The following is a 124960-nucleotide window of genomic DNA, read 5'->3' as shown; positions in this document are numbered from 1 at the left end:
CATTCCAGCTCTAAAATGTGTTACTTTGAGATATCTCCAAAAAACTTTTTTCCGTTGAACAGGATTCTTATTTTTGAGAACATATTATGAAACTGGAACATAAGTTTAATGGTAAGTTAAAATAAATAAAACAAATAACAAAAAATAACAGAAATATTCTAGATAAAATTAAAATAAATGCAGTCCTTGGGTTTAGGCTCATCTTAACCCAGAGCCACATCTCAACATTATTACCATCAGAACAAAAATAATTGAATTATTTTCTATAAAAAGCACGTGTGTATGACTCGTATCATGTTTGTATTAGGGCTGCAACTATCGATTATTTTTGTATCAATTATTTTAGTAGTCGATTATCCGATAAACTAGTAAGATCAAATAATCGAGTAATCGGATAAGGAACATAAAAATTTAAAATACCTGAGCTGAGCCTTAAACGGTATTAAAAAATAAATAAATGAGGATCTAAGTACAACAAAAGAATTTACATAGCAAAAGTCCGCTAGCTTAAATGCTATAAAATGCTAATTTTTTTGTGTTTTGTTTTTTGCAACGCTGTTATGATTCAAACACAAATTCCCACAAAAAACGGCTAAAAAAACCTATAAACAAAATTACGAATGCATTAAAAAAAAACGAGGTCAAACAAAAACTGAAGTTATGTTGGTCTTAACAGGGAGCAGCCATGTGAAATGAGTTATACCATATTCACTTTTGTCACTAGAGGGCAGTTTATCCACCCAAATCAATAAAACAAAATGCAAAAACTCTCAAAACAAACAGTTACAACGCCACTTGAATTAAACGAAGCAGCAAAATTTCATTTGAATATTTTTTCTAATCGAATTACTGGAGTTAATAGATTAAGCTCTAGTTTACATTGTACCCACACAATGTCTTTCTCAACACATCAGTTGCCAAAGAAAAAAAAAACACCACGTTTTACCACCGCTAGACACACTAAACACACTGGAGTTAACTCTCATAGCTAGCTATTTACTAAACTTTAAATTTGTATAAATGCAAAATCATATTGGAGGAATTGCCTCCTTGGTAGCCCCCCTCCGCAAACATGTTTTACATGTCGGTTGGCCGAGTGCCCTGTAAGGGTTAACAAAATAAAAACAGCAATGTCAAGCGTTCTGGTTGGAAAAATCATAGAAGCAGGATGATTTAGTCACCTTCTAACTGACTAACTTCCTGTCCCACGCAGGAAGTGGACCCGCGTGTGACGTTCTGTTCATTCGCAGCCGCTTTCTTTTAAGAGTCCCTTCAGAATAAAGCCGTCCCAGACTCTCACGCCTTTTTCGTCATCGGGGCGAAGGTCAGGAAGGAGCCGGTGGCGTCACCCCTGTGATCTTTATTTAGTGGTTCTTCTTGAAGTCTGGTTTGGGATGACCCAGAGGAAGAGGTGAGGCGCATTGGGCTACGCTCTGACTTCACGCCGCAACAATCCCACGATTAGCAATCTTGTTAAATTATACAGCTTTTTCCCAGCGAGCATTCCTGCCTGCCAGTTAACACGAGGACTAATGAGAGGAACATGGCGTGTAAAATGTTGGACAACAGGAAACAAATAACATACGCTCATCGCACAAGTTGAGAACTGAGTTGTCACAGAATCAGTCAGCACGTGGCCAGAAATATCTTTACTTCTCCTTTCTATCTTCCCTTTTATGTACTCAGACGTCATCTATATGAACTGTTATTATTATTATACTGTACTATAACATATTACACATATGACCATATTAGGCAAAAAAAAAAAAAATCGAATTCCAAGAAGAAACATCTATAGAAATGAAACCTCACTCATCGAAAAAGCATGAGGAGAAATCATTTCTTACTATGAAATGAAAACAATCATACGTCTGGTTTACGGAAACATTTTGCTGCCACACCCCAAAATATATATGTATACCGTAATTTTCGGACTATAAGGTGCACTGGACTTTTATTTATTTACACCAAACGATATGAACAGGTAACACTTTATTTGACAGCGGAATTATCAGACTGTCATAAGACCAAATGAACCACTATGAAGCTTTGAATCAAAAGACACTTCATTTGGCCATCACTGCTCCCTTGGGGGAGACAATAAACCTGTGCTGCCACCTGCTGTCAACACTGTTGTCACCCAACATGCCTCCTAGCATGTATTGCAGCGCTACAGATGTAAATATCAATCAAAATTAATGTTCTGTGCTAATTATTTCGGCAGGGCTGAGAACCAAAAGTAGTATTTGCCATGTGACAAAATGGATTTTGCCATGCGGCATTTTTTTTGCCATGTGGCATTTTTTTGCCATGTGCCAAAATGAATTTTGCCAAGTGGAATTTTTTTGCCATATGGCAAAATTGATTTTGCTATTTGGCTTTTTTTTTTGCCATGTGGCAAAATGGATTTTGCTATTTGGCAAAATTGTTTTTGCCATTTGGCTTTTTTTTTGCCATGTGGCAAAATGGATTTTGACATGTGGCTTTTTTTTTTTTTTTTTTTTTGTATAGCCTAACTTGGGTGCTAGTTGAATGTCAATGCGCTGTAATGGTAAGTGGATGGCCCAAAATCACAGCCACATTTTTTTCTGCCATTTTAAATTAATGGAAAATTTGGACGTGTATAACTGTCAATGGCATAGTCTGACTTGGGTGCCAGTTGAATGTCAGAGCGCTGTAATGTAAAGTGTATGGTCAAAAATCACAGCCACACATGTTGTTCTGCCATTTAAAATGAATGGAAAATTCGGACGTGCTTAGCCGTGAATGGCATCGATGTACATGGCCGGGAAAACTGCCATATACCCCCCAAAAATGCCACATACCCCCCCAAAAAATGGCACAAACCAAAATCTATTTTTTCACATACCAAAAATATGCTACATGTCAAAATTAATTTTGCCACATGGCAAAAAAATGCAACATTGCAAAATCAATTGTGCCACATGGCAAAAAAAAAGCCACATGGCATAAAGAAATGCCACTTAGCAAAATCCATTTTGTCACATGGCAAAAAAGTGCCACAGGGCAAAAAATTGCAACATTGCAAAATCAATTTTGCCACATGGCAAAAAACCCCACCACATGGCAAAAAGAAATGCCACTTAGCAAAATCCATTTTGCCACATGGCAAAAAAACACACCATATGGCAGAAAAATTCCACATAGCAAAATTCATTTTGCCACATGGCAAAAAAAACACTTGGCAAAATCCATTTTGCCACATGGCAAAAAAAATGCCACTTGGCAAAATTCATTTTGCCACATGGCAAAAAAAAAAAAAAAAGCCACATGGCAAAATCAATTTTGCCACATGGCAAAAAAATGCCACATAGCAAAATCAATTTTGCCACATGGCAAAAAAAGAAAAAAAAAACACCACATGGCCAAAAAATGCCCCATAGCAAAATCCATTTCGCCACATGGCCAAAAAATGCCACTTACAATATCCATTTTGCCACATGGCAAAAAAAAATGCCACATGGCAAAATCAATTTTGCTACATGGCAAAAAAATTCTACTTGCAAATTGGCAAAAAAAAAAAAAAAAAAAAAAAAAGCCACATGGCAAAATCAATTTTGCCACATGGCAAAAAAAATAATAAAATAAAATAAAAAACACCACATGGCCAAAAAATGCCACATAGCAAAATCAATTTTGCCACATGGCCAAAAAATGCCACCTACAATATCCATTTTGCCACATGGCAAAAAAAATGCCACATGGCAAAATCAATTTTGCTACATGGCAAAAAAATTCTACTTGCAAATTGGCAAAAAAAAAAAAAAAAAAAAAAGCCACATGGCAAAATCAATTTTGCCAAATGGCAAAAAAATGCCACATGGCAAAATCAATTGCTACATGGCAAAAAAATTCTACTTGGCAAAAAAACAAAAACAAATGCAACATAGAAAAAAAAAAAAAAAAGACATGGCACATCCATTTTGCCACATGGCAAAAAAAAAAAAATTCCACATAGCAAATACCACTTTTGGTTCTTGCTGTCTATCAATAATTTCTTCAGTTACTGTTCCAGTTGTTTCACTAATTGCTAGTTATGGTATTTGGTAACACTTTATTTGAAAGTGGAGCCATTAGACTGTCATAAGACCATTATAATTATGACATGACACCGCCATGAGCATTAATGAATGCTTATGACGAATGTCACTATCTGTCAATTATCTCACTTTTGAATGGCTGTAAAAGATCCGAGCTTATGACGCCGCCGTCAAATAAAGTGTTACCTATTAACCCAAATAAATATGCAAATTAGCCGCACTGGACTTTAAGCCGCAGGTTTTAAAATGAGGGAAAAAGTAGCGGTTTATAGTCCAAAAATTACGGTATATAAAACAGTTTAAAGACGCCACGTGATTAAACACGCCGGCATGATCGTAGGACTTCCGACTGCAAGCTTGTGTGTGGCCATGCGACTGCATTGTTACATTTGATTGCTATCGTTGAGTCATGTGATTATTGATGAAGTAAATTCTGGTATCTTAAATAACTCTGCTTTTACTTATAAAGCAGATGAATTTGTCTTTGAAACACATCTGCTATATGTCTCCGTCGTGTTTGCGGGCTGATGTCATGGTACGTTCCGCGATGTTGACGCCCCTACTTCGCGTTTCCGCGAGCCGCAAACGTTTGATGTCCTGCGTTAAAGGTGAAATCCGAACAATACGCATTTTCCATCACATCTGGTTAGCCCTGACCCCTTTACTGAGTACTTCTGGGAATGGACCAATCAAAGATGAACGCAGTTTAACTGTTGCTGTCGATCATTACCTCTTGTGAGTTGGTAATTACGACTTTGTTATGCTAAACTGAAAATGATCCCGAACACTTGGTTAAAAAAAGTTAAGTTTTATAAATGACTATGTTATTACTATGTTATTATGCTAGCGTAAAAAAAATTGTGCCAAATTGATGATAAATCTCAAAAATTCCATTTACAACTCAGGTATCATCATAAAAATCCCAGTTCTCGACTCGCCTCTTGGAGGCGTTCACATGCAGTTTTCAACACAAGTGGCATAATGACGACACCACGTGAAGGCAGCTTGTTCGGTGGGCAAAACAACTTTAACGGGCAGCGTAAAAGGAATTGAAAATACACGAGCTCATAGGCGAGACAGAACGAGGAGGAGGAAACGAGTGAAGGTCGAGCAAAATACGAGCCGAAGGAACGCTTCCGCCGCAGCCCACCCAGGCCGCGCGGTCAGCGGTTCACCTGCAGTTCGCGATGACCGTAACAACGCCCCGAGGACGAGGGCGAAACCCAAAACGAGACGAGGCGAGCGGCCGAGGACGAGGCCGGATGCGGTAGCGCTAGGCATGGAGAGGAAAGGCGAGGCGGGGAAGCCTCATTTGAAGCGCGCCGCGCTCCGGACACAAATCACTCCCGAGAGTTTGTCGGGGAGTTCGCCGGCAGGTCAGGTCATGAACAGAAGCTCGTGCTGACAAGCCAACATTTATTGATAACGCGGCGTAGATAAAAACCTCAGAGCCAGAAACAGAATAAATTGGACTAAATTCACAAATTCTAGCAACTAAATTTACCCGTTTGCTGTCATTTTAGGACTATAAGACGCTACTTTTTCCCTCTGATTGGAACTCAGCAGCTTATATAAGGATTTTTGATTGCAAAAGTATCAATACTCACTTGTTTATGGGTTGTTGCACGACTACAGGTCACCAGAAATTTGGTGTCAAGGGGTAAATTTGACTTTGCGTAATCCTTAGTAACTCATTGGCTGCCATTGACGGCACTATATGTCCAATTCATGTAGCCTGCGAAGGGTCGAATGTTCATTTGAACGACTAAAACTACGAAATTAACTAGAAAATGCAATTTCCGAAGAAAATTGCGATGGTAACTTTGCTTTCGCAGGTAAACCTTCTTTCAGTCACTTCCTGCTGATTTCAGGTCATTTCCTGTTGATATTTTGGCATGGAAGTACATGGCTGTCACTGGATTCCAAGTACATTGGCATCAATAGAATCGACACGCATGGCCGTCACTGGCAAGGGCGTACATGGCCGTCAATGGCATGGACGTACTTGGCCGTCAATGGTATAGACGTACATGGCCGTCAATGGCATGGACGTTCATGGCTGTCAATGGCATGGACGTACATGGCTTTCAATGGTATGGAAGTACATTGCTGTCAATGGAATCCAAGTACATTGGGATCAAAAGAATCAACACGCATGGCCGTCAATGGCAAGGACGTATATGGCCGCCAATGGCATGGATGTACATGGCTTTCAATGGCACGGACGTACATGGCCGCCAATGGCACGGAAGTTCATGGCTGTCAATGGCATTGACGTGCATGGCCATCAATGGCATGGCCGTACATGGCTGTCAATGCCATGGACGTACATGACTGTCAATGGGATGGATGTACATGGCTTTCAATGGCATGGACATTGGACGTACATTGATGTCAATGGAACCCAAGTACATTGGCATCAATAGAATCAACACGCATGGCCGTCAATGGCACCGACGTACATGGCCGTCAATGGCACGGACGTTCATGGCTGTCAATGGCATAGACGTGCATGACTATCAATGGCATGGCCGTACATGGCTGTCAATGCCATGGATGTACATGACTGTCAATGGCATGGACGTACATGGCTGTCACTGGCAAGGACGTACATGGCCGTCAATGGCACGGACGTACATGGACGTCAATGGAATCCAATTACATTGGCATCAATAGAATTAACACGTATGGCTGTCAATGGAAAGGATGTACATGGCCATCAATGGCACGGACTTACATGGCCGTCAATGCCATGTCACGTACATGGCCGTCAAATGGAATGGACATACATGGCTGTCAATGGCATGGACGTACACGGCTGTCAATAGAGTCCAAGTACATTGGTATCAATAGAATCGACACGCATGGCCGTCATTGGCAAGGACGTACATGGCCCTCTATGACACGGACGTACATGGCCGTCAATAGCATGGACATACATGGCTGTCAATGGCATTGACGTAAATGGCTGTCAATGGAATCCAAGTACATTGGCATCAATAGAATTGACACGCATGGCTGTCAATGGCACCGACGTACATGGCTGTCAATGAAATCCAAGTCATTGGTATCAATAAAATTGACACGCATGACCGTCATTGGCAAGGACGTACATGGCTCTCAATGACACGAATGTACATGGCCATCAATGGGATGGACGTGTATTGCTGTCAATGGCATGGACTTACATGGCCGTCAATGGCACGGACGTACATTGATGTCAATGGCAAGGACGTATATGGCTTTCAATAGCATGGATGTACATGGTTGTCAATGGAATCCAAGTACATTAGCATCAATAGCATCGACACGCAAGGTCGTCAATGGCAAAGACGTACATAGCTGTCAATGGCATGGACGTACATGGCTGTCAATGTCATTCAAGTACATTGGCATCAATAGAATTGACACGCATGGCCGTCATTGGCAAGGATGCACACGGCTGTCAATGGCATCGACATCGCGCCAGTTGAATGTCAATGGTTTGGTATATGGCTCGTTCCAGTTAACGATGATTGACAGGCGTTGAAGCTTTAATCTTGCCAGAGAAGCTTGGCAACGCTACCTTCAAAGACGCCGAATGTGTCAATCATCATTTAGCTTGTTAAACACTAGTGTGCTATTGCAATTCATTGTGTGTGTGTGTGTGCACAGCTGTTCTCAGCAGTGAGCGGATTTCATTGGACTCACTCAATGAAGCATTTAATAAAGACAAGCATTTTTCGACATTATTAAATAAGTGTATCATGAAAGTCAACAGCAGAGGAAGCAGCAAGAAGCGACACCGGTTTTGAACCTGGCACGCGAACACGGGTACCAAAAGTCTTTCCAGTGTTTGAGCCCTCAATGAGACTTTTGTTTACAAGGCTCGCTCAGTTCCGCCGGGCCGACTAAGTCAACTTTTCCACTCGGGTCGAGTTCGCAGACTAACTTTCCACCTTTGCGGCTGCCGGAGAAGACCACGGCGGGAGTAATGAAGACGTGAAAAAGAAGCGAGAAAGAGGAAATAAAAGATCTGACGAGATCATTGGCGTTCAAAGAGAATAACGAGTCCGTTTGGAAGTTTGGAGTCGGAGGCTTCGCAGCGGGGGCTCGCAACATCAGAATCCCTCTCCGATTCCGTGGCGGTTGTTCAAGTTGCGTTGGCTGCGCTTTCTCCGCCCGCCTCGCTGCGTGAGCGCACATGAGAGGAACGCATGAAAAGGAAAGAGAGATGAGAGACGGCGCGTGACGCAGACTAGGCGAGCGCGCGTCACCGCCGATGTTTCTGACGGGCGGGGAATTTTCTCCGAGGTTACTCGGATACTCGGGCCGGTCCGAACGGGCCGACCATCCTCATGGCGGCGTAGTTCTGCAAAGACAATTTAGACACATCACATTACAAAAACACACGGTTCTGATGAAGTGACAGTCATGCAGTGTTGTTTTCATCAACGATGACTATAACTGAAATGCAGTGGGGCAAATGAGTATTTAGTCAACCACCAATTGTGCAAGTTCTCCTACTTGAAAAGATTAGAGAGGCCTGTAATTGCCAACATAAATAAACCTCAACCATGAGAGACAGAATGTGGAAAAAACACAACAGACTCATTATTGGTATAAAATACACCTGTCCACAACCTCAGTCAGTCCCACTCCAAACTCCACTATGGCCAAGACCAAAGAGAAGGACACTAGAGACAAAATTGTAGACCTGCACCAGGCTGGGAAGACTGAATCTGCAATAGGTAAAACGCTTGGTGTAAAGAAATCAACTGTGGGAGCAATTATTAGAAAATGGAACACATACAAGACCACTGATAATCTCCCTCGATCTGGGGCTTCATGCAAAATCTCACCCCGTGGCGTCAAAATGATAACAAGAACGGTGAGCAAAAATCCCAGAACCACATCGGGGGACCTAGTGAATGACCAACAGAGAGCTGGGACCACAGTAACAAAGGCGCCGCCAGAAACTCAAATCCTGCACTGCCAGACGTGTCCCTCTGCTGAAGCCAGTACATGTCCAGGCCCGTCTGCAGTTTGCTAGAGAGCATTTGGATGATCCAGAATAGGACTGGGAGAATGTGTTATGGTCAGATGAAACCAAAATAGAACTTTTTGGTAGAAACACAGGTTGTCGTGTTTGGAGGAGAAGGAATACAGAATTGCATCCGAAGAACACCATACCCACTGTGAAGCATGGGGGTGGAAACATCATGCTTTGGGGCTGTTTTTCTGCAAAGGGACCAGGACGACTGATCTGTGTAAAGGAAAAAATGAATGGGGCCATATACCGAGAGATTTTGAGTGAAAATCTCCTTCCATCAGCAAGGGCATTGAAGATGAGACTTGGCTGGGTCTTTCAGCATGACAATGATCCCAAACACACAGCCAGGGCAACGAAGGAGTGGCTTCGTAAGAAGCATTTCAAGGTCCTGGAGTGGCCTAGCCAGTCTCCAGATCTCAACCCCATAGAAAATCTGTGGAGGGAGTTGAAAGTCCGTGTTGCCCAACGACAGCCCCAAAACATCAATGCTCTAGAGGAGATCTGCATGGAGGAATGGGCGAAAATACCAGCAGCAGTGTGTGAAAATCTTGTGAAGAGTTACAGAAAACGTTTGGCCTCCGTTATTGCCAACAAAGGGTACATAACAAAGTATTGAGATGAACTTTTGGTATTGACCAAATTCTTATTTTCCACCATGATTTGCAAATAAATTCTTTAGAAATCAAACAATGTGATTTTCAGTTTTTTTTTTTTAATCACATTCTGTCTCCCATGGTTGAGGTTTACCCATGTTGACAATTACAGGCCTCTCTAATATTTTCAAGTGGGAGAACTTGCTCAATTAGTGATTGACTAAATACTTGTTTACCCCGCTGTATCTTGGGTTTACAACCCACTGTGTAATATAGCAAACACTAATATGAATCCATCACCGAAACAGCACAAACGAACCTGTTAACAACCTAGCCATGTTCTCCATTGAGCGGGAGCTTTATCAAAAACTAGATTTCACTGATGTTTTAAATGACTTTGTTGTCGAAAAATCTAGGCGCATCACTGTTTGAGGGGGCAGGCACAGGATGTTTAGTTATACTGTTTTGTTGCTTAGCAGGCAGGCATAGCACTCTCAGTTGTATTGTATTGTAGCCTACATGGGATAATAGATGGAAATTGTTTCTTTATATTGTGTCAGATCACATTACGGTCTGGAAAATTTACACTGTCATTGCTTGCAAAGCCTTAAAAGTACTGCGTATGTTGTCGTGACAAGCCAGGGGAGGGGTGAGTTGGGGGGTCCTAAAATGGTCTCTTGTCCCCGGGCCCCTGCAAGTCTGTTGACAGCCCTGGCGCTATCATTAGCAATTGTATTTTCGGTTGACATATTGTGGGGGGCTTGATGACTGAGAATAAAACAGAAACTGAATTTACAGCGGATAGGAACATATTCTCGGCTCTCCCGTTCTCCATCTGTGTTGTTGTGGAGACGACTTCCGACGCGCAAGAGTGACATTGCTCGTTAAGAACGTGTCATGCAAATAAACAAATTTGATTGCACGGACAATTTCGTTCAGGCTTGAGAGGCCAATAAGGAACCGGGGTTCCAGTCACTATAGCTGGAACAGCGGTGAGTTTGGAGTTCCAGGCTACCCCCCAGGACCCAGAGTGGTCCCCGGACTGTCCGCGGACCCTTTAACCAGCCTTCAGGAACGGGATAAGGGGACCACTGCCCTACCGCCTGCGCACCTGGTCCACCAGCCACCCCCCCCCAACTGACAAGGCGCACCACAGGACCCCCATGGCCCACTAGACAGGGTCTCCGACCGACCAGACCACCAACCCGCGCCAGAACATGGGGTGTAGTGTATGCATTAAAATAGGAAAGTCCGGCTAAGAGCAGTGGGACCACCGCATGAAAGTTCTTCCCAGCCGCTAATCCCACCGCCCTTCAGAGGTGCTGGAATAGCAGGGTCTGCGGCGGGGAGGCTACTGTTGCATCACCCCCCCCCCCAAAAAAAAACAGCTATTAGGCTATTGCTAACGTGACGTAGCCATGATGCTCAACTCGGATTATTGGTCAAATGTGTCCAATGTTGCCAAAAACGATCATGTTTACATACTGTATGTAGCCCCTTTTGAAGGACTATTGTGAACGATAGTGTGTATATCACAATGCAAAATCTTTAAAAAAAAAACTTTTTACGAGACAAAACTTGCCGGGAAGGAGTAGAGGAAGACGCCGAGGAAGAGGAGGACGAGGAAGAGGATGAAGAAAAGGACAATGAAGCACTTGAAGCGTCTCCACAGGATAAAGCGCATCGTCTTGTAGGGCGACGAGAACCACAGGAAGGACGTCTCGGGACGCCTGGGAGGATCGACAGAGTCAATAAATACATTCCTGTTTCCGAGACTTCTTTTAGTACAGTGTGTCGGGTTAACGCTCACCGAGGTTCCTCCAGATGGGGGTTCATGTTGGGCTCATCTCGGCCTAGTCCGGCTGGTCTTTCCTCGTCTTCTTGTTCTGTCACTACCTCCAGAGACATCTCCACCTTCCCCTGTAGTGCCAGCGCAGGTCACAAAGATGTAACAGTAGTCTTGCTATATTGCAGTTTCATTCAAATGTACAGCAGGGCCGAGAACCAAAAGTGGTATTTGCCATGTGGCAAAATGGATTTTCCCATGTGGCATTTTTTTTGCCATGTGGCAAAATGGATTTTGCCATGTGGCTTTTTTTTTTGCCATGTGTCAAAACTGATCTTGCCATGTAGTATTTTTTGCCATGTGGCTAAATTGATTTTGCCATGTGGCATTTTTTTGCCATGTGGCGTTCTTTTTGCCATATAGCAAAATTGATTTTGCCATGTGCCATTTTTCTCCATGTGGCAAAATGGAATTTGCCATGTGGCATTTTTTTTGCCATGTAGCAAAATGGATTTTGCCATGTGGCATTTTTTTGCCATGTGGCATTCTTTTTGCCATGTGGCAAAACTGATTTTGTCATGTGGCATTTATTTCCCCTATGTGGCAAAACTGATTTTGCCATGTGGCATTTTTTTTTTGCCATGTGGCATTCTTTTTGCCATGTGGCAAAACTGATTTTGTCATGTGGCATTTATTTCCCCTATGTGGCAAAACTGATTTTGCCATGTGGCATTTTTTTTTTTGCCATGTGGCATTTTTTTTTGCCATGTAGCAAAATGGGTTTTGCCATGTGGCATTTTTTCTGCCATGTAGCAAGATTGATTTTGCCAAGTGGCCTTTTTTTGGTATGTGGCAAAATGGATTTTGGTTTGTCGCGTTTTTTTTTTTTTTTTGGGGGGGGGGTGGCATTTTTGGGGGGTATATGGCAGTTTTGAAGGCCATGCACGTGCATGCCATTGATGACTATGCAGGTCCAAATTTTCCAATTCATTTTAAATGGTAGAAAAACATGTGTGGCTGTGATTTTTGACCACAAACTTTACATTAGAGTGCATTGACATTCAGCTAACACCCAAGTCAGGCTATGCCATTGACGGCTATGCAAGTCCAAATTTTCCATTCATTTCAAATGGCAGAAAAACATGTGGCTAAGATTTTTGACCATACACTTTACATTAGAACGCGTTGACATTCAGCTGCCCCCCAAGCCAGGCTATGCCATTGACGGCTATACACGTTGCAAAACCATTTTGCCAAATACAAAAAAAAAAAAAAAAGCCACATGTCAAAATCCATTTTGCCATATGGCACAAAAATGCCACATGGCAAAATCACTTTTGCCATATGGCAAAAAATATGCCACATGGGAAAATAAATTTTGCCACATGACAAAAAAAATGCCAAATGGCAAAAAAATGCCACATGGCAAAATTCATTTTGCTACATGGCAAAAAAATGTAACATGGAAAAATCCATTTTGCCACATGGTAAAAAAATGCCACATGGCAAAATTCATTTTGGCACATGGCAAAAAAATGCCACATGGAGAAATCCATTTTGCCACATGGGAAAAAAATGCCACATGTCAAAATCCATTTTTCCACATGGCAAATACAACTTTTGGTTCTTGCTGTCTCTCCAAATGTACTTATTCCACTGGCAACCAGGAGAGGGTAGCACACTATTTTTGTGTGATGATAAATTTGGACAGGGAAGAAGAATGAAAACAGGAAAAATCTATCAAAATAGTTGATTTGATAGTATAATTTTATTCCATGTCTCTTTACATGGTCATTGCCTCACCGCGAGTAGTTTCTCTCCGTCCTGGTCGCGGACGCAGGGCCACCAACCCTTGACGGTCCTCTGCTCGAAGAGAGACACCCGCCGGTCGGCCGGCTGCTCCAGCAGACGCAGGTCGCACTTTTCAGGTGACTTAGCGGGACGTATCATGCGGTTCAGGTCCGTCACCAGGTGACCTGGCAGGGCGAGTTAGTTGTTCAGCATCTGGCACGCAAGGCAACCCTATAGTGCTGCTTTACAGCTAACGAATGGAAATAAACGGTTCAATCATCTGCGTCGGGGCCGTCAGGTGGCAATAAAAGTGACGGAACATCGCCGCGTTTTTATATTTTTTTCATACGTTCACTTACTCGCCACAGGAATTTCCAAGATGGCCGGCGAGACGTTTAATGCGTCCCGACTTGGAAACGCGTCTCCCTCGAAAGGTCAAAGCCGTTTCTGATGATTTTATGGATTATGAAGGAAAATGAGATCAGCGTCAGCCCCTTTTTCCGTATTTACGGACCTTTGAGGGATCCCGAGGTGAACGTTAGCGCAGTTTGATCAGACTTGACGTTAAATATGGAGGCATTGCGGCGTGATGAACGAGCGGAGAGAGACGCCGCGTCCACTGGAAGTGTTTTTCCAGGGTTCGCGAGTTCTCCACGGTAGGAAAATGTCTGACCCTAGCACCGAGCGGGAGCACGAAGAAAGGCGGCGGTCGCGCTGATGAGCTGGAGACAGGCCGGAATGGAAGAAATGCTTTGAGGCGGCCGAGTACGGGCCGAATAAACCTGAGCGACAGGAAACGCCGCAGCGGCCCGACATGGTGACAGATCACAATCTGGATTCCTCATCTCTCCCCGTCCTCGCGTCTCGCTCGGAGAAAGAACAGAGCAGTCGAGCGCGAAGCTGGCGCGGAGTTGCGAGCGGCGCAAGTTGCCAGAAGGGCTACCGAGGTTATCGCATGTGACAGCGAGCTAGATTAAGCGTCAAAGCTGAGGCCAAAAACTAGCGAAAAATGTCGCACTGCTAGCGTGAGTTCAAAAATGCTAAGTAGTTTCCATTAGTTATAAAATAAGAAAAATTTCATTCAGAAAATGGTCAGTTATATTTGTTATAGTCCACATTTTTGGTTTAAGTTTAAGCTAACATTTTAGCTTTTTAGCATTGCTAACTTCAGCATCTTAGCTAATGTGTTTATGTATACGTCTATGCCCATAATTTTTATATGCTAAAACATTTTCATTGACTAAAACACATTTAGAATTTACAACTAATTCTAATAAGTACATTCGTCCTAGCTAATATTTTAGCTTTTCTGCGCTAACTTCAGCATATTAGCTTACGTGTACGCATAGAACGTGCACATAGTTTTTATGTATTTGACTTCATCCAAATATTGTATGTTCATGAATGTTGATCTTAAATCGGCCGAAGCATTTATTTTTTGTTTTTTGGATTAAAACTAGCTCCAAAGCTTTGAATTTTCATGGACTAAAATTTTCTGTAAGCTAATATTTCAGTTCGTTGTTGTTAGCTGCTCACTTCAGCATGTTAGCTAACGGAAAGAAAATGCATACGTAATTATGTATTTGCAGAAGGTGGTAGTAAGGCACTACATTTACTCTGTTATATTTACTTGAGTAAGTTTTTGAGGAAAATGTACTTTTAAGATTTAAAAGTACATTTAAATCTTGTACAAAATGGATTTTGCCATCTGGCAAAAAAATGCCAAATGGCTAAATCCATTTTGCCACATGGCAAAAAAAATGCCACATGGCAAAAAAAAAAAAAAAAAAAAAAATGCCACATGGCAAATTCCATTTTTTTTGCCATGTAGCAAAATGTATTTTGCCATGTGGGATTTTTTTGCCATGTGGCAAACTGTATTTTGCCATGTGGCAAACTTTTTGCTATGTGGCAAAAAATGTTTGCCATGTGGCAAAATGGATTTTGCCATGTGGTATTTTTTTTGCCAAAATGGATTTTGCCATACAGCATTTTTTTTGCCATGTGGCAAGATGGATTTTGCCATTTAGCAAAAACAATGCCACATGCCAAAAAAAATGCCACATGGCAAAATATTTTGCTACATGGCAAAAAAAAAAAAAAAAAAAAAAAAAAAGGATTTTGCCATGTGGCATTTTTTTGCAATGAGGCAAAGATTTTTTGCCATGTGGCACAATGAATTTTGCCATGTGGCAAAATGGATTTTGCCATGTGGTATTTTTTTGTCATGTGGCAAAATGGATTTTCCCATTTGGCATTTTTTTTGCCACGTGGCAAAATAGATTTTGCCATATAGCATTTTTTTGCCAAGTGGGCAAATGGATTTTGCCATGTGGCATTTTTTTTGCCAAATGGCAAAATCCATTTTGCCACATGGCAAAAACAACGCTACATGCCCATAAAATGCCACATGGCAAAATCCTTTTTTTTGCCATGTGGCAAAATGGATTTTGCCATGTGGCATTTTTTTGCCAAATGGCAAAATCCATTTTGCCACATGGCAAAAACAATGCTACATCCCCCAAAAATGCCACATGGCAAAAAAATGCCACATGGCAAAATCCATTTTTTTACCATGTGGCAAAATCCATTTTTTTTACCATGTGGCCAAATGGATTTTGACATGTGGCATTTGTTTTGCCATGTGGCAAAATGGATTTTGCCATGTGGCATTTTTTGCAAAATCCATTTTGCCACATGGCAAAACAAATGCCACATGGCAAAAAATATGCCAAATGCCAAAAAAATGCCACATGGAAAAAATATGCCACATGCCAAAAAAATGCCACATCGCAAAATCCATTTTGCCACATGGCAAATACCTCTTTTGGTTCTCGCTGTCTCTCCCTTTTTGTCTATAACTTCTGCAGCGCGACCCTTGTTATATTACCGTGTTTCACCCATAAAACCCCACAACGTCCAGCTGTAGCCATTCACAGCTATGTCTTGACACTTGGTGATACATGCTACACGGGGTTTTTGGATTGAAACAAGGTAAGTACGCGATAATATCTTGTTAAAATCATCTTCAATTATGCTCTCTCATGCTCCACCTCGAGTTACCGAAAAGTGTGAGACTTATGGACACAGCAGGCTAACTGACTAGCGTGCTATCAATTATCTTTTCGACCCTTGTTGCTTTTTGGATTACTTATTATGGTACAATATTGCTGTATAAATTATGTTTTAAACATGTTACTGTCCCACCGAATTATTTTTAAACAAGAAAAAAGTAGAAAAATGCTTGTCTTTATGAAATGCTTAGATGAGTGAGTCCATTCAAACCCGCAAAGCTGCTCACTTCCGCACAATGAGTTGCCAGAGCAACTGTTTAACAAGTTAAACAATGATTGACGCATGCGGCGCTTTGAAGCTTCTGCTTCCAAGCATCTCTGGCAAGATCAAATCCAATTCATTTAGACTGGGAGGGGCGTTCATTTAAAACCAGAGCATTTTCAGCCAATATTTCCATTTTTCGGGGCATTTGCAGTCACTTTTTCTTGACCTTGACCCTGTTTCCTGTTCTGTAACCCAAAATCAACAGGAAGTGACCCATAAAACAGAAAATCAACAGCAAAATGACCTCAAATGCCCCAAAATTAAACTCATTGGTTGCTCTATAAACGTTTAATACGTTCGACTTGGCAGGGATGGCCGAATTGGACATCTACTAGTGATAAACAGAGGATGAAAAGAGCTTATACCAAGGTAGTCGTCGAAGGAGAACTTGTCGTTGTCCCACACCTGAATGGTCAGCCTGGGAGCTAGTTTAGTTTCACTTTTACCCAGGTTCCAGAAATGTTCCTGCAAATGGATACAAACATGTCACGCCCAACGAAACTTGACCGTAACATTCCTCCTCTCCCTTCCACCTTTTTGTCCACGACGCAGAGCTGCTCGGCCGGCAAGTAGAGGAAAGGAAAGACCAATCTGTAGTTGAAGTTGGCTTCCCCGTCCAGCGAGCGGTAGTGGACGTCCGTCTTCTGCTTGTTGTGCTCGTGCCCGTCCAGCCAGCTGAGGGAAAGGACGCAGAGAGTTTGGTCGCGTCTGCTGCGTAGATTCTCATGCCGCTTACCCTTTCACGTAGATGTCGCTCATCTTCTCTCCAGTGACGCTAATGTCGTCCAGGATGACGTCGCTGGTGTTCCAGATGATGCAGCGCAGTAAGAACCTGCGCGTCTCTCAATTAGAAACACTGACTCCGAATATAATGCCGTACAGGGTGTTAACGTCAGTCAGAATTTTGGCTAGGTTGATTAGCTCCGCTTACAGATTGAGCCATTGATTTACAAAGCTATAATATTTAGTACATGTTCTGACCTACGGAGGGCGCCATGTTTTACGCGCGCAATGCATGCTGCGGGTGTGATGACCTGGTTAGACTAGACTGGGAGAATAGCTGTGCAGTGAGCTGTGATCATTTCTTACTTTTTGGCCTTGCGTGGCGTAATGTTAAAGGGGGGTCCGGGTGGTCCCAGAGACTTGGGAAACAGGTCCACCCACATCATCAGGCGTCCCTGCGAGGATCAAAACAATCAGAAGCGAGTAGGCGATGCAAGCGGGAAGCCAACAAGGAGATACCTGCTCAATGTCGGGCTGTAGCGGGTTATACAGAGCTCGGGTCTCAACGTGTTCTGGCACTCGACCCATTTGCCTTAGAATGTGTAGTGAAAGACGCTCTTCGATCGGGCCCAGGTGACGTTGGCACTGGTGTCCGTCTGCTAAAAATCAACACACACAGTGATTAGAAAGATAATCCAGCGTTGTCACAGTGTGGCGTTGTTTTCCGAAATTTCCGGGTTCGCAGTGAGTCAGCAACAGGGACACTTTTGCGAAATATATGATGTATATTAGGAGTGGGAACCTGAGGGCACCTCACGATACGATACGATTCGCGATACAAGGCTCACGATAACGATTATATCACGATACAGCGATTATCGATGTATTGGTCAGAAATTGGATACATGAAATTCTACGATACAACTGTTGAAACGAAAAAAAGATATTTGAAAATAGAAAAAAATACTGTTTAAGTCATTTATTAAACAGTGACACCTTTTCTGTGCAACATTGCTGTAAAATATAAATCTACTGCAAATTGTGCCCCTGCACATATAGAGGAAACCAACCACGACCACTGATATCGCTTGGAGAGATAAAAAAATAAAAAGTGCCGTAGGTGTCAGCAGTTGAGCTTGGAGTGGGGCAATGATAAAATTGGTGGGTCTTTTCTTCGTATATGAACTTTGTTGCTTGGTTTGAGCACTTCCGCTATCTGCTTCAGCAATTAAGATGTCAGACTTGCTCAGTCACAGTCTTCCTCACCTTAAAAACAACAAAATATTAGCTACTTCATAGTGTTTGAGTTGAAATCCTGATTTTTTTTTTTGTGTTGGAAGTATTGAATTAAAAAAAATATGAATTGAATGTATAGAAATTAAAAATTCAATAATTACCTATTTTTAATATGTAGGCTACATCAATAATTACCTATTTTTAATATGTAGGCTACATTAATTATCATGCACATCACTTTATATATCTTGGAACCTATTCAAACCATTTTTATAGCTTATTGTATCAAAATGACAGTAATAACAGTTTGTGTAGTAAACTAGATGGAAATTGGTTCTCAAATAAATCTGTAAATTCATGTGGGCTTGTTCGATATTCATTTTCATCCAGTTTAGGGTCCTGGTTTATTTTATATCATTCAACACCAAATGTCATCAAAATAATACATGTAAATTAAAAAGTCAATTACATTGCAAAACTTTCTTACCTCAAGTGATGAAAGCAAAGCTCACAAACTCCAGTGTCCACTACGTCACCAGCTCCCAGTGAAACTTATTTTTCTTAGACAATTCTTGCATACAGCAAAGTCCTTGTTCACCTTGCTTCCTTTCTTGTTGGTGTAAAATCTAAAGTGTGTCCCCATGTGTGATTTGTAGCAATATTTTTCTCATTTTTTCCCTCCACCGTTCTCACGGAGCTTTTTTATTTTTTCAACCCACTTGGAGCTTCTCTTCTTCTCTAGACAACTTGTGCGCACTTTACCCTCACCGCCACTCCCGAGCGCCCCTAGTGGACCGCCAAGGAATTGCTCAACAAACATTGAGCAGTTTACAGCATCCATACTCCATTGTATGGCCAATATGTTAAATAAAAGTATCGATTCTTGGCGGGAGCATATCGATAACCCATCGGGTTGCAAAATATCGCGATATATCGCTGTATCGAGATATTGTCACACTCTTAATGTATATTGATTAGAAATCCTTGTGATCCTTCAGCGGACTTCACGGGTCGCCCGGAAATGTCCGGTTCTTGTAGGAACGCGCCCCATGGGGGCGGATACGCCCAACCCCCGCCCCTAGGAGGCGTGCGCCTTGCCCAATGACAAATATTAAAGCTACTTTTGGTTCACCCCTTGAAAAAGGGCTTCTCACATGGTCAACAAGTTGTGCCGTCCTGGTAAAAGATGTTCTGTCCCCGCAATCAAGGTTATGGGTGCAAAACAAGTTATCTCATGAGATTCCCTCCTAAGTATGGAACCCAAGCGCGTAAAAAACAATACTATGGTGCAAAACAAGTTATCTCGTGAGATTCCCTCCTAACTATGGAACCCAAGGTGAAAAACAATAACAAGTTGTTACAATCTAGGTCACAGAGGCAATCATACATCACAAAGGCATAATGTGCTAATGTTAAGGCATCACATAATATTTTCCCCCATCAGGCGTGACCCGTCTCACCCAGATCGGAGGCAAAATACTGCACCCCTCTAAAGAGGACCGTCTCTCTGTGGTAGACAGGCTTTGGTAGGTTCTGCTGCTCGCATATACTGGACAGAAGCTCTCTGGGCGTAAACTGGTCCCGCCACCGGTTCACACCCGAGCTAGCAATTGACAATCATTGTGAGTGAAAGCGCTCCCGAGCCATCAAATCCTGACACTCACATGCAGTATGACTGCGGCAGACCGCAACCGGCTCCGAATTTGGACAGTAAGCGGTTCTCCAAGTCGACGACCGTCTCACCAATCTTCTCGTCTTTGGTCAGAACGTCGTGGTCGTACAGCGAAATCCGCAGGTCCTTCTCCTGGGGGAGGGAACAGCTTAGCTCGAACATCCTGGAGAAGAAAATGGCAACAGTTTGACGCGCAAAGGTCGGTGATAGTGTCAGTTGCACTCACTTTCCAAAAACAGGCTCCAGTGTGCAGGGGATGTAGTTTTCTTGATCGTTGATGGTTTTCTTCCCGAGTGTGATCCTCACGTAGGGGTCGCACTAAAACACACCAAGGCTGTGTTCTGACATGGGAATATTTGATTTCAATCGGATTCCTCCTCAAATCGTATTTCTAGTGCTGACTGTTCACATTGGATCTGGGCTTGATCAGACTGGGCTACATTATAGACCCAACTGACAGTTTATTTGAATAGTTGGACTAGGAATGATTGATAGATGACTGATGGAATGATTTTCCAGCGCCAAGAACACGGGCAGATAAGGGCATAACAGATACAGGACGCCTTCTGACCACGGAAGCCCAAAGCGCGTCATGTAGCTGACTGAGCGAGATTGACACTGACAGGCAGGTGATAGGCAAGACATCTACAAACCCACGTCTTCACCACCAAATCTCGCAATCAACTTTCCTGGACAGTCTAGAACAAATGGCGGGACATCCTGGAAGGGTTTATGGGGGAATAGAAGCAAAGAGGGAGAGAGACAGAAGAAGCGCAAACAACAACAAGAAATACAATAAACGCCAACTATAAACTAACTATGAATATGTTGGTGCTATCGTTAGCCAGTTGTATTTCCGGTTGACAATATGTGTGGAGGCCTGATAACCAATGAAAAAGGGGAGAAGGGGTCTGAGAGATAAGTGATTGGGATGTGTGAAGTGTACATAAATCAGCCATGTGGTCTAGAACCCAGTATTTGTGTGAATCCCTCGCGAGTGTGAGTATGTTGGCATCCTATTCTATGCTGTCTCATCGCTAATCCTGACACCGAGGTTTTCAATTTGAGTGTGTCTAATTTCACCTAGTCATGCGTGAGTCTAAGATGTGATAATCCCGCAGACGAGTGGAGATGCTGCGTGGGTGCCGCCCCAGTGCCATGGCCCTTCCCCAGCCAATCCAGGGGTGGTGGGGGGTCTAGCCAGCGTAGCCCATCCCTCCTCCTGCAGCCCACCAAAAGGGCCATCGTCACCCCTCAGGGATCCAGGGTGGTCCCCCGGGCCACTCGCGCCCCCATCAACTGGCCTTCAGGGATGGGATAAGGGGATGCACCACCACCCCCTACAACCACCCCCACGCGTCCCACGAGCAACGGCCGCAGCCCCCCAACCGGCACGGCACATCGCGGGACCCCCAACAACCCACCAAGCCCAGGGCAGGTCAGTACCCCCTGCCGGAGCAGATGACTCCCCCACCATACCACAGCATGGATACCCAGGCCGAGAAGAGAGGGGAAGGCGGAAGCAGGAGAATGCTGTGAAATCGGAGCCCTGACCCCCCACCCCCCCACCCCCGCTCCCGCCGCCGGCAGCCGAAGCAGAGCCACGCCCCGGAAGCCACGCCATAGAGAAAAAGTGTGGGACCCACCGACCACCCTATTACTGTGGCTGCCAGGTCCCCGACTGGCAGCCATTACCCACCACCGTGATGGGATTGTGTGGGGAGGGTAGTGCAGTGTATCCTGTTTTGCCACAAGGAACTCCTGACAACAAGAAGATTCCACGGCTGAGAATTTGAACACTCAGTACTGAGGCTGACAAAATCTCCAACTCTGGTTGACTCAGCAACTGTGACGCACGAACTCGACTGCCCAACCTGCAACAGATGATTATCCTAAACAACACCCTACCGCCCAATCTGCAATAGAAGACACACCCTTCTTCCGGCCCACAGCCCGCCCCGCTCAAGCCTTCAAAAAGACAGTGCTTAGCTAAGAGCGGTCGCTTTACTCGGGAATCATTTGTGATATGGTGACTCTGGATCAAGCCCTCCTCGCCTGGGTCTCTCTGTGCTTACGTTTCAAAGCCTTTTAGAACTTTTAAAATGGAGTCAGTACAAGGGATTAAGACTAAGGTGAACACGTGGAGTTTGGCGTTTTAGCCGGGTTGTCGGGCTTCCGCCGGCCCAGGTCGGTGGAATTGCGTTAGGCCAGTTCTGGCAGTTCAGATGGCGTGATTCTGACAATCTGGCTAAAAAGTCAGATTCCTTCAGCTGTTTAGACTGAGAAGAATCCTGTCCATATCGGGTATATTGGTTTCAATCCGTTGCAAAAATCTGATTTCTGGGCTTTGTGACTGTTCAGACTACAAAAGTGCCATTTGGTTTCAATCTGTCCCTCCGTCCATCTTCACCATTCATCCATCATCTGCCGCTTAATCTGGGGTCGGGTTGCGGGGGCGGCAGTTTTAGCAGCCCGGACTTCCCTCTCCCCAGCCAATTCAACCAGCTTCTCCGGCGGGATCCCAAGGTGTTACTAGGCCAGCCCAGAGACATGGTCTCTCCAGCGTGTCCTAGGTCGTCCCCGGGGCCTCCCGCCGGTGGGACATGCCCGGAACCTCTCCCCATGGAGGCTTCTAGGAGGCATCCGAACAATATGCCTGAGCCATATCAACTGGCTCCTCTCAATGCTGAAGAGTAGCGCCTCGACACCAAGTCCCTCACGGATGACCGAGCTTTTCACCCTATTTCTAAGGGCCGCTTGTATCCGGGATCTTGTTCTTTTGCTCACGACCCACAGCTCGTGACCATAGGTGAGGGTAGGAACATAGATTGACTGGTAAATCGGGAGCTTCGCCTTTTTGGCACAGCTCCTTCTTCACCACTACAGTGCAGAGTCGGCATCACTGCAGACACTGCACCGATCCGCCTGTCGATCTCCCGCTCCCTCCTACCCTCACTCGTGAACAAGACCCCAAGATACTTGAACTCCTCCACTTGGGGCATGATCTCATCCCTGACCCGGTGAAGGCACGCCACCCTCTCCGGCTGAGGACCATGATCTCTAATTTGGGGTGCTGATCTTCTGGTTTCAATCTGGACTGGCTAAAAATCAGATTCCAGCTGCCAGTCTGAACAAGGCCCAAAATGCAAAGACAGTAAATACACAGGTTTTTGTTTTTTTTCAAAAGGCAAACCTTGCCACTGGCGTCTTTAGGCTGGAGTCCCCGAGCCTGGACGACATAGACTCGGACCAGGCAGTCCTCTACCCCGTTGGGAGGCAGCTTCCTGAATTTTCGTGGCGGCGCGGGGGCCAAGGGGTCGTCTGGCAGGGCGTAGATCTTAAACATACCCTAGTCGACAAAAACAATAAGATCTTACAAGCCTACCGTTGCGTAACCGTTTGGAGACAAGAGATTCACCTTGAATTCACCAACCACTGAAGGATCTTCACCATCCCCTTGCGTCTTTCCTCGCCGCAGTTTGAAGGTTTGACAGAAATCCGAAAGACCCTCAAAAGCTTCGACTTTCTCCAATTCTCTGTCATAGACCTAAAAGCCAAAAGTGTAAAACAGGCTTGCAACGGTATGCGGATAAAATCGAAAGATTGCTGACCTGCAGGGTGTCCGAGCCTTGCTCCAGGTACATCCCGCACTTGTTGGTTTCTCCTGTGGAGGCATAAAACTTGCTCCACCAGTCCATTAACTCCTCTTCCTGAAGGGGGCGCAGTCAGAGGTCAGTTGCGGAAAACGTTCACCGGTGCACCTGACACTCGTATTGCCGAACAAATCAAAGAAACCGGCGCCCCCGGAGATGTCGGAGCGTACCCAAAGTAGAAGATTAAACACGTTCTAAGTCGCTTGTTAACACATTTCTCCGACTTTCTCCTCAAACCACATGAAAAGTTTGTTCTTGGAGAAAACAAGAAGACTCTTTGTTCTGGAATGCGCGCTGGCGTGAAAGTCAAGCTTGTAAAGTGCGAGCGCGGCTGCCATGAGTCATGTGAGGCCGCGCTCGCCGTCTTCCATTCTCTACAAATGTTGACTGACGGCTTTCTGTGGTTTGGATGCGGGCCGTCAGCTTTTTTTTTTTTTTTTTGGGAACATGGATTCATTTTCCCAGTATGTGAGCGTGAGCGTCGTCAAGTTGACTAAATGTCGTCTCGCTTTAACTTCGGCCATTTTTTCTGACACTCAAAACGTGGAAGTGGCGACTACAAAGATGCTCGCCAACCTTCAACCCTCTGAGGAGCGCTAACATGTTCATGCGCCACTTTTTCCTTTGTGCGGGCGCTCCAATTGAACAAGAGTGTTTTTAACGGCAGCATGTGGCGTTTAATGCAGTGTATCGAAAATACGGAACGTTTATTGAACAGTAATGTTTTCGGTCACGATGACATAATGATAACTAGCTAAACATGTGTCTTAGTTGAGTAAAACGTAACGAGATGTTAGCCGGTTTACGTATGACAAGACAACACAAAAATGCTAAGTAGTCTACTAATGTTTTCGTTCACAATGACATGATAATTAGCTAAAAACGCATCTCGGTTTACTAAAATGTAACAAGACGTTAGCCGGTTTACGTCTGACGAGCTGACATAAAAACGCTAGTAGTAGATGAAGTACTTTCCATCTGTTATAAGATATTAAAGACATCCAATTTTATTCAGAAAATGGTCAGTTATAGTTGTTATATTTCGCATTTTTGGTATGAGTTTAGGCTAACATTTTAGCTTGTTAGCATTGATAACTTCAGTGATTATGTGTTTATGTATATATGTTCATGCATACGTGAAAGCATTTATTTATTGTTTTTAGACTAAAAAATCATCTCAAAGCTTTGAATTTTTATTGATAAAACACATTTAAAAGTGGCTAAAATACAACTAATTCTGATAAGTATTTTCATCCAAGCTAATATTTTAGCTTTTTTGTGCTAACTTCGAGAGACAGCGAGAACCAAAAGTGGTATTTGCCATGTGGCAAAATGGTATTTGCTATGTGATATTTTTTTGCCATATAGCAAAATGGATTCTTGCAATGCGGCTTTTTTTGCCATGTGGGGAAATGGATTTTGCCATGTGGCAAAATGGATTTTGCCATGTGCCATGTGGCATTTTTTTGCCATGTTTAATTTTTTTTTTTGCCATGTGGCACATGGCAAAATTCATGCGGCAATTTGGCCATGTGCCAAAAAAATGCCACTTGGCAAAATCCATTTTGCCACACGGCAAAAAAATGCCACTTGGCAAAATAAAAAATGACACATGGCAAAATGAAAATGGCACATGGTGAAATCCATTTTGCCATATGGCAAAAAAATGCAACATGGAAAAATCCGTTTTGCTTTATGGCAAAAAAAAATGACAGGGCAAAATCCATTTTGCCATATGGCAAAAAATGCCGTAGGCAAAATCCATTTTGCTACATGGCAAAAAAATGACACATGGCAAAATGCATTTTGCCACATGGCAAAAAAATACCACATGGCAAAAAAATGACACATGGAAAAATCCATTTTGCCAAATGGCAAAAAAACGCCACATGGCAAAATCCATTTTGCAAATGGCAAAAAATGCCACATCCCAAAATAAAAAATGACACGTGGCAAAATGAAAACGCGACATTGCAAAATCCATTTTGCAACATGGCAAAAAGAAAATGCCACATGGCAAAATTCATTTTGCTACATGGCAAAAAAATGACATAGCAAAATCCATTTTGCCAAATGGCAAACAAAATGCCACATGGCAAAACCTATTTTGCAATATTGCAAAAAAAAATTACACATGGCAAAATCAAGTTGCCACATGGCAAAATAAAAAATGACATGTGGCAAAATGAAAATGCCACTTGGCAAAATCCATTTTGCTATATGGCAAAAAAAATGCCACATGGCAAAATCCATTTTGCCACATGGCAAACAAAATGCCACAATGGCAAAATCCATTTTGCCACATGGCAAATGCCACTTGTGGTTCTTGGCCCTGCTGTGCCATGTGGCATTTTTTTTTGGGATGGCAAAATTTTGCCACATGGCAAAGTCCATTTTTTCACATGGTAAAAAAATGCCACATGGCAAAATCCATTTTGATACATGGCAAAAAAAGCCTCATAGCAAAATCCATTTAGCCACATGGCAAAAAAATGCCACATGGCAAAATCCATTTTGCAAGATGGCAAAAAAACTACACATGGCAAAAAAAAAAAAAAACATGGCAAAAAGAAAATGCCACATGGCAAAATTCATTTTGCTACATGGCAAAAAAATGGCACATAGCAAAATCCATTTTGCCAAACGGCAAACAAAATGCCACAATGGCAAAATCCATTTTGCCACATGGCAAATGCCACTTGTGGTTCTTGGCCCTGCTGTGCTATGTGGCATTTTTTTTGCATGGCAAAATGTTGCCACATGGCATTTTTTTTGCATGGCAAAATGTTGCCACATGGCAAAAAAATGCCACACGGCAAAATCCATTTTGCAACACGGCAAAAAAAGCCACATGGCAAAATCCATTTTGCCACATGGCAAAATGAAAATGCCACATGGCAAAATCCATTTTGCGTCCTACCTTTAAAATGTTTGATGTTTTTTGCACTTTCTTGTAAAAGTTTAAGGGCAGCTTTTTTTTGTATGGGCATGTTTCCATCGTTCCTGCTGATTCATGAGGATATTTTAAAATAAATAATCCATCATACAAACCTAAATTTGTTTGGCTCCTTTATTAATTAATTCGTAATGTACTATGTATCGATAATCGTGATAAGCGTGATCACCATCAATACCGTGATTTTTTTTTTTCCCACTGGCGAAAATAGGCTTCTTGTTTTGTTGAGGAAAAAAAAGTTTTGATACTTTTTTTTTTTTTTTTGTGGCAGGAAAAACTAGCAAAACCAACACTGATATTGAAGCTATCAAAGGTGGCGACCGAGATGACGTCGCCGACAGACGATCCTCTGAAAGGTTTCCAAGTCCCACAGCAAATCCGAGACGACTGGTAATCTGGTCATCATCATCATCATCAGTGCTACGCGTGAGCCTAAGAAAGAATCATCGGCAGCAGCATTCGCCTTTTCTACTGCCATGACTTATTAGTCGTCGCTCTTCGGGCTCCCTTTTTTAACGTCGCTCTTCTGCTTTATTGACTTTGTCCCTCCTTAAGCGGCTCTTTGCTCACTGTCTGCGGTGCAAAGGATCTGCAGCGTAGCAGCGCTGTTGACTTTGGCTCCGAGCAGACAGAAAAGCAAGCCTTTAATTTGGCTGGCTTCAATATCGGACTCTTAATAAAACAAATATCTCTGTTTAGAGAGAAAGAAATCAGCCGCAATTACGGGCGAGCGTGGGGGAGGGGCACCGCAGGCCCAGGAAGCGTACTGGCGCATGCAACGTGAGCGTTAACGTGCGTCGTCTGCTCCGGGTCATGCTAAGTCTTCTAATTGACCTGGCTTGGATAAATAAAATGGAAGAATGTTACGAGGAGCACGCTGGAACGGGGGATCCGATTTCCCGCGAAGCTTTGCGAAGGCCTCGTCTCGCGAGCGCCGCTTCTTTTGCCGAGCCGCGACCGCAAGGGCGCGATGTAAGAAGTGTCGTGTTTCATCTCCGTCTATCCTCATCTCGGCGCTGTGATCCATCAGTGTCGCGGTGGAAATAAACGCCATCAATAAAAGCCTTCAAACGAACTGACGGCTAGTTAGTAGCGAGCTAGGTTTTTTTGTCAGTACACGATAAGGTTAAAAGCGTGAATGATGAAAAGGAATGAAATGTTTAGAGTATTCAGTCAAATCGGGGGGGGGGGCAAACGTAGTTTTGGTTTTGGCTGTCACGAATAATCCAGAATGAATCGATTATTGACTGTTTTGACGTATTCTTTAGAAACATTGTTAAAGTAAAGTTAGGCCAAATGCTGTTTTTTTTTTGGAGGGGGGGCAATATTCTGTTTTTCATTGTAATTTTTTATTTTGCATTATTTTTTTTAATTAAAGAAAAAAAACGTATGATAGTAAATGCTCGCAAGTTTTTTTTAAACTAAAAATAAATTTACTCTTAATTAAATAAAAAAAAATTAAATTAGGAAAATTATTCACACTTTTGGCCTATTTTTTAAAATTAAAAAATGTTTATTCATATAACAATTCTTTTAAAAGAAAAAAAAAACAAAAAAATATTTTATTTTTTAAATAAAACATTTTTTCATTCATTGACTTCACATTTTTTTAAAGCAAAAAAAACAACTAAATATTATTTCATTTTTTAAATTCAAACCTGTATCATCAACAATTTATTTGACATTTTTTTCAAAAGGAAAAAACTGGAAATATTTTTGAATTTTTTTAATTAAAAAATGTTTATTCATTTTTAAAGTTTTTAAAGGAAAAAAAAAATTAATTAAAAAAATTATATTCATTTATTCATTTTACATTGTTTTCCAAAAAGGAAAAATACTCTTATTTTCAAATTAAAAATGTTTATTCATTGATTTATTTAAAATTAAAAAAAAAAAAAAAGGTCATTTTTTCTTTATTTAAAAAAAGTTCATTCACTGATTTTTTTCGCACTTTTTAATGGAAAAAAAAAACAATATTCACTTTTAAATTTGAAAAAATGTTTACTCAATGATTTATTTTTTTTTAAAAGGAAAAAAAACTGGAAATATTTGCTTATTCAGTTATTCATTGAATATTTTTAAAGGAAAAAAACTAAATATTTTTTTAAAATAAAAAATTATATTCATTGACTTATTTTACATTTTTTTCAAAAAGGAAAACAAAACGTGAATTCTCTTATTTTTAAATCAAAAATGTTTATTCATTGATTTATTTAAAATTTAAAAGGAAACAAAGATTATTATTTTTTTTTTAAATTAAAAAATGTTCAATAATTTATTTCAGTTTCGAAAGGAAAAAAATTAAATATTCTTTTTTTAATTTAAAAGATGTGTATTCAGTGATTTATTTAAAATTTTTTTAAAAAGGGAAAAAACCTGGAAATCTCTATGCATTTATTTATTTAAACATTTTTAAAGGACAAAAAACTAAATATTCTCTCTTTTTTTTTTTTTTTTAATTAAAAAAGGTTTATTCATTGTTTTAACATTTTTTAAAGGAAAAACCTGCAAATGTCTGCTTATTTTAAATTTAAAAAAAGTTTTTTTTTTTTTCTAAAGCAAAAAAAGATTTTTGTAGTTTGTATTTTGTTGCGGACAATAGAAACATTAGCAACATTTTATTTTAGCATGAAACATGAAGTCGATACACATGACTTTTATTTTTACGAGCCACACAACATGACTCAGCTGCCCAAATTTGGCCCCCGAGTATTAGGTTAAACACCAGTAATTCAAATGATGAAAAATAAATTCGGAAGCAAAGGTAGGATTAGGAATGAAAATGATTGTTTGTATGAATGAAAGACGCAGAAATTGTTACCCACGTGCAGGCTGCAGCTAGATGCCGAGAGATTAATGATAGCAGAATTGCCTCCGTCTGCAAGCTAGACACACCCAAGGTCAGTCGCATACACATGACATGCTTTCATTTTATCTGAAAAATTCATGTTTGCAGCTTTGCAAGCTAATGCATATTAGTGAAAAGTGTTTTTGTGTTAATATCACAAACAAAATGATATATTCAAGATGATTAAAGTGCACGACCTGATGCGAGATGAGCGGCTCCTCGTCGTCGACGGTGATGAAGGCATCGCCGCTGACCACGCGGGGCATCCGACCTATACGAACGAGTGGGCGACGAAAGGTTAAGTAATCTTTTAAAAATTAATTCAGAAATAAGATAGCCACTGCTTCATTTTAATGTCAATGTATTGACTTTGATGGGAATGTCACCCAGTAAAATGTGATTTCCATGCTTCTGCTGTATATTTTTCAAAACATATTAGCAAATTGGAAGATGTTGAGTTAAAACTAGTAACTTCAATTTCTGGAAAAATTACAATAGGGCTTTGCTGTGGTTGATACAGATCTATTAGGTCAGTTCCTGTTGATTTGGGGATATTTCAGGGACACTTCTTGTTGATATAAGGTCACTTCCTCTTGAAATTTTGACGTACATGGCCGTCAATGACATGGACATGCATGGCTGTCAATGGCATCGACATACTTGGGTTCTAGCTGAATATCAGTGGGCTGTAATGGTAAGTGTACAGCCAAAAAATCAAAACCACATGTTTTTCTGCCATTGAAAATGAATGGAAAATTTGGACGTACATTGCTGTCAATGGCATGGACGTGCATGGCTGTTAGTGGCATCAAATGACATGTGTGCCAGTTGAATGTCAAAAGGTTGGAATGGTAAGTGTATGGTCAAAAATGAAAACACGTTTTTCTGCCATTGAAAATGAATAGGAAATTTGGACGTACATTGCTGTCAATGGCATGGACGTGCATGGCTGTCAGTGGTATCAAATGACAAGTGTGCCAGTTGAATGTCAATAGGCTGTAATGGTAAGTGTATGGTCAAAAATGAAAACACACGTTTTTCTGCCATTGAAAATGAATGGGAAATTTGGACGTACATTGCTGTCAATGGCATGGACGTGCATGGCTGGTAGTAGCATCAAACGACTTGTGTGCCAGTTGAATATCAATAGGCTGTAATGGTAAGCGTATGGTCAAAAATGAAAACAAATTTTTCTTCCATTGAAAATAAATGGGAAATTTGGACGTACATTGCTGTCAATGGCATGGACGTGCATGGCTGTCAGTGGTATCAAATGACAAGTGTGCCAGTTGAATGTCAATAGGCTGTAATGGTAAGTGTATGGTCAAAAATGAAAACACACGTTTTTCTGCCATTGAAAATGAATGGGAAATTTGGACGTACATTGCTGTCAATGGCATGGACGTGCATGGCTGTCAGTGGCATCAAATGACTTGTGTGCCAGTTGAATGTCAATAGGCAAAAATGAAAACCACATGTTTTTCTGCTACTGAAAATGAATAGGAAATTTGGACGTACATGGCCATCAATGTCATGGACGTGTATGGCTGTCAATGGCATCGACTTACTTGGGCGCCAGTTGAACGTCAATGGGCTGTAATGGCAAGTTTTTGGTAAAAAATCACAACCACACAGATTTTTCTGCCATTGAAAATGAATGGGAAATTTGGACGTACATGGCTGTCAATGGCACTGACATACTTTGGCGCCAGTTGAATGCCAATGGGCATTGGTAATGGCAATGGTAAGTTTTTGGTCACAAATGACAACCACCTATGTTTTCTTGCCATTGAAAAAGAAGGGGAAATGTTTGCAATTAGAAATGAATGGAACGACATACATGGCCGTCAATGACATCCACATTAGAAATGAATGGGCAAGTTTTTGGCGAATTCTGAGGGAACTTGAAATTTTTGGACGATTCTGTATACAACTTTTATGCATATGTATATCACTTTTTTTGGTTCATGCCAACCGTCACACGCTGTAATCGTACATATTTTCGAAAGATATAAATTGATATTATGCCTAACCTCTGCCTTTGCCCGCCTCCGCCCGAGCACTGTCCTCCGGCTCCTCGTCCTCCTCCCCGGGGGGGCAGCGGTACCCCTCCAGGGAACGAATGGTGCATTGGCCCACCACAGGCTTCCTACCAAACTGCCGGTTATCGATGACCTTGATCACAAGGGGTGGCATGTAGAGCTCTTCGAGGGGCAGGTTCTGAGAAAATCAAGAAATCTTAGTTAGCAATGCCAACCAACACCAACCATTTTGAAGGGCAGAACCGGAGAAATTAGCCAGATTGCCGGAATCCCGCCAGCCAAACTGCCGGAACCGCGCTAGCACAATTCCAACGATACGGGGCAGCGCAACTTCAACAACCCGGCCAAAAGGCCCTGCGCATCCACCCATAGACTTAACTCTATTGACACTTTGTCATTCTTTGCTTCACGCCTTACCACAGGGGGCTGAACTCCATTTAGTAATAGTCATTCGAAGACAGCATACGCTCATGTCCAAGCTGGATTTAAATTTGGATTTTTGAAGAAGTATGAAAGTTGTACAGCATACAAACAGGAAGGATTACTCAGGAGTGATTTGTTTGAGGATTCAAGGTAATTCTTATATTTTTTTGTACCATTCATGCATTTTTAAACATATAAGCATTTATTTACAAGAATTGTAGACGTCTAATCCATTCAAAGTCGGATGATGGCAGTGAAAAACGTTAGATTTTGGATATCAATACGCACCGCTAAGACTGTTAGAGCGCTTTGCCCGCTCTGTCACACCCTAATCTGACCTATCCTCTCGGTTACGAGGAGAAATTTCAATGAGTTTATCACCTGCAGACGTCCAATTCATTCAAAGTTGGAGGATAGCAGTGAATGAACGTTGGATTCGAGTTATCAATAGCATCGCTAAAACTGCTAGAGCATTTAGCCTGCCCTGTCACACCCTAATCTGACCTATCCTATCTGCTGCTAGGAATCATTTCAATGAGTTTATACACTTGTAGACGTCCAATCCATTCAAATTTGGAGGATAGTAGTGAATGAACGTTGGATTAGAGTTATCAGTAGCATCGCTAACATTGCTAGAGCATTTAGCCCACCCTGTCACACCCTAATCTGACCTATCATATCTGCTACTAGGAGTAATTTCAATGAGTTCATACACTTGTAGACGTCCAGTCCATTCAAAGTGGAAGAATGGTAGTGAAGAACGTTGGATTCGGGATATCAATACACATCGCCAACACTGCTACAGCATTTAGCCTGCTCTGTCACACCCTAATCTGACCTATCCTCTCGGCTAATAGGAGTAATTTCAATGAGTTTATAATTTGTAGACGTCCAATCCATTCAAAGTGGGAGGATGGCAGTGAAGACCATTGGATTCGGGATATCAATACACATCGCTAACACTGCTAGAGCATTTAGCCTGCTCTGTCACACCCTAATCTGACCTATCCTATCTGCTAGTTGGAGTAATTTCAATGAGTTTATACACTTGTAGACGTCCAATCCATTCAAAGTGGGAGGATGGCAGTGAAGAATGTTGGATTCGGGATATCAATACGCATCGCTAACACTGCTAGAGCATTTAGCCTGCTCTGTCACACCCTAATCTGACCTATCCTCTTGACTAATAGGAGTAATTTCAATGAGTTTATAATTTGTAGACGTCCAATCCATTCAAAGTGGGAGGATGGCAGTTAAGACCATTGGATTCGGGATATCAATACACATCGCTAACACTGCTAGAGCATTTAGCCTGCCCTGTCACTGCCTTATCTGACCTATCCTCTCAGCTAGGAGTAATTTCAATTAGTTTATAACTTGTAGACGTCTAATCCATTCAAAGTGGGAGGATAGCGGTGAATGAACGTTGGGTTCAAGTTATCAATAGCATCACTAACACTGCTATAGCATTTAGCCTGCCCGGACACACCCTAATCTGACCTATCCTATCGTCTACTAGGAGTAATTTCAATGAATTAATCACTCGTACACCACCAGTCCATTCAAAGTGGGAGGATGGCAGTGAAGAACGTTGGATTAAGGATTTCAATATGCATCGCTCACATAGCTAGAGCATTTAGCCTGCTCTGTCACACCCTAATCTGACCTATCCTATTGGTTGTTGTGTTCGTTCATTCGCTGCCACCCTCCTGCTTCAAATCGATTGGATGTCTACCAATGAAAAAATCATTTAAATTCACAGCAGACAGATAACTGGATACCACACGATTGGATGTCTATCATCATCTTGGAAAAGGTGACAACTGGCGGCCATCTTGAGTAGGTTTTAGTTTTTTCTTTCTTAGTTACCTGGAAGTAAACTCTATATAGGTATAGTAAGTATAGGAAATCCTTCCTACATCCAACATTAGGACTGATTGAAGTGGAAAATATGCAGTATGTCACACTGTAGCGCACTGACGACTGTTTAGGGGAAAATGATGAGAATGTTTCCATCCGCGAGCGCGCGCCGCCACAATAAGACAACGCCGATCAGCTTGGAAAAAAAGTTTCCACATTTGGCTGCGATACGTAAAAGGTCAGCGTTCGACCGCTTACCACGTCGAGGAAGAGGGTGTTGACGTCAAAGTTGGCCTTCTTTTTGACGTTGCGGATGACGCAGCTTTGGACCGTGACGCCGCCGCACTCTACCTGCAGGCTCGGAGAAGTGACGCTGGCCAACTGGAAGCTCTTAAGGTTCCGAACGCCCCACGCCAACACCTATGCACGAGAGACAATCTTATTCTATATGTTTTACAAGTTTCCCAACCCCTCAAACGGATTGTGGTTTTAATAATAATGTGGCTTTTGTTCTACTACATGGTTTTATCATCTCTGCATTGCAGTTATGGCGTGTTTTCAATCCCGCAGGAAACATCACTCAAGAAACAAAAAACACTTTCTTCGATGGCAGTTCTCTGCAGGACAGGTTTAATCCCGCGAGGCACCACGAAGACATTGGGCTCCCTCTGAGGGGGAAGGCACGGAAGGTCCGCCTCCTCCAACTGCCACAAGAAAGCAACGTTTTCTAAACAATGGTAACATCGCATGAGGAAAAACCCGAGTCGGCGTTTTATGGAAACCGTACCCACGGCTGCACGCTGTCAGAGAGAAATCCCGGGAACGTCAACTGAGGGGAACAAAAAAGCAATTCTTTTTGTTCAATTTGACTGAATTGAATTCAACTAAATGGAAATTCTGGGACTGACCTCATCCAGAACATGGCTGGCGGTAACAATGTCTGCCTAAAATGCACAAAAAATTGCAAAATTAAAAGAAATTAAAAATGAAAGCTTAGTAAACACTGTCATGAACGATTCCCACCAGCTAGGAGAGTCAACTCCAGCGTGATTAGTGTGTCTAGCGGTGTTAAAATATGAAAAAAAAAGTATAAATGTCAAGTTCACTACTCATGATTGCTTCTTCTCCACAAGCCAAGAGTGCCCTCTGCTGGCTGGTTTAGGGCAGTGTTTACTCCTTGGTTGCTGAAATAACATTTAGACATGTCAAAATCGATATTCATTTTACCTCGAAACTGCCATTTCTGGAGAAATTATTATGGGGCTTTGCTGTGGTAGATACAAATCTAAGACCCGACTAGGTTGATTTGGGGACATCCTGTTGATATCTGGTCACTTCCTGTTGATTTGGGGACACAGGTTTTTTGCCATTAAAAATGAATGGGAAATTTGGACATACATGGCTGTCAATGGCATCCCATTAGAAATGAATGGGACAGTTTTTAATTATTTTTTGGGGAACCATAGGTTTTTGCCAAATCTTGTACACAACTTTTATGCCCCTGAACGTCCCGGAATTTTTGATGTCCATATTATGTGATTTGGTCAAAAATTGTAGAACAAGCAACTATTTGATTTTTAATTAAAAAAAAATTTTTTTAACCCGCGTTTAGGGGCGAATGGAATTTTTTTCCCCAGGCCGTTTGAAAAACTCCATCCTGTTGATATCAGGCCACTTCCTGTTGATTTGTGGTCACAGGTTTTTTTGCCATGAAAAATTAATGGGAAATTTGGATGTACATGGCCGTCAATGGCATTGACTTACATATGTGTCATTGGAATTCAAGTGCATTCGCATCGATAGAATTGGCATACATGGCCGTCAATGTCATCTGTGAACATGGGCGTCAATGCAATGTACTGTAAATGACATTGGAAATGGGAAATTTGGACAGACATGGCCGTCAATGGCATGGATGTGCATGTTTGTCAATGACATAGACTTACTTAGGCGCTAGTTGAATGTCAATGGACTGTCATGGTAAATGGTCAAAAATCACAAGGACCTACTGTATGTTTTGCTGCCATTGAAAATGGGAAATTTGGACATACATGGCTGTCAATGGCATCCCATTAGAAATGAATGGGACAGTTTTTAGCTATTTTTTGGGGAACCATAGGTTTTTTCCAAATCCTGTACACGACTTTTATGCCCCTGACCGTCCCGCAATTTTTGATGTCCAAATTATGCGATTTGGTCAACAATTGTAGGACAAACGGCGTTTTTATTTTTTATTTTATTTTTTTAAAAAACCCTCATTTAGGGGCGAACGGAATTTTTTTTTGTGGCTGTACGAAAAATTCTGTCCTGTTGATATCAGGTTACTTCCTGTTGATTTGGGCATACAGTTTTTCCTGCCATTGAAAATGAATGGGAAATTTGGACGTATATGGTCGTCAATGGCATCGACTTACACATTCATCATTGGAATCCAAGTACAATGGCATCAATTGAATTGGCATACATGGCCGTCAATGGCATCTGTGAACATGGGCGTCAATGCAATGTAAATGTTATTGGAAAGGAATGGGAAATTTGGACATACATGGCCATCAATGGCATGAACGTGCATGGTTGTCAATGGCATAGACTTACTTGGGCGCTAGTTGAAAGTCAATGGGCTGTCATGGTAAATGGTCAAAAATCACAAGGACCCATGTTTTCCTGCCATTGAAAATGAATGGGAAATTTGGACATACATGGCTGGCAATGGCATCCCGTCAGAAATGAATGGGACAGTTTTTAGCAATTTTTTCCCCCAAATCCTGTATACAACTTTTATGCCCATGACCATCCCGGAATTTTTGATGTCCAAATTATGTGATTTGGCCCAAAAATTGTAGGACAAACAGCTTTTTGATTTTTTTTTTCTGAAAAACCCGTATTTAGGGGCGAAAGGAAATTTTTTTGTGGCCGTTCGAAAAATTCCGTCCTGTTGATATCAGGTTACTTCCTGTTGATTTGGGCACACGGTTTTTCCTGCCATTGAAAATGAATGTGAAATTTGGACTTACATGGTCATCAATGGCATTGACTTACATATACGTCAATGGAATCCAAGTACATTGGCGTCAATAGAATCGACATACATGGCCGTCAATGGCATGGATGTTCATGGCTGTCAATGGCATTTAATTACTTGGGTGCCAGTTGACTGTCAATGGGCTGTAATGGTAAATGGTAAAATATAAGAACTTATGTTTTCATGGCATAGAAAATGAAGGGGAAATTTAAACGTACATGGCTGTCAATGGCATCCAATTAGAAAAGAATGTGACAGTTTTTGGCAAATTATTTGGGGGAACCGTTTTTTTTTTTTTTTTTGCCAAATCGCTTTCTTTTGATTTGGGGACATTTCCTTTATCCACCATCTGCACAATCTTTTGTTGAAATATCTCGTCAATTTTTCTTTTCCGTCCACATCTAGGGATGTTAGCAACAGTGCTATGGGCTTTACACTTATTGATGACAATGCGCACGGTAGACACAGGAACAATCACAGGTCTTTGGAGATGGACTTGTAGCCTTGAGATTACCCACGCTTCCTCACAATTTTGCTTCTCAAGTCCTCAGAAATTTCTTTGGTCTTCTTTATTTTCTCCATGCTCAATGTGGTACACACAAGGACACAAGACAGCGGTTGAGTCAACTTTAATCCATTTTAACTGGCTGCAAGGTTGATTTAGTTATCGCCAACACCTGTTATGTGCCACAGGTAAGTAACAGGTGCTGTGAATTCGCAAATTAGAGAAGCATCACATGATTTTTCAAATGGTGCCAATACTTTTGCCCGGCCCATTTTTGGAGTTTTGTGTCAAATGATAATGATTTTTTTCATTGCAAGTACAATAAATGAAGATATTACTACCAAAGCCTTTGTGATTGCAATCATTTTCTAGGAAAAAATTAGCATTATCTGACAGAATTGCAGGGGTGCCAATACTTTTGGCCAGCAACATACTATAGAAGTTGCACCTGAGTACAAGTCGCAGGCCCATCCAAACTATGAAAAGAAGTGCAATTCAGAGAAAACAGCATCAGAATGAATAGCACTTACCTCAAGCCCTGGAACGTGGTGAATTGCTGGCTGCAGAGAGAACATTTTAATAAAGACTTTAACCTCTTAAATCACAGCAAAATAACTACCGACCTTGTCCCGGCGTATGAGCTCAAAAGCCGCCAACAGTTCACCAGCGTCCTTATCGGCGAGACGGATCGGGAACCAGGCCAGACGGGGCGAGCGGCTCAGCGAAGGCGAGCACACGCAGCGACCCATGAACTCATCTGCTCCCTGCGTGTGTTTTTCACTGGGGTTTTTGTCATGTACACTCGTCTTTCAACTGCATTGTACCCACTCACGTATGTGTCCTGGTCATAAAGCTCCACCACCACATGTGGGGGGCTGGAAATCACAGCCTCGGTGTCCCCGAAAATCTCCACATCGTAGTAGATGAGCGTCTGGTCCCAGGTGGGATTGAGGGTGTTTCGTATTGTTACGGTCTTCTGGGACTGATGAAGAAAAGACACGATGGCGTAGGGGTCTGAAATTCACAAAGAAAAGCAGGATGAGTGGAGCGTGAATGACAAGCTCACGTCTGCACCACCAACTCTCGCAATCAGTTCTCTCGGACAGTCCAGAACAAATGGCGGGATGCTCTGTCCCAACACAAGGAACATCTGATACGGAGAAGTGAACACTCAGCACTTGCGTGGCGCTAAGGCTGGCAAAATCCTTAACTCTCTGCCCTGACAACAGTAACGCCCAAATCCTCCTGTCCAATCCACAAACAGACAATAATCCGAAACAACGCACAAACACACCCTTCTTCCGGACCACAGCCAGTCTTTAAAAGACTGAATGTTTAACGAATCATTGTCATTTTTCTCGGCAATCTTTTGTTGACTTGTGATATGGTGACCCTGAAGCCGGTTTGCCTCCTCGTTTGGATCTATTTGCTGTTTTGCCTTCCTGTCGACAGGTGGGATTGAGGGTGTTTCGTTTAGTTACGGTCTTCTGGGACTGATGAAGAAAAGACACGATGGCGTAGGAGTCTGAAATTCACAAAGAAAAGCGGAAGAAGTGGAGCCGGAATGGCAAGCGCACCAACTCTCACAATAGGTTCTCCCGGGCAGTCCAGAACAAATGGCGGGATGCCCTGTCCCAACACAAGGAACACTGGAGAACGCCCGATATCCAACTGATAACACGACTGACAAGACTCCAAGAGCTCCTTTGACGTTGAGGTTGAAAAATCCACAACCATCGTTGCCCTGACAACAATAACTCCCGAATCCTCCAGTCAAGGGGTGGCCAACCCTGGTCCTCGAGAGCCGCAATAAAGCTTGTTTTCCATGTCTCCCTCCTTTAACACGCCTGAATCAAATGATCAGCTCATCAGCAAGCTCTGCAGTTGCGTGATAACAATCCTGATAATTTGATTCAGGTGTGTTGGAGGAGGGAGACATGGAAAACAAGCTGGATTGCTGTTCTCGAGGACTAGGGTTGGCCACCCTTGTACGGTCCAGTCCAATCCACAAACAGACAATAATCCCAAACATACACTTCTTCTTGCCCACAGCCTGCCCCGCGAGAGCCTTCAAAAGACTGAATGTTTAACTAAGCGTTGCCATTTTTCTTGGGAACCTTTTGTTGACTTGTGATAGGGTGACCTTGCCTCCTCGCCTGAGTCTGTTTCTGTTTCGTCTTGCCGTTTGTTTGCTGTAGACCTGAATAAATTGTCAACTTTCAAAATGGAGTCAGTACAAGGGGTTAAGACGAAGGTGAACGTGAGGAGTTTGGCCTTTTGGCCAGGTGGTCGTTAGAGCTGCGCCAGCGCCGGTCCGGCGGTCCGGCTGGCGCGATTCCGGCAATCTGGCTAAAAGGTCAGATTCCTTCATGATGTTTCCGCGTTAACCCTGAGCACACACAGAGTGTTACAGTGACGTGTGCGGCTGTTTATTTTTCCAGGCGGCGGTAAGAGTCTCGGAGGAGCCATTAGCCTTGGAATTGACTGACGCTACGTCGCATGATCCCGCCGGCGCTCAATTAACCTCCTGAAATGACCTCGCGTCCTCTTGTCCTTCCTTTCTCTCTTCTCTTCTAATGTTACACACACTGGACTAACAAATGTAGGACTCGTGGTGAGCTAGCTCATTAGCTCATATAAACAGTAATACAAACAGCGCCGAGGGGTTATGTGAGTGTGTGCAGTCGGGGCCTCCATCGGGGCGGCGTTCCCAGGTTCTGTATACCGGAAAAGCTGTCCTTGTCCATGGCGATCAGGTCCCTAGCTTGATACAGGTAGCAGCGCAGGTGATAGCGGGTGCCCCCTAAAAACAGGGAGTAATATAAGCGGAATGATGTGGAGGAAAACACAGCGATAAAGTGAAACTTACGCTCAAAGAAGCAGGAAATGGTGGGTCTGTTAACTCCGAAGGTGGTTGTGATGGACTTGTCGTCGTGCTTGTCTTCTATGCTGCTCTGTTGGCGAGATGCAAGGTCAGTGCGAGGTCACGTTCCAGCGGCGCCGCGTCTTACCAGGGAGCACTCAAGAGCGAAGATGGCCGCCGGGCCCGTTTTCTCCAGGGGCTCCATTCGGCACCTCCACCTGCGCCTCCGGAAGCTGTCGGTCTTCCTGGGCTTCAGGTGGAACCTCCAGCCGAACAACGAGGAGTACTCCCAGCCTTCCCACGCTGCCTCGTCCGGGCGCTGCTGCGAGGGTACGAGTACATTTCAGTGAGATTGACTTGTTAGTGCAAAGTTGAAACAAATTGATGCAGCAATACCGCCACCTGGTGGATGATGATTTTAGTTCAATCACTTACAGCAGGCACCACTTTCATCCATTGTCTGTCTTTATCAGTGTTGCATGTCAGTTTTATTGATGCCAATATACTTGGATTCCATTGACCCATAGGTAAATCGATGCCATTGACTGCCATGTACGTCCAAATTTCCCATATATTTCCAAAGGCATTTAAAATGCATTGACGCCCATGTACCCCATACATGTCAATTGTATTGATGCCAATATACAGTGGGGAGAACAAGTATTTGATACACTGCCATTGGGAAAACCCATTGGCAGTGTATCAAATACTTGTTCTCAACACTGTACATGGATTCAATTGACGCATAAGAAAGTCAATGCCAATGACGACCATGTACGTCCAAATTTCCCATTAATTTCCAATGACATTTACATTGCATTGACGCCCGTGTACACAGATGCCATTGACGGCCATGTATGTCGATTCTATTGATACCAATTTACTTGGATTCCATTGACGCATATGTAAGCCGATGCCATTGACGGCCATGTACTAGTATGTCGATTCTATTCATACCAATGTACTTGGATTCCATTGGCGCATCTGTAAGCCGATGCGATTGACGGCAATGTACGTCCAAAATTTTCATTCATTTTCAATGGCAAAAAAACAGGTGTCCCCAAAACAACAACCTGATATCAACAGGACGGAATTTTTTGAACGGCCACAAAAATAATTTGCGTTCACCCCTAAACGCGGGTTTTTTTATTTTTATAAAAACAAAACAAAAAAAAAACACTGCTTGTCTTACAATTTTTGGCCAAATCACATAATTTGGTCATAAAAAATTCCAGGACGGTCAGGGGCATAAAAGTTGTGTACAGGATTCGGAAAAAAAAAAAACCTACGGTTCCCCAAAAAATTGCTAAAAACTGTCCCATTCATTTCTAATGGGATGCCATTGACATCCATGTATGTCCAAATTTCCCATTCATTTTCCATGGCAGAAAAACATAGGTCCTTGTAAATTCTGACCATTTACCACGACAGCCCATTGACATTCAACTAGCGCCCAAGTAAGTCTATGCCATTGACAACCATGCACGTCTATGCCATTGATGGCCATGTATGTCCAAAATTCCCATTCATTTCCAATGAGATTTACATTGCATTAACGCTCATGTAAACAATTGCCATTGACGGCCATGTACATCTAAATTTTCCATTCATTTTCAATGGCAAAAAACATGTGTCCCCAAAACAACAGGGAGAGACCTGATATCAACAGGACGGAATTTTTCGAACGGCCACAGAAAAAATTTGCGTTCGCCCCTAAATGGGGGTTTTTTGATAAAAAAAAAAAAAAAAACACTGCTTGTCCTACAATTTTGGCCAAATCACATAATTTGGACATCAAATATTCCAGGACGGTCAGGGGCATAAAAGTTGTATACAGGATTTGGGAAAAACTACGGTTCCTCAAAAAATTGCTAAAAACTCCCAATGATTTCTAATGGGATGCCATTGACAGCCATGTATGTCCAAATTTTCCATTCATTTTTCATGGCAGGGAAACATAGGTCCTTGTGATTTTTGACCATTTACTATGACAGCCCATTGACATTCAACTCGCGCCCAAGTAAGTCTATGCCATTGACAACCATGCACGTCTATGCCATTGACGGCCATGTACGTCCAAATTTCCCATTCATTTTCAATGGCAAAAACACGTGTCCCCAAAACAATAGGAAGTGACCTGATATCAATCGAAGATGTCCCCCAAATGTCCTGAGATCAACAGAAAGTGACCCGATATCAACAGGAAATGTCCCCGAAATGTCCCCAAATCAATAGGAAGTGACCTGATATTGTCATCGAAATGTCCCTAAATCAACCGGGGCGGGGCTAAGATCTGTATCTACTACAGCAAAGCCCCATAGCAATTTTTCCAGAAATTGCCGTTTCTAGTTCAGTGGTTCGTAACCTTGCTAAAGGTACCGAACCGCTCAGGTTTCACATGTGGATTCACCGAACCCTTCGGAATTAGAAAAATAAGCAATTTTAAAAAAATATAAGCTAACAAGCTATAATTTAGCAAATTCCCATTCAAAATTCCCCTCATTTTGACAACATATTTTAAAAACAGTCAAAATTTTAGACCATGCTACCCATTGATCTGTTGTATTCCCTAAAACCAAGTGCGTGTCAACCTTCCACTGAGCAAACTATATCCTCCTCCCATCAGATTAAGCCTTGGTCTAAAAAGCCACTTTGCCTTGATTTACTCAGCGTACAAAAATAGGGCTCTGCGTTTCTTTACGTTCACCGAACCCCTTGGGGTCGATCAAACCCAGGTTAAGAACCACTGTTCCAGTTTAAGTCGAGTGATACTCATTTGGAGGGAAAGAAATGAGGGAAGACAGGACAGATTAAGGTATGACAGGTTGCACAAATTAAAAAATAAATTACCTTTTTAAGAGCTTCCATCTTCTGCTGATCCCGCCTTCTCATGCGCATCCACCGTCTTCGCCGGTTGGTGTGGTACATTTTCTCCGCCGGGACCCACGACTTGGGTCGGCGGTCTGGTGGCACGGTTATGCCGTACTCCCAGCCTAGAATCAAGCAAAGAAGAGTCACGCAAGAACTGGCGCTCATATTTTGAATTCGCCAACGCACCGTGATCGTCCACGCCCCTGTTGAGGTCTTCGCACCACTCTGGCTCCTCCCACACCCAGCCCGGAGGACATTCCACGTCGTCTTTCGGCACGGCCTTTTCCCCGTTCTACGGCACGCATAATTCAACCAACTGGTGCGCCATAGAGAAACTGTATCATTGCTACTTACCACGTCGGTGTATCCCTCGGGCATGCCAATCCACTGTCCACCAGGTAACCTCATCTGGTTTTCAAAGACTTCCTCCGTGTAGGTCATGTGACCGGCGTCCGCATCAAAGAGTAGTCTGTCATCAAGTTGCGACAAGATTATTAATGAAGTTATTTCTGATGCATTGCATCCGTTTTCCGAAATTTCCAGGTTCGCGGTGAATCAGTAACAGGCACACTTTTGCAAAATAGACAATGTTTATTGATTAGAAAATGCAGAATAAATGAGATTTATTGATTACAATCCCACAAGAGCAAGCAAACAAGTATCAACAAATGTCAACGATGACGCGAGATTTGAGTTTGTCAACCCCAGAAGCCCCGCGTTACCGTTACAGCAAAACGAGATGTCCCTTAGCAATGAAAATCGCTTACCGTGACAAATGAGCGGGGAGCCAACACATTCTGGTAAGGCGGCGAAGGAACAAAGCCAGGCGATCCGTACGTGGCCTGCTGGTGGACTTCAGGGGTCGCCCGGAAATGTCCGGTTTTTGTAGGGACGCGCCCCGCCCCGCAGAGGCACCATAGTATTGTTTTATTACACGCCTGGGTCCCATAGTTACACGCCTGGATCCCATAGCAAGAAGGGAATCTCTTGAGATAACTTGTTTTGAGCCCATAATATTTACCATTTGTTGCATCTGTTGCAGCACAGCTCATTTTTCCCATGTGAAAAGCCCTTTTTCAAGGGGGCTTAACCAAAAGTAGCTTTAATGTTTGTCATTGGGCAGGGCCGCGCCGCTCGGAGACGGAGGTTGGCCTCTCCGCCTCCGCGGAGCACGTCCCTACAAAAACCGGACCTTTCCGGGCGACCCGTGAAGTCCGCCAGCGGGTCAAGTACGGATCCCCTGGCTTTGTTCCTTCGCCGCCTTACCGGAGTGTGTTGGCTCCCCGCTCATTTGTCACGGTAAGCGATTTTCATTGCTAAGGGACATTTCGTTTTGCTGTAACGGTAACGCGGGGATTCTGGGGTTGACAAACTCAAATCTAGCGTCATCGTTGACATTTGTTGATACTTGTTTGCTTGCTCTTGTGGGATTGTAATCAATAAATCTCATTTATTCTGCATTTTGCAAAAGTATGCCTGTTACTGATTCACCGCGAACCTGGAAATTTCGGAAAACAGCATCGGAGTTACCACTTACGTCCTTTCCGGGCTTATGTACCAGTCCCCGGCCCACGTCCAACCAGGCGAGGGTTTGAAACTCTCTTTGGGTAGTTTCACCCGTCCCGTCACGTCACTGAACTTGGGGCAAGTGAGACCTGTAGTTCCCCAGCTTCCCACAAGGGCGAGCCGGGTCTGATTCTCGTACTGTCCAGGAAGCAACAGTGAGAGATGTTTAAAAAAAATTTGGAGATGAGACTAGGCCAGCGATGAATCTTACCGTCTCTGCGAACACGGAGAGTTTTCCCTCAGCGTACAAGTTGAAGTGTTTGTCGTCAGCTGCCAGTCCGAACCACACTTTAACCCTGAGCTGACCAGGAAGTTTGGCCTCCCCGCCGCCCCCTTGTGGATACTGCACAACGCGACAGATACGCGACTGATACAAAAATTTTTTGTAATTTTTGTGGCATTTTTTTTCCATTTGGCAAAAAAAATTTCCGCCATTTGGCATTTTTTTGGGGGGTATGCGGCAAGGTGCATTTGGGTTTATAGGGGGGTAAATGGCATTTTTTGGGGTATATGGCTGTTTAGCAGGCCATACAAGTCCATGCCATTGACGGCTCTGCACGTCCAAATTTTACTTTGATTTTAAATGGCATAACAACATCTTTGGCTGTGATTTTTGACCATACACTTTAAAATAGAGCTTATGGACATTCAACCCGGCACCCAAGTAAGGCTCTGCCATTGACGGCTATGTGCGTCCAAATTTTATATTCATTTTAAATGGCAGAAAAACATATGTGGCTGTGATTTTTTGACCAAACACTTTACATTAGAGCGCATTGATATTCAACTGCCATATCACCATAGCTGTTGATATGGTGACCCTGGATCCAGTTGCCTCCTCGCCTGGGTCGCTCTGTGCTGTATGATTACTGTTGACTTGGAATAAATTGTCAACTTGTGTTTGAAGCCTTTTTCCAGCTGTTACAATGGAGTTAGTATAAAGGCTTCAAACTAGGATGAACGCGCAGAGTTTGGCCTTTTGGCCGGGTTGTTGGGGTTTCTGCCGGCCCGGTTCGTTGGAATTGAGTTCCGGCGGTTCGGCTGGCATGATTCCGGGTATCTGGAACCACCAGCGGATGTTCCATATTCAATTGACGATGATCGTGGCCAAAAGCATGGCTGTCTTAACCAGCCTGATTAGGAGTTCCCATAATGGGAAACAAAAAAAAAAAACATTCATTTTTAACGTATTATTAGAAATTTTCCTGCTTGGAATATTCAGTCAAAAAGGATGCCGGATCCTGTTTTGCTTGCTGCCATTTTCAAACTGACCACCGTGAGGATTAGTTTTGCAAGGGCGTGAGTGACTGGAAAAAACTGTAACTGCCTATATCTGGAGCATATGGATGAATGGACAAAATGAGCCGGTTTTGGGTCAGTTTTTCCTCACTTTAAGGAATACGGTCTGCAGCTGTCCACAGTGTTTGCCGCTGTGGCGTTCGGAGTAAAGGACGGTGTGCGCCGGAATGCGGTAGTACGCCACCCTTCGCTCGCCCTGCAGCATCCAGATCACGATGTCAGGGAGGCTGTTCTGGGGCTGCGGAAAAACAACATTAGCCTTCCTTGTCAAGAATTTATCTTTTCACGTTTTCTTATGACACGCACTTCCTCTGCCAAGCTCCTCAACCGGACGGCCCAGTCCTCCGCCTGCTCCATGACGGTGGAAAGTTCCGTCGCCGGTCCGTGTTTGAGGGCCAGCGCCGCCACTGTTATCTGCTGCAGATGCAGGGTGCGGATGTGTCGGAGCGAGCGGTCCAGAGGGGTCGCGCACGGCCAGCGCTCGAGAGAGGGCAGCTCTTGACTGGAGCAAAGACATCATCACTATTGAGGGCTTATCAGAGGTGACCGAGCTTCATTTAGACGGCACACGCTCATGTCGGATTTCAGCTTAGATTTACTAACGACTGGATTTAACTACGAAAGTTGTACCGCATACAAACAGGAAGGATTGTCTCAAGAGTGATTCAAGGTAAATGTTATATTTTTCGTACCTTTGTTTACACATGGAAGCGGCAAATTTTTTTCACTGACTAAAAATAATTTACCTCATAGTTTACTTTTAACCAAGAATCGAGAGTGTTTTACGTCCATATCTATAAAGATTGCAGGGATTTAAGCATTTATTCACAAGAATTTTCGCCAGAAAAGCTCTGTTTACACCAGGCGGCCGCTAACCTCAATCGCTAACATAGTAGCATTGTACTTCGTCAATATACGTAAAATAAACGCTAACTGCATGGTTTCCTGGCTTTTAAAAGGAATCAAGACTGTTTGACGTCCATATCTATGAAGAATTCGGGGATTTAAGCATTTATCCACATGACTTTTTGCCAGAAAAGTTTCTTTTACGCCAGGCGGCCGGTAGCCTGATTCGCTAACATAGTAGCATTGTACTTTGGCAATATATGTAAAATAAACACTAACTGCATGGTTTCTTTGCTTTTAACCAAGAATCGAGACTGTTTTATGTCCATATCTATGAAAAATTCGGGGATTTAAGCATTTATTCTCGCCAGAAAAGCTCCTTTTACGCCAGGCGACCGCTAGCCTCATTTGTGAACATAGTAGCATTGTACTTCGTCAGTATACGTAAAATAATCGCTAACTGCACGTTTTTTTGCTTTTAACCAAGAATCGAGACTGTTTTACGTCCATATCTATGAAAAATTTGGGGATTTAAGCATTTTTTCACAAGAATTTTTGCCAGAAAAGCTTTTATGCCAGGCGGCTGCTAGCCTGATTCGCTAACATAGTAGCATTGTACTTTGGCAATATATGTAAAATAAACACTAACTGCACGGTTTCTTTGCTTTTAACCAAGAATTGAGACTGTTTTACGTCCATATCTATGAAAAATTCAGGGATTTAAGCATTTATTCTCGCCAGAAAAGCTCCTTTTATGCCAGGCGGCCGCTAGCCTTTTTCGCTAACATAGTAGCATTGTACTTCGTCAATATACGTAAAATCAACGCTAACTGCACGGTTTCTTTGCTTTTAACCAAGAATTGAGACTGTTTGACGTCCATATCTATGAAAAATTTGGAGATTTAAGCATTTATCCACAAACATTTTCACCAGAAAAGCTCCTTTTACGACAGGTGGCCGCTAGCCTGATTCGCTAACATAGTAGCATTGTACTTTGGCAATATATGTAAAATAAACACTAACTGCACGGTTTCTTTGCTTTTAACCAAGAATCGAGACTGTTTGACGTCCATATCTATGAAAAATTCGGGGATTTAAGCATTTATTCTCGCCAGAAAAGCTCCTTTTACGCCACGCGGCCGCTAGCCTCATTCCCAAGCATAGTAGCATTGTACTTCGTCAATATATGTAAAATAAACGCTAACTGCACGGTTTCTTTGCTTTTAACCAAGAATCAAGACTGTTTTATGACCATATCTATGAAGAATTCGGGGATTTAAGCATTTATTCACAAGCATTTTCACCAGAAAAGCTCTGTTTGCGTCAGGCGGCCGCTAGCTTCATTTGCTAACAGTATACCGTGTATAATGAGAATTTATTAATAATCTATTTACATATTATTTATTATTGATTCTACATGTTTTATTCAAGTATTAAGTTTCTGATGTTAAATTGAGTGATTTATTAGCTGTTAAAAACTTTTCTATATTGATCAAAAACTTATATGTTAAATATTACTACTGATAGGTGATTATCTCTGCATTTGGTGATTTTTGTGCATGTAGTGTAAAATCTGAGACTTTTATAGCAATTTTAAGTTGTGTTATACTTATATAAAAAAGAATTTATCGGGATTTTATAAGGGAACGACTTTGAATTTTTTAATGCCACTGCTCATGGAGACTCATATATGCCTAAGGTATGTGCCTGTTTTGGTTTTAGGTCCCCATAGCAAAAATTTGCTACTCATCTGTTGCTTAATCTTTTCTCGTGAGACGAATTTGATGATCTCAAGTGATCAGGAGCAAGTGATGAGTCAAACATGAGCAAAGACATCATTGCGACAAAGCAGATGGATTTGAGAAAACCAGATTTTTTTCTTGGTGAGATCTTGAAAGGAGACAACTGTGAAAAATCGTGCCAGTCGAACTATTCTCAAGACCTTCTCATGTAATGCTCACTATGAGGCTTACTTCTCATGAGACAAATTTGAGAAAACTGAGAAAACCATTCTGGTCTCAATTATTGCTGATTCATTTCTCAGAGATGTAAACGAGACATGAACAAGAGCTCATCTTCAATTTTGCTTTGCTAAGGGTCGGTAGCAGCTTTGCTTTTGTAAATATTTGAAGTTTTTTAAAATAGGCCCCCTACGAATCCGCCCCGTTTCCCGTGTCATGTCAATAGGTTATGAAGTCCATGACTGGAAATTAACGCGTACAGTGTTCCGTTAACAATTGCGGTACGTTAACGCTGCTTCATCTCAACAGCTTACCTGCAGTCTGCGATCACCTGATCTAACAGCTCCACCACTCGCAGCTCCAGCTCGTCCATCTCGCTTCCCGCTTTCATTTCCAGCTGCACTCGTCGCAGGTTAGCCTCCTGGATACGCGGACGTACCAAAGCTGAGATCTGCTACAAAAGCGCGATCATCCTAACCTCACCAGTCTGTCGAGAGCAGCCAAAAGCATGTTGAGCGCCTCGATCCTCGGAGCGATATCTTCCCACGCCGACGACAGAACGACGACCGGCTTCACGTTTCCCCAAGGTAGGTAATAGTAGTGACAACCTGGAATTCACACAGACCGGCTTGAAATGACAATCGCGCGAAGGCGCTAACGTAACCTACCGTCAAACACGGCCCTGCTGAACTGCGTGGTGGAGGCCAGCGGAAGACAGCTGTAGTCGAACTTGTTGCCGTAATTACCGATGCTGACCTCGAACTGGACGGCGTCGTCAACGTCCTGGAGAAGCGTGGCGGAGTAAAACGCCACGAAGAGAGAGAACTTCCTCTTCCTCAGGAACTTCTGTCAGGTTGAAGTTTTAAGAGTTAAAAATTTGAAATGAGCGACTTTTTTCCAATTGCGTCTCACTTCAACGACGAGCAGATCGTCCGATGAAATGTCTTCGTTTTTGGACTCCGGTTTGTCCACCAGCTTTGTGGTCAGCTCCAGCAAGACCCGACCTCGGTAGGCTACGCCCTCCCCCTGAGAGATGCGGGTTATGTGAAGAACCTCATAAAAATAAAGTTTAAAACCGTACTTTTCCGAGGTTCAACGCTTCATGGGGGTCATTGAAGGTGCTGAACTCTCTGGGACTGCCGTACAAGTTGACAAAACACGGACCGAACGTGGGCAAGAATCCAAGCGTGTCGTCCACTGTGGATAGACAGACCGACGAAAACTTAACGGATGAGTTTCTTTGGATGGGAACGGACGGGAATTGGCAAGAGAGGAGTAAAGGGACAGGAGACGTACTGCCAGAGAGGACGTTCCGTGGGGTCAAGTCGTCTGAATGCATGGACAGGAAGTCAGAAAGAAAGACAGACATCCAAAGTAAACGAGAAAGGAAATACAAAGTTTTTCAAAAGGGGTGTGGAAAGGAGAAAACACAACAGATTGAAAGATGTACAGGATACTAATGACAACTCACCCTCAATCTCGCCTCCAGGGGCGGAGATTTTGGACATGCAGAGGTGGGCGGTGCCAATGACATCATTGTGACTCGCCCGATCCCTGTCGTGGAAGGAACATATTTGGTAATGTCTAGATGCAAATGCAAACCATAGACTGCACCACCAGTTGACGAGTTAGCTCCCACAGACATTGCGCCACGCCTTCCCGTAGGGGGCCGACCCAGGCAGAACGTTGAGTTAGCTTTCACTGTGATAAACTCTAACACACGGTGCACTCTAACCCTGGATTTAGGTGGAAACAGAACAAAGGTTTACTGCTTACAAGCAGGCAAGAGTTTCTCAAGACTGATTTGGTCGAGGATTCAAGGTAATTATTATATTAAATAGCACCATGCATGCACAATCAATGGATAAAATACGTGAAACTTTGGCTTAAAATATTCCCGTAAAATGAATGATAACTGCCCCTTTTTTGCTTTTAGCCAATAATGTAGACTGTTTTACATTCATATCGATGGAAATTTTGCGATTTTAGCATTTATTGACAAGAATTTTCAACTTAAAAAGCTGTTTGTTTTGTGACGGCCGCCATGTTGGATTACACAATACCATAATTTTGGCTTGAGATATTTACGTAATTTGAACGATAACTGCCCGTTTTTTGCTTTTGACAAAAAATCTAGACTGTTTTACATTCATAACTATAGAAATTTCGCAAATTAAGCATTTATTTACAAGAATTTTCAATTTAAAAAGCTCTTTGTTTTGTGATGGCCGCCATGTTGGATTACACAATCCCATAATTTTGGCTTGAGATATTTTCGTAAATTGAACAGTAACTGCCCGTTTTTTTGCTTTTAACCAAAAATCTAGACTGCTTTACATACATATCTATAGAAATTTCGCAAATTAAGCATTTATTTACAAGAATTTTCAACTTAAAAAGCTCTTTGTTTTGTGACAGCCGCCATTTTGGATTACACAATAACATAACTTTGGCTTGAGATATTTACGTAAATTGAACGATAACTGCCCGTTTTTTTTTTGCTTTTAACCAAGAATCTAGAATGTTTTAACTTCATATCTATAGAAATTCCGCGATTTGAAAATTTATTTACAAGAATTTTCGACTTAAAAAACTCTTTGTTTTGTGACGGCTGCCATGTTGGATTACACGCTCACAAAATGTTGGCTTGAAATATTTACGTAAATTGAATGATAACCGCCTGTTTTTTTGCTTTTAACCAAGAATCTAGACTGTTTTAAATTCATATCTATAGATATTCCGTGAGTTTAGAATTTATTTACTAGAATTTTCAATTTAAAAAGCTCTTTGTGACGGCCGCCATGTTGGATTACACAATACCGTAACTTTTGCTTGAAATATTTACGTAAATCGAATTATAATTGCCTGTTTTTTGCTTTTAACTAAGAATCTAGACTGTTTTAAGTTCATATCTATATAAATTCCGCGATTTTAGAATTTATTTACAAGAATTTTCAACTTAAAAAGCTCTTTGTTTGTGACGACCGCCATGTTGGATTACATAACACCGGAATTTTGGCTTAAAATATTGACGTAAAATGAATGATAACTGCCTGTTTTTCTGCTTTTAACCAAGAATGTAGACTGTTTTACGACCATATTCATAGAAATTCCACGATTTAAGAATTTATTTACAAGAATTTTCAACTTCAAAAGCTCTTTGTTTCGTGACGGCTGCCATGTCGGATTACACAATACCGTAACTTTGGCTTGAAATATTTACGTAACTTGAACGATAACTGCCCCTTTTTTGCTTTTAACCAATAATCTAGAAAGTTTTACATTCATATCTATAGAAATAACGCAATTTAGGCATTTATTTACAAGAATTTTCAACTTAAAAAGCTCTGTTTCGTGACGGACGCTATGTTGGGTTATACAACACCGTAACTTTGGCTTAAATATATAAGTAAAATGAATGATAGCTGTGCGTTTTTTTTGCTTTTAACCAAGAATCTAGACTGTTTTACGTTCATATCCATAGAAATTCTGCGATTTAAACATTTATTTCCAAGAATTTTCAACTAAAAAATCTCTGTTTTGTGACGGTCGCCATGTTGGATTTTGTATCTCTACACAATAGCTAAATTTAACCTAAGTAAGTTGTGATTGTATAGAGAAAAATGCTAATTTTGCGTGTATAATTTGAGAATTTTATCGCCATTTTACGTTTTGTTTTGTTACGTTTTGTTATACTTGTATGAAAATTAATCGGGATTTTATTAGGGAATGACTCTGAATTTTTTATGTCGCTGCTCATGGAGACTCATATATGCCTAAGGAAGGTGCCTGTTTTGGTTTTAGGTCTTTCGCGGCTTTGCTTTTGGAAATATTCGAGTTTAAAGTTTTTGAAAATAGGCCCCCTACAGATTGGCCCCGAGTCTCGTGTCTCGTCAACTGATAGTGAAGTCTAGTGCAAACGATCAAAATAAAAGGCTCAACCAGTCAAGAAGTCGGATCCTCATCTTCTCACACATGGATGGAAACTGGATGAAAAACAATGAAGATTTGTTGAACATTTCATCAGATTTCACTCATACACTGCAGGTCTCACCCGAATTGGCATTGTGAGACTCTGGTGCCATTGTGGATTGGCGTTTTTCTCCAGAACCTTTGTGCAGACCTGAATATTAAAAAAAAAACATGAATTATAAAATCCAGTGAGGACAATAAGTACTTGAACACACTGCTATTTTTCAAGTTCTCCCACTTAGAAATCATTGACGGGTCTGAAATTTTCATTGTAGGTGCATGTACAATGACGCTGTTAGTCCGCCTATTAAAAGTCCACCTCCATTCCATGGATTATCCTGAATCAGATGCACTTGTTTGAGGTTGATGTCAGCATAAAGACACCTGTCCACCCCATACAATGTGTAAGACTCAAACTTGTAACATGGTCAAGACCAAAAAGCTGTCCAAAGACACCAGAGACAAAATCGTTCACCTCCACAAGACTGGAAAGGGCTAGGGAGCAATTTCCAAGTAGCTTGGTGAAAGAAGGTCCACTGTTGGAGCAATCATTAGAAAATGGAAGAAGCTAAACATGACTGTCAGTCTCAATTGGAGTGGAGCCCCATGTAAGATATCACCTCGTGGGGTCTCAATGATCATAAGAAAGGCTTTTGGTCATAATTCCACTAACCGTGTTTGGAGCAAGAACAATGATGGGTATGATATAAAGAACAAAATCCCTACTGTGAAGTATGGGCGTGGTAGCATCAGGCTTTGGGGGTGTTTTCAACCTCCTTACTTCGGTCAGAGCATTCAAGATGGGTTGTTCCTGGGTCTTCCTACATGACAATGACTTAAAGCACACAGCCAGGAAAACCAAGGAGTCGCTCCTGAAGAAGCATAACATGGTTCTAGCATGGCCTAGCCGGTTTCCAGACCTAAACCCAATAGAAAATCATTGATGGAAGCTCAAACTCCGTGTTTCTTAACGACAGACTAGAAACCTGACTGATGTGTGGGCCAAGATCCCTCCTGAAGTTTGTGCAAACCTGGTGATAAACTACAGGAAAGGTTTGACCTCTGTTCTTTTAAGATGTTCTGAAAATTTCAGAACCCTTCATGATTTCTAAGTGGGAGAACTTGCAAATTAGCAGGGTGTTCGAATACTTATTTTCTTCCTTGTATGAACTTCTCCCCATGGTCACAGAAACGTACTGTTTTCCCAGCAAAATGGATCTCCACCAGCGGATCCACCAGGTTCTTCCTATTGCTGTCAAATCCGAAAACCTGCCTCATCCCGTCCATGAAGGCATCATCCACTGCGCACAAGTAGATGTCAACTACAATCGTGCCGCCGAGCGCTCGACCGCGCACTCCACTCACTCTGTGGAAGGTCTTCAGCTCTGAAGACCCTCAAGGTAAAGGCCGCCGCTCTGAGGGACAGACCAGCGGGCTTCAGCAAGTTTCCCTCGATGTCCTCTTTGTCCTCCACGCAATCGCGCTTGTCCGCCTGGAATTTCAAAAAAGAATCTTAAAATGGTTAGGAAAGATTCTGGGTTAGCCTTTAGCATCCTGACTGATTTTTTGTGAAGACCTTTAACTACGCTATTGCCATAACGCAATCTACAAGGATGACATCACCACAAAACAACTTCTCACCGGTGGCTCATCTCCAGCGGCTAACACCCACAGGCTGACTTTGAGATAACCTTTGACCCCAGCAGACAGGTCATCAGGGTCGCAGAGGAGTAACCACTTCCTTAAGTAGCAGTGTCCTAGCAAAGACACGGGCGTCTTATTTCACGCAGCTGGCGACTGCGGCGGACTCCTCGCCACTCACGGTGCTCGCTGTAGATGACGCCCAAGTCCAGCTGTCAACAAGAGCCGTCCAGATCAAATTTTGGAAACAACTCCCCTTTTCGCCTAGGAACGAACACTCACCTTGAATTCTCCGATGACGGCGTCCGTTCGGAGGGAGCGCGAATCGCACACCTGCGTGGCCAAATCGGCTTGTAAAAGACGGGAGAAGCATCGGCGAGTGTCCCACTCACCGTGATGAAGATGGGCTCGTCAAACAAGTCGGACGGCGTCTCGAAGAAGTTCAGGAAGAAAGTCTGCATGTGGGAAATGTTATGAATTGCCCGCTTGGAGCAGATTAGTTGAATATGTACTGTTTTTTTTTTTAACTTCACCTCATCAAAAGTTGGATTGTTCCCTCTACGGATGCGCGTCCTCCTGCTCTGTCCAGCCACCGTAACCTTGACCACCGGGTTGATGTTGACTCCCGGTAGTTGTCGAGCCTGGATTACCCTCACGCGAACCTGTGCAGGTGACAAAAATAACAGCACGAGCCCCAACGACATAAAACTCTGTCACATCCTTATCTGACCTTACTTGTTTTCCTGTGAAATTGGTTGTATCCTAGGTTGCAATGCTACTTACAGTCAAATAGCATATACTATATCACACAATAAAAATGTAATTCCTGGGGATTTTTTGCCACTTATAATAATTTTAGGGCATTTTAAAGTCACTTCTTTGTTAACTCATTGTCTTTTGACTCCAAGTCTAAATGAATTGGACGTTTACTGCTGTCAATGACACTGAAAGATGATCATACACAGCCTGTGCTTCCATTTAACTGCAATTTCTGGAGAAATTACTATGGGGCTTTGCTGTGGGGGGGATACAGATCTTAGCCCCGCCCAGGCTGATTTGGGAACCTTTTGGGGACAATATTTGGGGACACAGTTTTTTTGCCATTGGGAATGAATTGGAAATATGGACATCCATGGCCGTCAATGGCATCGAATTAAAAAGAATGCGTCAACGGAATCCAAGTACATTGGTATCAATGCAATGTAAATTCCATTGGAAATCAATGGGAAATTTGGACGTTCATGGCCGTCAATGGCATCAACTTAAATATGCGTCAATGGAGTCCAAGTACATTGGCGTCAATAGAATTGACATACATGGCTGTCAATGGCATCTGTGTACTTGGGTGTCAATGCAAAGTAAACAGCAGGGCCAAAAACCAAAAGTGGTTTTGGCCATGTGGCATTTTTTTTGCCATTTGGCAAAATTTTTTTGCCATGTGGCATTTTTGTTTGCCATGTGGCAAAAATTGTTTGCCACGTGGCATTTTTTTTGCCATGTGGCAAAATGATTTTTGCCATATGACATTTTTTTGCCATGTGGCATTTTTTTTTGCCATGTGGCAAAAATTGTTTGCCATGTGGTTTTTTTTTTGCCATGCGGCAAAATGATTTTGCCATGTGGCATTTTTTTTGCCATTTGGCAAAAAAATTCTGCCATATGACATTTTTTTTGCCATGTGGCTTTTTTTTTTTGCCATGTGGCAATTTTTTTTTACCATGTGGCAAAAATTGCTTGCCATGTGGCGTTTTTTTTTGCCATGTGGCAAAATGATTTTGCCATGTGGCATTTTTTTTGCCATGTGGCAAAATGATTTTGCCATGTGGCATTTTTTTTTGCCATGTGGCAAAAATTGTTTGCCATGTGGGATTTTTTTTTGCCATGTGGCAATTTTTTTTTTTGCCATGTGGCAAAAATTGCTTGCCATGTGGCGTTTTTTTTTGCCATGTGGCAAAATGATTTTGCCATGTGGCATTTTTTTTGCCATGTGGCAAAACGATTTTGCCATGTACCATTTTTTTTGCCACATGGCAAAAAAATGCCACATGGCAAAAATTTTTTCGCCACATTGCAAAAAAAATGCCACATGGCAAAAAATTTTTCGCCACATGGCAAAAACATTTTGCCACATGGCAAATACCACTTTTGGTTCTCGCTGTCTCTCAAGTAAATGCTATTGGAAATTAATGGGAAATTTGGACTTCCATGGCTGTCATTGGCATCCCATTAGAAATGAATGGGACAGTTTTGGGAAAATTTTGGAGGAACCGGAATTTTTTTTCCAAATTCTGTCGACAATTTTTATGCCCCTCACCATTAAAAATTGTAGGACAAGTAGCGTTTTGAAAAAAAAAATTGGTGGGGGCGAGGGGTCAAGTGAATGGATTTTGTGGGAGTTGAATGTGCCATTAGAAATGAATAAGGCCATTAAAATGTATGGGGAAGTTGTATGTTCTTTTTGTCAAATATTGGCTGATAACTTTTTTGCGCTTCGATTTTGTGAATTCTTTTGAGCTGAATTTGAAATGTTTTTTAGTTCAAAAACATGCCATGAATATGAACGTAACTGGTGAAATCCAAACCTTGTAAAGCATTACCACAACAACACGCGCTCTTTGTGTACCTGAATGTCCTGAGGCTTGTTAGGCAGTGGTTTGGGTTGACTGCTGGTGCCTCGCCGCCTCCTCTTCAGCCCTCCATGCGCGTTGTAAGAGGGTGGGGAGCGTTTCGGGACCTGGGCGCCGGGCGATTCTTGGCCCTGAGGTCCCTGAGGGCCTACCACCAGTGAGCGCCCATCATCTGCACCCTGCTCCTCCGGGACTTCAACCATAATCATGCTCTCAGTGTCCTCCTCGCCCAAAGTGTCCAGGGAGATCACTGCACCGACAGACGGACAAGCTCATTTTTCACAACGGGCAAACGGCGCCCTCTGCGGGTAGGAGTGAGAGGCGTGTTACTTGTAACCGTGTCCAGCTCCACATTTGGGTTGCTGTGAGGCAGGGGTTCCGGCATCGATGGGGATTGGAAGATAGGAACTGTTCCGGGAGGGGGGATGTAGGAAACCTGGACGGTAAGTGTTGCCTACAAAAAAACAACAAAATGTATCATTTTTAAAACGATAAATCGATTCTTGGTAACAGCATATCGACAACTTTCCAGGGTAAAAAATATCGCAATATATTACTGTTTTGACATATTGTCACACCCTTACTCGATATGACAGCACTGCATTACTCTAACCAACCCAATAAAAAATAAATCATAGATTAACAAAGACAAACAGAATATATTTGATATTATGAACAGCTGAATGATTAGAACTGGCAGTGCCAAGACAACGGACAGATAAGGATAGAAAGATACAGGACGCCAACGCGCGCGTCATGCAGCTGACAGAGCAAGATGGACGCTTACAACCAGGTCTGCACCATCAAATCCTGCAATCAGCTCTTTAGGACAGTCCAGAACAAATGGCGGGAAATCTTGTCTTGCCACATGGAACATCTGATACAGAGGAACCCGCGACCGAGAAGTGAACACTCAGCACTCACATGGCGCTGAGGATGGCAAAATCCTCAACTCTCGTTACCCGGACAACAGTAAACTTTCAGAGAATAAACCTAAACAACGCCCAAACACGCCCTTCTTCCAGACCACAGCCCGCCTCACCAGAGCCTTTAAAAGACTGAATGTTTAACTAATTGTTGTCTCGGGAATCTTTTGTTGAATTGTAATATGGTGACCCTGGATCCAGTTTGCCTTCTTAACTGGGTCTTACTGTGCTGTATGATTGCTGCTGACTTGGAAAAAAAATTGTCAACTTGTGTTTCGAAGTCTTTTTCCAGATTTTAAAATGGAGCTGGGCTTACAAGGGCTTAAGACTAAGGTAAATGCGCGGAGTTTGGCCTTTTGGCTGGGTTGTGGGTATCCGCCGGCCTGGGTCGTTGGAATTGCGCTAGCGCGGTTCTGACAGTTTGGCTAGCGTGATTCCAGCAATCTGGCTAAAAGGTCAGATTCCATCACTAGCTAATGTATCAGTGTTGTTTCTAGGGTTGCCAACAGTCCCGGAATGGGTGGGACAACCCGGAATTTAGGCCAAATAAGTATTTAGTCAACCACCAATTGTGCAAGTTCTCCTACTTGAAAAGATTAGAGAGGCCTGTAACTGTCAACTTGGGTAAACCTCAACCATGAGGGACAGAACGTGGAAAAAAAACAGAAAATCACATTGATTGATTTTTAAAGAATTTATTTCCAAATTAGAGTGGAAAATAAGTATTTGGTCACCTACAAACAAGCAAGATTTCTGGCTGTCAAAGAGGTCTAACTTCTTCTCACATGGTCTAACGAGGCTCCACTCGTTGCCTGTATTAATGGCACCTGTTTTAACTCATCATCGGTATAAAAGACACATGTCCACAACCTCAGTCAGTCACACTCCAAACTCCATTATGGCCAAGACCAAAGAGCTGTCGAAGGACACCAGAGACAAAATTGTAGACCTGCACCAGGCTGGGAAGACTGAATCTGCAATAGGTAAAACGCTTGGTGTAAAGAAATCAACTGTGGGAGCAATTATTAGAAAATGGAAGACATAAAAGACCACTGATAATCTCCCTCGATCTGGGGCTCCATTCAAGATCTGGACCCGTGGCGTCAAAATGATAACAAGAACGGTGAGCAAAGTCCCAGAACCACACGGAGAGACCTAGTGAAGCTGGGACCACAGTAACAAAGGCTACTATCGGTAACACAATGCGCCGCCAGGGACTCAAATCCTGCACGGCCAGACGTGTCCCCCTGCTGAAGCCAGTACACGTCCAGGCCCGTCTGCAGTTCGCTAGAGAGCATTTGGATGATCCAGAAGAGTACTGGGAGAATGTGTTATGGTCAGATGAAACCAAAATAGAACTTTTTGGTAGAAACACAGGTTCTCGTGTTTGGAGGAGAAAGAATACTGAATTGCATCCGAAGAACACCATACCCACTGTGAAGCATGGAGGTGGAAACATCATGCTTTGGGGCTGTTTTTCTGCAAAGGGACCAGGACAAATGATCTGTGTAAACGAAAGAATGAATGGGGCCATATATCAAGAGATTTTGAGTGAAAATCTCCTTCCATCAGCAAGGACATTGAAGATGAGACGTAGCTGTGTCTGTCAGCATGACAATGATCCCAAACACACAGCCAGGGCAACAAAGGAGTGGCTTCGTAAGAAGCATTTCAAGGTCCTGGAGTGGCCTAGCCAGTCTCCAGATCTCAACCCCGTAGAAAATCTGTGGAGGGAGTTGAAAGTCCGTGTTGCCCAACGACAACCCCAAAACATCACTGCTCTAGAGGACATCTGCATGGAGGAATGGGCCAAAATAACAGCAACATTGTGTGAAAAGCTTGTGAAGAGTTAGAGAAAACGTTTAGCCTCCGTTATTGCGAACAAAGGGTACTTAACAAAGTATTGAGATGAACTTTTGGTATTGACCAAATACTTATTTTCCGCCAAGATTTGCAAATAAATTCTTTAAAAATCAAACAATTTTCTGTGGTTTTTTTCCACATTCTGTCTCTCATGGTTGAGGTTTATCAATATTGACATTTACAGGCCTCTGTAATATTTTCAAGTAGGAGAACTTGCACAAATTAGTGGTTGACTAAATACTTATTTGCCCCACTGTATCAGAACTTCCTATATTCCGCGTTGTCCCGCCTATTCCGGGACTGGTTACAACCATAGTTGTTTCATCATCAAAGACAATATATTGACTTCATTTAATAGCTTTTCATTGATGACAATTTGTTGGTACTAGCATCCATTTTTCTTACCCCTGTGTTGTTCCTTTTGGTGTCCAGCAGAGGGACAGTGAAGCAAGCCGCCAAGCTAGGAGAGCTGAAAACGTCTCGAACGGAAAGCCGACTTTCACCCAGAAACCTGCGCACGTATCAAACATCAAAACATCTGCGAACATTCTTCGTCGTGAGCATTACAAGTATTCACCTGTTCCTTCCCATCTTTTCATGGTCCTTGACGACGCAGTGAAGCTCGGCTCCCGGGTCCAAAGGAACCCCCTTCAGATCCCATTCAAATCCCTGGAGGTCAGAAAGTTATCATTAGAACATGAAAATCGACTCCATGGCTTGTGGAATCGTGAATTCCTGACGTTCTGGAAATCGCACCTCATTCCAAACCGGATTGGGATTGTTCTTGATGACCTTGGTCTTCTTCTTGGACCCTGCGGGAAGTACATCATCTTTAGTATATCTTAGACACGGAAAAGACAAATTCTTCTCTTGCGCTTGTTTGCTTTCCTGTTTTCACGAGAACACGCACACATACACCTCAGCCGATAGCTTAACAGAACACCTCCGCCCTTCCTCAGAAGGGTCGAGAGGGTTCACCCCGTCTCCGTCTCCTGAGAGCAGACGTTCTCCGAGAGAGGATGTGGCACCGCGTTAACTTCCCGGCGATTTCGGCTTGGCACGGCTTCGCGGGCCGAGAATAGATGGCGAGCCTCGTGAACTTTTCCGTTTTCCTGTACGTTTCAATCAATTGCGCGACTGCTCCAGGTTGGAGTGTCAGAGCACTTTGGGGTCAGATTTAATGATGAAGGTGCTCTTCATTGGTAGGAAATGGCGCTCGCACAAAGGCAGGAAGTTAATAGAAGAATCAGTAACTTTTGGGCAATAATACAGATACCAAGACTCAACATCGTAAGTCAGAGCCAATGCACAATTTCAATGTACCCGTCCTGCTCTTACCTCGAAAGGTGACACTAGCCAGAGGGTCCGAGTGCCTCAGGTTGTTGGCCCGCTGAAGAACACAACGTAACATGGTAGAAAACCCCGAGCGAGTCCGTGAACACGTCGCAGGGCGTCGTTACATCGCCTGCTAACTTTCCAAAAACCAAGAACTAGTTCTACACGACACGGTGTTTGAACTCTTGTTCAAAAACAACTCAAAGGAGACAAGTCCTCACCAAGGCAGCTTCTCCGCAGGACTGAATCCCACTCGGAGGAAAAGTGGGTAACAATTGAGCATGTCCGGAACACACATACGCACACACCTCACATCCAGAGGAAATCCCAACATTTCCTGTTCTCTCTTCCTCGCCTGTCTCCTGCTAACCGCAGTGCCGCCATCCCTTCTTATTTATTGATTGTTCCTCTGCTAGTACACCAGAAGTGGGGAGTAACCATAGGTGGAGTTTGACTTTTGGGGCAGGGGGGCAGTACATTTTGATGACCCCGAAACGCGGTGTAAGCAATAAGATTAACTTATAAGTAAAGATGTCCCGATCGATCGGGATGCCAATCGATCGGGTCCGATCACGACATTTTCAAAGTATCGGAATCGGCAAAAAAATATCGGACATGCCTTTTTTTAATATGTATGTATTTTCAAAAGTAAACGTTTTCTAATTGTATTTAACGTTACAGACAAAATGTCTTACATTCATCCAGAGTCTTTAGTTTTGGCTTAAAGTAGGGCTATCACATTTATCGCGTAAACGGCGGTAATTAATTTTTAAAAAATTAATCACGTTAAAATATTTAATGCAATTAATGCATGCGCTGCACAACCCACTCACGCATTGTTGTGTTCAATCTATAATGGCGCCGTTTTACCTATAAATAGAGCTAACAGGCAGCGTAAAATGAGTAGAGAGAATTTTGGCAGTCTTTGGAGCCGCTCACCCTATGTTACTTCCCAACGCAGAGAAGATATATCAATTGGTGCAACTACACACAGTCATGGTTGCACTTCCCATCATGAATTTGGGCAGAACAGTTAAATGGCTACAGTATCATTTACTGAAAGCTCAACAAATACACTAGATGGCAATATTTAGTCACAATATACAAAGTCACATTTATCCTTTAAGAATTACAAGTCTTTCTATCCGTGGATCCCTCTCGCAGAAAGAATGTTAATAATGTAAATGCCATATTGAGGATTTATTGTCATAATAAACAAATACAGTACTTATGTACTGTATGTTGAATGTATATATTCGTCCGAGTTTTATTCATTTTTTTCTTAATGCATTGCCAAAATGTATATGATCGGGAAAAATTATCGGGAATGATTGGAATTGAATTGGGAGCAAAAAAAAAAAAAAGCAATCGGATCGGGAAATATCGGGATCGGCAGATACTCAAACTAAAACGATCGGGATCGGATCGGGAGCAAAAAAACATGATCCGAACAACCCTACTTATAAGAATATTTATAATAATAAGTTGACAATGAGCGTTTTTTTTCCCACATCATTCTTGAGGGGAATTCCAAATCAGGCTGATTAGGAATACTTTTCGCCAATATATGGTACGCCCGCCGGTGTCGTGCCAATGTAGTTACCCCAGTCAAAAATTGTATCCCCTGGGCGGAGCCATATGGAGGTAGATCAGGGCCCTAAGCAAAATAATGCCATATTCGTGCATCTATTTTCCAAGCAAGTTTGAGCACCAATCATTGCCAAGAAGGTTCAACGTCACTCCCCAGGTTGCCAGATTGTAACGACAAGAAAATGGATGTTTGCATAGATAAACAGCAATGCCCGCCACATTATTCACAATTCTCTATTAACAACGTATAAAAGGAGGTTGCCAGATTGGGGGCCCCCTAGTGGTCAGGGGCCCTAAGCAGCTGCATAGTCTGCGTATAGGCTGGGCCGGCCTACATTTGTGAAGAAACACTACTCTTACTCCACTATTTGGGCTACACTAGAGTTGTTAAATTTTTCGCCTTTATTCTACATATTGACTTTATTATTGCCAACAGTGGTCGTCCCAATTTCACCAATGAGACGTCGAAATAATAACCACATAACTCCATTATACCAATCAGAGTTAACAATGCTTTTCTCCACTAGAGGGCACTCATGCTCTTTGGACGGGTGATGTTTCATATTGTTGTTCTGGTCTGAATTCAATTTTTGCGTCATCATTTTGGCCTAATATGGTCATGTAATAGGTTATTGTACAGTGTAATAATAATAGTTCATATCAATGAAGTTGTGTGAGAAATTAAATATATAGTGATCCCTCATTTTTCGTGGTTAATGGGGACCAGAACCTGGCGTGATAAGTAAAAAAAAACCAAATTAGAACCAAAAAAAAAAAAAAAAAATTTGTGCGTGTTCAATGTATTTATACGAATTTAGCATTGGAAAGAGATACATACAGTTGTGGTCAAAAGTTTACATACACTTGTGAAGAACATAATGTCATGGCTCTCTTGAGTTTCCAGTTATTTCTACAACTCTGATTTTTCTCTGATAGAGTGATTGGAACAGATACTTCTTTGTCACAAAAAACATTCATGAAGTTTGGTTCTTTTATGACTTTATTATGGGTTAACAGAAAAAGTGATCAAATCTGCTGGGTCAAAAATATACATACAGCAGCGCTAATATTTGGTAACATGTCCCTTGGCCATTTTCACTTCAATTAGGCGCTTTTGGTAGCCATCCATAAGCTTCTGGCAAGCTTCTGGTTGAATCTTTGACCACTCCTCTTGATAGAATTGGTGCAGTTCAGTTAAATTTGATGGCTTTCTGACATTGACTACAACTGTACGTAGTTTCTAAGGGGTGGACTCACTTTTGTTGCCAGGGGCTTGGATATTATTGGCTATATTTTGAGGTATTTTGAGGGGAAAATAAATTAACTATTATATAAGCTGCACACAGACTACTTTTCATTGTGTCAAAGTGTCATTTTGTCAGTGTTGTCCCATGAAAAGATATACTTAAATATCTATGGAAATGCGTGGGGTGTACTCACTTTTGTGATACACTGTACGCTTAGTCCTATTTCCTCGTCTTAGCTCTTCATATCGTCAGTGCTCTTTGCTGTGCGCTCGTTTGGTTTAAAAATACTGCGCACACTCTGAAAATGAGAGCGCCACTGCCACCCACTGAGTGGACGTGCAATTACTTTATTCTAGTACAGCAAAAAAGCATGTTCCCTGAGGTCACATGCGCAACCCACGGCATCGCTCAAGGGGGACGCGCCCCACTATTTGAGAAATACTGCTCTACACCAGTTTCTCTCTTGTTAAAAATAATAAAACTTCCGACCAACACACTCAACGCGTGCTTACCCTTCGGGAGACATTGAAACCTGTTTTCCAATAATAGCCTCTCAGCTGTTTAGCAAGAGGAGCCGGACAAGGGATTTTAATCAATAATAATACAAATAATGCTTTGCTTTTGGGCGGAATGGCATCCCGTTACCCAGCTGTCTCGACCACTCCCTTTACCTTCGTGCGAGACGGTGCAGTAGGCGTCGCTGATGTCGTCATCTGGCGTTTGCAGGCGTTCTGCACATAGAATGAACACTCGCAGCATGACACTCAGAGCAGAACCGTGTTGGAAGATCCAAATGTTCTTCTAAGAGACACTTTTTCAATGGACTGTGAGGGTGAAAATGATAGAGACTGCTGAATTAGCGGCAGCTCAAAGCTGACTCACTCCGGTCAGTATGCAAACACACACGCACACACACACACACACACCAGTGGACCTTATTTTTGGACCGCAAGTGCATGCACACACCCAGAATAGTACCCAAAGTACCCAAATACACGCTCAGAGGTCAGACTTCTCTAGTGCTGCAACGATTAATCGATTAACTCGAGTATTAGATTAGAAAAAAAGGATTCGAATAAAATTTTGCTGCTTCGAGTTTTCGTTTCATTAAAGTGGCGTTGTAAAGGTTTATTTTGAAAGTGTTTGCATTTAGTTTTACTGATTTGGGTGGATACACTGACTTCTAGCCTGCCTCATTTCACATGGCTGAATCCAGCTGCTCCATGTTAAGACCAACATAAGCGAAGTTTTTGTTTAGGCTAATTCGTAATTTAGTTTCTGGCATATTTAGCCGTTTTTCTTTTTTGATATGTGTTTGAACCATTTGGTAAGAGCATTGTGGGGAAAAAATGTAAGCGTTTTAATAGCATTTGAGCTAGCGGACTTTTGCTATGTAATTTAGCTAATTGTTCTTTTGTTGTAGATAAATCCTTATTTATTAATTTTTTATACCGTTTGAGGCTCAGCTCAGGTATTTTAATTTCTCATGTTCCATATCCGATTACCCGATTATTCGAACTAACTAGTTCATCTGTTAATCGACTACGAAAATAATCGATAGCTGCAGCCCTAGACTTATCTATACATGAATAAAATGGCAATAAAATCTAAATGAATAATTATAGACTTTTTTATTTCATAGTATTTTACTTAGACGTCCAATTCAATTTAAACTGGGAGGGCTGGCTGTCAGAGGTGGGTAGAGCAGCCCAAACTTGACTCGAGAAGCATTACTTCTAAATAATGTTAAGTAGTCATAAAAAAAATGACTCAAACACAAGTAAAAAAGTATTCATTGGATAGAATACCTAAGTAATGAGTAACCGTGTGAGTAACAGCTTACAAAGTCTGATTTAGAAAATAAAACAACAACACAGTAATGATATTTTTTTTAACACAACTTCATCTATCCGAACTGTTTTTATGATACAGGGAGTCCCCGGGTTAGGAACGAGTTTCGTTCCTATGCTGGCGACGTAACCCGAATTTCCATGTACATCGGAATCAACCCTTTAAGTACCTCTAAATCTCAAAAGAAGCATCCAAAAAGTCAAAAAGTATTGGATTTTTTTTTTTTTTTTAAACTGTCCTCTTCAGCTGTTTGACATGGAGAATGGAAGTCTAAGTGTCCGGTTGGTCTGAACAGTTTTAATATTTCACATTGAGAGTATGACATACTCCCATTGTGATCATTCAACTTACCTCGTTTATTATGACAAAGCAGTGAACAGGAAGGGGTTATGGGTGAACAGAAGAAAAGAAAAACAAAAGAAACACAAACAACAACAAGAAATACATTGAATGCCTGCACTAACTTTGAATATATTGGTGCTATCATCGGCTAGATGTATTTCCGGTTGACACCATGTGGGGGTCCTGTTGACCAGGGAAAGAAGGGGAAACTAAGTGATTGGGAGGGGTGGAATATACACAAATCAACTCTGTGATCTAGAAACCAGTAATCGTGTGAATCCCTTGTCAGTGTAAGCACGACAGCAACCGACCCTACGCCACCCCATCGCCAATCCCGGCACCGGGGCCCCCCACCCGAGCGCGCCCAATCACATTCAGTCGTACGTGAGCCCCACCAAACACGCGACAGCCACGTAGACGAGCGGAGACCCCAGGGCCACGGCCCCCACCCAGCCAGCCCGAGGAGGGAGGCCCTACATAAACCGATACCCCCACCCGCAGCTCAGCAAAGGGGCCATCGGGTGGTCCCCCGGGCCACCCACGCCCCCATCAACTGGCCTTCAGGGATGGGAAGAGGGGACGCACAACCAACCCCACCCCACCCGGCCCCAACCATAAAAGATAGCTGCGCTCTGGTTTGGCCCACATCAGGCAGTAAGTTGTTTCAGCTAATATATGTTTGTGTGTAAGTTCAGAGCTACAGTTTGTGGAGTTACGTCGAGCGATTTGTTACAATTGTAAATGCATTAACATTGGTAGCATTTAAGTTAGCGGACTTTTGTTTCGGCAAATCAGGCTAATTTAATCGACTAAATTTACATATTGATCAGAAAAGATGGACGTTGGAACACCAAACAACACCCGGGGACTACCTGTACTGTACAATAACCGTTTACATGACCATATAAGGTGTTACAAAAATCATCGAATTCAGACCAGTACAGAACTTGAAACATCAACTGTCAAAAGAGCATAAGTGCCCTCTACTGGAGGAAAAACATAGTTACCTTTGATTGGTATTATGGAGTTATGCGGTTATTGTTGCGACGCATCATTGGTGAAACTGGGACGGCCACTGTCAGCAAAAATAGAGTCAACATGTAGAATAAAAAGGAAAAATGTAACGACTCGAGCGTAGCCCAAAATAGTGGAGTAATAGTATTTCTTCTTCAGATATCTACTCAAAGTATTGTGTGTTAAAACTACATTAAGAAGTAGTTTTTTCTCAAAAAGTTACTCAAGTAAATGGGAGTAAATGTAGCGCGTTATAACACTCTCCTGCTGGATGTGAATGCTCATTTTTGGATTGGACGTCTAGCACCGTCAATGGCAGCCAATGATTTTAATGAGTGCTCTTTGACTGGATTTATCTAGTGGAAGGGAGCCCTTTAACAATTAAAATCGCACATATGCTAAATATTAATAGAAAATCAAAGAAAAGTAGGTCCTTCATTAGCAGCCTCGCATTCAATTAGCATTATTTATTGACTAAGTTTTAAAGATATGAAAGGTAACAAATATAATAGTTTATAATTCAACATTAAAATATATTTAAGTCAATTAATATTGCAGATACATTTCTAAACAATAACGTAGACTAAAAAATACTTACCTTTTCACCTTCTTCTGCGTTAATTACGTTTGGTGCATTATCGCCACCTGCTGGACTAGCATACAATCGCAAGGAGGAACGAGAGTAAATTTTGCGCATTCAGTCCATCGCGGATTCTTTTCAATTTAAAAAAATACAGTATTTTATTTAAAAATGTTAAAATGAACACATGTACAAATCATTATTTTCTTTTACATACATATATCTCATTTATATCATAATTATTATGAGTAAATTTGTTAGTTTTTAGTTGTTTTAATTCATTTATATTATACTTTGGGGGAAAAACATGCGATACTGTTAAGTTTGATTAAATAAATTGAACAGATCCCGCCCAAAATAATAATAAAAAAATGTTATTAAGTCACTGAGTGATCACTCGTTTTTTGCAGTTAATGGAAAAGCGAAAATAGAAAATTTGCAAAAATAATTATAAATAATAATTAAAAAAAAAAAAGAATTTGTGTTTATTTATTCAGATTTAACAGTATTGGAAGAAGATACATACAAGACATTATTTCCCAAAGTCTAATGGAAAAACACACTAAAAATAAAAACATTTTAATAACTTTTTAAGAACTGCAAATGTAATAATATGAGAGATAATTTTAAATCTGCCATCAGTCTTTTTTTTGCATTCTTCAGTTTCAATACAATTCGCAGGTTTGCTATTGCCAAAATAAATTCAGATTCTTCATATACTGTAAATACAAATACTATTTTTTTAAGTTCCAGCTTTATACTCACTTTGTTAAATATTTTATTTCCAGGATAAAAGAGTCACGACAAAGTAGGTTCAGATTTTGTATCAATTTATTATTAGAGATATTCTGAACAGAGTGGCAACGACATCTCTTATAAAAATAGAACATTTATAGAAAGCAGATCAGTGGTACAAACATGCCATGAATTGTTAATTGATAATATTTTTTCAAATTTCACGTTAACGAGTGCACGGGTTGGCAACCTACGACTCTTTGACGGGACAAATGACAGCTTTATCCCAGTAGAATGAAGATAAAAGACAATTTTCAACCAATCAAATGCAGGCATTTTTACAAAATACATGAATCGGCTATACAAAAATGGCACTTTGATCAATGAAGGTTGCCGACCGCTGAACGAGTATCTTCAGGATGGAAAGTGTCGCTACACGGTAGTTTCATGTTTCCACATCCCAGTTTTAATACAGGGGGCGCTCTCGTCCGCACTTATTAGCGGAAGCGCTTGTCCGTTTTCTTTGACCGCGCCGCCATTTTGCGTGATAAGGTTGAGTCCGTAACATTTGGTTTCTAGTTCGACGCCTCCGAATGGCTTGGCGGAGTCTTTGGATCCGGTGGCTGTCGCTTCCGGCGCCGCACCCGCCTTGCGAGGGCGTCGCGGTAGGCTGGCGCTGTCGCTGCTGTCTTGCTGCAGCTGACTCCGATGGCGCTCTCTGTATGCCATGTAGGCGGCGCGGCGGCTGTTGCGCGCCGCCACGTCGTAATAGTGGTGCCGCCGGCTGGGGGCGCTCTGAACGCTACCGTCCAAGCTGGTGGGTACGTCGTAGGCGTACTCCCGCAGCACCGTCAGGCGGCTGGCCCGGTGAGCGCGGGATCGGTTCTTGTGGGGCCGGTTGGCGGTGGGGTTGTTGTCCGTGGGGCGGAACTGCACCTCCACCGGTGCTACGTGCATTTTGATTTCATTGTCCACTGAATGCTCCGTCAAGCTGTTGTCTAAAATGGCCATCGCCGGAGCGGAGGCGGAGGAAGGTTTGCACTGAGCGGCCTCCGCGTGCAGATTGGTTAGCTTGCTCCCGTGCGCAGAGTTGCGCACGCTGGGCGCGCTCTTGTTGGTGTAGGAGGAGTCGGCGCTGCTGCTGCGGGCGCCCTTGTTGGATTCTGCGTCCGTTTTCGCCGAGCCTGCCGCTAGGGCGCCGGGCTGCGGCAGGAGAGCGTCCTCCTGCGCGGAGTAGTCGCGTCTGCCGGAGCAACAGGCTCGCGACCAGAATCGCCTCATGTCCTGCCTGTTGACGCAGTGGTGCGCCACCATGAACGCGGCGAGGGCCAACGCCGCCACGCCGAAGAGGCAAGTAAAGGCCAAATCGAAAGGGTGGTCCTGCGAGACGGCCGTGGCTCCGAACACCCAAAGGCCGGCGTACAGCCCCAATGCCACCGCCGCCCCCATTAGCTGAGCGCCAAAGGTGTGTTCGTTCTCTAGCGCCGCCAGTGGTGCGACTCGCGACACGACGCCGGGCGCGAGAGGGTGGCGAACGCCATCCGCGGCCAACTCGCCCGCCAGGTGCCGCTGCTCCTCGGACAACTCCTTGAACTCGTAGCGGCGCTCGGGGTGCCGCCGTAGCTGGAGTAGGATGCTGAGGAAATACATGCAGTCCACAAAGACGATGAAACCCGCCGGACCGTAAAAAGCACCGATGCTCGGTTCCCACGCCATCCAGCAGCTGGGGGGCAAAAAAGAAAATTTTGTTTCATTGCATGGACTTGCAATGCCATTATAGCTGTCCTGACTAGTCGAGGTTATCGATGAATTGCCGGCTGTATAATTGTAAATTGTAGTCATCACATTTATACCATGGATATTATCTGAAATTGAGGCTTGTAAGTCCCACAGCATGGCAAGTGGGCACCATTCAGCACCATTTTCCACGTATGTTCCGAGACCTGTGCCTGTCTCGTCATCCCTGCGCTGTCATATGTACAGTGCCTTGCAAAAGTATTTGGCCCCCTTGAATCTTGCAACCTTTCGCCACATTTCAGGCTTCAAACATAAAGATATGAAATTTAATTTTTTTGTCAAGAATCAACAACAAGTGGGACACAATCGTGAAGTTGAACAACATTTATTGGATAGTTTAAACTTTTTTAACAAATAAAAAACTGAAAAGTGGGGCGTGCAATATTATTCGGCCCCTTTACTTTCAGTGCAACAAACTCACTCCAGAAGTTCAGTGAGGATCTCTGAATGATCCAATGTTGTCCTAAATGACCGATGATGATAAATAGAATCCACCTTTGTGTAATCAAGTCTCCGTATAAATGCACCTGCTCTGTGATAGTCTCAGGGTTCTGTTTAAAGTGCAGAGAGCATTATGAAAACCAAGATACTGTTGTGGAGAGGTTTAAGCCAGATTTGGATACAAAAAGATTTCCCAAGCTTTAAACATCTCAAGGAGCACTGTGCAAGCCGTCATATTGAAATGGAAGGAGCATCAGACCACTGCAAATCTACCAAGACTCGGCCGTCCTTCCAAACTTTCTTCTCAAACATGGTGAAAACTGATCAGAGATGCAGCTAAGAGGCCCATGATCACTCTGGATGAACTGCAGAGATCTACAGCTGAGGTGGGAGAGTCTGTCCACAGGACAACAATCAGTCGTACACTGCACAAATCTGGCCTTTATGGAAGAGTGGCAAGAAGAAAGCCATTTCTCAAAGATATACATAAAAAGTCTCGTTTAAAGTTTGCCACAAGCCACCTGGGAGACACACCAAACATGTAGAAGAAGGCGCTCTGGTCAGATGAAACCAAAATTGAACTTTTTGGCCACAATGCAAAACGATATGTTTGGCGTAAAAGCAACACAGCTCATCACCCTGAACACACCATCCCCACTGTCAAACATGGTGGTGGCAGCATCATGGTTTGGGTCTGCTTTTCTTCAGCAGGGACAGGGAAGATGGTTAAAATTGACGGGAAGATGGATGCAGCCAAATACAGGAACATTCTGGAAGAAAACCTGTTGGTATCTGCACAAGACCTGAGACTGGGACGGAGATTTATCTTCCAACAGGACAATGATCCAAAACATAAAGCCAAATCTACAATGGAATGGTTCAAAAATCAACGTATTCAGGTGTTAGAATGGCCAAGTCAAAGTCCAGACCTGAATCCAATCGAGAATCTGTGGAAAGAGCTGAAGACTGCTGTTCACAAACACTCTCCATCAAACCTCACTGAGCTCGAGCTGTTTTGCAAGGAAGAATGGGCAAGAATGTCAGTCTCTCGATGTGCAAAACTGATAGAAACATACCCCAAGCGACTTGCAGCTGTAATTGGAGCAAAAGGTGGCGCTACAAAGTAGTAACGCAAGGGGGCCGAATAATATTGCACGCCCCACTTTTCAGTTTTTTATTTGTTAAAAAAGTTTAAATTATCCAATAAATGTTGTTCCAGTTCACGATTGTGTCCCACTTGTTGTTGATTCTTGACAAAAAAATAAAATTTCATATCTTTATGTTTGAAGCCTGAAATGTGGCGAAAGGTTGCAAGATTCAAGGGGGCCGAATACTTTTGCAAGGCACTGTATGTTGAATGGTTAAATCCGTCTTGTGTCTCATCTTTCCATTCCAACAATAATTTGCAGAAAAATATGGCATATTTTAGAGATGGTTTGTATTGCGATTAATTACGATTAATTAATTTTTAAGCTGTGATTAACTCGATTAAAAATTTAATCGTCTGACAGCCCTAAAAAATATTTAATCAAGGCTGAAAAGTTACCTAGCGTTGCTATCAGTGATGTTAGACTACCGTAATTTCCCGAATATAAGGCGCACCCGTGTATAATGCGCACCCCACATTTACTTGTAAAATCTGGGGAAAATTATTGTACCCGTTTACAACGCGCACCCTAATTTTAGCACCAATAAATAGAAGAATACAAGAAAACAGAGCTAGTGTACAGATACAGAGATGTCATTTTACTGACTGGTGAAACACAGCACAAGCATAGCACATTGGTAGTTCAAAACATTACCGTAAACTGACAATATTTACGCTAATAATATGATTTGACAACTTCTCCAACTTACCAGAATCTAGGAGAAAACAAAACAGATGTGACTTTTCTTTTAAAGGCTGCTGTATAACTTGCTCGTTTCCTCATGATGAATAAATGTTTCTTCCATGGATTGATACGGTAAAATGAAAGTGAGAACGTAAGTCGGAAATCCGTGAGAGGTCATCGCTGTCAACACGACAGTAACAAACGGAATCTATTGTTATTTGGGTTTGAGTTTCCCGAGGGACCGATATAGTTGACGGACACGGGAAGGGTGTGTCCTTACATTTGTTATGGTCCGAATTGCGGAGCTGCAATAAACGTCGACTCAAATGAGTTCAAGAAACTAAATTCTGTGCTTTATGAAGAGTGAAAAAAGCAGAATTTAACACAGACGAAATCATTCGGCCGATTAGAGTGAAGTATTACCGGAAAAAAATGGTGACGTCACATACCGTAATGGTCGGCAACGGGTCGCCGCATACGTTTCTTCAACACAACGTGGCCGTGTCAATGAAAAAAAATCGGTTTATATATATATGTAATACATATATATTTCTGTCTCCATCCATGTACCCGTTTATAATGCGCACCATGAGTTTACAAGTGGATTTTGGGGAAAAAAAGTAAGCGTTATATTCGGAAAATTACGGTAATATGCCAAATTGCTCTACTTACTATGGTGCGTTGATTTGACTGCCGTAGTTCTTGATGTTAGCTGCTGCCGTGATGCCACACACAATGGTGGGAATTCCTCCGCCAATTAAGTAGAACCTTTTGAGAAAGCGCAAGTCTCAACACTGACATCACTGAGGAAAAAAAAATGATAACGCACACACCTCAGCATTGGACGCGGAGGTGGCGGCGGCTCGTCCGGCTCCTCGTAACGCTTAGCTTTGCGCGTCACTTGCTTGTAAATATTGCGTGCTGTCACGCCCACCCAGAGGGCGGTTGCGAGCGTGGAGTAGTGAAGTAAAATGCCAACCTGAAGAGAGCAAAAAACTAATAAACTCTCAAACAATAGCGTTTTGGAAATTTGAAAGTCAGATCTCACCGCTTGGCACACATTAGCATAGCGCGTCTGATTGATCCCGCCCACAAACACGGCGCACGTGAGCGAGATGTGGAAGCAGAGGTTGACCAGCATATGCCAACACTTGCGGCTGACGCGCACCGACCTTGAAGCAGCAATCACACGACGGAATTATTGTCATTGCAGGTGGGAAAATTCAAAAACTGGGATGGCTTACTTGTGGTGGTAGATGTAACTGACAATGATGGTCGACAGGCAGAAGAGGAGCACAATGGCAGTGGCGTAGATGACCGGATGCAGTGGCTGAATACTTGGAATGAAATAGTCCACAGTGCTGAGGTCCTGCAGTGAAAAATGTGATTTGTGATTGCGCCACTAGATGGCGGCAGCAAAAATGAATTTTTTTTGCACTGACTCAAGCCGCCTACCATGAGGAGTCCATAGTTTCCTAAAGAGTTGCAGGAAATAGTTGTGAAGTTGTCGTGGTGGCCCAGGATTCGGCAGCCCTCGCTCCGCCAGCCCCCCTGGCCGCCCTCCAGGCTGACGTTCCAGCAGGCGGACACGGCGTCGGATCCGCGAGCGAAGCGCCGCAGGGTGATATTGACGGGAGTCCGCAACATCCGTACGGAAATGCCATCTGGATCCATGTCAAAGTACAGTCCAGTGTTGTTTTCGTCAACAGACAATTTTTTTCATGACAATGACGAGCTAAAAACGTGTATTCGGAGACGAAAACGTAACAAGATGGATGGCAGTTGTTATCTGACGACGTTCACAATGAGTAATATTTTCTTATCGTATGTGTAGTTAGCACGCATCTTAGCAGTGTTGGGTCGTGTCACTCATGTGACGTGCTGCGCCTCCTACACACAGAGGTTGAAGCTTGTGCCCATTCCAGGCTTGTTTGTGAAACACGTGTCAGGTGCTGCTTGGTACGTTTTGTTTTCTTATCCTGGCTATGCCATGTTGCTTTAGCCTTTAAGGAAATCCACAATAGAAAAAGTTTCCTGGCGTTGAAAATGAATGGGAAATTTGGACGTACATGGCTGTCAATGGCATTCCATTAGGAATGAATGGGCAATTTTTTTGGCAAATTTGGGGGAAGCTGTCGGTTTTTGCCAAATTCTGTATACAACTTTTATACCCCTTAATGTCCTGGAATTTTTTTAAATGTAAATTTTGTGATTTGGTCAAAATTTGTTGGGCAAGTAGTTTTTTGATTTTTTTTCCTTTAATAAAAAACACATTTATGGGTGAACGGAAAATTTGGTTTGGTCATTCGAAAAATTCCCTGCATCCTGCGAAAAGTAAGTCCGGTAATTTCAATATTTTAACGGTGCCGATCGGCAAAACGGTTCGGAAGGAATTTTACAATCTGGGCCTTTGCCTTGCAAAGCCCCATCTAATGACTAAAATATGACTAAGACTAATAAGTATTTTCATCCTAAAGACAAAAGAGCTGCCAAAAACCACACTGGTACAGTCCAAAGCAGTCGAGAATTGAAACCCGATCAGATTCCACTTGCCTATCTTCGCCATGATCACTGGAGTGGCCACGTTCCTCCGCTTTCCACTGTCGGCCAGTTGGGAGGAGTTGCCTGTAGATGGGAAAAACTTCCCGTTGCGGAAGCCCAGCAAGTGGAGCTTGTAGACCGTGTCGTCCCCTTGACCTGGAAGCAGCGTTGCCTGGGTAAAGAGTGACTGCGGAAGCTGCAGGGATGCCTCAACTGTGGTGCTCTAAGGAACAAGAACAATGTCAACTGAGGCCATTTTTAGTCAATAATGATTGCCTCTCAAATCACCAACCTTCAGTAAGACACTGGAGAAGGATCCGGTAGTATTACATTTAAAGGTGAGCTGACGGTCTTGCCCGGGGGTCCTCTCTGGACTTGGTCTTTGGAACAGCATGCAGGTCGTGCCGTTCCAGTCGCTAGCCTTGACCAAGTGGGCCTCCAGTGCTATATTGGGGGACGTCTGTTGCAAAAAACAAACACTGTATTAGTTACGGGTTGAACTGGCAAAATACTACTGACTAGGGATGTCCCGATCGCATATTTTTGCACCCGAGTCCGAGTCACTTGACTTTGAGAATCTGCCGAAACAGAGTCTCGATGTTACTGTTCCAATAACATAACATAGAATAACATAGAAAAATGCTTGTCTTTAGTCAATGCTTCATTGAGTGAGTCCACTCATGCTGCTGAGAACAGTCTCTCTCTTACACGATGAGTTGCCACTCCACTCTTATGCAAGTTAAACGAAGATTGAAACATTTGTGCCTTTGACCGTAGAGCTACCAAGCTTCTCTGGCAAGATCAAAGCTGCAAACCTGTCAATCATTATTAACTTTAGGCATAGACTTCATAACCTATTGACATGACACGGGAAACGGGGCCGATTTGTAGGGGGCCTATTTTCAAAAACTTCAAATATTTTCAAAACCAAAGCTGCTACCGACCTAAAACCAAAACAGGCACCTACCTTGGCCATATACGAGTCTGCATGAGCAGCGGCACCAAAAAATTCAAAGTCGTTCCCATATAAAATCCTGATTAATCATTTTTTCTAGAAGTATAACACAACTTAAAATGGCTATAAAAGCCTCAGATTTTACACTAGATGCACAAAAAAAAAAAAAAAAAAAAAAAATCACCAAATGCGGCGATAATCACCTATAATTTCAGGTTCAATAGCAATATTTAACATATCATGTAGGTTTTTGACCAAAATAGCAACTTCATTTTTTTTTTTTTTAACTGCAAATTTTCAACAGCTAATAAATCACTCAATTTAACGTCCGAAACGTAATACTTGAGGAAGACATGCAGAATCAATGATAAATAATATGTGAATAGATTATTAATGAATTCTATATGCAATCATAACTTATTATAGAATAGAATATCCCTTTATTATCATTATACACTATATTGCGTTAGCGAATGAGGCTAGCGGCCGCCTGACGTAAACAAAGCTTTTGTGGTGAAAATTCTTGTGAATAAATGCTTAAATCCCCGGATTCTTCATACATATTGACGTAAAACAGTCTCGATTCCTGGTTAAGAGCAAAAAAACGTGCAGTTAGCGTTTATTTTACGTATATTGTCGAAGTACAATGCTACTCTGTTAGCGAATGAGGCTAGCGGCCGCCTGGCTTAAACAGAACTTTTCTGGCGAAAATTATTGTGAATAAATGCTTAAATCCCTGAATTCTTCATAGATATGGACGTGAAACAGCCCCGATTCTTGGTTAAAAGCAAAGAAACTGTGCAGTTAGCGCTTATTTTACGTATATTGTCGAAGTACAATGCTACTCTGATAGTGAATGAGGTCAATGGCCGCCTGACAAGAACAGCAATTTTCCGGCGAAAATTCTTGTGAATAAATGCTTAAATCCCCGAATTCTTCATAGATATGGAAGTAAAACAGTCTCGATTCTTGGGTATAAGCAAAGAAACTGTGCAGTTAACGCTTATTTTACGTATATTGTCGAAGTACAATGCAACTCTGAGAGTGAATGAGGTTAGTGGCCGCCTGACAAGAACAGCAATTTTCCGGCGAAAATTCTTGTGAATAAATGCTTAAATCTTCGAATTCTTCATAGATATGGAAGTAAAACAGTCTCGATTCTTGGGTATAAGCAAAGAAACTGTGCAGTTAGCGCTTATTTTACGTATATTGTCGAACTACAATGCTACAATGTTAGCGAATGAGGCTAGTGGCCGCCTGACAAGAACAGCAATTTTCCGGCGAAAATTCTTGTGAATAAATGCTTAAATCCCCAAATTCTTCATAGATATGGACGTGAAACAGCCCCGATTCTTGGTTAAAAGCAAAGAAACTGTGCAGTTAGCGCTTATTTTACGTATATTGTCGAAGTACAATGCTACTCTGATAGCGAATGAGGTTAGTGGCCGCCTGACAAGAACAGCAATTTTCCGGCGAAAATTCTTGTGAATAAATGCTTAAATCCCTGAATTCTTCATAGATATGGAAGTAAAACGGTCTCGATTCTTGGGTATAAGCAAAGAAACTGTGCAGTTAGCGCTTATTTTACGTATATTGTCGAAGTACAATGCTACTCTGAAAGCGAATGAGGTTAGTGGCCGCCTGACAAGAACAGCAATTTTCCGGCGAAAATTCTTGTGAATAAATGCTTGAATCCCCGAATTCTTCATAGATATGGAAGTAAAACAGTCTCGATTCTTGGGTATAAGCAAAGAAACTGTGCAGTTAGCGCTTATTTTACGTATATTGTCGAACTACAATGCTACAATGTTAGCGAATGAGGCTAGTGGCCGCCTGACAAGAACAGCAATTTTCCGGCGAAAATTCTTGTGAATAAATGCTTAAATCCCCGAATTCTTCATAGATATGGACGTGAAACAGCCCCGATTCTTGGTTAAAAGCAAAGAAACTGTGCAGTTAGCGCTTATTTTACGTATATTGTCGAAGTACAATGCTACTCTGATAGCGAATGAGGTTAGTGGCCACCTGACAAGAACAGCAATTTTCCGGCGAAAATTCTTGTGAATAAATGCTTAAATCCCCGAATTCTTCATAGATATGGAAGTAAAACAGTCTCGATTCTTGGGTATAAGCAAAGAAACTGTGCAGTTAGCGCTTATTTTATGCATATTGTCGAAGTACAATGCTACAATGTTAGCGAATGAGGCTAGCCTGACTTAAATAGAGCTTTTCTGGCAAAACTCTTGTAAATAAAGGCTTAAATCCCTGAATTCTTCATAGATACGGACGTAAAACAGACTCGTTTCTTGATTAAAAGCAAAGAAACCGTGCAGATAGTGTTTACGTATATTGTCGAAGTACAATGTAACTGTTAGCAAATGAGGTTAGCGGCCGCCTGACAAAAACAGAGCTTTTCTGGCTAAAATTCTTGTGAATTAATGCTTAAATCCCCGAATTCTTCATAGATTTGGACGTAAAACAGTCTCAATTCTTGGTTAAAATCAAAGAAACCATGCAGTTAGCTTTTATTTTACATATATTGTCAAACTACAATGCTACTCAGTTAGCGAAAGAAGCTAGCGGCCGCCTGGCATAAACAGCAATTTTCTGGCAAAAATTCTTGTGAATAAATGCTTAAATCCCCGAATTCTTCATAAATATGGAAGTAACATAGTTTCGATTCTTGGTTAAAAGCAAAGAAACTGTACAGGTAGCATTTATTTCAAGTAAATATTGCCAACTATGAGGCTAGTCAGTTACGAAAATTAGCCGCCTCCATGTGCAAACAAAGAAGAATATTTCTGTGAAAAAATGCTTCAATCACGCAAGCGTCGTACGAAAAATATAGTATTTACCTTGAATACTCAATCAAATCACTCCTGACACAATCCTTCCTGTTTGTATGTAGTACAGCTTTTGTAGTTCTTCGAAAATCCAAGCTTAAATCCGACATGAGCGTGTGCCGTCTTCGGCCATTACTAAATGAAGCTCGGCCCCCTTTGATAAGGCGTTACGCAAAGAATGACGAAGTGTCACGTCAATAGGTCTATGCTTTAGGTACCAAACGCAAGCTTGACAGTTTGGCCGCACTGCTTAGCAAGATGGAGGCTGAGAGGCTGTGGCGCTATACAAGCATGAAGCATTTTGATTAAAAACCCGATCCTTTTCACCCGATTCCGATCCCCTGAAAAATGCCGCGATCGACTCGGATGGGGACATCCCAATTCGTGACAATTTGTAAAACCACCGACCAGGGAGAAGGCCTGCGCTGATGCCAAACGGTGGGCGGCGATCTTTTGAAGGCAGGCGATGATGCGAGAGCACGCCGTGGCGTCGCGCTGCGCGGTCCACAGCACCCGCTCGTCGGCTAGCATCAGATTGCTAGCCATGCTTACCATCACTTCACCGAGCTGGAAACGACACAGTCGTGAGTCACGTGAAATGAAATGAAAACCTCCGAAACAAAAGCTGTCGCTTACATCTTTATTCTTGTCCACAAACTTTGCGAACTTTTCAATCATCTCTGCGACAAAGATGATATCCATCTTGTCTGAGAAGTTGGCGGCGTCGATCGTGTAGACCAGAAGGCGACGCGCCCTTGGCACCACGTTACTTTCGTTCAGAGGCATCTGATAAAACCAACCGAGTGAAGTGTCGGCACGGCGAGAGGAAATCCCGAGCGAAAAGAGCGGTATTCACCTGGTTGATAACGTAGAGGAATCGGGTGACGTCTTTCTGGAACTGGCAACGGGAATAATTGTCTTCCGCCCACAGCCCGTTTCGATTACAGTCCCGCCAAGCTCGCTGTTCCTCGCCGGAGCCTCCCATGTAGCTTCCCGCGCTCGACTGCAATCTGTTGCAAGGTAGGAAGGCTCGGATTCCCGCCAAGGTGCGCGGCCACCTGGAATTTTGTCGGAATCTGTGTTATTTCTAATTTTGTGCCAAGTCAAAGTCATTTACGTAAACTAACCGGAACTCTCCCTTGTTGTTGGTGACCCGTTCAGGAGCGCAGTATTTGGCGGAACTCTCCAACACTACAATGTGGACTGTTCTGGTGGTGTTTCCTCTGCTTGTTCTGACCCTGCACTCCCAGTTGCCGGTAAAACCAGGTTGGATGTTTGATATAGTCAATGCACTGCCAGGAGATACAAGTATTTTGATTGTAATTTTCTGGAGAAATTGTACAGGAATGCAGTCATTTTTTTGGGTTAAAAATGGCGACCTTTGTTTGCTTAATGTTGACTCATTTGTTCCCAAAAACGTATAAATACATTCTATTTTTAATTGTTTCAGTGTCCCAAAGACGTATTTATACGTGTTTTACATTTTTTTCACAAGAGACATCTCTAGGTTCTGATGCAACTTAGCACCAAAGCACAATGCTGAAAATCCATTTTAAAGCAATAAAACTGGCCACTGGAGGGCAGTAGAGCATTTGGTAAGACCCGCAACCCGATTCACGGCCGGGCCGCACGGCTGGCGGAAGACGACCGAATGGATGTCCAGGACGCCAGGCGGCGGACGACCGAGCAAAACAATCGGGAGGACGCCCGGGATGCCAGGTGCTGGATGACCGAGCAGAACGACCAGGACCACCAGTGCAGCGGAAGATGCCGTTGAGTCTGTGCTGCTCGCCGAGCAGAGCCCGCGCCGCCGTGCTCGGCTGCTCGCGTCCCCTGAACCCTCCAGTGTCCCGCAACTCAGCCGGAAACGCGCACGGCCAAACCAGTTTCCCCCCAGGAACACAAGTTCCCCAGGCGAACACCGCCACGAGGCAGTGGTCACCACAAAAGAAAGACTAAAAAAAATCATCTTGATGAGACAGGCGGCGATGAGGGAAAAGGTTACCCCGGCTGTCGCGGCCACAACAGCGTCATCTCTCAGTTCAATAGTTTAGTTATGTGTAAATAAATTGTTACTTTGCTATCAAAAGCTCTATTTGTCTTGTTGTTTATGTTATTTTGTAGAAGGAAAACATTCAAATGTATGGGATGTCACAAAAGCATAAATAGCTGTGTTAAAGTCAAAGTTATGTTTGAAATGTATACTTTTGCAAAAAGTTCAATTGTTTTTCATCAGAAATTGAAAAAATTGCTCAAACTAAGCTATTTTCTAATACTGAAAGAATGGAAAAAGATATACCCTAACTTTTTTTCCTACTGAAAGAAGAGAGTCTAATCTTTCTTTTGGTGGGTTCCATGTTTATATAGCAATAGAACAGAATTTTCGGTGGGCCTTGCAAAATCAGTCAAAGTCCAGTAAAACGGCCGGGAGCCAAGGGGGTTGCACCGGTGAAAATGGCTGGGAGTGAATGAGTTAAAAGTATCATTAATTGCAGGAATGTTTTGAATGTATGTCACAATACGTTTGGGTCTGCCAGGTCTGGCTAGCTTCTTCCCCTGCCATCGGCGCTAACACACCACCAGGTGAGGTGATCAGTTGAAAGGTCCGGCCCTATCTTTACCCGAGAGTCCAAAATATGCGGCCGCAAATCCGATGACACGACAACTAAGTCCATCTTCGAACTGCGGCCCTAGTGTCCTGGTGCCAAGTGCACATATGGACACCCCTATGTCTGAACATGGTGTTCATTATGGATAAACCGTGACGAGCACAGACATCCAATAACAGAACACTGCTCCGGTTCTGATCCCTGGGTACTCCAAGCTGCTGTTTGGTGAATAAGCACAAACGTCAGTCAGGGCCCGTCCCCCCATCCGAAGGTGGAGAGAGGCTACCCTCTCGTCTACCAGGGTAAACCCCAACGCCTCTCACTCTGGGCAGCTACCGAGTGGAAGAGAGTCCAACCCCTCTCAAGAGGATTGGTACCAGAAACCAAACTGTGTGTGGAGGGGAGTTAAACTATATCTAGTTGGAACTTCTATGCCTCACACACCAGCTCAGGCTCCTTCCCCGTGGGAGATGTGACATTCCATGTCCCAAGTGTTAGCTTCTGTAGCTGGCGGTCGGACCGCCTAGGCCTCCTCCTTTGGCCGCTGCCAAACTCCCTACGCATCCAACCCCTATGGCCCCTCTCATAGGTGGTGAACCCATGGGAAGGGGTACCCATGTTGCCTTTTCTGGCTGTGCCCGGCTACACCCCATGGATGCAGGCCTGTCTACCAAACATTCGCCTTCGAGGCCCCACCTCCAGAGGGGGGGCCCCGGTAACCCGTGTCTGGGCAAGGGAAACCTAAGTCCATTTGTATTTAGTTCTTAAGTACACCTCTAGGTGCTACTTGAATACATCATGAGTAATGAAAGGGAGGTCATAGGGTGTTTCAAGCCAGTGATCATCAGACACCCTTGCACCGGCAACCTAGCCGGGGTTGAACAGCCCCTAACTTACTTTGGCACTCGGTTACCAACTCTGTATATTTTGCACTCTCATGTTCATTGGCCTCCTCCAGTCTGTCTTCCGAGGGACAGCAAGCTCAACAAGGATCACTTGCTTTGTCGACTGATGTTAGCACCATGTCTGGGCGGAGTGAAGTGGCCAGGATTTTCTCTGGGAACTTGAGCTGTCTCTCCAAATCAACTTGGAGTTTCCAGTCCTGTGCGGTGCTGAGAAACCCTCCAAAGGTACTTGACTGATGTTGCGCTTTTCCCCCAGCTCTGACAAAGGTGATGGACTGCTTGGGAGTGTGCTGGTAGCCACAGTTTGTAATACTGTAGCTGTGCTGAGTGTATCAGCCAGGGCCCTGATAAGTCCTTTTATATTATTCATCATGAGGGGTCTTTTGAGCCATGCTTTGAAATGAGATTCCTCCGCAGGGTGTCCGGGCTCTCCCTTGGTTGAGACGCTCTGTCATCCGGAAGGGACTCAGGGTCAAACCACTACTCCTCTGCGATGAGAGGAGCCAGCTGAGGTGGCTTGGGCATCTGGTTCGGATGCCTCCTGGATGGCTCCCTGGAGAAGTGTTCCGGGCATGTCCCACTGGTGGGAGGCCCCAGGGACCACCCATGACACGCTGGCTTGGGAACATCTTGGGAGCCCGCCTGAGAAGCTTGTTGAAGTGGCTAGGTAGAGGGAAGTCTGGGCTTCCCTGCTAAAGCTGATGCCTCCACGACCAGACCCCGGATTAAGCGGTAGTCAATGGATGGCTGGATGTTTTGAACTGACTGGGGTAATGTAAGTTTTTGGTAAAAAATAATTAATGCCAATGGGTTCTTTGGTGGGTTCGAGAATTGGGAGCCAATGGATATTAATTTTGTGAGTCCTAGTTTACAGTCAATGGCACTCAACGAGGATTTGTTTGTGGGTTGGAGTTCAATTTGAATAGGAGTCAATAAGGAGTTTTACTAAGGGTCCAACATTGTTGATTGTGGTGTAATTGAGAAGGGAGCAAAACAAGTTTGGAGTTGGAATCGTTGAAATCAGTCAAAGACCTAACCCTACCAGTGGAGATTTTTTCCGTGTGTGTTTCCACCATTGTTTTTTGTGGGTCTGAGTTGAAAGTCAATTGGAGGAATAATTTTGGTGGGTTGTCTCATCACTTACCTCGCAATTAGCGAGCAGTTTTGAACCATATGTTTCTCAATGTAGATGCCTTGGGCAGCGTCTGGTGTCACCATGCGCCCGTTCTGGTACCATAGGACCTGCATGTCCTCAGCCACGAAGGAAGCCTGACACTGGAAGGGCAGGCTGTCCCCTTGAAAGACAACTTGCCGCTGAGATGGGGTCAACTGGAAGGAGGGCAGCTCCAGCGGAGCATCTACGAGAAGAAGTGAGGAAACTCAAGTATTAGTATTAATGCTGGTACCTAAGACCTAATGACCTGTAACGTCACACAAGTAGCATTCCCCTACCACACGTGAGAAGCTCCGGCCTGATGGCAGTGACCAGCTGGCCCTGCAGCAACTGCGGATACGAGCACTTGGTGCTCTTGGCAGCCACGTTCCTGTCACGAAGCCAGTGCAGCAACCACAACAGATTGCAGTCGCACAACAGGTACGGCGTCTGGAAGTCGCTGCGGGTTCGCGAGCAAAGCAGGTGGGTGACCAGTTGCTCGGATACATAAACCCAATGCTTTCTGTCCTCTATACTCACAGATACTTCAACGACACCAGACTGTCAAAGGTCCCTTGAGCCAGCGAAGAGAAAAGATTCCCTGACAGATTTCTGCAAATATGATTGATGAAGTAAAGTAGTCACGGGTGCATAACTCTAATTTAATTGAATCATTAAATAAATCAAAGCACTCACAGTCGAATGAGACTCTTGAGGCCTCGAAAGATGTCTACGTTGAGGCAGCCTATGCTGTTGTTGGCCAAATCCCTGCAGAACAAAATCAAACAGTGAAAAAAATAGTGCACGTTATAGTCTGGCAAACACACTTTTTAAATGGACGAAAATCTCATGATCAAACGGTCTGCTACATGGCTCCTTTAAGTGAGGCGTGTTGAGACAGAACTGCTTCAAGGTGCATGTTTATGTGCCTCCAAGTGAGTGTTTGCACTTCAAAAGGGCAATCTGAGGTGATTCATCATGTGTGATTAAAGAGCGTTGAAAGCTGCCATGTACTCCAGCCCCCCAAAAAACACACGTACTGTGCATATTTTTCAACCAAAGAGACTTTTATCTAAGTCTCAAGTCAAAGGCGGCACATCGACAGACCCCAAAATGTTAAGACCAGACGCACACGGGCATTGCAGGATACCGCATGCATGATTAGCTGCATAGAAGGGGCCGGAAGGGGAGGCAAAAATAGCCTGATGTGATTAGGCTGTAGCTGGGACCAGACCTTCAGCTGCTTCGGGGGGGAGGGCAATATAGATTTTTTTGTCCACCCAGTGAGTCACACTGTAAAACAAGACCAAAACATTCATAGCAATGACTCCAAAGCGAAATAGATTACTTTTTGTCCTTCCTGAAGAACTGAAGGGAAGGACAATTTGACGACGGACCAGCAGAAAAACATCGTATTCCTCCAAACTCAACTTTAACCTGACAAAAACACCCTATTTCCAAGTTCTAAAGCCCATCCTTGCACTGGTGGGAGTGTGTGAAAACCTCACAGGCCCCAAGCTGTCTCTGGCTCAGAGCCAGACTAAACAAGGCCGTGGAAATAAAATAGCGCTCCACTGACCATCCTCCCTTATGGACACATAGCAGGCAGGCGAACACAAACACGCGGTGCACTGCAAACACAGATATGAGCGATAGCTGCTCTTGACGCGGTAGCAAGTCTCGAAAGGGCGCGAGAAGGAAGTTCCAAGGCGCTACTCACAGTCTTTTGAGAGCCGGCAATCCGAGGAAGGCGCCCGGTTCTATTCGGCTGATCAGGTTATTCCGTAGGTCCCTAAAAAGGAAGAAAATAACTGAAATTTCTTGTTTTTATGATTTAAAATGCAATAATGTAGGCCCTACTGAGCCATAAACATTGGCAAAGAAAGACCAGTCATTCGATTCTGCGATTTTGCATGACCGGGAACTCGGAATTGGCGAATCGTCTGCCAGTCTTTCCCCAGTTTGATCTGGACAATCTACACAGACACCATCTCAGTGGTTCTTAACCTAGGTTCAATCAAACTCCAGGGATTTGGTGAATAAGTCTAATGGGTTCGGTGAAGGTAAAGAAACGCACACCCCTATTTTCATACGCTGATTAAATCCAGCCAAATTGGCTTCTTAGACCAGGTTTTGGACTGGTTTGCTCCCAATTTACAGGCTTAGTCGTTTTCTTTTAACTGCTAGTCCTCAATCTGATGGGAGGAGGAGCTGATTTGCTCAGTGGAATGTTGACTCGCACTTGGTTTGAGGGAATACAACACATTAATAGGCTGCGTGGTCTAAAAATTTGAACCGTTTAAAAACCATGCTGTCAAAATCAGAAGAATTTTGAACGGCAATTTGCCAAATCATTAGCTTGCTAGGTTAGATATGTTCGGGTTCGGTGATTCCACATGTGAAACATGTTCGGTACTTTTAGCAAGGTTACGAACCACTGCACTATCAACTGTAATTAGCTTAATGTATTATGTACCAACAGTTGTGGGCAGAGGGTCACTATTTCAACCAGGTTTCCACAAGGGGGGGAACCTCTGGGTGCCTTACGATTAGGTGCAAAGCTCACGATAACGATGATCTCACGATATGGCTCTAAAACGATATAATACAATATATTGGTCAGGATATCATTCTACAAAACATCTGATAAACAGAAAAAACAAGCTATTCGACATGTGCCGATTAACGGTTTCAAAGTATACCGTGGTATGAAAACATCAAGGTTTCAAAACCGCATACCATCATAACGTCCCTTAGGTATTAGCCATTTTTTATGTCCCAAAAATGCATGGAGAAATCTCTTGCTTGCAGTTGTATGGCTCAACTCTCCTCTACCGGTTGTTGCTCAGTGTCAGTGAGTCAGCTGTGCTATACGATGGCTGGAGGAGGTGAAACTCCTGATCTTTTTCCCGTATCGAAGAAAATGAAATCGCTGGTATGGGAATACTTAAAAAGTTACAGACGGCCGCGACGTAAAGGAGGGCCAACCGACATGTATAACATGTTTGCGGAGGGTGGCTGCCAAGGAGGCAACGCCTCCAATAAGATTTCGTATTTATACATAATTAAAGGTTAGTCAACAACAATGTTCCCTCTAAGCTGCGCGCGTGCGCAATCGCGCACTGCTGGCACCTACTCTGCGCACAAGAAATTCTATGCTGCGCACAAAAAAAAATCAACAGAAACGTATTAATTGCGTTGTAACTCGGTGAGTGACAGGTGTCCAGCAAATGATACGATAAGGTTCACTTCCGCTACGCAGCCAATCATAGCATTGACATTCCTTGTGTAGTGCCCAGCCTACGCGCACCGCGCGTGTAGGTAGCAAGCTATCAACAGTGCGTGAGTGCGGCGGAGTTGAGAGACGCAAAGGCCAACCCCTTAACTTGGCGAAACGAACGGGCAGCGACACATCCACTCACCAAGCCAAAGTAAAAAAGAAATACGATTCATATAAGATGGAGTGGCTGTCGGAGCATGTGCAAATAGACGAACAAGCGGTGAAACTGTGTGATATTAGCCACGGAGCCAAAGTACCAAGTGAGTTTTCAGAGGGAAAAATGCGGACTGAATGGAAGTTGGGCTACCTCAAGTGTCATATTCAGCAGAAAAGTCCTTTGAAAGCTGTTGAAAATTAGGAAGACTCAAGATGGGACAGGCGATTGGTACATTATTGGGGGAGAATGCAAAAACACCGACAGAAGAGAAACGAGCTGTCCCACAAAACAAAATCTGACCCAGAGCAAGTTGAAGTTCTCATTGAGGACATTTTACTTGCCATCGAAATGAATGCGTCAATGGTGTCAGTTCAACAAATCCGCAATCACATGGCAAAGTATGTAAGTATACCAGAAAGCTGGCGAAGTAAAAACTATGCCGTTGAATTTGTAAACTCAATAAATGAGATAGTGGAGAACGAGACTATGTGCAGTGTTAAAAATGCACCCTGGCATACACCGATAGTAGATGAGAGCACTGACATATCAGTACATCAAATGCTAGGCCTATATATTAAGATGTGAAAAATAAGGTACAATTTAAGTCAGATTGGTGTGTATTCTAGTGACATTTATAAAGATATTTTAATTATGGATATTAATCATTAAATGCTCTTAATACTAGATAATTTACGGGCAGTAGAAATGCTAATAGGCGTGAAAAGGTGTGATACTGGTATGTGGCCGCCATGTACAGTATTTTTCGGACTATAAATCACATTTTTTTTCATAGTTTGGCAGAGGGTGCGTCTTATACTCTGGAGCGACTTATACTGTATGTGAACTTATTCACACATTATTATATCATTGTTGCTAGTTAGCATGTTCTTTATGCAATACTTATCTGAATAACTCTAAATAGCTATGTTACATTAACATACTAGGCATGTTCTCAGTTCATTGTTTATGAGTCATGTAATGTTAGCATACCGTACACTTATTCAGCCTGTTGTTCTCTATTGTATTTTTACTCTAAATTGCCTTTCAAAATGACATGTCTGTTCTTGGTGGTGGATTCTACCAAATCAATTTCCCCCAAAAATGCGACTTATACGCCGGTGCGACATATACGTTTTTACCTTTTAATTGCGCATTTTTTGGCTGTGCGACTTATATTCCAAAAAATACGGTATACATCTGATGTTGCTCACCGTGGGCCGCAGTGTGCTCAGGGAGCTGGTGTGTTTGCTCAGACACATAAAAAATTGGAGGGAACATTGGTCAACAATGTCATGAACGTTTTGCACGAGGTGCGAGAGTTAACTCCAGCATGTTTAGTGTGTCTAGCTGTGGTAAAACATGTTTTTTTTTTTTCTCTCTGGCAACTGACTCTGTTGAGAAAGAGTGTGCGAATAAGGTAAACATGACAACAGTCATACACACGTGCTTTTTATGGAAAATAATTCAATTATTTTTGTTTTGATGCTAATAATGTTGAGCTTAGGCTGTAGGTTTAGGCTCACCTAGAGGACTGCATTTATTTTAATTTTATTCAGAATATTTTGTTATTTTAATTTCTTTTATTTTAACATTATACTTATGTTCCAAATTGCTAATATGTTTTGAAAAATAATAATCCTATTTAATGGAAAAATGTTCTGCTCTAAGTTTATCATTAGTAGACGTCCTTAATTTGAGCTGGGAGGGTGGCAGCTCCCACTTCGATGGCCGTCAGTGGCAGCCAATGCCAAGCAGCGATGTAATTTTGGGCCAGTTCCATAACCCACGGGGATCCAACTCCGGTCATCGAGAGCCCCTATTTTGCTTGTTTTCCATGTCTCCCTCCTCCAACACACCTGAATCAAATGATCAGCTCATCAGCAAGCTCAGCAGGAGCCTGATAACGATCCTGATTATTGGAGTCAGGTGTGTTAGAGGAGGGAGACATGGAAAACAAGCTGGATAGGGGCTCTCGAGGACCGGAGTTAGGTACCCCTGCCATTACATGTTGATTTTTAGTCCCTTCCTGTTGATTTTGGGGTATTTCAGGGCTACTTCCTGTTTATTTTGGGTCACAGAAAAGGAGTGACCTGGGAATGAATAGGCAGTCACTCAAACTCGACAAGAAGTGACCTGTAAATGCCCTAACATCAACAGAAAGTGACCTGTAATCACCTGTGAATGCTCTAGTTCAGGGGTGGCCAACCCTGGTCCTCAAGAGCCGCAATCCAGCTTGTTTTCCATGTCTCCCTCCTTTAACACACCTGAATTAAATGATCAGCTCACTGGCAAGCTCTGCAGTTGCCTAATAACAATCCTGATAATTTGATTCAGGTGTGTTGGAGGAGGGAGACATGGAAAACAAGCTGGATTGCGGCTCTCGAGGACCAGAGTTGGCTACCCCTGCTCTAGTTTCACTGACACCTTTTTAAAACGATAACTCGATTCATGGCATAAGAGTATCGAAAACCTTTTGGGATGCAAAGTATCACAATATATCACCATTTCGATATTTTGTCACACCCTTCCACAATGAGCATTCCTCTAAAGCAGCAGATTTAGTCAGGAATTAGCATGTGACGCTCGGCTAGCACGGCTCCCATTTCTATGGACGACGTAATAAAGGGGATTGTGTGCTGCGACAACTCCCACAATGTCTCCACAGTTATACCAGAAAATCACACGGCGAGCTTGATAGGCTTTACTGATTCTCTACCCTTGCTTGTTGTCGTCTCTGTGTTTAATGACAGTTTCTCAATGGACAAAGGAATAAGAGGAAAAACCAAAAGGACACTGAAAGCGGGGGGACTGGAAGGGTTGGGAGTCTTGTTTTTTTTTTCTTTTACTGGGGCGAATTGGATGAAAGTTGGGAGGGGACGTTTCAGGGATTGAATGGCGGCGCCTCCGACCTTTGCTTGGCTTCATTACAATGACAAAGCATGCAAGCCGTCCAGCTCCACTGACTGAAGGGCGGACTTGGCCCTCCAGGCATACAGGAACGCTAAACTTGCCTCTGGATTCAAGCGATTGTGGTCAGAGCGCGCTTTTACGACCAAATCGTCTAGCCGCTAGCAAACAAAAAGCACGTAAAAGCCTTAGAGGTGGCTTTCTTGGTGAAGATCAAAGTTTTCTGGGATGCAAATTAAGCCAATACTCCTCAAATTGCCCTGAGCGCTAGCTATGGAGGGGCCTCTTAAAGAGACATATCATCTCTTTCCAAGCACTATAGGAAACATACCTCTAATTCCCCAATGATGCAGTCATGTGTTATGGTAGCCTCGGGTAAATGCACGGCCATTAACGTTCTGGTTATTCAATCTGCGAGGAAGCCATTCCCGAGTGATAAATCATGCGTGGCCCATATGCGAAGGCCAAGCGCCAAGTTTCTGAAAAGAATCTCCCACTCGGAAACACGGGTGATGACATTTCAGAATCACGGCAAAATGGCGCGAATGACATGGAGCGCAGATAAGCCTGATCTGAAAGGGTTGTCAGATTCCCAAACGGCTTATTCCGACTAGGAAGACAACCAGCAACAATTCGGGCAATACGAATTGGCTTTGAAATATCAGTATAGTGGGAAAAGGGTGGCGTGCCCTCTCTCTCTTGGGGGGTCGGGGATGAGATCCTACCCCAAGTGGTGGAGTTCAAGTATCTTGGAGTCTTGTTCACAAGTAAGGGTAGTAGGGAGCGGGAGATTGACAGGCGGATCGGTGCAGCTTCTACAGTGATGCGGACTCTGTACCGGTCTGTTGTGGTGAAGGAGCAGCTGAGCCAAAAGGCGAAGCTCTCGATTTAGCATTCGTTCTACGTTCTTAGTCTCACGTATGGTCATGAGCTGTGGGTCGTGACCGAAAGAACAAGATCCCAGATACAAGTGGCCGAATTGAACTCCTTCGCAGGGTGTCCGGGCTCTCCCTTAGAGATATGGTGAGAAGCTTGGTAATCCAGAAGGGTTGAAGGGTCGAGCGGCTACTCCTCCACGTTGAGGAGGCTCGGGCATCTGGTTCGGATACCTCCCTGAAGAGGTGGTCTGGGCATGTCCCACTGGCGGGAAGCCCCATGAACGACCCAGGACACGCTGGAGAGACTGTCTCTCAGCTAGCTTAGGAACGCTTTGTGATACCACTAGAGCCAGGCGGTATAACGAATATTTACCGTTACCGAAATTCTTCACGATGACCGACGTAATTTTGACCATGCCGGTAAATTCAGTAATTTAATAAAACAAGTAAATAGTCTTTTCATCCCGCTTTGACTCTGTGTTGTTCGGCTATGTTCATTCCCCTTTAAGAAAGCAGTGTGCTTACGTATGAAGTCACGTGGTTATCTTGAAGTCAAACAAACAGAAGCCCGGTAGGCTAACGCTAGCGGCTAACGCTATAAGCAAACGTGATGGAGTGTGGCTTAGGGGAAATTCGCCAAACTTTCACCCGACATTAAGTAGAGTCTTGGCGGCATCCAAACGGGCTTTAACCCGCTGTCCTCGCTGATTCTCATGATTTCAGGAGACGGTGCTTTCAGTGCTTTCTACTAATAGCCAGGCCACAGGATAACGCAAGCGGCTAACGCTACAAATGAATGTGATGGAGTCGGATAGCGTCTGTAACCTTGTCAAAATGGCTGAACTTAATGAGTGGGTTGGGCACGGACTGCATCAAGCAATTAGTATGTCGCGTATGTGTGTGTGATTTCTCTGATAGCTTTTATGACGGTAAAGCATTCAGCATCAAGTACAGTCCTCCAGTGAAACCTATAATATGACCGTTTAATGGCTACAGCTATTTTTCTGTATGTGCTTGCTTTACTCTGTGTCATTACTGCCATCAAAAATTCTTAAATGTTTCATTGGCATAAGAGAAATGTAGCTTTAATGTGTGCGTGCATGTATTAAAAAATGCTCTGGGAAAAAAAAAAAAAAATGAAACCTTGAAGTAAACACTTATGTTGAGTAATTATGTCACAGCAGCCATTAACAATAAGTTGTCTGTTTGAAGTGTACTGTTCAAGCTGTAAGTCATTTGTGTTACAATGACATGTTTGCACAGTCGTCGTATTGATTTTTATAATGTTGTACATTGTTCAAGTCATACAAGCGGTTGTAAATGTTCATACTTGAATTCTTATTGTTTGCAAGAAATGTTTATATACTTAATGTTTAGACTGCACGTACAATTGTTAAATGTGTTAAATTGAAAGCTGGTAAATAAATCAACGAGAAACGGTTAATTTGTATTTCATGCATTGATTCAGATTTTCAAATCATACAACAGTCCGCTTGGTTGAATTTAAAGCTGCTGCCCCCGCGACCCGACGACGGTCTAAGCGGTAGATAATGGATGGATATCAGTATAAGCTAAGGGGTCGCTAGCAACCAGTCCAATATATGGCTATGACCCCAACTCATGGTCAACTGAATGGTTAACATCCCAAGCCTTAGCATCGTTAGCACTGTGAAGAAAAAGCTACTTACAATTTTTCCAACGTAGACAATCCGACAAACGAGCCGTTCTTGAGTTCTTGAATTTTATTGTTGCTAAGGATTCTGCGAAGAAGAAAAAAATTGGATGAGTTCACAGTAACATTATACAAGGAGCTGCAAGGGCTAGCATGTTAGTACGAGTAGAGCTTGACCGATATGGGATTTTCAAATGCCGATTCGGATACCGATAACCCCCCAAAATTGCAGCCGATATCCAAAACCCATTTTGTAAACCAATATACTTTTTTTTTTTTAAAGGAAATAGATTATAAAAGACAAAGGCTACACCAACGCTACCAGTTACATTTAAAGTGCAAGGATCACTCAGGAAACACCTGAAAGGCTAAAGCAACATAGCATATTCTCTCATGCAAGATAAACAATATTTTCAGCCAAAAGCTTCCTTTAGCAGCCTGCCTTCAAGCTGCTGCAGGGTCCTTCCGGGGTCCTACCACCAGCCAAAGTTGCCCACATAGATGCGCGATCAAAATGCTTTTTTTAATCGGCTTATTCATTTTTGTTGGGAAAGAGTCCAAATATCGGCTGGCTGATATATCGGTCAACCTCAAGTACTATGCATAACTGTTATTATGGGGAATTGAGAGGGTATATTTTACATTAGCATTGATCATAGACATCATTACTATTGACATGTCACTTCATCATTCTTTGCGCGACGTCTTTTCAGAGGGGACCGAGCTTCATGTAGTAATAGCCGAAGACGGCACACACTCATGTCGACTTTTAGCTTGGATTTACTTACGATTGGATTTAACTACGAAAGCTGTCGTACCATGCATGCGTGATTGAAGAATTTATTTACAGGAATTTTCTTCTTTGTTTACACGTGGAGGCGGCTAATTTTCGTAAATGATTAGCCTCATAGTTTACTTTTAACCAAGAATCACTGTTTAATGTCCATATCTATAAAGAATTCAGGGATTTAAGCACTTATTCACAAGAATTTTCACCACAAAAACTCTAGCCACATTTGCTAACATGGTAGCATTGTACTTCGTCAATATATGTAAAATAAACACTAACGGCATGGTTTCTTTGCTTTTAACCAAGAATCGAGCCTGTTTTACGTCTATATCTATGAAGAATTCAGGGATTTAACCATTTATTCACAAGAATTTTCCCCACAAAAGCTCCTGTTACACCAGGCGGCTACTAGCCTCATTCGCTAACAGAGTAGCATTGTACTTTGTCAATATACGTAAAATACACGCTAACTGCACCGTTTCTTTGCTTTTGTCCAAGAATCGAGATTGTTTCATGTCCATATTTATGAAGAATTCGGGGATTTAAGCATTTATTCACAATCATTTTCACCAGAAAAGCTCCTTTTACGCCAGGCGGCCGCTAGCCTCATTCGCTAACAGTATTGTATAATGATAATAAAGCGCTATTCTATTTTATAATAAGTTGTGATTGTAGATAGAATTTATTAATAATCTATTTAAATTTTAATTATAACTGATTCTGCATGTTTTCCTCAAGTATTAAGTTTCTGATGTTAAATTGAGTGATTTATTAGCTGTTGAAAACTTGCAGTAAATGAAAAAAAAAATTAAGTTGCTTTTTTTGGTCAAAAACTAAATATTGCTATTGATCCTGAAAATACAGGTGATTATCGCTGCATTTGATGATTTTTGTGCATCTAGTGTAAAATCTGAGACTTTTATAGCCATTTTAAGTTGTGTTATACTGATATAAAAAAATAATCGGGATTTTATAAGGGAACGACTTTGATTTTTTTTATGCCGCCGCTCACGGAGACTCATATATGGCTAAGGTAGGTGCCGGTTTTGGTTTTAGGTCGGTAGCAGCTTTGGTTTTGAAAATATTTGAAGTAGGGCTGCAGCTATCGATTATTTTAGTAGTCAATTAATCGATTAACTAATTAGTTCGAATAATCGAGTAATCGGATAAGGAACATAAAAAATTAAAATACCTGAGCTGAATCTTAAACGGTATAAAAAAAATAAATACCGTAAATTAGGGATCTATGTACAGTACAACAAAAGAACAATTGGCTAACTTACATAGCAAAAGTCCGCTAGCTTAAATGCTTTAAAACAACTTTTTTGTACAATGCTCTTAACAAATGGTTCACACATATATTCCCACAAAAAACGGCTAAATATACCTATAAACTAAATTACAAATGCATTAAAAAAAAAAAAAAAAAACTTAAGCTCAAACAAAAACTTAGCTTATGTTGGTCTTAACAGGGAGCAGCTGGATTAAGCCATGTGAAATGAGGCAGAATAGAGGGCAGTGTATCCACCCAAATCAATAAATCTAAATGCAAACACAAAACAAACCATTACAACGCCACTTTAACGAATACTCGAAGCAGCAAAATTTAATTCGAATCTTTTTTTCTAATCGAATACTCGAGTTAATCGTTGCAGCGCTAATTTTAAGTTTTTGAAAATAGGCCCCCTACGAAACGGCCCTGTTTCCCGTGTCATATCAATAGGTTTTGAAGTCTATGCATTGATTCATGACTGTCCTTTTATATGAATGCTCAGTCATATGCAGTATGTTTTAACAAATATGTTTTGTGGAATACTGTATAGCAATTGCAGCGACCCACTGACAGAGTTTGAGAATTAGTACTCTGCAAGGAGCTCAAGGCGACCCTAAATCCTCCACCCTAAGGGCGTCTACTGCTCGACAGGTCATTTCCTTGCAGTCTGTCTCTGGCTGATTGCTTCAGGACTCCAGATGGAATGATCTAGAGGTATTCCTAAACCTGGGAGAGAAAAAGCTTCCTGATCTTGACACATAGATAAGTCTCTAAACCCTGGCAGCTTTTATCATCTTTTGTCCTGTCAGCGGGAAAGGAAGATTCCAAAGTTCCATCAGGTGAATAAGTGACAATACCTTGACAATGTTGCTAACATCTATTGTGAGATTCTTACCTGTCCATCCAGGTCAACACATCATGAACTCAAACAAGACATCCCACAATGCTTTCAACTAGCTACATGCTAGAACAACAATCAAAGCATATAGTAGCAAATCTTTTCATTTCTAGGCCTCAGGGTCTATTATTTCCCTGCCCTGGTGCTCTCATGTTACCGCAATCACTCAACACCACTGCACAGATCAACTGCACTGTGGAATTCCTACAAGTGCACAAAAGGGAGAGTAGAGTGGTACCTCAACTTAAAAACGTGTCTACATACAGAATTTTCAGGATAAGACATAACTCAACGGGAAAGTATTGCCTCTTGTTACGAAAGGCAAAAATACAGTATGGCTGGTACTCGCAGCTTCCAGAAATTACTGAACGTTACATACTTATTGCTGCTCTGCCATTGGCTATTGCCAAGCATTCCTGGCATCCAATTGGCTAAGAGGGACCTCTACTGCATGTGTATGTGTGTATCCCCTTCATTCGCCTCTCGTGTTCCGACAACTTTACAAGAGTTTATTAACTTTTATTCTTGTTTTTTTTTTTTTTTACATTATTCCACATAGGGATGCAGCTATGGATTATTTTAGTAGTCGATTAATCGATTAACTAGCTTGTTCGAATAATCGAGTAATCGGATAAGGAACATAACAAATTAAAATACCTGAGCTTCCTCAAACGGTATTGGGGGAAAAAAAATTAATAAATAAGGATCTAAGTACAACAAAAGAACAATTGGCTAACTTACATAGCAAAAGTCCGCTATCTTAAATGGTATAAAATGCTAACGCTCTTAACAAATGGTTCAAACACATTTCCCACAGAAAAACGGCTCAATATACCAATAAACTAAATTACAAATGTATTTTAAAAAAATTACCTCAAACAAAAACCTAGCTTATGTTGGTCTTAACAGGGGGCAGCTGGATTCAACCATGTGAAATGAGTTATAGCATATTCACTCTTGCCACTAGAGGACAGTGTATCCTCCCAAATCAATAAAACCAAATGCAAACACTTTCAAAACAAACCATTACAACAACATTTTAATTAAACGAATACTCGAGGCAGCAAAATTTAATTTGAATCTTTTTTCTAATCGAATTAATCGATTAATCGTTGCAGCACTAATTGCACACTAAACAAAATCTCAGTTGTGCATAATCTAATTGTAACATGTATTTGTTACATGTTTTAATGCATTTTTGCGCATTAAAAAAAGATTTATGTCTGAATTTGAGGGGGCTTGGAACAAATTAATGCATAATTTTCGGACTGTAAGCCGCTACTTTTTTCCTTCATTTTGAATCCAGCAGCTTTTAGTCCAGTGCGGCTTATTTGTAGATTTATTTGGGTTAATAGGCAAAACATGCCTCCTAGCATGCATTACAGCGCTGTAGATTTAAATAACAATCATGTTCTGTGCTAATTATTTCTTCAGTTACTGCTACAGTTGTATCATTAATTGCTTGTTATGGTATTTGTTAACACTTTATTTGACAGCGGCGTCATAAGACTGTCATAAGATCATCATAATTATGACATGACATTATCATGGGCATTACTGGATGCTTATGACAGATCTCATTACGTGCCATCCAGCAAATTATGTTACTAACTTAATTTATGTCCAGCTCAGATCTTTTAGATCCATTCAAAAGTGAGATAATTTGCCAGATAACACTTAATAACATCTGTTATAAGCATTCATGAATGCCCATGACAGTGTCATGTCATAATTATGATTGTCTAATGACAGTGTTATGGAACCACTGTCAAATAAAGTGTTACCAAACACAATAATTAGTAATTAACGAAACAACTGGAACAGTAACTGAAGAAATAATTAGCACAGATTACAGATTTTGATTGTTATTTACATCTGGGGCGCTGCAATGCATGCTAGGAGGCATGTTGGCCAACAACAGTTTTGACAACAGGTGGCAGAAGAGGTTGACTGTCTCCCCCAAGGGAGCAGTGATCGCCAAATGAAGCTTCTTGAAGCAAGGAAATTTTTCAGCCAATTGGTTCAAAGCTTCATGGTGGTTCATTTGGTCTTATGACAGTCGTTTGATGCCGCTGTCAAATAAACTGTTACCCCTTAATATCTTTTGGTGTAAATATCCAATGTAATGACGTATGTAATTTACGTCCAGTGCGGCTCATCTCTGAACAAATGTCGTTTTCGTGTCAAAGTTGGTGGGTGGCGGCTTATAGTCAGGTGCGCCTTATAGTGCAAAAATTACGGTAGATAGACAACGTGTTTCTACTTACAGAAGTTTCAAGTTAAGAAACTACTCCCAGAACCAATGACTTTCGTATGTAGAGGTACCACTGTACTCCCAGAACCAATGAATTTCGTAAGTTGAGGTACCACTGTACATTTGTGAGAGTTTTAAGTGAGATGGAAAAGTGTAGTGTATTCGCCCCTCCCGGGTAAAATGTATTGGACGTCTAAAAACGTCAATGGCACTGAACCTTGAGGACACTTCGTACTCCTTTTAAACGAATTGGACGTCCATCGTTGTCAATAATGGGAAAAAACACACTGAGAAGACCTGTTGAAAGCTGAAACCAAGCAGGTAAACGTGACGCGTTCAAATACCGTCGTAAACGGGGAAAACATCGCTTCTACTCACAGTGTTACAGTCCGATTTGGGAAGGAGTCGGCCGGTAGCACCTGGCGGAGCTCCATGTTACTGCAGACCACCTTTCTGTCGGACGCCAGGCTTTTCCCGGTGCTTTTCGAGTGCTCGTCGGACGATTTACAAGCGGACGCGTCCGCCCTGCAGCCGCCAACGCCGAGCAGCAAAGTCACAAACTGGAGCAGATGAGCTTTCATTTTCCCCACGGGACAGCAAAGTAACCCCAGTGAAAAGCGATAAATCTCATGAATCCTCCAAAAGTTTTCTTTTTACATTAACCAGAAACATGGTATTTTAGCTTGTAGCCCATTCGCTTGGATTTCAGCTCCATCCTCCATTTCTCTTCAGCCTTCAATGCAACGGAAGGCTTCTTTGTTTGTTCCTTCGTTTAAAATCGCGTTGAGATTGATACCCATCGCGTTGAGTGATTTATTTCATTTTTGGCAGCTGCGTTTATGCCCAAATTATCCACATACACGCGAAAAAATGGCTCGGATAGTGGTTGGATCCAAACAGAAGTCCCCTTTCTCCTTTTTTTTCGCGACAGGAAATCAGCCAGGAAAACACGAGCGGCCAGAGAAACAGCAGTTGAAAAGTTCCGACAGCAAAAACGTGAAGTCTAAGTAGACTGTATTCAGGAGCAAAGTGTTCACAATTTTCTGAAGCGTCTCGTAAGTTCCTTTAACGTCCTGGTAAACAATTCCAGCCGAGTTCTTGTCCATTGAGAAGTCTTAGCTCTTCCCACGGTACTCTCTTACCCGCCTGGAGCCGAGTTGTCCACTCGCTTCCGAGTGTGTATTTCAAAATAAAGCCCTGGGCGGAAATACATATATTAAAAAAAAATAATAATAAATAAAAATTAAAAAAAAATAAAATGGATGCTTTCAAATGCGAATAATTATTTTAATTTTACGGTTAACGTTACATAGTACGGAAGCGTATTGCATTCATATGAAAAGTTAAAAAAAAAAAACGGCTGGGTGTTTTTTAAATTTTTTTTTTCCAACTCTCCGTTTTTCTGAGTAATTTATTTTTGGGACTGTTTTTTTGAATTAATTATTTTCCAACCCTCCGTTTTTCTGAGTAATTTATTTTGGAGGTCGTTTTTTAAATTAATTTTTCTTTCTTTCTTGGTGCCATTAGCATTAGCAAGCTCAGGAAAAAATATTTATTTGAAAAACGACCGTTTGGTCGTGGTCAATGATATATAAACACAAATTTTCACCACATTGATATTACATTTGGAACAACCAAGATATACAAAAATAACATAGTCTTAGTTAGTCAATTATTGAACGAAGATGGTCAACTTTACACTTGTCAAGAATTGTTTATTTTATAGTATTGTTGTTACGCCTCGTGAATATTCTGTTGTGTTCGATGCGATACCAGAGGGCTCTCGAAGATTATTACAAAATTCTCCTAAAGGTAGAAATTGTAACGTGCCAATATTTGATCCAAAGTCTCTGTTTATTGGTTATAAATGTGCACTATTAAGCTCTGAAGCCTCCGACCATTGTTTGAGAAGACATTCAAAAGGAGATAGTTTCCAAACCTGTAGCAATTTCTTATTGGAATAATTTATAAGAAAATATTGAATGGAAACATACTTGGCTTTTTCCTAGAAAATATTTATTAAGAAATAAAGTAAAAGAAATCACACTCAAATTACTTCACAGGTGTTATCCTGTAAAGAGGACAATGGTTAAATTTAAAATTAATATTGAGACATTATGTTCTTTTTGTGCAAATGCAGAGGAAATTATTTCCCATTTGTTTTGGGAATGTACTTACTCCCACATCTTTTGGGTTGACCCGAACAATTATATTAATTCCAAAGTTGTGCCATCATTGAAAATTGTTTTTAGACATATTTTGTTTGGCCTATCCAACATTGAAGAACCAGAAATGGATAAAAGATATGTTGTAAATCTGATTTTAATATTGGCAAAATTTCACATTCGCTGTGTAAAACATGCTAATCAAAGACCAAATTTTCATGTTTTTGGGAAAATGTTTTCTTTATATTTGGACGATTTAAGTTCCTCTTTGAACCCCAAAGCTATAAGGACCAAAAGACTTTGCAAACAGTGCGGCTTGTGTTAAAAATGACCCCGACCATTTTATTTATTATTTTGTTGTTGTTGTTGTAAGTCGGTTGATTGTATGTGAATTGTTTGCTCATTATTTGTATTTGTTTTTGTATAAATAAAGTTTGTTTGGAAAAAAAAAGAAAAAAAAAACGACCGTTTGAAGGTTTCGCGAGAGGTGTCTTCCAGTATTGAACTTGCAGGATGCAGTTCGCGCGAGACTTCCAAGTGCTTGAATTTTAAACAAATATTTTTTCCTCGGTAGCCAAGCTCAGGAAAAAAAAAAAAAAAAAAAATTCAAAAAACAAACCCAAAAATAAATTGTTTCGAAAAACAAAGTTGGAAAAAAAAATTCAAAAAACAAACCCAAAAATAAACTATTTTGAAAAACAAAGTTGGAAAAAAAACGATTTCAAAAAAATAAACCCGAAAATAAATTATTTCGAAAAACAAGGTTGGAAAAAAAAAACAAATTAATAAAAAAAAAAAAAAATAAAATAAATAAATTATTTAGAAAAACAAGTTGGAAAAAAAATTCAAAAAACAAACCCAAAAATAAATTACCCAGAAAAATGAAGTTGGGGGGAAAAAATAATTTAAAAAAACGACCTCCAAAATAAATTACTCAGAAAAACGGAGGGTTGAAAAAAAATAATTCAAAACCCAGCCCCAAAAACAAATTACTCAGAAAAACAGTGTTGAAAAAAAATTTATACAAAAAACAGCCCCCCCCCTTTTTTTTTCTTGTGGATGCAATACACTTCCGTAACATAGGAATAAATATAAAGATTAATAAAAGTATGTTGATGAAATTATAGTTAGCATCCGCACAGGCCGGAAGTAAAGGTAGCAAGTGTACGCTGTTATCGTTTTCCGCCTTACTTTCACCTCCTTTTTGACAGTTTATCCATATTTAAAGTAAAAAAAAACTTCCGTATGAATCAAAAACACGTTGGTAAGTCATCATACGAAAAATGAAGTGACTAAGATCGAAACAGAATAGTAGCGAGATGATTTATTTTCAAAAAATGAACAGGATGCAGTTGTTTTCCTTCACCTCGTCTGACTTAACTACTCTCGTTCATGTGACGTAGCCGGTAAACACACGTCGTTGCAGGTCCTTCCCCATTCAAACACTTTCTTGAATATACTCGCGGAATGCAGTATTCTCGAAGCGAGGGTGACTGGCAAGGACTGGTGAGTGAGGTGAGTAAGACGGTATTGTCCAGTCCATCCATGGGCATCCTTTTGAGAGACTCCCCCTTAACATATGGAGCCAGCAGGTGGGAGTGATGCTCAACTTTTTCCTCGATAACTAGCACATAAATATACTTCTGAACGACGATTGAACAACTATTCTTAGTCAAAAATTCTTATTATATGTCGCTACCGATGCTATTTGCAGTGTTAAGGTGCCAGTGAATGTACCTGAACGCCACTTAGCACTCTTGGCTGCAATGTTTGTCTTTCCATTTAATGGTCAGGTGTTGACGTATGCACAATCACCTGACCGGTACTCAAGTAAAGTCATTAATTATTCGTACTTAACATAGGGGAGAACGGGGTTTGTTGTCACAGTTTTTTTTAATCGTTTCCATTTTTCAACTCTTAATTTTTGCCGTGTGCCACTTATATTAATTGGATTTTCTTGAAAAATTATGATCCAAATGATTTTTAAAAAACCTTTTATGCATAAATTAGGATTTTCTTACGTGTTTTTATTATATTAATATAGGACTGTGGTCTCAAACGTAAGTTCCGGGGTCTAATTGTGGCCCAATATTTTACAACCCGCATTTGACAGCCACTTGTCATATTTTGAAAAAAAAAAAATATATATATATATATATATATATATATATATATATATATATATATATATATATATATATATATATTAGGGCTGCAGCTATCGAATATTTTAGTAATCGAGTAATCGACTGAAAATTCTATCGATTAATCGAGTAATCGGATAAAACAAATATATTTTTAGGTGAAGAGCATATATAAATATACATGAGAAAACAAGACATTTCATCTAATTTTGAACCATTTTCAGTCAATCAATGTCTTTATTTTCGATGTATATTGTTGCAAACAGCCAACAATTGCATCTCAGATGTAACTAGAATTAAAAAAAAAAAAAAAAAAAAAGACTAATTCACTGCTTTCACTCAAAAAACTTTAGATCTTATTACAAAAAAATATATATATATCTTACCTAAAACTGCCGTTACACTTGATAACACACATCACTTTCAAGTTTCAAGTTTGGATTTTTTCCCACGTCTTTCAATTGAATTTCTCTTTGTGTCAAGCCATTTTTAAGTTCTAGTTAAGTTTTAAGTTAGTCTAAACTGCAAGTCCTGATAGGATTTTGAGTTTTTGCAGTGTTCAAAATAAATGTATGATACAGGCTGTATTGGAGCACATTAGCACCAGTGCTACTTGGTGTTTTATCCAGCAATGACTACTGAGCTAAAATTGATAGTTAGCATGATTAAGTTTTTATTTTACACCCTCATCACTCCACAATGCTATGTTATATTAAAGCCTGTATGTAAGACACGTTAGCCAAGCATCGACAGTGGTCATAATTAATAGAAACCTAGCCCTCCGCAGGGCTAACGTTACTTCAGAACAGTAACGTTAATCTTATTTATTAGCGCTTAGCGCTCTTTATTAGCGCTTAGCGCTCTACTGCTTTAAGATGGCGGCTGTTTACTAAAGCTGCCCAGACGCGGCCAAGTCTGTCATTTATCATCTAGTTCAACATACATGTGATCTCTATGAGACGCATCAGACGCTACCTGTACCAACGTAGCATCGTGCGGGCTAGTATTTAGCAACGTCGGCGTCGTTTGTGGCGGCTGTCGGGTGCAGTAAGTTTTTTTTTCCCCCTTCTTCCTCTCCGCACGTGACAGCGCGTTGTCCCGCATTAAAAGTAGTCCGAGCAAAACGTGATGCTTAGAGCTGTCAAAATAAACGATTACTCGAGGTGAATAAAATTACTCTGATCAGTTTTTAAACTCGAGTTACTCGAGTTGCTCGAGTACTCGTTTCAGCTCTAATATATATATATATATATATATATATATATATATATATATATATTAGGGCTGTCAAAATTATCGAGTTAACGCGCGGTAATTAATTTTTTAATTAATCACGTTCAAATATTTGACGCAATTAACGCACATGTCCCGCTCAGACAGTATTCTGCTTTTTGGTAAGTTTTACAGCAAGGTTTTTTGTGCTGTCTAACAGCGAACTCTTTTGGTCGCTTTGCGACATGGTTTATTGCTTTCTTGCCAGTTCAATATGACTGCACGACGTCTCAGGCTGACGCCTACGTTGTAATGTTGTGCTTATATGATCCTTGGACAAGATTTGTCCGTAAGTATGGTTGTTGTAAAGAATGTACATATTATGTTAGTAAGCGAAGTGTTATATTTTTTGTATGAGACTGTTTTTGTTTATGTTTAGTGAACCTGTATAGCGTGCTAAGCTAACGTTGTTGCTAATGCAATGCTTGTGTACTTTTTTTTGTAGTTTCACTACGGTCTAAAGAGGACAGTGGTTTGAGGCCATTTTGTTAATAAATCAGATGAAAAAGGAAGAAGTCTGATTATTAAGGCGTCGTTCACTAGCTGTCTAGCTTTGGAAAAAGTAGACGCTTCGGAGTGAGGACAGCATAGACAGATTTAAATGACAGTAGAGTGAAATGCCCACTACAGTCCTTATGTACCGTATGTTGAATGTATACATCCATCTTGTGTCTTATCTTTCCATTCCAACAAATTATTTTACAGAATGTATATATAATTTACAGAAAAATATGGCGTATTTTATAGATGGTTTGAATTGCGATTAATTGCGATTAATTACGATTAATTAATTTTTAAGCTGTAATTAACTCGATTAAAAATTGTAATCGTTTGACAGCCCTAATATATATATATATATATATAAATATATATGTATATGTATATGTATCTATACATATGGCTTGCCGAAATAAAATGGATCAAAAATGAATGCGTGAATAGCTTTAAATCTTTGACTTCCATTGACGACAATATATTTGTGATTCTGCTAGTTCCTGGTGTGTAAGCGCAAGCTGGAGAGCAAAAAAGAGGCCCTTCTCATTTTGTCCAAGGAGCTGGACACATGTCAGCAGGAGCGAGACCAGTACAGGCTGATGGCCAACCAGCTCCGAGAGCGCCACCAAGGACTCAAGGAGAAGTACAGGGAGCTCATTGTGAGTGTGCATGTTGAAAAACAAATCAACAGGTTAGCTAGTTTTGACATTGACTTGTGTTTATGTACAATTTAGGACGGTGACCCGTCATTACCGCCGGAGAAACGCAATCAAGTAAGCACCAGATCTTGCTTGATGGAGATTTTTGACGAAACTTTTGTTCATGATACTACAAGAGGACCGGTTGGTTCCCGTGACGATGGCGACGCCTAGTGGTCGAGAAGGAAAGAACGCTTTGCCTGTTTCTTATCATAGTGTTCAAAATTCTCTTTAAAATACTCCTAAATGTACTGAAGGTTTTAAAATTACTTTTGGATCAAAGGTGAAAAACTTGAGGGGCCCGGGGCCAGATCGGGCCCATTACATCATTTTGTTTGGCCCGCAAACGTAAAACGTGTGTGTTGACTTGGTTTCTTGCTAAAATACAATTCTAATAAAATTGATTTTGTCTTCAATGAAAGATTGAGGACTGCAGTCTAGAAATCATTAATCTGCTGAAAAGAATAGCTGTTTACTCACTTGATAATCAATAAACTGTATAATCTGAATGTTGCTGTAGATTAACCTTGCCCAGATGCTGCGAGACTCCAAGCAGCGAGTCACGCAGCTCGGCGAGGAGACCAAGGAGCTGACCCAGCGACTACTGGAAGCCCGAGGAGATAACAAGGTGAGCACAAAACTGTACACGCCTCCGGCCATGTCGCTATAACTGAAAATATCACTTTTCTCGGCGCGGTCAGCTCCTGCGAATGACGATCACTCGACAGCGGCTAGGGGACGACGAGGTGGGCGCGCGGCACTTCCCAGCGCATGAACGTGAAGATTTGGTCCAACGTTTGGAGCTAGCAGGCCATCAGGTTGGCAAAAGCATGTCCATAGAATTTACTGGCCTATATTTAGTATAAAGTGGTATGAAAAAGTATCTGATCCTTTTGAAACGTCTCACATTTCTGCATAAAATCACCATCAAATGAGATCTGATCTTTGTCAAAATCACACAGATGAAAAAACAGTGTCTGCTTTAACTAAAACCACCCAAACATTTATAGGTTTTCCTATTTTTAAGAGGATAGTATGCAAACAATCACAGAAGGGGGGGAAATAAGTAAGTGAACCATCACATTTAATATTTTGTGCCCCCCCCCCCTTTGGCAGCAATAACTTCGACCAGTCGCATCCTGTAGCTGCAGATCAGTCTGGCACATCGATCAGGACTAATCTTGGCCCATTCTTCTCGACAAAACTGCTGTCGTTCAGTAAGATTCCTGGGATGTCTGGCATGAATCGCTGTTTTTAGGTCATGCCACAGCATCTCAATGGGGTTCAAGTCTGGACTGTGACTTGGCCACTCCAAAACGTGCATTTTGTTCTTGTGAAACCATTCTGAAGTTGATTTACTTCTGTGTTTTGGATCATGTTTTTTTTCAGCATCCATCCTTTTTTTTTGTTTTTTTTTTGTTTTAGCTTTAACTGTCTTACAAACAGTCTGATTTTCCTGCAAGACATCTTGAAAAAGTTTTGAATTCATTTTTCCATTAATGATATCAAGTTGTCCAGGCCCCGAGGCAGAAAAACAACCCCAAATCATGATGCTCCCTCTACTATGCTTCACAGTGGGGATGAGGTGTTGATGTTGGTGAGCTGTTCCATTTTTCCTCCACACGTAATGTTGTGTTTTACTCCCAAACAATTCAACTTTGATTTCATCAGTCCACAAAATATTTTGCCAAAACATCTGTGGAGTGTCCAAGTGCCTTTTTGCGAACATTAAACCAGCAACAATGTTTTTATAGACAGCAGTGGCTTCCTCCGTGGAGTCCTCAAATGAACACCATTTTTAGCCACAGTTTTACATATACTTGATGTGTGCACATAGATATTGGACTGTACCAGCGATTTCTGTCAGTCTTTAGAAGACACTCTAGGGTTCTTTTTTTTACCTCTCTGAGTATTCTGCGCTGAACTCTTGACGTCATCTTTTCTGGACTGTGACTCCTTGGCAGAGAAGCAACAGTACCAGACTCTCTCCATTTGTAGACAACCTCTCTTGACTGTCGACTGATGAACATCCAGACTTTTAGAGATGGTTTTGTATCCTTCCCAGTTTAACACAAATCAACAATCCTTGATCACAGGTCTTCAGACAGCTATTTTGACCGAGCCATGATGCACCACAGACAATGCTTTTCATCAAGACAATTCTTACCAGGTGTGTATTTTATAGTGGACAGGGCAGCTTTAAACCACTCATCCGTGATTGGGCAAAAATTGTTTTCAATTGCTCTTTAAGTCTCCTTAGGCAGAGGCTTCATTTACTTATTTTCCCCCTTCTGTCATTGTTTGCATGCTATCCTCATTAAAATATGAAAACCTATAAATGTTTGGGTGGTTTTAGTAAAAGCAGACACTGTTTTTTCATCTGTGTGATTTTGACAAAGATCAGATCACATTTGATGGTGGTTTTATGCAGAAATGTGAGAAATTCCAAAAGGTTCCGATACTTTTTCATACCACTGTATGTTCTGCTAGATGGAAAAAATGGAGCAAAACATGAAGGCCTTGACGGATGAGCTCCACGACGTGAAGGCAGAGCGTGGAGCGTACCGTGACAAGGCCGAGCGACTCAACGTGGAGCTCAACCACGTCCTGGGCAACCGGGATTCGCGCATCGTGGACGTGGATGCGCTCTGCATGGAAAACCGGTAACGCAGACACACACCGTCTGTTGTTTCATTGATGTAACGGCACTTTCTGCTTTGGAAGGTATTTGCAGGAGCGCTTCACACAACTGCAAAAGGAAGTCAATCTTCTGAAATCCAACATCATGAAGTACAAGGTAAAGGTTTTTAATCCTGAGGGCACTCATTGGCTGCCACTGACAGCGCTTGATGTCCAATGTTGGGCTGCAATTATCGATTTTTTAAATCTATCAATTAGTTCGAATAATTGAGTAATCCGAGTAACACGAACATTTAATGCGTTGAAAAATAAATTTTAGGAGATGTAAAACAAAAACAAACAAAAAAAAAAGTTTTTATGCTAACTTTCAAAAGAGCATTAAATGCGAATACAAAATAAAATTCCTGAGTGTTCCTTCAAACGATGCAGGATTGAACTTTCATTTCAGAAGAGCAATAAATTCATTTAAAAATAAATGAAAATACCTGAGTTTTGCCTCAAACGATGTAAAAAAACAAATAAATGAGGGTCTAAGTACAACAAAAGAACAATTGGCTAACTTGCAAAGCAACTGTCAGCTAGCTGAAATGCTATAAGATACTAACGTTTTGTTTTACAATGTTCTTAAAATATAATTCAAACACATATTCCCACAAATAAATGCTAAATATACTTTTAAACTAAATAAGGGACGAATTAACAATCATAAAGCAAACAAAAACATACCTTATGTTGGTCTTAACAGGGTGCAGCTGGATTCAGGCATGTTAGACGAGTTATGGCATATTCACTGTTGCCACAAGAGGGCAGTGTATCCAACCAGAATGATAAAACTAAATGCAACACTTTCAAAACAAACCATTACAACGTCAACTTGAAACGAATCCTCGAAGCAGCAAAATTTGATTTGACGCTCTTTTCTAATCGAATTACTCGAGTTAATTGATTAATCGTTGCAGCGCTAGTCCAAAGTGTCGACTGTTAGAATGAATTGGACGTCTAGCACCGCCAGTGGCACAGATAGATGAGCATCCACAAGGGGGCGTCATTAGGGGAGGGAACATCCCGAGTAACCAGAAGGATAAGAAGAGGGAAGATAGGTCGGTTAAGGGTGTGGAAGGGCAGTATTTTGTTTTTATGTGTGAGTTTAAGCTTTGGTAAATAGTAAATATTCTTAATTAAAAAATAAATATATTATTTTAACTTAAAAAAATAAAATAAAATAAAACTGGAATTATTCTCTTTATTTATTGATAATTTTTATTCATTTATAATAATTTAAGAAAGATTTTTTTTTTATTATTTAATAAATTTAGAGTGTGAGGCGAGTTTTCATAAGTTTTAAATTGTTAACATTTATGACTTTATAATTGTATTTATTCGGGCTGTCAAATGATTAAAAATTTTAATCGAGTTAATTACAGCTTAAAAATTAATTGTAATTAATCGTAATTAATCGCAATTCAAACCATCTATAAAATATGCCATAATTTTCTGTAAATTATTGTCGGAATGGAAAGATTAGACAAAAGATTGATATACTATACATTCAACATACGGTACATAAGTACTGTATTTGTTTATTATAACAATAAATCAACAAGATGGCATTAACATTATTAACATTCTGTTAAAGCGATCCATGGATAGAAAGACTTGTAGTTCTTAAAAGATAAATGTGAGTACAAGTTATAGGAATTTTATATTAAAACCCCTCGTTGTTTTCATTTCAATAAAATTTGTAAAATTTTCAGTCAAAAAATAAACTAGTTGCCCGCCATTGTTGATGTCAATAATTACACAATGCTCATGGGTGCTTAAGCCCATAAAATCAGTCGCACCCAAGCGCCAGCAGAGGGCGACAAAACTCCCAAAAAAACACAACAAGTTGGCATTGCACTGTGCTGTCATTTTAATCTGTTTGAGCGGGGCATGTGCGTTAATTGCGTCAAATATTTTAACGTGAATAATTTAAAAAATTAATTACCGCCCGTTAACGCGATAATTTTGACAGCCCTAGTATTTATTCATAAATTATACTTATATGACAAATCCTAATTAAAAAAAAAAAAAAACAGTAGAACTGAGACCTGGTGTTCACATACAGGGACATCAAATTTTGGGTCATGTAAATGTATTGTAAAAACAAGACTAGGTTTATTAAATTATCAAAAGTACAATAATTTTTGGACTATAAGACACACCTGACTGTAAGCCGCCACCCACCAAATTTGACATGAAAACGAAATAAGCAGCAGCTGTCCTCACTGTTTTATGTGATATTTATACCAAAAGATATTAACCGGTAACACTATATTTGACAGCGGCATCATAAGACTGTCATAACACCATATGAACCACTATGAAACTTTGAACCAATTGGTTGCAAAGCTTCATTGCTCCAAGAAGCTTCATTTGGCCATCAATGCTCCCTTGGGGGAGAAAGTCAACCTTTGCTGCCACCTGCTGTCAACACTGTTGTCGTCCAACATGCCTCCTAGCATGTATTGCAGCGCTAGAGATGCAAATAACATTCAAAATTCATGTTCTGTACTCATTATTTCTTCAGTTACTGTTCTAGTTGTTTAATTAATTGCTAATTATGGTATTTGGTAACACTTTATTTGACAGTGGTGACATAAGACCATCATAACTATGACATGACACTGCCATGAGCATTAATGAATGCTTATGACATGTCATTTTGTGTCATCTGGCAAATTATCTCACTTTTGAATGGATGTGATGATCCGAGCTAGACGTAAATGGATTTACTGAAATAACTCATAATGTTATTAATGCCCATGATAGCGTCATGTCATAATTATGACGGTGTTATAGCAGTGTTATGACGCCGCTGTCAAAGAAAGTGTTTGCTATTAACTCAAATAAATCAACAAATAATCAGCAGGATTCAAAATCAGGGGAAAAAAGTAGCATCTTATAGTCTGAAAATTACAATAGTCACTTCTAAAGACAATTGAAACAATACTTGCAGACTGCTCTGGAAAGGAGGAAAACCTCTAGTGGTTATGAGAAGTCACACGGAAGCCCAATCACGGGGATCCTCTCAGCCCAACGAGGTAACAAACCAAATATAGGGAGAAATTATTATTGTATAATTAAGAACAACTATGTGGAAAAGGAAAGACAATTTTTCCTTCTTACATGGAGTGGAGGAGATGCTTTTGGAAGAGCGCGGCTGCAGCCTCCCGCCCACACCTCAGTCCATTTCCGATCTCAAATCTTTGGCCACGGCCCTGCTGGAGACCATCCACGAGAAGAATCTCGTCATCCAGCACCAGCGCCACACAAACAGGTAAGAATTCTATCACTGTCAGTGACGGACAATAAATTAATTTTAACAATAATGCAAAATTGTATAGAATTAGCGTATTTTGAGACATTGTAAAATGTAAAATCTGTTTAAAGTTGCTATGACTGCAATGCACATCTGGCTGTTTTTTGACCATTTCATAGTTATTCCAACCAAAACAATGCATCAGGGAACGCCCACTTTTTGTCATCAATTCTGGTTGTAACGTCACACTGTACTCTAGCAAGTTAGCTAGCTAGTACATGTTGACAGAATGACTAGAAAGCCTATAGATAGCATGCTAGCAGACTGCAAAAATCAGCTTTTTTTAGTGGGCAGGACCAAGACAGCTCAGAAAGTTTACTTACAGTGCTGGCCAAAAGTATTGGCACCCCTGCAGTTCTGTCAGATAATGATTGCAATTACAAATGCTTTGGTAGTAATATCTTAATGTATTTAGTTTGCAATGAAAAAACACAAAAGAGAATGAAAAAAAAATCATTATCATTTTACACAAAACTCCAAAAATGGGCCGAACAAAAGTATTGGCACCTTGAGCCTAATACTTGGTAGCACAACCTTTAGACAAAATAACTGCGAACAATCGCTTCCGGTATCCAACAATAAGTTTCTTACTGCTGGAATTTCTGACCACTCTTCTTTGGCCAACTGCTCCAGGTCTCTGATATTTGAAGGGTGCCATTTTCAGATCCCTCCACAGACTTCATAATGCAATGCACACGGTCAAGCAGTCCAGTGCCAGAGGCAGCAAAGCAACCCCAATCAGGGTACCTCTGCTATATTTGACTTCGGGGACCTGTTCTTTTCTTTAAAGGCCTCGTTTTTTCCCCCGTAAACTCTATGACATGATGCCTTTTCCCAAAAAGCTTTACTTTTGTCTCATCTGACCAGAGAACATTCATCCAAAATGTTTTTGACTTTCTCGGGAAAGTTTTGGCAAACTCCAGTCTGGCTTTCTTATGTCTCTGGGTCAGAAGTGGGGTCTTCCTGGGTATCCTACTACAGAGTCGGTTTTCATTCAGACGCCGACAGATAGTACGGGTGGCCACTGTTGTACCCTCGGACTGCAGTACAGCTTGAGCTTGTTTGGATGTTAGTCGAGGTTCTTTATCCACCATCCGCACAATCTTTCTTTGCAATCTCTCATCAATTTTTCTTTTCCGTCCACATCTAGGGAGGTTAGCCACAGTGCCATGGGCTTTACACTTATTGATTACATTGCGCACGATAGACACAGGAACATTCAGGTCTTTGGAGATGGACTTTTAGTCCTGAGATTGCCCATGCTTCCTCACAATTTGCTTCCCAAGTCCTTAGACAGTTTGCTGGTCTTCTTTCTTTCCTCCATGCTCAATGTGGTACACACAAGGACACAGGACAGAGGTTGAGTCAACTTTAATCCATTTTAACTGGCTGCAAGTGTGATTTGGTTATTGCCACCACCTGTTATGTGCCACAGGTAAGTAACAGGTGCTGTTAATTACACAAATTAGAGCATCACATGATTTTTCAAAAAATGCCAATACTTTTTTCCAGCCCATTTTTGGAGTTTTGTGTCAAATCAGAATGATTTTTTTTTTTTTGCAATTCTCTTTTCTGTTTTTTCACTGCAAGCAAAATATATGGAGATATTACTACCAAAACATTTGTAATTGCAATCATTTTCTGTGAGAAATTGAGCATTATCGGATAGAATTGAAGGGGTGCCAATACTTTTGGCCAGAAGTGTATATCACAGTTTTGCAATTGTTTCACACTTTCAGTTTTTAAATAAATAAATAAATACAATTAAAATAAATTGAAGCACCTGATTCTATAATGCAACAATAAAAAAAAATACAGAAACTCTAAGATAACATTTTTATAAATGAAGAATATAGTAAATTGCTTAAAGAATATAAAATAAAGAAAAATTATCAATACGAGGATAAATGAGGAAAACAAGGGGGAAACTCAGGAAAAACAATCTAATAAACAGGGGTGCACATATTTTTTTGCCCAGGTTCTCAGAGGAGGACCTGGAGATGTGACTTGGTCCTCATTGAGCTTGAGAGCCGACCCGCCTGATGCGATAAAATTATGACAGGCTTTACTTAGAGCCAATTGACTTTAATTAATTATATTAACAATTATTGCTTGATTAACATCAACTGGCACAACAAAATTGCCATTACTTTGAAGTGAAAGAAATAAACATAAAAGCACCAATTCAAAATAAAGGGCATTATGCGGCTCCCACATGAACTCCAAGCCTTTGTAAAAGTGGGATGTCCTCCTCATAAGACCTCATTGAACGTGCATGTTTAGCTTTGTAAAATGCGAGCAAAAACACGTTTGTCAGTGCATGGCGCTGTTTTCATTACCTTTATTCCGCCACTTGTCCATAGGGCGAGTGGGGTCCTGTTTGACATCGATAGTTTGCTTAATTGCCACATGCTCTCTGTTTTTTTCGTGCTTTTCAAAGTGTGGATGGCTGAAATTCTTTGACCCTACATAAAATGCGCTGCTCTTATCGGCGACATTGGGATTCTCACGGCATATTTTGTCCCGCATTTCCGTGCGAGCATCATTTGCTTCTAGCCATGGTACCTCCTGCAGCCACTTTTCAACAAAAGTCCTTTTTTTCGGTAGCGCCGGTGACGTCTCTGTCGTCTGTCTGTATTTTGACGGGGGTGGGGGAACACGGAAATAATTACTCAGTGGGACCTGCCTCTTCGACATTTTGAGAAGTTATTTTCTTGTGTCCGCCGCAAATACAGTGGTCAGCCATCGGTACGCAAAAGCGTATGGAAGCCTTTGAAGGCCAGCGCGTTTGTCTACGTCCAGTACGCATGCGCGCATGCGGACCACTTACAGTTGTGGTCAAAAGTTTACATACACTTGTGAAGAACATAATGTCATGGCTCTCTTGAGTTTCCAGGTATTTCTACAACTCTCATTTTTCTCTGGTAGAGTGATTGGAACAGATACGTCTTTGTCACAAAAAACAATAATGAAGCTTGGTTCTTTTATGACTTTATTATGGGTGAACAGAAAAAAGTGATCAAATCTGCTGGGTCAAAAATATACATACAGCAGCGCTAATATTTGGTAACATGTCCCTTGGCCATTTTCACTTCAATTAGGCGCTTTTGGTAGCCATCCACAAGCTTCTGGTTGAATCTTTGACCACTCCTCTTGACAGAATTGGTGCAGTTCAGTTAAATTTGATGGCTTTCTGACATGGACTTGTTTCTTCAGCATTGTCCACAAGTTCTCAATGGGGTTTAAGTCAGGACTTTGGGAAGGCCATTCGAAAACCTTAAATCTAGCCTGATTTAGCCATTCCATTACCACTTTTGATGTGTGTTTGGGGTCATTGTCCTGTTGGAACACCCAACTGCGCCCAAGACCCAATCTTTGGGCTGATGACTTTAGGTTATCTTGAAGAATTTGAAGGTAATCCTCCTTCTTCATTATCCCATTTACTCTCTGTAAAGCACCAGTTCCATTGGCAGCAAAACAGCCCCACAGTATTATACTACCACCACCGTGCTTGACGGTAGGCATGGTGTACTTGGGGTTAAAGGCCTCACTTTTTCTCCTCCAAACATATTGCTGGGCATTGTGGCCAAAGAGCTCGATTTTTGTTTCGTCTGACCACAGAACTTTCCTCCAGAAGGTCTTATCTTTGTCCATGTGATCAGCAGTAAACTTCAGTCGAGCCTTAAGGTGCCGCTTTTGGAGCAAGGGCTTCCTTCTTGGATGGCAGCCTCTCAGTCCACGGAGAAGCAAAACACGCTTGACTGTGGACACTGACACCTGTGTTCCAGCAGCTTCTAATTCTTGGCAGATCTGCTTTTTGGTGATTCTCGGTTGAATCTTCACCCTCCTGACCAATTTTCTCTCAGCAGCAGGTGATAGCTTGCGTTTTCTTCCTGATCGTGGCAGTGACAAAACAGTGCCATGCACTTTATACTTATAAACAATTGTTTGCACTGTTGCTCTTGGACCTGCAGCTGCTTTGAAATGGCTCCAAGCGACTTTCCTGACTTGTTTGTATGTATATTTTTGACCCAGCAGATTTGATCACTTTTTCTGTTAACCCATAATAAAGTCATAAAAGAACCAAACTTCATGAATGTTTTTTGTGACAAAGAAGTATCTGTTCCAATCACTCTATCGGAGAAAAATCAGAGTTGTAGAAATAACTGGAAACTCAAGAGAGCCATGACATTATGTTCTTCACAAGTGTATGTAAACTTTTGACTACAACTGTATGTGCGCCCCTGCTAATAAAATACTGAATGCAATACACTAATACAAAAACATGGTGAGTCAACCAAAGTCTTCCCAAACAGAGCTATTCATGATGATGATGATCCATTCAATGATAGCATTGAAATGAGGTTCATCTTTTCAGGATATTTCCACCAAAACATGGTCTGCTATCATTTTAAAGTCACTTACTGTCGTATTTCATAGCACTTTTAAGTTTTTAAGTTGCACCTGCGTATCAGTCGCAGGCTCAGCCAAAGTATGGGGGGGGGGTGATTTATAGAGCAGAAAATATGGGATATCGAACCAGCTTGAGTATGCAAATACACTCACTTCTCATTACTACTGTAGGATCCTCGGGAACAGAGTTGCTGACTTGGAAAGGAAGTTGAAGACGTTGGAGGTTTCTGGGTTTTGGAGTCTTCCAGGTGTGTTTTCTCAGAACTCCAAAAATCAACAAACTCAAGTGTTTTCCTCGCTCTTACATGATTGCGGTGCTATCTTTCTCTCTCCTTTTTGGCTGCGTCTCAGGCCAGACCTACCGCGTGTCAGTGGGAATTGGGAGTACGTATTCTTTCAGTGTCAGTTTACCATGTGTCATCTCCATCCAGGACGCAGTTCCCTTTCTCCCCACCGGAGTACGGTGTTGTGCCGCTTATGAGGTGGTAGAGAAGGGGGGCTGCGGGCCTGTCACCAGACCATCCTTCTCAGCCATAAAACTGACAAGCGTCCATTATGGAAAATGATTGCCCACATTACAAACACATTTAGGGGGAATGTGGCGTTATTAGGGGATTTGTAGGCGGCGGAAAGAGAGGTGCGGGGTTGATGTGTATTAAACAGGACGGAATGAAACGGGGCAAACTATTTGTTTGGAGTGAAAAGCGCGTGATTGACATCCCCCCTGAGTGGCCAATCACCCCAAAACAAAACATTTGCGCAAAGCCATTTTTGGGTGTAGTTTCGCCGCCGCCTCACACTCGAATGGTTTGTCGTAAAGGTTGACGAGCACATTTGGCACATTTGGGTGTGTTTGTGACGCCTTAAGTAGCATATGGTGTCAGGCCAAGAGGCGCGCAGCCATCGCTAATGAAGACGGATGACGGGGAAGTTGGGGCCACTTTTGACAGTTTTAGGGACTAATGTGGGGCGCACGCTTACGGATTTTTAACATCTTCAAAATGGTCGCGAAAATATGACGTCTATCATCGTCAATGGAAGTGAATGAACGAAAAAAACTGTTAAGAATACGAAAATGTGAATATAATTTGTCATACTGACCAAAGATGTTGATTTTTAAATGTACAAGTAGTCCATGGGTTACGAACGAGTTCCGTTCATGTGCTGGCGACGTCACCCGAATTTCAGCGTAAATCGGAATTAACCCTTTAACTACCCCTAAATATCAAAACAACTTTCCAAAAAGTCCAAAAGTATATTATTTTGTTGAATTGATGGAGGATATACTGCCATCTGGTGGCAGTGTTGGGTCTGGCTTGTATGAATGAGGAGCCATAGACTTCATAATAGACTTCATAATACTTGACAGGACACAGAAAACGGGGCGGATCAGTGGGGGGGGGGGGCTATTTTCAAAAACTTCTAATTCAAATATCTTTAAAACCAAAGCTGCTACCGACTTAAAACCAAAACAGGCACCTACCTTAGCCATATATGAGTCTCCATGAACAGCGGCATCAAAAAATTCAAAGTCTTTTGCTTATAAAATCCCGATTATTTATTTTTTATATAACAAAACATCAAATGGCTATAAAATTCTCAGATTTTACACTAGATGCACAAAAAACACCAAATGCAGCAGATCATCATCTATATTTTCAGGATCAATAGCAATATTTAGCATATCATAAGCATATGTTTTTGCCCAAAATGCCAACTTATTATTTTTTTTCTTACTGTATGTTTTCAGCAGCTAATAAATCACTCAATTTTCACATCAGAAACTTAATACTTGAGGAAAGCATGCAGAATCAATTATAATATATAAATAGATTACTAATAAATTCTATATACAATCACAACTTTTTATAGAATAGCCCTTTATTGTCATTATACAGTTGTTCAATGAAATTGTGGAGCATTTCCCTTTGCAGTGCATGATAAGTTAAAATCTCAAAAGTGACTTGCAAGTATAAAATCTCAATAAACAAAAATAAAATGCGTATGTGATAGCCCTATGTTCAGGCAGTGCAAATAATCGCAGTGCAGTAGCAGAAGTTTGACAGTTAAGGCTTTGAATATTGCAGGTGAGTCAGTATTGCACATAGAATACTGCATATAAATGAATACTGGACTCTGCCTAACAATGAGGCTAGTCAGTTACAAAAATTAGCCACCTCCATGTGTTAACAAAGAAGAAAAATCTTGTGAACAAATGCTTAAATCACTGAATTCAGTATAGATATGGACGTAAAACAGTCTCGAATCTTGGTTAAAAGCAAAAAAAAAACGTGCAGAAAGCATTTATTTTGCCTAAATATTGCGAACAATGAGGCTAGTCAGTTGCGAAAATTAGCCGCCTCCCTGTGTGAACAAAGAAGAAAAATCTTGTGAATAAATGCTGAAATCACTGAACTCTTCATAGATATGGATGTAAAACCATCTTGAATCTTAGTTAAAAGCAAAAAACAAACAAACATGCAGACAGCATTTATTTTGCGTAAATATTGCGAACAATGAGGCTGGTCAGTTTGGAAAGTTAGCCCACGCCACATGTACGCAAAGAGCTTTTTCCGTTGAAAATTCTTGTGAATAAATGCTTAAATCACTGAATTCTTGATAGATATAGATGTAAAACAGTCTTGACTCTCGGTTGGAAGGAAAAAAAAAAACAAAACATGCAGATAGCATTTATTTTGCGTAAATATTACGAACAATGAGGCTAGTCAGTTACGAAAGTTAGCCGCCTCGATGTGTAAACAAAGAAGAAAAATCTTGTCAGTAAATGCTTAAATCACTGAATTCTTTATACATATGGATGTAAAACAGTCTTGAATCTTGGTTAAAAGCAAAAAAAAAACAAAAAAAAAAACATGCAGATTGCATTTATTTTGCGTAAATATTGCAGACAATGAGGCTAGTCAGTTAGGAAAGTTAGCTCACGCCACGTGTACGCAAAAAACTTTTTACGTTGAAAATTCTTGTGAATAAATGGTTAAATCACTGAATTCTTTATAGATATAGATGTAAAACAGTCTCGAATCTCGGTTGAAAGCAAAAAAAAAAAAAAAAAAAAAAAAAAAAGTGCAGATAGCATTTATTTTGCGTAAATATTACGAACAATGAGGCTAGTCAGTTATGAAAGTTAGCCGCCTCCATGTATAAACAAAGAATAAAAATCTTGTGAATAAATGCTTAAATCACTGAATTCTTTATAGATATGGGCGTAAAACAGTCATGAATCTTGGTTAAAAGCAAAAAACAAACCGTTCAGATCGCATTAATTTTGCGTAAATATTGCGAACAATGAGGCTAGTCAGTTCGGAAAGTTAGCCCACGCCACGTGTACACAAAGACCTTTTTAATTTGAAAATTCTTGTGAATAAATGATTAAATCACTGAATTATTTTTTGATATAGATGTAAAACAGTCTTGAATCTCGGTTGAAAGCAAAAACAAAAACAAAAAAAAAATGTGCAGATAGCATTTATTTTGCGTAAATATTACGAACAATGAGGCTAGTCAGTTATGAAAGCCGCCTCCATGTGTAAATAAAGAATAAAAATCTTGTGAATAAATGCTTAAATCACTGAATTCTTTATAGATATGGGCGTAAAACAGTCATGAATCTTGGTTAAAAGCAAAAAACAAACCGTCCAGATCGCATTTACTTTGCGTAAATATTGCGAACAATGAGGCTAGTCAGTTCGGAAAGTTAGCCCACGCCACGTGTACACAAAGACCTTTTTAATTTGAAAATTCTTGTGAATAAATGATTAAATCACTGAATTATTTTTTGATATAGATGTAAAACAGTCTTGAATCTCGGTTGAAAGCAAAAAAAAAACAACAAAACATGCAGATAGCATTTATTTTGCGTAAATATTACGAACAATGAGGCTAGTCAGGTACGAAAGTTAGCCGTCTCCATGTGTAAACAAAGAAAAAAAATCTTGTGAATAAATGCTTAAATCACTGAATTCTTTATCGGTATGGATGCAAAACAGTCCCGAATCTTGGTTAAAAGCAAAAAAACCGTGGAGATAGCATTTATTTTGCATAAATATTACGAACAATGAGGCTCGTCAGTTACGAAAGTTAGCAGTCTCCATGTGGAAACAAAGAAAAAAAAATCTTCTGAAATTTGTAAATATTGTGAAATCAATGTCAAACTGGATAAACTTGGGATATTTTGGCTTTTTCCTTCAGGCTTACAATGGGTTTAATCACAAAAAGAAGGAGGTTAGGATGTAAACTTTGATTTGAAAGTTTCTGAGGTGAGAGTTTTTAAATCATGATCAACAAAAATTGATATCATACACAGATTGTTTATTTGGGTAGAACTAGTGATTACATTAACGTGGCAACATGTAGAGGCTGAAATCTGATTGGACAGAAAAATAAGTCAAACATTTACGTACAGGATGAAGAGAAAATTGAGTTTATTGTTGTTCTCGCAGGGAGTCGGGACGATGCGACGCCCAACGAGCGCCTCCCACCGGAGCTTCATCCGACGCCCGTGGCATCTCAGCAGCTCCGTCCGCCCGCAGGTAAAGCGAGTAATCGCGCGTAAACCCAGGCCGCTGACGAGACGGCATAAAGAGCGCCATTAGCCCACGCGGCCGTCGCCTCTGCCGTCTTGTCTCCTCATTGGCGCGAGTTGCCCAAATGCCATGGCATTTTGAAAATGTGAGGCAAATTCTCGCCCGCTGACATTCAAAAACTTCTCTTGAAAGATGACCGAGTGTGAAATGTGCGCGTAAGGCGGGAGGGGCATAAATATGGATGCTCCATCCGTCGAAAACTACTACGCATTCTCCTCCTGCGTAGGCCTTTGAGAATCTTTAACCTTTTTTTTTTTTTCATGCGTGTCCACAAATATGGGTCAGTAATCCCCCAAAGTGCGGCCACATTTTAGCGAAGAAGCAGAACTAAGCTGTTCCTGTCACACGTCCCCATGTCACTGGGGTTATATTTAGCTTGTTGCCAAGGAATCGCTCCATTCACAATTGAAATATTATACCTTAAATTGAACAAACAGTGAATAACATCCTATTTGCTTTAGGGCAGTGGCTCTTGCTGCGCCTCCATGTGGCCTTTGAGTGCCATTGAATAACAATATCGTGAAAATATTACCGTATGCCAGACATGTTTTCATTCTTCTTCAGTCAAACTGATTGTCGAGCAAAAAATCTGATGCCTTCTAGTGGTCGAAAGTGGAATTATAGTAACAAAAAGTCTGCAATGAAATTAAGTGGACCCTCATGATATGAGCATAATCCCTTCCAAAACAAGCTCGTAACATGAATGTGCTCATATCATGAATGCATTTTCTCCTTAAGAAGTCATAGCATAGCATAGCATAGCATAGCATAGCATAACATAACATTTTAAAGTATTAAAAAAAAGTTATTTATATTAGCAGTTGACCGATATGGCATTTCAAATACCGATATCTAAAAAAATATTCCAGCCGATGTTGTAAGACGAGATTTGAGGTCGCTATACTTTTTTTTTTAAAGCCTGTAGATTATGAAAGGCATTAAAAAAAAAAAAGTTTTTTTTTTTTTTTTTAACCTGTCCTGTTCAGCTGTTTGACACGGAGAATGGAAGTCTTAAGTGTCTGGTTGGTCTGAACAGTTTTAATGTTTCACATCGAGAGTATGACATACTCCCATACTCGTTTATTATGACAAAGCAGCGAACAGGAAGGGGTCATGGGGGAACAGAAGAAAAGAAACACAAGAAAAGAAATAAAAGAAACACAAACAACAACAAGAAATACATTGAACGCCTACACTAACTATTTATATGTTGGTGCTATCATCAGCTAGATTTCCGGTTGACACCATGTGAGGGGCCTGTTGACCAGGGAAAGAAGGGGTGGGGGTGGGGGAGTCTACTGTATAAGATAAGTGATTGGGAGGGGTGGAGTGTACACAAATCAGCTCTGTGATTTAGAAACCAGTAATTGTGTGAATCCTTTGTGGGTGTAAGCCCGTCGGCAACCGACCCTACGCCGCCACATTGCCAATCCCAGCACCGGGGCCCCCCCACCCGAGGAGAGACAGCGAGAACCAAAAGTGGTATTTGCCATGTGGCAAAATGGATTTTTGCTTTATGCTTTTTTTTTTTTTTTTTGCCATGCGGCAATTTTTTTTTGCCATGTGGCAATTTTTTTGCCATCTGGCAAATTTTTTTTTGCCATGTGGCCTTACCTGGGTGCCAGTTGAATGTCAGTTCGCTATGGTAAAAAAATCACTGCCACACATGGTTTTCTGACATTTAAAATGAAGGTAAAATTTGGACGTGCAGAGCCATCAATGGCATGGACTTGTATGGCCTAAACCCTGGCCAGCCATACACCCCAAAAAATGCCATATACCCCCCACAAACCAAAACGCATTTTGCCACGTACCAAAACAAATGCCACATGGCAAAAAATTTTTGGCACATGGCAAAAAAATTCCACAAGTAAAAAATGCCACATGGCAAAAATGTTTTGCCACATGGCAAAAAAACAAATGCGACATGACAAAAAATTTTCGTCACATGGCAAAAAAATTGCGACATGGCCAAAATAAATTTGCCACATGGGCAAAAAAAATGCCACATGGCAAAAAAAAAGTCACACGGAAAAACAATTTTGCCACATAGCAAAAAAAATGCCACATGGTAAAAAAAATTTGCCACATGGCAAAAAAATTTTGCCACATGGTAGAAAAAATGCCACATGGCAAAAATGTTTTGCCACATGGTAAAAAAAAAGCGCCACATGGCAAAAAATCTTTGCCACATGAAAAAAAAAATGCCACGTGGCAAAAAGCTTTTGCCACTTGGCAAAACAATTTTGCCACTTAGCAAAAAAAATGCCACATGGTAAAAAATTTTTTTGCCACATGGTAAAAAAAAAATGCCACATGAAAATAAAATGCCACGTGGCAAAACATTTTTGCCACATGGCAAAAAAAAAGCCACAAAAAAACACTTTTGGTTTTTGGACCTGCTGCACCCGAGAGTGCCCAATCAAATCCAGCCGCGTGCGAGCCCCACCAAATACGCGACAGCCACTCAGTCGAGCGGAGAACCGGGAGGCCGGGGGACAGTGCAGCCCATCCCTCCACCCGCAGCCCAGCAAAGGGCCACCCCCCCCCCCCCCCTCCCGGGATCCAGGGTAGTCCCCAGGGCCACACGCGCCCCCATCAACTGGCCCTCAGGGATGGAAAATTACTCACATGACAAGACTCCTTTTCACTCGTGACGATGCTCGAATCATGAGGGTGTTACTTAATGTATGACTGAATTTCCTAAAATGACCAGTGACTATCTTTTCCCTCCCAGTGATACCACACGACAGAAATTCTCATGAATCATTGTGGGAATGCCATACGGCCGGTTGCAACCTTGATGCAGATGGCGCACCGCCGACGGCAGCGCCGCAGATGAACGGCACGGAAGGAGACCCGGCGACCACGACGCATGAAGAGGGACGGAGTCCGGTGGAGGAGTCGGGGCGGGAGGCCGAAGAGGAAGACCCGGCGGCGACGGTGGAAGAGGGCGAGGAAGCTGCGGTGGCGCTGGACGCCCCGCAAGACCGATCGCGCCCGTTCTGGCAGGACCGCAACTCCCAGGATGCACCTAGAAACATCAGAAATCAGGTCGCGCAAAGTGACACGTGTCCTAACCTGGCCTAAGGGCTTCCTGAACTATTTCAAGTCGGTGCCTTTTTATTGAGTTCTCCTTGTGACTTGTGGCATATGTACTGAAAATGTGTCTCCAACGCCCAAGCGAGCCGGCGGCGAGGCCCTCGTCCTCGCACGCTGGAGGCAGCTGGCCTCGCCACGCAAAAACGCCAGAATCCATGAAGTGCTTACACAGCGCAACTTGCTATTTTTAATCCCCACGCCACTAAATAAATTGGAGCGGCGGTGTGAGCCCGGCACCAGCCAGCTGATTTGGCACGCCGCTAAGAGCCTCTTTCCTCCCCGAGGAGCGCAAGTTTCGAAACCAGATGGAGTGGGAACTAATGAAGTTGTAAGATGATACCAGCTTGCTTTTGGATTCCTCATCAGGAATCTTTGCATGCCTTAAAGACAGTGAGGAGATTTGCATAGTTGTTAGAGTGTGTTTGGGCGAGGTGGGGGTAACATTTTGGCAGGATCCATGAGCTCTTGTGGGCTTCTGTGACATACATTCCATAACTGGTTTTGTCTCTCAAAAACATCTGAGCTTTGAATGTGAAGTTAATGCAAAGGTTGTGCAGAAATCTTGCAATAAATGGTAATTAAATGTCAAGATTAGTTTTTAAATTCTGTATTTCATCCAGGCAGTGGAAGATTTCCTGATTCATCAGCACAACAGTGGAGCAACTCTCGTTTACAACACATCCTAGTAAGTGAAGTTCAAAAATTGGTAGAAGTTTGACTACATCTACAGATTCAAATACAGAGGTACCCAGGTATGAACATCTCTTACCTTTTGGCAAAATTTGCTGTTTTGAAGTCAAAAAGGGTGACCTACGTGAAATGTGTAGCCAGTCAACCTCTGCTGCCACCTGCTGTCAACGCTGTTATCATCCAACATGCCTCCACAATGCATTGCAGCAATATAGATGTAAATAACAATCATGTTCTGTTCTCATTATTTCTTCAGTTACTGTTCTAGTTGTTTCATTAATTGCTAGTTATGGTATTTGGTAACACTTTATTTGACAGTGGCACTATAATAATGTCATGAGACCATCATAATTATGACATGACACAACATAAAATCTGATTGTAATAATGTAAAAACAACAAGAATAGTGTAAAGAATAAAAGTTCATACACTCATGTAAGGCGAATGAATGCAGGGATACACTCATACACATACAGTGGAGGTCTCTCTTAGCCAATTGGATGCAAGGAACGCTAAGCAATAACCAATGGCAGAGCAGCTAGTATGTTGCGTTCAGTGAACTCTGGGAGCTGCGAGTACTAGCCATAATATATTTTTGCCTTTCGTATCCTGAAATAGTTTAAGAAGGGGCAATATTTTCCTGTTGAGGCGTCTTTTAACCTGAAAATTCTGTGTGTAGAGACGTTCGTAAGTAGAGGTATCACTGTAATTGATAATCTTTCATGGAATATTGACCAATCATACATGTTTGGATTTATAGCACTTTTGCATTCATCTTTTTTGAATCCTAGTGTGTCTTTCAGGTGAGCTAGAAAGTCTTTTTGTCATTCATCTTGGCTAGATTTATTTCAGGGAACAAATATGATGCGCTTACGCAGTGCTTAATTTGTAAATCATAAGGTGCCGGTACACAAAGTACATATGATAGCGCAGGGATGATGAGACGGGCACAGGTCCCGGAACGCACGCAGAAAATGGTGCTGAAAACAACACGCAAATGCCCACTTGCCATTCTGTGGGACTTAATTGCTTCAATTTCAGATGATATCCATGGGATAAATGTTTTGATAACAGTAGGGGTGCACGATATCCATTTTTTGAAACCGATATCGATAACTTCCTGCTCCTCAGAGCCGATACCGATATCGATAACCAATAATAAATATATATATATTTTTTTGAACACCTGGAGGTTTCCAAAAAAAACCCAAAAAACAAGTGATGGATTCAACATAGATTGGCCTTTGATCTCACCAGATTTTTCATAATGACATGAACAAAACCGTGCGTTTCACTTCTGCACTGCCTGACTGCCAGCTAAAAATGAATGCACTTCCATAAACCACAAGGCTTGGTCTTTTCTTGCTTTTATGGGAAGACAATCGTCTTAATAATGTGAAAGTACAACAGAAAAATACACATATTCAATACTCAATATACAACAAACGGCACAATACACTTATAGCATAGCATAGCATAGCACACTAGTTTGAGCTACTAAAGCATTGGCTGGCTTTTA

The 124960-nt window shown here is 41.7% G+C and overlaps 3 protein-coding genes across 9 annotated transcripts; 1 reads left to right on the top strand and 2 right to left on the bottom strand.

The window, feature by feature from the left end:
• Nucleotides 1-7292: 7292 nt before the first annotated feature.
• dysf (dysferlin, limb girdle muscular dystrophy 2B (autosomal recessive)) lies at nucleotides 7293-64994 on the bottom strand. 6 transcript variants are annotated; one of them, XM_057855160.1, is made up of 57 exons: nucleotides 64821-64994; nucleotides 60734-60789; nucleotides 60555-60646; nucleotides 60383-60488; nucleotides 57519-57642; nucleotides 57185-57438; nucleotides 55095-55223; nucleotides 54954-55016; nucleotides 54844-54894; nucleotides 54743-54773; nucleotides 54562-54677; nucleotides 54286-54412; nucleotides 54118-54221; nucleotides 53003-53071; nucleotides 52891-52934; nucleotides 50420-50502; nucleotides 50245-50277; nucleotides 50030-50145; nucleotides 49861-49974; nucleotides 49617-49794; nucleotides 49432-49556; nucleotides 49263-49369; nucleotides 46448-46643; nucleotides 46233-46379; nucleotides 45054-45185; nucleotides 44814-44980; nucleotides 43631-43745; nucleotides 43463-43568; nucleotides 43256-43398; nucleotides 40554-40727; nucleotides 40412-40496; nucleotides 40268-40345; nucleotides 38375-38556; nucleotides 38166-38306; nucleotides 38073-38102; nucleotides 34924-34959; nucleotides 34803-34844; nucleotides 34618-34719; nucleotides 34274-34435; nucleotides 31724-31910; nucleotides 29888-29961; nucleotides 29668-29727; nucleotides 23845-23943; nucleotides 23652-23780; nucleotides 23427-23582; nucleotides 20460-20551; nucleotides 20226-20396; nucleotides 20022-20164; nucleotides 17845-17984; nucleotides 17692-17780; nucleotides 17339-17434; nucleotides 17136-17277; nucleotides 16968-17067; nucleotides 13276-13448; nucleotides 11497-11606; nucleotides 11269-11416; nucleotides 7293-8412 (listed from the first exon to the last, which is right to left on the bottom strand). In XM_057855160.1, exons 1-57 carry the CDS (start codon nucleotides 64906-64908, stop codon nucleotides 8356-8358), a joined length of 6414 nt encoding a protein of 2137 aa, XP_057711143.1. In that variant the 5' UTR covers nucleotides 64909-64994; the 3' UTR covers nucleotides 7293-8355. The 6 variants fall into 6 exon arrangements, with proteins under 6 accessions (XP_057711143.1, XP_057711144.1, XP_057711145.1 ...); XM_057855161.1 differs by lacking the exon at nucleotides 50245-50277; XM_057855162.1 differs by lacking the exon at nucleotides 29668-29727 and having other exon boundaries at nucleotides 64821-64993.
• A 3767-nt stretch (nucleotides 64995-68761) lies between these two features.
• Nucleotides 68762-99018, bottom strand: adgra3 (adhesion G protein-coupled receptor A3). Its single transcript, XM_057855166.1, has 19 exons — nucleotides 98235-99018; nucleotides 92658-92729; nucleotides 85468-85539; nucleotides 84444-84515; nucleotides 84288-84359; nucleotides 84047-84207; nucleotides 83739-83952; nucleotides 80208-80372; nucleotides 79937-80138; nucleotides 79717-79866; nucleotides 79489-79647; nucleotides 75575-75742; nucleotides 75295-75505; nucleotides 74197-74405; nucleotides 73986-74110; nucleotides 73790-73913; nucleotides 73575-73720; nucleotides 73414-73509; nucleotides 68762-70394 (listed from the first exon to the last, which is right to left on the bottom strand). The coding sequence occupies exons 1-19, from the start codon at nucleotides 98435-98437 to the stop codon at nucleotides 69104-69106; spliced, it is 3912 nt and encodes a 1303-aa protein (XP_057711149.1). The 5' UTR covers nucleotides 98438-99018; the 3' UTR covers nucleotides 68762-69103.
• A 2372-nt stretch (nucleotides 99019-101390) lies between these two features.
• Nucleotides 101391-123626, top strand: LOC130927736 (coiled-coil domain-containing protein 149-like). Of its 2 annotated transcripts, XM_057853725.1 has the most exons (14): nucleotides 101391-101536; nucleotides 104430-104591; nucleotides 104667-104705; nucleotides 105151-105258; nucleotides 105332-105448; nucleotides 107121-107293; nucleotides 107355-107427; nucleotides 110269-110353; nucleotides 110445-110589; nucleotides 115216-115292; nucleotides 115396-115428; nucleotides 119505-119594; nucleotides 122386-122702; nucleotides 123371-123626. In XM_057853725.1, exons 1-14 carry the CDS (start codon nucleotides 101489-101491, stop codon nucleotides 123434-123436), a joined length of 1533 nt encoding a protein of 510 aa, XP_057709708.1. In that variant the 5' UTR covers nucleotides 101391-101488; the 3' UTR covers nucleotides 123437-123626. The 2 variants fall into 2 exon arrangements, with proteins under 2 accessions (XP_057709708.1, XP_057709709.1); XM_057853726.1 differs by lacking the exon at nucleotides 115396-115428.
• Nucleotides 123627-124960: the final 1334 nt, after the last annotated feature.

The sequence above is a fragment of the Corythoichthys intestinalis genome, chromosome 13 (assembly GCF_030265065.1).
Source record: "Corythoichthys intestinalis isolate RoL2023-P3 chromosome 13, ASM3026506v1, whole genome shotgun sequence".
NCBI lineage: Eukaryota > Metazoa > Chordata > Actinopteri > Syngnathiformes > Syngnathidae > Corythoichthys > Corythoichthys intestinalis.
Note: the sequence above shows the minus strand (reverse complement) of the source record. Positions and strands in the feature narration are given on the sequence as shown.

Coding starts and splice junctions, on each gene's coding strand:
- dysf (XM_057855160.1), bottom strand. CDS start 64,908: ATGCTGCGAGTGTTCATTCTATGTGCAGAACGCCTGCAAACGCCAGAT. Junction 50,503..52,890: donor AGGATCCGACTTCTTGACTG/GTTGAGCCTTTT, acceptor CTTCCACGACAG/GGATCGGGCGAGTCACAATG. Junction 46,644..49,262: donor CAGGTGATCGCAGACTGCAG/GTAAGCTGTTGA, acceptor TCTTTGCTCCAG/TCAAGAGCTGCCCTCTCTCG.
- adgra3 (XM_057855166.1), bottom strand. CDS start 98,437: ATGAAAGCTCATCTGCTCCAGTTTGTGACTTTGCTGCTCGGCGTTGGC. Junction 84,360..84,443: donor CTCAAGAGTCTCATTCGACT/GTGAGTGCTTTG, acceptor TCATATTTGCAG/AAATCTGTCAGGGAATCTTT. Junction 80,139..80,207: donor AACAACAAGGGAGAGTTCCG/GTTAGTTTACGT, acceptor ACAAAATTCCAG/GTGGCCGCGCACCTTGGCGG.
- LOC130927736 (XM_057853725.1), top strand. CDS start 101,489: ATGCAGTATTCTCGAAGCGAGGGTGACTGGCAAGGACTGGTGAGTGAG. Junction 107,294..107,354: donor GCGCTCTGCATGGAAAACCG/GTAACGCAGACA, acceptor CTGCTTTGGAAG/GTATTTGCAGGAGCGCTTCA. Junction 110,354..110,444: donor GATCCTCTCAGCCCAACGAG/GTAACAAACCAA, acceptor TCTTACATGGAG/TGGAGGAGATGCTTTTGGAA.